This window comes from Sus scrofa, chromosome 17 (genome assembly GCF_000003025.6).
Source record: "Sus scrofa isolate TJ Tabasco breed Duroc chromosome 17, Sscrofa11.1, whole genome shotgun sequence".
NCBI classification, from domain to species: Eukaryota; Metazoa; Chordata; class Mammalia; order Artiodactyla; family Suidae; genus Sus; species Sus scrofa.
Window position 1 is genome coordinate 9,273,426 of NC_010459.5, and position 144,179 is coordinate 9,417,604.

The 144,179-nt window shown below is 43.2% G+C and overlaps 1 protein-coding gene across 7 annotated transcripts; it reads left to right on the forward strand.

Moving 5' to 3' along the window:
* On the forward strand, nucleotides 3,614–70,980 carry IDO2 (indoleamine 2,3-dioxygenase 2). Of its 7 annotated transcripts, XM_021077736.1 has the most exons (12): nucleotides 3,614–3,858; nucleotides 22,156–22,251; nucleotides 28,871–29,432; nucleotides 29,661–29,772; nucleotides 29,905–30,024; nucleotides 34,124–34,242; nucleotides 36,065–36,079; nucleotides 38,883–38,982; nucleotides 42,623–42,740; nucleotides 61,597–61,648; nucleotides 66,183–66,331; nucleotides 69,334–70,980. In XM_021077736.1, the coding sequence occupies exons 3-12, from the start codon at nucleotides 29,392–29,394 to the stop codon at nucleotides 69,687–69,689; spliced, it is 1,182 nt and encodes a 393-aa protein (XP_020933395.1). In that variant the 5' UTR covers nucleotides 3,614–3,858; nucleotides 22,156–22,251; nucleotides 28,871–29,391; the 3' UTR covers nucleotides 69,690–70,980. The 7 variants fall into 7 exon arrangements, with proteins under 7 accessions (XP_020933395.1, XP_020933398.1, XP_020933400.1 ...); XM_021077741.1 differs by lacking the exon at nucleotides 29,661–29,772 and having other exon boundaries at nucleotides 3,619–3,858; XM_021077740.1 differs by lacking the exons at nucleotides 28,871–29,432; nucleotides 29,661–29,772 and adding an exon at nucleotides 17,939–18,115 and having other exon boundaries at nucleotides 3,792–3,858.

Consider the following 144,179-nt stretch of genomic DNA (forward strand, 5'->3'; position numbering starts at 1 on the left):
GCAGCAGCTCCGATCTGACCCCAAGCCTAGAGCTTTAGGGCTGCACCACTTTTTCAGTGCGGCCCTAAAAAGAATAAACAAAAAAACAAAACCCCAAAAAAAACCCACTGTGGTTATAACCAAGAAACAGTTATAATAATGCTGCAAATATCTATACATTTAGGTCTGAAAGTGGAAAAGGAGTCTGTGACTGACATAGAAAAAGAAAAGATATAGTCAGAATTATAGGAAAGGAAACCAGAAAAAAAATATATTAAAAATGTATTTCCAGGAGTTCCTACTATGGCACAGTGGGTTGATAATCTGACTGCAGTGGCTCAGGCTGCTGTGGAGGCAAGGTTTTGATCCCAGCCTGGTGCAGTGGGTTAAAGGATTCGGTGTTGCCACAGCTGCAGCGTAGGTCAAAGCTGCAGCTCAGATTCAAGCCCTGGCCTGGGAACTTCCATATGCCTCAGGTGGAGCCATTTAAAAAAGAAAAAGAATTTCCTGAATGAGGGGAAAGGAATATGAGAAAAATAGCATTTACCGTTACTTATTTGATAAGTGCTTTAGTGAAGGTTTCTCATTTATTCACTGGGATACACATTACTGTTTTCTGCAGAAGGGGAAATAACAGAGGTTTGGAATTTCAAGCCACTTGTTAAAAAAAAAAGAAAGAAAGGAGCTTGGGCTTATCAGACGCAACTTAGAATAGATTTACAAGGAGATCCTGCTGAGTAGCATTGAGAACTATGTCTAGATACTCATATTGCAACAGAACAAAGCCTGGGGGAAAAATGTATACATGTAAGGATAACTTGAACCCCTTGCTGTACAGTGGGAAAAAAAATAAATTATAATGAAAAATTTAAAAAAAAAAAAATAAAACATACACACACACACACACACACAAAAGAAAGAAGGAAGGAAGGAAAGAAAAAAACATAGCCGGTGTTCTCTTGTGGTGCAGTGGGTTAAGGATCCGGTGTTGTCACTGCAGCAACTTGGGTCCCTGCTGTGGCTCGGGCTCAGTCCCTGACCTGGGAACCTCCATATGCTGTGGGCACTGCCAAAAAAAACTCACAAAAGCCTACAGCTAAGAGAAGATAGAGCAGAAACTCATTCTTGGGGAGGCCTGCAGGAGTGGGCTGAGTGGAAAAGTTGTGGGCTGAGAGGAAGCAAGTTCAAATTCTAATCCAATTCTGATGTGAACTCCAAAGACATTTGCTAACTCATCTCACTCCTGTAACTCTCAGGGTTTTGCATGTGTTTACGAGAGTATTGAACTAGATCATTTATTCTATAACATTGTTTTCAGTTCTGCTATTTCTGCCTCCATGCTTTTATAATAGCACAGTAAATTCTTGAGAGGATGCAGAGGGAATGGATGAAACAATTACATGACCAGTGTAAAGAAAGATAACTGTGCCTTCTTTTCATCTGAGATTGAAGTAAAGAACAAGTAGGTGATTAACCACATGAAGTTGGGCAAACTGCATTTAATAATAATAATAAAAAAAAAAAGAGGCATAAGATACTGATCTTTGAGACTGGTTGGGTGTGGGCTGAGAAGCAGTGAATAACTGAGGATGGCTCTTAGGGTTTAATGAACCACAAATCAATTAGAGTACCTTTGAGATGCCATCTTCCAAGTAGAACCTTTGGTCGTGGTTGTGGAAACTGTTACATGAATTATCAGAACACTTCTGCTCCTAGCTTTTATACTTATCTCAGAGAAAGGAAGGGAGAAGAAGACATGGGTAGACAAATTAGCTTCCAAATAAACTTGTTTACAACCTTAAGACCTAAGCTCAGGGTCCAAGTGGACAAAATGCAGAGTCTTCAGAATTGTCACAGTGCATATCTATGGTCTGGAACTTATCAATGGGCTCCATATTGAAGTGAATTCAAACCATGATGGCATCTTTGACAGACAGCCTGGCAGCCTAAACTGGTGAATAGGGGAATGGCTTGGAAATCAAGATACCACAACTGTAGTACTCACTCAGCCAGTAATTAGTGGAGCTCCAGTCCATGGAGTTATTCACATGGGTGTGCCTCAGTTTACTGATCTGTAAAATGGATCTGGTAGAATCTGGTTCATATATAAAATCTCCCATCTTAGGGCTCCGTTCTCAAAGATGTTTAATGAAAGTACAGGGTTAGGTGTTCCCATTGTGACTCAATGGGTTAAGGACCCAATGTTGTCTCTTTGAGGATGTGGGTTCAGTCCCTAGCCTCACTAAGTGGGTTAAGAATCTAGCATTGCCACAAGCTGTGGCATAGGTTGCAAAGGAGACTCAGATCCTTTGTTGCTGTGGCTGTGGCTGTGGAGTAGGCCGGCAGCTGAAGCTCCGATTGGACCCCTAGCTTGGGAACTTCCATATGCTGCAGGTGCAGCCATAAAAAGAAAAAAAAAAATGTGCAGGATTAAATCAAATATTCTGTTGGCTTTTCTTAAGTTGGTTATTACCTGTTACCTCATTTGTTAAACTTAACAGAATTATATATCCTCCTTTAACTGTCATTGAAGCTTTCAAAAATAAGTAATGGTATTACTTAAGGTAAAATCAAAATAATCCTAATCTTAGAATATGCTGTACAAAACACCTCTGAGGTTCTGATATGTATTTAGGGTCTCCCCAGTCCGCTCATGTCCAATCACTGAAATATTTGTCTAAATGTAACTAACTTTCAGTTTTAATAGTTTACCCCTTTGACACAAAGATCCAGCTGTCAAAGTTCATTATGGACTAAGTTCCTGTCAGGGGACTGGGATCATCTGCCACCAAAAACCCTGTTCATTTCCCCTTTCCCAAGGGAGAACAGATACATCTTTGGTTTTAAAATCAACCTGCTTTATTTGTATTATATTGGAGTATAGTTGACTTACAGTGGTGTATTAGTTTCAGGTGTACAGCAAAGTGGATTCATCTATACATACATATATATGCATGCTTTTTTAGATTCTGTTCACATCTGGGTTATGACAGAGTACTGAGCAGAGTTCCCTGTGCTGTATAGCAGGTCCTTGTGGGTTATCTCCTTTATATACAGTAATGTGTATAGATTAATCCTAGACTCCTAATTTACTCCGCCATCCTATGTTTCAGTTTTGGTAACCATAAGTTTCTTTTTCAAGTCTGTGAGTCTGTCTCTGCTTTTTAAATAAGAAGTGCCCATTTGCATCTTTTTTTTTTTTTTTTTAAAGGGCCACACCATAGTATATAGAAGTTCCTGGGCCAGGGGTCCAATAAGAGCTGCGTTTGCAGGACTACACCACAGCAACACTGGATCCGAGCCTCATCTGCAACCTACACCATTGCTTGGAGCAATGCCGGATCCTCAACCCACTGATCGAGGCCAGGGACAGAACCGAATTCTCATGGAGATTATGTCGGGTTCTTAACCCACTGAGCCACAGCGAGAACACCTGTATCTTTTCTTTAAAGAATCAATCTTTTTGTATTCCCATGTATGAAAAGAAAAAGGGGATTTTTTCTTTTTCTTTTTCTTTTTCTTTTTTTTTTTTTTTTTTTTTGACTTGAGGTAGTTGTCTGCCTGTTTGTTTTAACCAGCAGTCCTTGCTTACTCAGCTTTGTGTCGTGAGAAAGTCCAGGACAGTGTGGAATTTAACCTCAGACCAAGGTTCTCCCCTGTTCCCTAGAAAACTGCGAGGAAAAGGTACCATTTGAAAACTCCTTTAACCTGGCCTTTTGATACATTTGGAGCAGTTGTCTCCTTAGCAGCAGCCCCGGTGTGGATACTTCAGACAAAATTATGGAGCCACAGAGTCAGAATTTGAAGACAACACCTCCATTGACTTTAGAAAGATTTCACATTTCTGAAGAGTATGGCTTTCTTCTTCCAAATCCTCTGGTAAGAATAGAGGCTTGGAGCACGTTTCTTAAGATGCTGATTTGTGTGTTAATTTGTTTAGTGGGTGTGGTCATTAAAAAGGTGTAATATATGGAGCTCCCTGATGGCTCAGTGGGTTAAGGATCTGGCCTTGTCACTGTAGCAGCTCAGGTTGTTGCTGTATTGTGAGTTCGATTCCTAGCCGAGGAATTTCCACATGCTGTGGGTGCAGCACACACAAAAAAATACCATAGAAAGAAAGAAAGAAAACAAAGAAAAAGAGAGAGAGGTAATTTAAATACCAAGTCATTCATGTGGGACAGATAATACAAATAAGGCAAAGTGTGATTGCCTACAGAAGTGGCAGCAACAACAGCAGAGGAGAGTTTGTTTTAATGTCAGGTGACTTTTTGCTTTTTGTTTCTGTTTTTTGTCTTTTTAGGGCCTTAAAGCATATGGAGGTTCCAGGCAAGGGGTTGATTTGGAGCTGTGGCAGGCCTACACCACAGCCACAGCAACTCAGGATCCAAGATGCGTCTGCAACCTACACCACAGCTCATGGCAACGCCAGATCTTTAATCCCCTGAGTGAGGCCAGGGATCGAACCGGTGTCCTCATGGATGCTAGTCAGATTCATTTCCACTGAGCCATAATGGGAACTCCTAATGACAGGTTTTTAACAATTTTTTAAATTTATTTAATTTTTTTGGCTACCCCCACGGCATGCCAAATTTCCCAGGCCAAGAATCAAACCCAAGCCCCAGCAGTGACGGCATTCTTAACTGCTAGGCCACCAGGGAAATCCTATGTCATTTTCTTTTTTTTAACACATAAAACTGTATTTAATTCATCTTGTATTGTTGAACATTTAGGTTACTTTCATGATTTTTTCATAGCATGATGAGTACCTTTTGCATAATTAAAGATAATTCTGTAAAATTATTTAATTGCCAGTTTCTTCAAGGTACATGTTTAGGTTCCATTTTTTAAAATAGTTTTCTTAAGAGTTTTTTTTTTTTTTTTGAGGGGAGTATTTTTTAAATTTAATTTTATTGGAGTATAGTTGACTTATAATGTTGAATTAATTTTGGGTTCACAACAAAGTGTATCGTCATACATATAAATACATCCATTCTTTTTTCCCATATAGGTTATGACAAACTATTGAGTAGATTTCCCTGTGCTATACAGTGGGTTCTCATTAATCATCTACTTTATACAGTAGTGTGTATGTGTAATTCCTACCCTCCCAATTCTTTCTCTCTGCCCCCAATGTTTTGGCCTATGGTAACTGTAAGATTGGAAATCTGTAAGCTTGTTTCTGTTTTTTTTTTTTTAGTTAAGTTATTTTGTATCATTTTTATTAGATTCCACATGTAAGTGATAGTCTATGATATTTGTCTTTTGCTGTCTGACTTACTTCACTTAATGTGACAATCTCTAGGTCCATCCATGCTGTTGCAAGTGGCATTATCTCATTCCTTTTGTGGCTGAGTGATATCCCATGATATGCGCCACAGCTTCTTTATCCATTCCTCTGCTGATGAGTATTTAAATTGTGTCCATTTCTTGGCTATTGTATAGTGTGCTGCAGTGAACATAGGGGTGCAAGTATCTTTTCAAATTAGAGCCTTCTCTGGATCAATGCCCAGGAGTGGGATTGCTAGATGGCGTGGTAATTCTATTTTTTCTTGAATGGATTGTCATTCAGTCTATTAAACTTTTGAGCAAATGTTACCCAAAAAAAGGAGAGAGAGAATTTAGATAAAGATCAATTATATGAGCAAATCAGTGTACCTTTACTTCCGAGTGTTAATAGAGGAATACAGACAAAGGTCAGATCTATTCGCTGATCCCAGAAGTCCTCTGTAGGGCTCTTTTTCCTGAGACAAGTCATAGACCTGCAGGTAACCTGAGCATGACAAGTAATAACTTTGGGAGTTCTCATTGTGGCTCAGCAGTAATGCACCCAACTGGTATCCATGAAAATGTGGGTTCAATCCCCAGCCTTGCTCACTGGGTTCAGGATCTGATCCAGCACTGCCATAAGCTGTGGTACTAGGCCGGCTGCTACAATTTGACCCCTACCCTTGGAAATTCTGGATGCCGCAGGTGCAGCCCTAAAATAGACAAAACAAAACAACAACAACAACAAAAAACCCTAAAACAAAAACAAACAAAAAACTCTATCTTGGAGTTCCCATCGTGGCTGAGTGGTTAACGAATCTGACTAGGAACCATGAGGTTGCGGGTTCAATCCCTGGCCTTGCTCAGTGGGTTAAGGGTCCGGTGTTGCCTGAGCTGTGGTGTAGGTCGCAGACGCGGCTCAGATCCTGAGTTGCTGTGGCTCTGGGGTAGGCTGGTGGCTACAGCTCCCATTAGACCCCTAGCCCAGGAACCTCCATATGCCGAGGGAGCGGCCCTCGAAAAGGCAAAAACGAAACAAAACAAAACAACACAAGACAAAACTATATCTTCTAGAAGAATTAGCAATTTTAAAAAATCCTTTAAAAATAAATAAAAGTAATGACTTTGGGGTGTTATGCAGAGGAGTGCTGTAGCCCAGGATTCTGTCCTGTGTTCCCTAATACGGCTACTAGGGTGACTAAGAATGGCCTTTAGTCATTAGAGACCAAAGGAGTTTCAAGATGCAGGATTTTCCATGCGAAACCAGGAAAGTCAGAATTACTGAGTCACCCTCTCTTGCATTTACTACCCTCTTGTGACTAGAATGAATCACAAGCATTACCTGCCTGACTTTCAGTTTTCACGTATGTCTGATGGAGATCCAGTCCCATCCCCACTGGATTGCTAAGGAGCACAAGAATACTTCATAAATCTGCTGTAAGGATAGAAGCCAAGTTCGCCCTACCCTCAGTCTAGAGCTTAAATCAGAATTCCATCCTGTGGGTATAAGTTGATTCAGGGGCACTCTCATCATCTCTAGTTCACAAGATAGGATCAGTAGGCCAATATCTCTTATTGGGATTCAATATACACACTGAGCTGAGAAAAATAATATGGAAAGTATGTAAATGTGGGATTGGGCCCTGATTAGGGCACTTTCTTCTTTGCTGACTCTTTTCTTATAAAGAAGAAACTCAGATGGAAAGCAGTAACAGCATCAAGTGCTTGTGAATTTCTGGACTTTCTGGACTTTCTGAGACAGCACATGCTTGCCTCTGTCCTGTAGTTTGTTTGATGGATTCCCCTTGGAAGAAATTTCCATTCCAGAGCTCATGTAAAAATTTCCTGGCCATGGAGTTCCCGTCATGGCGCAGTGGTTAACGAATCCGACTAGGAACCACGAGGTTGCGGGTTTGATCCCTGATCTTGCTTAGTGGTTTGAGAATCCGGCATTGCCGTGAACTGTGGTGTGGGTTGCAGACGCGGCTCAGATCCCATGTTGCCGTGGCTCTGGTGTAGGCCAATGGCTACAGCTCCGATTCAACCCCTAGCCTGGGAACCTCCATATGCCACGGGAGCAGCTCAAGAAAAGGCAACAAAACAAAACAAAAAAATTCCTGGCCAGCTGGGTCTACCCTCCCAGTCCTGTGTTAGAGTTCCAAAGATTGCAATTCTTTGTTTCAGTTTTAGTTTTCTCTCACTCATGTGAGTAGTTTAAACATCTCCCTTTCTGGGAAGAGAGTGTACACCAGAATTTTCCTCAGGTTGCTCAGCTGATCAGGAACCATCTGCCACCCATCATTAGGCTGTTGCAGTGTTGAAACTGGTCCCCAGTTGAGAAATATCAGCCAGTGACTTTGCCAAGCACAAGAGTAGGCTTTGTTTGCCTTTAGGGAAGTGATGGGGTGGCTCTTCCTTCATGTCAATGAAAGTTGCTCTCTCAGGAAGCTTAGTTGCTTACCATAAGTACTTTTTTCAAAGTCTCTCTAAAGAAAACACAGTCAAGCTCATGAATAAGCAAATATTCTGGCTTTAGGGAAAAGGGCTGACTTGGTTTCTAACATACTACCTCACTGTTTATGTAAACTCTCAAACATTTCCAGAGTCTAATGCTTCAGTGAGGAATATATATTCCTCTCAAACCCATATCCAAAGCCAAGACTGTGTGTGTGTGTGTGTGTGTGTGTGTGTGTGTGTGTGTGTTTGGGTTGGTGGATAGGGAGTCATTTTTCTTTAGACATAAAGGTTATGATGAAATTATCCTGGCAGGAAAGGAAGGGCTGAGATAAACTACAGCAGGTTAGATTGGAACTCAAAGCTAGGCTCAGAAATTTGAATTCCACATACCTGATAAATGCATAATTCACTGGCCTGTGAATATAATCTCCTGCAGAATGTTAAGTGCAGGGCAGGTTACAGCAATGGTTCCTGGACTGCACACCAAAATTAGTTGGGGAGCTTAAAAAAACTTATGGATGTCAGAATCCCATCCAGGAGTTAATTCAGAATCTCTAGTTTGATGACTTTGGTACTTGAAAACCCCAGAGTATATAAGGGACCGTGAAGGTCCACATGAGAGACAAGGGGCTGCACTTAGGAAGCTCTTTGTGGACATAAAGATGTCCTAACCACGAGAACCAGCAAGAAGAGCTTGGAAGTGGTTTAAATACAAAAACAAAGGAAAAGGGGAATTTGAAATGTGCCATGGAGCAGAAAAAAAGAAAACATGCCAAGAGTCGGAGTTCCCACTGAGGCACAGTGCGTTAAGGATCCAGCATTGACACAGCTGTGGCATTTGTCACAGCTGCAGCATTTGTAGAAGCTACAGCTCAGCTTCAACCCCTGGCTGGGGAGCGTCCATATGCCACATGTGCAGCAAAAAAAAAAAAAAAAAAAAAAAAAACTGGAGTTCCCTTCGTGGTGCAGTACTTAACAAATCCAACTAGGAACCGTGGGATTGCGGGTTTGATCCCTGCCCTTGCTCAGTGGGTTGGGGATCTGGCATGGCCGTGAGCTGTGGTGTGGGTCGCAGACGCGGCTCAGATCCCGCGTTGCTATGGCTCTGACGTAGGCTGGCGGCTACAGCTCCGATTAAACCCCTAGCCTGGGAACCTCCATGTGCCGTGGGCAGTGGCCCTAGAAAAGGCAAAAAGACAAAAACAACAACAACAACAACAAAACAAAAAAAAAATGCAAATAGTCGTGAGGACTTTGGAAAATTAATTCCGTATGATGATCAAGCAACTATTTAGAAAAAAGAAATATGTCTTTTCTCCTGGACACATTCAAAGCATTTGAGAGAAGCAGTGGATTCCAGCTATTAAGAAGGAAGCGTGGAAAAAGAATTAACTCAGGACACTATAGTTTTCCAACAGAAAGTGGCAGTAGGAAGAACTTAGATTGTTTCCTGAGAAAATATTGTCATCTCTGACACTGTTTGGGGTATTTTGAGGCAATGACAGTAATTTAGTAGAGAGGGACCCAAAGAGATCAGATGTTAGAATACTTGGGGTAGACTGATAAAGAGCTCTTTTGGGGGGGTGGGAGAGGCTTGGATGGGATGGATTTCTGTGCCAAGATTAAGGAAGGTGAGGAGAGCGCCTGGGGAAATGAGTGGGCAGGGACAATGAGGTGAAAGCAGAGCCAGCCAGGACAGTCCTCTAGAAACTAGAATTCTAAACAATTATGCCACTTAGCATTTTCTTCCTTAGGATATCTAAGCTGTAGAAAAATGTAAGACAATGTGGAGTGGGGGAGAGGGGGGGAAAGAACTGAGCTGGCAGATCCCAGAAAGGGTGAGAAAATTGTGCCCTGGGCAACAAAAACAAAAATACAGCTGCTCTTTTCAGTCAAAACGAGGCTGAGGGAGTGGGTTAATTTCCTAGGGCTGTTGGACCAAATTACCACTATCTTGGTAATCTTAAAAAAAAAAAAAAAAAAAAAAAAGGGAAATGTATTCTCTCAGAGTTCTGAAGGTCAAAAGTCTGAAACCAGGGTGTCAGAAGGACCATTCCTCCTCCGAAAGCTTTAAGGGAGAATCCTTCCTTGTCTCTTCCATCTTATTTTATTTTTTTATTTTTATTCTTTGGCTGCGAGGCATAGGGAATTTCCTGGGCCAGGGATGGAGCCTGAGCCACAGCAGTAATCCCCGCTGCTGCAGTGACAATGCAAGGTCCTTAGCCCGACGCCCCACAAGGGAGCTCCCCCTTCCATCTTCTTGTAGATCCAGAGGTAGAGGGAGGGAGACCCTGGGGCAAGAGAAACTGAAGCCTTGTCTTGTCCTGAGATGCCCAAAGAGGACCCTGCAGAAGGATAAGAGGCCCTGAAACATGAAGATGCAAAACACAAAACCATCAAAGAGACAGGAGGATTCAGTTAAATATTGACTGTTTTTGTCAACATTGTGTCAATTCGTGTTCACCAGTGTGACCTCCGTGTTCAGAGGAAAATTCACTGGCTCTATTGTAGATGTGTAGCTTTAAGATCAGAGCAAGGCTAGAATATGAGAAAACACCATATGGGCAAAGAGGAGACAGCTAAGGTAGCCCCTGTGAGCTCAAGGTCCTGAAACCATGCATAAGTCCCTGAATCCTTGTGTTTTTGGCATAAAAGTCTTTTCCCTTAGCCTCCCAGGCCTTCCCTCAGTCTCAAAAGGCTGACTCCAGAGTTAATGATTAGGAAATATGGTTACAGCTAAAAATTAGTTAAAACAGTTTCCATGATGTTATGCCCAGCCTTAGCCTACTCACTTATTACTAATGATTACTTTCTAGTTGGAGTAAGATTGTGTGCCTAGTGTTTTATTTTGCTTTGAAACACTCCCAAACACCCCCTTCCTCTTGTGAGCAACCTTTACTGCAGAGACAAGGTCAAGGGTGATAACCCTAAAGACCACCACCAACAGTCACCGAACCACCTGACTCCAGCCTTGATGACTTTGAAATGATCTCTGCAAGGAGAAGAATGCAGGCGCCCTAATCTGTATCAACAGCCTTGTTTTTTTCCAGCTAAACCTATAAACCCCTTGCAATCTCCTCTCAAGGAAGGACACAGCTTGGAGGCATTAGCCTGCTGTGGCCTCCTTTGCCTGGCAGAACAATAAAGCTATTCTTTAGGCCTCACCCCAAACTCTAAGAGACTTAATTAGTGCAGTGTACAGAGGCCAGTTTTCAGCTACAGTCCAGCCTTGTTTTACAAACATGACCAGGGTCACAGAGGAAAGCAGTCTTCTCTCCTGCATAAATTCAAAAGGATCAGCTAGAATCATGTTTCTGAAACTGTGGCCTGTGGAATAGGAAGCGGGAAAAGGAGCAGATGTAATCCTGAAAATGCCTAAATCCTAAGATTTTTTTTTGTTTTACTTTTCTTCCTCCTTGGCAAATTTTCTTTTCTTTTCATCTTTTTCAAAGGAATTATAGTCAAGTTACAATAGATTTTTGATTTTGTGTTTTACGGAGCGGAAGAAATGAAAAACAAAAAAAAAAAAAAAAAAAAATTCAGTTCTGATTACAATTATAGATAAAATAAGAATGATCAGAAACATTTTTAGCTACAGAGATAATTGCCATTAGGAAGTTATTTCCAAACCATAAGATTTTGGTTTCTTTCTTCTTTTTTTCTAGCTGAGGTTCTTTGGATCCTTGGAAAATTATTCTCTGGCACTCACGAAAACTATTCCTTTATAGCAATTCTATACATTTTTCTCATTGAGAAACAGTATATCGTTAATATGACAAATTCTGGTTAATGGCAAAGATGACATTGTAATATTCATGCTGATGCAAAGTCCAGCTAAATCTCTCCCAGTTTTAAAACTAAGTCATATTTGATCTCTTTTAACCTACTTTCCTTTCGTGGATATGCTATGGGGATCAAAGTAAGAAATCAATAAAGATTAGACCTTACTACCATGTCAAAGATTCTGACACTCTCTGGTTTGAGTCTAGACCTAAATTATGTCAGGCCCAGCTCTGGGGCTTATTGACAATAGGATAAGTTGTGACTATACAGCCTAGATTTTCTAAATTGTGACCAGTTTCCAATGGAACATGTTATTGCATTTTGTACCATAATTAAGTCAATATTTATCAAACTGTACATCTTAATTTGATTTTAAAACATGATTATTGTAAGTATCTCCCAACTACTTTCAATCACACTTATGACCCCACTATTGATAAAAAAAAATTTTTTTAATTATAATCTCAGGTTATTATTTACCATAAATTGGCTGTCCTCTGCCTAAAATCTTACCTCACCATTCTTTTTACTGATTATTTAAGATTTATCTTTAGCAATGAGGAGACTACTAATTTATGGTGGCTCATCATTAGTCACAGTATTTTTACAAAAAAAGTTATAAAGGTGGTGATTTTCTTACTAAATAAATTCATATCAAATACCTGAATGTATGGGAAAAATTTTTAAAGTAGGACACTGATTATTCAAAGTTCCACCACAAAATCAAAACATTTTTGGTATCTGGGGGTGATTAATCTAAGGAGGTATATGTTTGGGTGTGTGTGTGTGTGTGTGTGTGTGTGTGTAAAATTGCAAAATGGTAATTCTGTTGCATATCCAAACCTGCATTGTGCATTTTAAAATCAATGCTATAAAAGAAACCTTTTCCTGAAATTTATCCACCTTGATAGTATAATTTTAATGGTTTCATTAAATCCATTTGCATGATAAAACATCACAATTTACATGGTATTGTACATTCTGGTTAATTTCAATTTTTCCTCTCTTTATGAATAAAACTGATATATAAAACTATTGGGTTGGAGTTCCTGCTGTGGCTCAGTGGTAATGAACCGGACTAGTAGCCATAAGGATGTGGGTTCGATCCCTGGCCTCACTTAGTGGGTTGAGGATCAGGCGTTTCTGCAAGCTGTGGTATGGGTTGCAGATGTGGCTTAGATTGCTGTGGCTGTGGTGTAGGCAGGCAGCTGCAGCTCTGATTTGACCCCTATCCTGGGAACTTCCGTATGCCACATCTGGCCCAAAAAAGTAACAAACAAACAAACAAAACAGCTGTGTCTGTTCCACCCTTGATGTTTCCAATCAAACCAAATCATTTGCACAAAAATTTCATATCTTGTTCCTAAAAATAACTTTGAATCACGAGCTGATTTGAGGGTGATTGGTTAGAACGTTCCTCATCCCTCCTTCTAACCTCCAGCCCTCTGCTCTATCTTTCTTGTGCCAAATGAATGCCCCTCCTTAGACTATTTGCTCAATTTTTCTTTTTTTTTTTACTAAGATCTTATTTATTGCTTCACTTTAGTGTACATTTTTTTCACTACTTGGTATATTTAAGGGCATTTAGGTAGATGCCTAGGATGCAGAAGCAAATGGGAAGGTGAACGTGAACTGTATACCCCCGGACTAAACAAAACTTTGATAAAGTATTGAGGCAGAATATTAACTCAGGTAGTCAGTGTAGGAGCATGGGCTTGGATGCATTCTTTGACATGGCCATTGATTAACATCCGTGGCTTAAGGGCTCCAGGAAGTAACATCCCCACAAGCCTTGTTTACTATAGGGAGTGTACCTACGCCCAGAGGAACCTTAATCCCTAATCCCCTGTGACTCAGTCTACAGGAAGAGAAGGGCAAAGAAACCATGAGACTTACAGGACATTTCCACTCCTAAGACCCAATTGGACAAGGACTGATATAGGTAACTGTTCAAGGCCAACGGGAGAAAACCACATCTTTCTGGACCCCAAGTTGGTAACCCCCATCTTTAAGGGATAAAAACCCCTATGAGACAATAGTGAGAGGGGCTCTTTCCCCCCCCCCAGCTGTCCTGAGAGCTGTTTGCTTTCCTGTAATAAAGACTTTGCTTACTTGCCGCCTGGGTGTTCTCAGAGCTCATTCTTCAGCTGCATGAATAAGAACCCAGATTCCAGTAATATTTTTCCAGCATCAGTATGAAACCGGAGCAAAAGATATGGGACCCCCTAGGTGGATGAATTCACTTGCTGCCAATGAAAAGTTTTTAATATCTGGCCAGTATTTGTGATAGGAATACTTGCGTTCCCTTTATGGGTGGAGAGACAGGGGCCAGAGCTATCCAAAGCTATCAAGTGTTAGTCCCAAATCTAGTTATCCATCCCTCAGGAAAAAGCAGAAAGAAAAAAAAAAAGAGAAGAGAGAAAGAGAAAGTAAAGAAAACTTGATCTTTGTCAAGTTCCGTCTTAGAAGGCATTTTAGCAACCATTTGTTATTTGTCTCTCCAGACCTTTTCTATACTTTTACTGTTTTTTTTTTCTTCAATTTTATATACAGTAATATCTTTCCAGTGTCAAAATATACTCATAGTGGAGCTCTCTGGTGGCACAGTGGGTTAAGGATCCAGTGTGGTTACTACAGAGGTTCAGGTCGATGCTGTGGTTGGTGCTGGACCTCAAGAACTTCCACATGCTGCCAGTGTAGCCAAAAAAACCCGTATATCCGTGTGTGTATACACACACACACACACACATATATATATACACACACACTCATACTAATGCCCAAAATTAATTGGTCTTTGGATATACTATAGAATTCAATTTGACAATATTTTATTTAAGAATTACCTTTGTGAAAAAATAAATAAATCACAGGAGTTCCCATCGTGGTGCAGAGGAAACGAATCCGACTAGGAACCATGAGGTTGAGGGTTTGATCCCTGGCCTCGCTCAGTGGGTCAAGGATTTGGCGTGGCCATGAGCTGTGATATTACCTTTGTGTATTCATACATAACAGTAGTGTTACTATTTCAAGGGTTAGTCCTAGAGGTTCAGTTATCTTCAAATAATGTAGTTGATGCTTTTTCATGTTTGTCTAGGCTCTGGAACAGATAGCATATCATGATTCCTAAGACTGGAATTTTTAATTTTAGTTTAATTTTAATTTTAGGCTGCAGTTTTAAATATTTTTTTCATTCCTCTATGCCCATTGGTCCATTTAGATGTCATGTTTTTAGACTTTTTTTTTTTTTTTTTTGCCTTTCAGAGCCACATCCGCAGCATATGGATGTTCCCAGCCTTGAATCAGAGCTGCCGCTGCCAGCCACAGCCACAGCAACACGGGATCTGAGCCGAGTCCTTGACCCACACCACAGCTTGTGGCAACTCTTTAACCCACTGAGAGGGGCCAGGGATCAAACCTGCATCCTCGTGAATACCAGTCAGGTTCTTAACCCACTGAGTCACAAGAGGAATTCCCATAGACAAAAAAAAAAAAAAAAAAAATTGATCTTTTACAATTTTCCCAATGGGGTTTCGATTCAGATTTTTGAAGTATCAGCAACATTTACTTATAGCATTCTTTCATTCAGAATTGCATTTTCCTTGGGAGTTCTCTGGGGGTCTAGGGGTTAGAATTCAGTGCTTTCACCACCACGGCAGCCTGAATTCAACACCTGGTCTGGGAACTGAGATCCCACATCAAGCTGCTGCATGCCACCCCCACCCCCAAATAAAAAAGAATTGCATTTTTCTTATTTCCTGTGATAATATATAACACTGTACATGTAGGCATCATTATTTCGTCCTTGCTCACATTATACTAGGCCTTGTATTAGCTGCACAATTTGCATTTGGGCCTCACAGTGATTTTGACTATTCTCAGATAATTCATGTGCTAATGAAACCAGCCCTGTCTCTCCTCGCTGCCCTCTTCCTCTTTTCCACTCTAGTCCAATTGGCCAACATTTCCCAACCCCTACTATTGCCTCCGAACCATTTTGATTTCGATATCCCCTCTTCCTCAACTATAAAACACTCTCTGCATGGTAGCCACAGTGATCCTTTAAAAAGAAAATCAGAGAGTTTCCGTTGTGGCTCCATGGGTTAGGAACCCAACTGGAATCCCTGGCTTCGATCAGTGGGTTAAGGATCTGGCTTTGCCTTGAGCTGAGGTGTAGGTTGCAGATGTGGCTCGGATCTGGCATTGCTGTGGCTGTGGCATAAGCCTGCAGCGGCAGCTCCAATTTGCCACCTAGCCTGGGAACGTCCATACGCTGGGAACAGGGGTGTGGCCCTAAAAAGACAAAAAAAGGAAGAAAGAAAGGAAGGAAAGAAAAGAAAAGAAAGAAAGGAAGAAAGAAAATCAAATCATGTCACTCCAGTCTTTAAAATTCTTCATTGCTCTGTAGAACAAAATCAAATGGTTTGGTGTAAGCTGCAAGGCCCCTCATGCTGCTTACCTGTCTCTTCAAAGGCATCTAATATCTCTTTCTCCTCTTTACTTTACAGCAACGTCACACCAGCCTTTGTCCACTGAAACTTAGCTATTTCACTTAAAACCATCTGCTTCAAATCCTCATCTGTCCAATATTTACATTCTGATGTTTATGATCCTGCTATTGTCACTCAGCTTTCCTTTGTTGGCATTGGCCTGGTTTAATTTCACTTAAACTTTGATGTTTTAACCTTTCTGGCCTACTTTCTTAATCAGTACCTTTAGTGTTAACACGACTTGTTGCGATAAGAGGCCTCCTTTCAAAAAAGTCTATTCTGGGAGTTCCCATCGTGGCGCAATGGAAATGAATCCAATTAGGAACCATCAGGTTTCGGGTTCAATCCCTGGCTTTGCTTAGTGGGTTAAGGATCCAGTGTTGCCGTGATCTGTGGTGTAGGTCGCAGACGCAGGGCTCTGGCATAGGCTGGCAGCTGTAGCTCTGATTAGATCCCTAGCCTGGGAACCTCCATATGCTGTGGGTGCAGCCCTAAAAAGACAAAAGACAAAAAAAAAAAAAAAAAAAAGTCTATTCTTTTTAGATTATAAATGTGTTGAGAAAAATTATCTAAAATAGAGCCAAAGGAGGGCCGAGTGTTCATGCAAGACCATTTGGAGCCCTAACAGTGTCACTTTAGGATTAGTTAATTATCCAAGGGATGGCTTGTTTGACATACTACTTACTATTGATTAGAGACCAGTCTCTGAAGTTACAGATTAACTTGCAGATTTTTGTATAAAGACTGGCAAATGATTTCTGTTGAGTAGGAAATATCACCCTAACGCTTATGATTGTGCCACCATATAGGATATTAACCAATTCCTCTGCCTTTAACTTAACAATTTGATTTTAACATTTTCCAAAACTCTGTAAACATTCAGTTTATCAAGTGCTTTTTTTTTTTTTTTTTTTTTTTTTTGGCTTTTTAGGGCCACACCCACAGCATATGGAAGTTCCCAAGCTAGGGGTCAAATAGGAAGGAGCTGCCGATGCCAGCCTACACCACAGCCACAGAAAACGCTGTATTTAAGCTGCACCTGACATAGCACACGGCAATGCCAGATCCTTAACCCTCTGAGCAAGGCCAGGGATGGAACCCGCATCCTTAGGGATACTAGTCGGGTTCCTGACCCACTGAGCCACAACAGGAACTCCCTCCTGCTTGCTCTTTTGAACCAGCTTTCTCATCCTGCTGAGTTCCTCATTCATAAACGAAATATGTTTTGGGAGTTTCCTCATGATTCAGCATGTTAAAGATTCGTCATTGTCACTGCTTTGGCTAGGGTTATCCCTGGACCAGGAATTTCTGCCTGCTGTGGGTACAGCCAAAATAAAGATTTTTTTTTTTTTTTTCAAAATAAAGAATATTTTGGACACACAGTATGAGTCATTGTTTTAACTTTTTTGCAAATTATACTTTGACACATGTAAAAGTCCAGAAAAAAAAAAGATATCATAAAATAGGAAACTGGCTTTTATCAAGAAAAGAAGGCCAGAAATTTTATTATTCCTGTCCACCCCACATCTGGATCTTCAGGTCATTGGAATGAGGGGAAGAAAAACATGTTAAGTTTCTCTTGAGTTCTTGGCCCCTTGTGCCATCTCTCCATCTTCCTGGCCTTCTATCCCCGATGTATTTATTCGAAGGAGGTGTTGGAAAGGACACCAGACTTTGAGTCAGAAGTTAGACCTAGTCACCAACCAGATGTGTAACCTCGGGGAAGTTATATAACTCCTCCGGCCCAGAATTTCCTCTTTTGAATTGGAACTAATGAGATAATATGTGCTAACTCACAACACAGATGGAGATAGATTAAAGATGTGGGCATCAACAGTTAGGCTACAAATACTCTAAAAAAATTGATACTGGGACAAGAAGAACTTTCTAAGCATCATTAGAACCAAGTGGCATAGGAGTTCCCATGTGCACAGCAGTTTAAGGATCTGGCATTGTCACTGCAGGAGTTCGGGTCGCTGCTGGGTGCATGTTCCATCTCTGGCCTGGGAACTTCCATATGCCATATGTTCCAAAAAACAAACAAACAAGAAGGAGGAGGATAAAAAATGGAGAGGAAGGGAAAGAAGCCTCTAGGCACCCATGGAGAAAGGAAAAGAAATGCGCCTGGATTGAGGTAAAAGGTAATGTTTAAAGATTTCCATGCAAGCGAGGAAGCAAAAATCCAGGATGCTTTCATTTAATTCTCAGGATATAATCCCCTCTTTAGATATCTAAGAAGGAAAGACAGAGGTGATGATTTATTATAACTTTTCTTAAAATCCACCTTAAAAGGAACTTCTAAGTACCATGACGCTGTTTCTGTGATTTTCTTTTATAAACATCGTGTTCCCTTGTCTCTGCAGCTGCATTCAATTTTGTTCACAAAACATAGGCATCATATAGATGCGATGAAAAACAAGTCACCATTTCAGTCAGTTCACCATAAATCTCTCTGCCGTTATTATTTTTTATTGAAGTATAGTTGATTTACAATATTGTAAGTTCTGCCCTACAGCAAAGTGATTCAGTTATGCAGACTTATATACATTCTTTTTAAATATTCTTTTCCATTATAGTTATCTCAGGATATTGAATATGGTTCCCTGTGCTATACAGTAGGACCTTATTTTTTATCCATCCTATATGTAATAGTTTGCATCTGCTGATCCCAAACTCCCAATCCTTTCCTCCCCCAGACCCTTCCTCCTTGGCAACCACAAGTCTGTTCTCTACGTCTGTTCATAGATAGGTTCCTTTACATTTTATTTTATTTTATTTTATTTTATTTTATTTTATTTTATTTTATTTTATTTTACTTTATTTTATTTTGCTTTATTTTATTTTATTTTGCTTTTTGGAGCTGAACCTGTGGCAAATGGAGGTTCCCAGGCTAGGGGTTAAATCAGAGCTACAGCCGCCTGCCTAGGCCACAATCACAGCAAGACAGGATCCGAGCCACATCTGCGACCTACACCATAGCTCATGGCATAGCCAGATCCTTAACCCACTGAGCGAGGCCAGGGATTGATCCCACAACCTCACATTTCCTAGTTGGATTCCCTTCTGCAGCGCCATGACAGGAACTCCCATTTACTTTTTAGATTCCACATGTAAGTGATATCACATGGTATTTGTCTTTCTCTTCCTGACTCACTTCACTTAGCATGATAATTTCAAGGTTGGTCCGCACTGCTACAACCAGATCTTTTAACCCACTCCACCAGGCTTGGGATGGAACTTGCACCTCTGCAGCAGTGACCTGAGTCACTGCAGACAGATCTTTTTTTTTTTTTTTTTTCTGCTTTTTAGGGCCACCTGTGGCATATGGAGGTTCCCAGGCCAGGGGTTGAATCAGAACTACAGCGCCGGCCTACATCACAGTCACAGCAACACAGGAGCCGAGCTGCATCTGTGACCTACACCACAGCCCACCGCAATGCCATATGCCAGATCCTTAACCCACTGAGCAAGGCCAGGGATGGAACATGCATCCTAATGGATGCTGGTCAGATTCGTTAACCACTAAGCCATGACGGGAACTCCCTGCAGTCAGATTCTTAACTGACTGTGCCACAGTGGGGATTCCCTTGGTAAAATCTGAACCCTGCTTCCATGACCCTGACCTAAATGTCTATGCCCTATATATAGGGAAAAAAAAAAAAGAAAAAAAAAAAAATATATATATCCTAATGAACTTTTTAGGTTAGGCTTTTTTCCCCCCAAAAAGAGAAAGAAGATCTTACTTAATGATGCATTTAGCTTTCTGATAAGTTCCCACCTCTGGAATCCGCCATGGTGTGACTTTCACACATTGATTCTCTTGACTCCCTGAGCTTCTGCACGTGTGTTTTCCATCTGAACGGCTGCATTCAGTTTCCTCGCCTGCCCAGTAAGTGTTCCCCCACATGCTGATCGAAGCCCGCTTCTCCTTTTACTTTGCAGCTTCTCCCAAATGACCCTGTATACTCTTGTGGTTTTAAGCACAAGTGGAATTTGCACTACTGCTATGCCTCCCGACTATATCTTTCTAATATGACTTCTCCTTGAAATTCTAGCTGTATAGTCAATGGCCCAGGCTCTCTTGACATGCCATAGATATTTTAGGTTGGAGCTATCTAAACATAAATTTAGGAGTTCCCATTGTAGCTCTGTGGTAATGAACCTGACTCGTATCCATGAGGAGGCGGGTTTGATCCCTGACCCCGATCAGTGGATCTGGCACTGCTGTGAGCTGTGGTGTAGGTTGCAGATGAGGCTCGGATCTGGCATTGCTGTGGCTGTGGTGTAGGCTGGCAGCTGCAGCTCCAATTTGACCCTTAGCCTAGGAACCTCCATGTGCTGCGGGTGCGGCTGTAAAAAGCAATAAATAAATAAATACATAAATATGAACATAAGTTCACTCTCATTATGTCCTTTCTGTCTTAACTTCCACCGGGATTTCTGTTTCATTATGCATTCTCACCAATTCTTTCAATCAGTCACCTAATTCAAACACATGTACGTCATCCTCACTTCCTCTCCTTCTAAACCCAGAGACCCGCATTCAGTGGCGCAGATGGGACTCTGTCAAAGGGGGCCCAGCCTCTGGAGTTAGACCTGGAGTTGGGCTGTTTTTTCTGTAAAGGGTCAAATAGTGAATACTTAAAACTTTGCGGACCAGAAGGCTTCCATTGCAACGACTCAACTTTGCCACTGTAATGCAAGGGCACTACATGCAAACAAAAGAGCTTGGCTGTGTCCTAATAAATGTGGGTTTACAACCACGGATGTAGTTTGCTGCAGTGTGCCATTTCTTGGGATCGAGAGTCAGGGTTGCTGAAATCCAGTGTATGCTATTCTTGGGGAAACCATGGGCCTGGTGTGGGCAAGGAAATGGTGCTACTGGAGTAGGAATCTTCTTGCTTCTTTTAGCTCCACTCCTATGGCTAAATTTAATTATTTCAATTTTATTTTCCAATTTTTTTGACGCGTCCTGGGCCAGGAATCGAACGCGAGCCACAGTTGTGACCTGAGCCACAGCAGTGAACAACAGCAGATCCTTAACCCGCTGCTCCACCAAGGAAATCCTCTGACTATTTTTGAGAACATACCTTCTCCTTTCCAAATTCACTGTCATTGCCTGAGTTTATTTTTTTCACAATATTTCAAAGGCTTCCTAATCTGACTTTATGTCTTAAATCTTGTAAGCAAGATTAGCTGCCTAAAATTCAGATGGAACCATGTCACCAATATACATAAAAATAAAATTCTTACGTGTGTATTTTATCAAAAGAATCCATAAGCAATTTTTTTTGTCTTATTTTCAGGGCTGTACTTGCATCATACGGAGGTTCCCAGGCTAGGGGTCGAATTGGAGCTCTGGCCTCTGGCCTATGCCACAGCCACAGCAATGCTGGATCCTTAAACCACTAGGCAAGGTCAGAGATTGAACCTGTGTCCTCGTGGATGCTAGTCAGATTCGTTTCCACTGAAGGAAGATGGGAACTCCCATAAGCAATTATTATGTATTCTAGGAAAAAAAGTTCGATCTGATTTTCCAGTGAAATCTTCCATCATTCTTTCTCTTGAGCTTTATTTTCTAGTAATACTGTGTCACTTGTAATCCCCAGAAGCAGAGTTATCTCTATTTATCCATTATCTAGTCTGTTTCACTACCTTCCCATCTTCAAATTTCCAACCAGAAAAGTCCCTTTCAGACCCTAATACTGGCCCCAATGTGGTATTTCTAGAGTAGTTCCCTTTAATTCTGTTGAACAGCTGGCAGGTTTGACTGCTTCCTCCTCTGCTCATTCTTGAGCTTACACACATCAGCAATTGAACATATTACACGGTTTTGGGTATATCTGAGTACATTTTTTGGGGGGCCATGCCCACAGCATGTGGACATACCAGCCATAGACCTGTTGCCATAGCAGTGACCCAAATTTCTTCATTGACCATGCTAGATCCTTAACCTGCTGCTCTACCAGGGAACTCTCCAAGGGCATTTTATTTATCCCTTGCTGGACCAGATGCTCCTTAAGCACAGGGATTTTGGGGTTTTGGTCACCTGTGCTTCTGCAGTGTGTCCAGAGGGTCCAGCGTAGAACGAGTTCTCATAACGCGTTGACCTGAATGCTGCTTGAAGACCGAAATCTGAAAGCAGTTAAATACTGAGACATGTTGTATTCCTTTGATGCAGAAAGAACTCCCCGATCATTACAGGCCCTGGATGGAAATTGCCAGCAAACTCCCTCACTTGATTGACACTCACCAGCTTCGAGCTCAAGTGAACAAGGTAACACTTTCTGTCTTCTCTTTAACCCCATCTCGCAACCCTCTTTTCATCATCACACCACTTTCCTTTCACAACACAGAAGTCGGTCCACAGCCTGGGCACTGATGTTAAGTTTATCACCCCAAACTATCTTACTGTTTGTAATAAGCAGAATCGTATGTTCTTGGTAATGACAAATACTTACAATTTCCAGAGACTGCCCAGAGCAATCCCTGGAACACAGGGAGCCCTAAACAAGTATGCATTTAGAAAAGGAACACAGTCTGGCTGGGAATTGTCAACAACTGATGGATAAGATCTGATAAGATCAAGCTGGGGAAGAAGAGCGGGGACTTCTCAGCGTCCTCAGGCCAAGTCATGTGGTGGGGACTCTCTGCCCTCTGATTAAGGTGACATTGATTTGCCATCAGTGTCTCGTGAAAGAGTGGAACCAAGAAGCATTCTGAGTTATAAAGTCAGATTGGTAGGTTCTTTGGAAATAATGGATAAGTCTATAAACCACAAATGGGGAAAGTTGAGCAACGTCACTGTATATAAGGAATGCTGACATTTCTTGGTCCTGGGACTCCACGGGAATAATAAGAAGGTGTAACAGGAGTTCCCATTGTGGCACAGCAGAAACGAGGCTGACTAATATCCATGAGACTTCAGGTTCGATTCGTAGCCTTGCTCAGCACATTAAGGATCCGGCATTGCCATGAGCTGTGGTGTAGGTCACAGATGTGGCTCAGATCTGGCTTTGCTGTGGTTGTAGTGTAGGCCGGCAGCTACAGCTCCGATTCGACCCCTAGTCTGGGAACCTCCATATGTCTCGGGTGTGGCCCTAAAAAGAAAGAAAAAGAAAAAAGAAAAGAAAAGGTGTAACAGGAAGAATATGGATTTTGATTGGATTGTGATGATCATTGTACAACTACAAATGTAATAAAGACATTGAGTAATTAAAACAAAAAGAATATGGATTTTGACTCAGGAAGACCGAGTCAGACCCTTGGTTTTGTCCCTTAGCAGCGATAAACCTTGAGCAAGTTACTTAACATTTTATTTATTCTGCTTCCATATTTATAAAATGTGAGACATTCTGGCCCCTAAAATTGTGAAAGCTACATGGCTTTTGAAATACCCTTTCATATTTCCTCCCCGCAATAGCATTCCTTATATATGTATATTTCCCTCTGGTCTCTTCATTACTCTCACCCATCTGGAGTGCCATGTGATTTTAGAGATATAAGAGGTTTTCCACCCTCCACGATGCTCCTTCCTTTCATATCTATAATTATAAATTCATTTAAACATATTTGGTGTGGCTTGGTGGTAACGAACCTGACTACTATCTCTGAAGATGTGGGTTGGATCCCTGGCCCTGCTCAGTAGGTTAAGGATCTCAAGGTGCCATGAGCTATGGTATAGGTTGCAGATACAGCTCAGATCCCACGTTGCTGTGGCTGTGGCACAGGCCAGCTGTTGTGGTTCCAATTGGACCCCTAGCCTGGGAACTTCCATATGCCACATATGCAGCCCTAAAAGGCCAAAAAAAAAACCCCCCAAAAACACCTAAGTGGGGAATTCCTTTGTGGTAAAGTGGATTAAATATCTTGTGTCGTCACTGTGGCAGCTTGGGTCACTGCTGTGTCATGGGTTCCATCCCTGGCCTGGGAAATTCCACAAGTCACAGGCAAGGCAAAAACAAAACAAAAACACAACAAACAAACAGCCTAGTGAATGTCTGCTAAGTGCAGGCACAAGATTTAAAACTCTGGAAGAGATTCAAGACTTTAGTGTCTTTAGTGTCTATGCAGATGGTAAACTAAACCTAAGAATTTATTTTTATGCTGCAAAAAGTCTCATTAACAGGATTCAAGACATCCCAAAAGAAAATATCTGAGAGTGAGGGAAAAACAAGTGGCCAGTGATGAAATAAAAACATTAAGGATTTTTATACCGTATTAAGAAAATTTTATCAGATCCAGAAATAAAGTCTACAGTACTAATGCCAAGCATCCAACCAAAGGAGAAATAAGACCCCTGGGAGTTCCCTAGTGGTGCAGCAGGTTAAGGATTCTGCATTGTCACTGCAGCTGCTGTGGCTGGAGTTCGATCCCTGGCCCAGGAAATTCCTCATGACTTGAGTGTGGCCAAAAAAGTAAAAGAAGCTCCCCGCCCCCGTACCCCCAGAAGCTCCTTCCCTCTCCCATCTGAGAGGAACAGGGTGTGGAAACAAGGGAGAGTTTGTAGTAAGCAGATTCAAGTTCAATTTGTGAACCAGACAGTCCTCTGTACCAGGCTTTCCCCTGGCTTCATGGGATAAAAGCTCTGTAGGTGAAGGGTGTATTGTATTGATGCTTCTCCTCTGGTCAGTGTCAGCAAGAAAAGGCCAGGTGTGTCCAGCTAACCTCTGGCTGCTGTAAACATGGGCATGGGGGAAACAGCCCAGCACAGCAATGGAATTAACCCCCTGCCACTGCCACTGGGTTAAGGAGTGTCTCTCCAGATATCAGGTCTACTTGGAAGCCTGAAGGTGACCTTATTCGGAAATAGATACTCGAGGTACCTAAAGTGATATTGCATTCCAGTGCACTCTCAGTGCAGTAAGACTGGTGTGCTTAGTGCAAGAAGGAAATTCAGACTTGGAGACACAGATGCACGGGTGAGAACATCAGGTGAATACAGAGGCTGAGATTGAACGGATGCATCTATAAGCCCTTAAATGTTCCCAAGAGTTGCTGGCAATCACCAGAGACCAGGAGAAAAACATAGACCAGATTCCCCCTTAGAGTCGCCAGAAGGAACAAACCTCATAGATACCTTAATGCCAGACTTCCAGCCTCCAGAACTGTGAGTGCATCTGAAACCAGGCTCTGTACACCAGCTCCACTTAAGTCTCGGAGGCAGGATCTTAGGTGAAGCAGAAAGAACAGCTTTATTGCTTTGCCAGGCAAAGGAGACCACAGCAGGCTAACGCCTCCAAGCTGTGTCCTCCTTGAGAGGAGATTGCAAGGGGTTTATAGGTTTAGCTGGAAAAAACAGGGCTGTTGATGAGGATTAGGGCGCCGGCATTCTTCTCCTTGCAGAGATCATTTCAAAGTCATCAAGGCTGGAGTCAGGTGGTTCGGTGACTGTTGTTGGTGGTCTTTGGGGTTATCACCTTGACCTTGTCTCTGCAGTGAAGGTTGCTCACAAGAGGAAGGGGGTGTTTGGGAGTGTTTCAAAGCAAAAGAAAACACTAGGCACACAATCTTACTCTGACTAGAAAGGAATCACTAGTTAAAGGATAGCAATGAAGCAAGGAAGAATTCATTTGTGAAAAGCCCATTAGTGTAAATTCACGGGCCCAGGCAGGACATAACATCATGGAGACTGCGTTAACTAGTTTTTAGCTGTAACAATAGTCCCTAATCATTAACTCTGGAATCAGCCTTTTGAGACGAAGGGGTGGCCTGGGAGGCTAAAGGAAAAGCCATCTACTTCAAAACATAAAGATGTGGGGGCTTGTACAAGATTTCAAGAGAAGATATTTCTGTTGTGTTCCTTGGTTGAGGCAGCCTTAGGAAACTAACACAACACTCATGGCCAGCCTCTAATCTTCAAATTCCTCATCGACAACTAACTCGGAAACAAACAAAAAAAAAATACCTTTTAGACTTCACTGCTATAGACTGAGACAGAAAACCATCATGAGAAGCAAATATTATGGCTTCCCACCACACATGGAGCTTCAGACTAAGACATGCATCCTTCTGAGTCCTTCACTTGGCACAAACAACATAATCAGTGAATTCACACTTCTTTTTTTTTCTTTTTTTTTTGTCTTTTCAGGGCCACACCCACGGCATATGGAGGTTCCCAGGCTAGGGATCCAACTGGAGCTATAGCTGCTGGCCTACACCACAGCCACAGCAACAGCAGATCAGAGCTGAGTCTGTGAACTACACCACGGCTCATGGCAATGCTGGATCCTTAACCCACTGAGTGAGGCCAGGGATCAAACCCGCAACCTCATGGTTCCTAGTCGGATTTGTTTCCACTGCGCCATGATGGGAACTCCTATTTTTTATGTTATTTTTTTTTTCCTTTTACTGCCACACCCATAGCATGTGGAAGCTCCCAGGCTAGGGGTGCAATGCGAGCCGTAGCTGAGGCCTATGCCACAGCCACAGCAACCTGGGATCCTAGCCACTTATGGCAACGACAGATCCTTAACCCACTGAGCAGGGCCATGGATCGAACCTGAATCCTCAAGGATTCTATGTCAGGTTCTTAACCCACTGAGCCATGAGGGGAACTCCTGAATTTACACTTTTCATCTTACAGTACTCCCAGGCCAACCACCATGTTCTTAGAAAGCCTCAGTGTATTTCCCTATATCTTGGTAAAAAATGTGTTTGTCGACTTACACTCCCCTGTCTTAGAGGAAGAGAAAGATTCCCCCTTCTCCACCCCCTGGGTCAAAGCTCGACAGGCAACTGATTTACTCACAGGAAGCTACCCAAGAGAGAGAACTCAGAAATATTCTAGAAACATGAGGAGGAAAATTATGTTTGTTACTAAACCTGACAACTCTAACCTCTCTTCCTGAGATGAATGGATAACCCCAAGTTACTAAACAGTAGGAAGAGAAGAAGTGCGTCAAAAAGGAGGAGTTGGAGTTCCAGTTGTGTCTCAGTGGGTTACGAACGGGACTACTATCCATGAGGTTGCAGGTTCGATCCCTGACCTCGCTCAGTGAGGTTAAGGATATGGCACTGCGGTGAGCTGTGGTGTAGGTCGAAGATGTGGCTCGGATCCTGAGTTGCTGTGGCTGTGGCTGTGGCGTAGGCTAGCAGCTGCAGTTCTGATTTGACTCCTAGTCTGGGAACTTCCATATACCATGGGTACAGCCATAAAAAGACAAAAAAAAAAAAAGAGGAGGGAGTTTCAGGACTTGAGGCTTCCAGTAAAAACCTGAAGATAAACAACCAGTGCTTTAAAAAATCTGATTAAAGGTTTCCAGTTTATTTACCTCCTAAAAATAAGTTGCTGTGTAAAAGGAACTTTGGGGAAGCAAAGAAATAAACAAATAAAAAAACTCAATATAAGCCCAAATAAATAAGGGAAAACCTGATTCCAGAAAAATAGTTTGCTTCAGTTAAGCAAATGCTGCCTAAATATGGGTGGGTTTTTTGTTCTGTTGTAATTTGATTTTCATTTGGTTTTGTTTTGTTTTTGGCCTTGCCTGTGGCATGTGGCCGAGCCCCTGCAGTGACAATACTGGATCCTTAACCCACGAGAACTCCTAAACCAGGGTTTTTGAGACCAATTGTGAAAATCTTACTCCATGTGCTCAGTATTCTCAACTCAGCCTCCTTCATATTTATACAAAGAGACGTTGTAACCAATATTCAGAGAATCGGGAAATATGCCAGCCAGCTCTTGCTAGGCACAAAAGAAAACTGTTTTGTGTTTTGATGCAATGAAGCTAAACTACTCTTGCTTTTGCAAAAGCCTTTGCTTTCCACCTTACAGGGAAAAACAATTATGTAATTAAGTTGATAACCTGAAACTGACAAAAGTATTTAAAGTTCTTATCTCACTCTTTTCCTAATCATGACATTCTTTTTTTTTTTTTTTTGGTAGAAAAAAATCCCATTACAAAGGTCTCTGTTTTAATCAATTAAAACATTATTTGTATGTTTGCCTGGGGAGAGTCTATAGGTTCTGAAATACACAGGAAGTTTCCAAAAAACAAAACAGAACCTCTAGCCAAGAGAAACCTTCTCAGTCAGGACACCTTATTCTCTCACTTTGAGACTGCCACACTGTAAGAAGTCAATAGCCACTCCTGGCTACCAAGCACCTGAAATGTGGCCATGAAAAATTGACATGTAAGATATTCACTGAAGTTTGAAGACTCACTATAAAAAGAGAGTGTAAACTATCTTAATATGTTTTTTTTCAAAGTCTTTTTTGCTTTGTTTGTTGTTTTTGGTCTTTTTAGGGCCACATCCACAGCCTATGGAGGTTCCCAGGCTAGGGGTGGAAATGGAGCTACAGCTGTGGGCCACAGCCACAATCACAGCAATGAGGGATCCGAGCTGCCTCTGCAACCTACACCACAGCTCACAGAGGCTCTGGATCCTCAACCCACTGAGCAAGGTCAGGGATTGAACCTGCATCTTCATGGATGCTAGTCAGATTCCTTTCTGCTAAGCCACTCTTGGAACTCCCTATCTATCTTGATATTTTTAATACTTATTATATGTTGATAATATTTTGCCTATATTATCCTAGATCAAATGTTATTAAAACTAAGTCTATCTGTTTCTTGGGGTTTTTGTTGTTTTTTCTACTCAAAATCTGGCTGACAGAAAATGTAAAATTACACACATGGCTCTCATTTATACTGGGCAGGGTTGCCTTCAGAGAGCAGGGCTGCAGTCTGCAGAACTGAAGTAACCCCCTGGCTCAGTCCCTCTTGGCTCTGTGACCCTATGTAAAGATCTTTTTCAGACTCTCAGTTTTGGCCTGTGGGTTTGGGGGAAGACAGATTACCGCCCTGCGTTGGAAACTTTTAGCGTTATGCCGCGCACGCGCGCACACACACACACACACCCCTTTCTAGATTCTATCCCGAGTCCATTTTTAGGGCCAAAGTCTGGCAAAGTGCGGACAGACACGGAGATGCTGCCCCCTAGAGGACAGCGGAGGAAGGAGTCCATCGCGAAGGCTGAGGCTCCAGCTGGGCCGGTCCCAGCCCATCCTTCATCTAGGAGCTTAAAGAGACAACCCGCGACGTCCACCGCTGCCCCTTCTGGCGCTTCGGACCCGGGACAGCGTCACCTGGGAAGATCCACATCAGACTGTGTCTAGCGCTGGGGAAGGGATTGGGGATGGAGGAAACTCTAGGAGGATGTGCAAGGAAGCTGGAGCTCAGAGGCTGTTGATGGCAACCAAGACTCGCCAGGCTCACTCCAGCAAAACTGAGAAACAGTCATTTTTGCTTGGGTAGCGCTGTGGGTAGTAACTCACTTGCGTACAAGGTTTTGCCTTCAATAACATCACCTTTAAACCTCCCGAAGAGTCATCTTGAACAAGGAGGAAGCAGGCGTGGAGAGGTGAAAAGACTCAGCCAAGGTCACGGGAAGTGTTTGGACTGGACGTGCTTGGATGGGACTGAACCCACCCCACCCTCACTCCAGCTCAGCTAGGTATCGGATCACATTCCTAACTCCACTGGGTCTGTTTACCTATGAAGAAAACAAAGAGAGTAATCCCCACAGCTACAGGGCTATTATTCGGGGTAAATGGACCAGTTAGCCGAGGTGCTTTCCTAAGGCAGGATTGTAAAGATTGCCCTGGGAGACGGCCCTTCAGTAAATGATAGCAATCTTGGGACTTAGTTATTCTACAACGCTCTAACTAAGCTGTCATTTCAGTGATGGTGACCAGAGTCCAGCAAAATCAGGGGGACAATTTGGGGCACTTCGTGAGCAAAATCATCTGAAATGCCTTCTACACGGCAGCATCTTAAGATCAGAGGAGGAATGGGTGTGTGCAGAGACTCAGGCCCTTCAAAGAAACATAGCCCATCTTTTACACCCAAAGATCCCTTCAAGCCACAGCAGCCCTATGTCCATCCCACTCCTGCAGCTGGTAATATCTGGCAATTCTCTTGAACAGATGCCCCTCTTGAACTGCCAGTTCCTCACGGGTTACAAGGAGCAGCACCTGGCCCACCTGATCCTGAGCTTTATCACCATGGGGTATGTCTGGCAGGAAGGAGAGACGCAGCCCAAAGAGGTAGGGGCAGAGGGACGCCTGTTTTGTCATCCAGCAGGTCTGCGGCACCCGGGGTGTGCTTGCTCTACTATTTTCCCTGAAAATGGGTCCCTTCTGGGTTTCCTCCCTCCTGGGGGATATGAATTGAAGGAAGGGCAAAGGGTTCATTGACATGAAAGATGTTTCTACCTTCTGGCCAAGGGTTACTTTTCTTTAGAACCTGTAGCCCTTTCATCAAGTTTTGGATCTTTTTTTTTTTTTTTCAATTTTTATTTGGTACCCACTCTCCTCCAAGAATTTTGAAGTCTCCAATTTGAAGGCAAGTCCTGAGATGTCATAAAAAATAGAACAGCTTCCTTTTAACAGCGTTTTGTGCTCTTCTACACATCTATAATCACAGTCAGTGTTCACCGTCCCGGAAGGTAAGTATGGCCAAGCTCTGCCCATTTTGCAGACACCGGGGGGTGGGGTGGGGGTAACAGAAGTTAAATTGCTCGCCCAAGGTCAGATAGCAAGTTTGTGGAAATTTCAAGGCCACAACGCAGATCTGCTGCTATCACGTCAGAGGCGCACGTTGCATGTTATAACACCAGTCTTATTTTTGTTTTTCATGTTGTTTACTATCTACCAGTATGGGTCTGTCTCTTAATAATTCATGTAAATCCCTTTTGAATCTTTGCATAACATTTACAGTTTTGCTCTGAACCTTGGGACATGAGATCTTTGAGTTCCAGTAACTGCATGGACCCCTGGGTGTCCTCACAACAGCCAGGAGGCCCTGGCAACTTCTTGATGTTCTTTCTCTCCAGACCCTCACAAGTCTTTTTTTTTTAATTTTAATTTTTAAAATTATTTAATTTTTAATTTTTTAATTTAATTTTAATTTTTAAATTTAATTTAATTTACAATAAATTGTAACACTTATTTACAATATTGTGTTAGTTTCAGGTGTACTGCAAAGCGAATCAGTTAAATTTCTTTTCAGATTCTTTTCCTGTATAGGTTATTACAGAATATTGAGTAGAATTTCCCCATGCTATACAGTGGGACCTTGTTACTTACCTATTTTGTATATAGCAGTGTGTATATGCTAGTCCCAAACTCTTAATTTATCCCTTCCCCCAGTGTTTTCCTCTTTGGTAATCACAAGTCTGGTTTTAAAACCTGTGAGTCTGGGGAGTTCCCATCGTGGCACAGTGGAAACTAATCTGACTGGGAGCCATGAAGTTGCGGGTTCGATCCCTGGCCTTGCTCAGTGGATTAAGAATCTGGTGTGGCTGTGAGCTCTGGTGTAGGTCGCAGATGTGGCTTTGATCTGGTGTTGCTGTGGCTGTGATGTAGGCTCTGATTAGCTCTGATTAGACCCCTAGCCTGAGGACCTCCATGTGCCGTGGGTGCAGCCCTAAAAAAAAAAAAAAAAAAAAAAAAAAAAAAAAAAAAAAAACCTGTGATTCTGTCTTGTAAATAAGTTCATTTGTGTCATTTTTTATTATATTATATTCCACATATTAGTCATCCCATATGATATTTATCTTTGTCTGACTGACTTCACTTAGTGCAATCATCTCAAGGTCCATCCATGTTGCTGCAAATGGCTCTTTGCCATGGAGTCCACTGCCTCCTGAGCCTGGAGCTGCCTGTTCCCCCTGCCATGCCCGGGGTTCCCCCTACATCCCCTGCTGCCCCTTTTCAGACTTTTCAAATATCAGGATGTCTAACTATAAAAAAAAAATCATGTGTTGGAGTTCCCTTGTAGCACAGTAAGTTAAGGACCCAGTGTTGTCACTGCTGTGGTGCAGGTTTGATCCCTGGCCCAGGAATTTCTGCACGCCGTGGACTTGCCCACTCCCCCCTCCAAAAAAAAGAAAAAAAGAATCATGTGTTTTGTCATGGTCTGTGCACATGGGGAGAAGAGTCTCAGGACTCCTTTCAGGGTGAAAAGAAAGAAGAGTTTATTGAGCATGGTGAGATGGAAAGAAAGTAGAGTTCATTGATTGAGGCGAGAGAGGCTGCAAGTGCAGCAGGATGGCTTCCTGTTGACCAGGGAGAGCCGACCCTGGCCGTGTGGTCATGTCTGCTTTCATAGCCCAGGGAGAAGGAGGCCTTACGATACACCTGCTGACCTGCTGATTGGTTGGGGGAAAGTAATCTTAGGATACTTTTGCTGGTTGGTTGGGGGCATATAAGGCCCCCATAGGGGTGGGGTGCGGAGTGGGCCATATACCTTTCCTAGTAGGGCAGGAAGGAGCAGGGCAGGTTGTTCAAGGTGGGGGAGGGGGCATTAAGATGAGACAGGTGGGATGATAAGGGTCTGGTCGTTCTTGTCTTGGCCAGAGGCTTCGAGCTGTCTCTCCTTGAAGGGGCCTTGAAGCCCACCATGCCCACCATGCCCACCGGTCTGTTTTGGAAAGTTGAGATCCAGGCATGCGGTAGAACAACCCAGTGAGTGTCCCTCCCCTTCTGCTCTCAGAATCGTAATCCTCAGTCAGAGGTAGGGGTAGGGCAGGCGACAGGGGAGGAAGCCTCCAGATGGGCCTGCATCCTTCCAGGCCACCAGGGTATCCCCCCTGCTCTCCCGCCCCCCTCCTTGGGGCAGCCCTTACTTTCTGGGTACCTCCTCCTCTATCGTTCCCACTAAGCAAACCCCTCACTTCTGCACTGCTCTCCTACCCTCTTCCTCCCAAGGATTGGCTTTAAGTTTGAATTTGAAAACTCTTTAGGGCTCTTTATTGTTTTCTAAGAAACTGTTTTGTCCCAAACTTAAGGGAAAACAGAGGCAGGAGCTAGACTTCTTTGAGTAGATATTTCTACCTTGACGGGGAAGGAAAAGGGAAGTGGGAGGTAGGAAGCATAAGGATGATCCTGGATCTAGATGAATTTAGCCTTGTATGTGGTTTAAGCCCCCCATCCCCGCTCCCATGGATCTGAGTAGTTTTTTCCTGGATTTGTAAGCAGGTAGGGCTCTGAGTTTTCTTCAGATAACTTAGGGGTTGAGAGGAAACTGATTTGAGATGATTTATTTGAAGTTGTTATTGGATTTGAATTAGTGTCCTATTCTTCCCATTCCTCTCCCTGATTTGCATGCGTGCGTGTGCACGTGCACACACACACACACACACACACACACACACTCCTAAAAATATGACTACACACACAAACACAAATATATATAGATATCTGTATCTATCTATCTATCTGGATGTGGTGTGTGTGTGTGTGTGGTGTGTGTGTATAGAAAGATTTTTCTCCCACTACTCGTTACCTCAGCCCCAATTTATGCTTAAATATTTTGTAATGTCCATTTTTGCACAGTTTTCAGAGATTTTTTGTATTCCATCTCTGTGTGTGTGGGTTCCAATTTCATAATTTTTTTTTTTTTTTGTCTTTTTAGGGCCACACCCAAGGCATGTGGAAGTTCCCAGGCTAGGGGTCAGATTGGAGCTGGAGCTGCCGGCCTATGCCAGAGACACAGCAACTCAGGATCTGAGCCTCGTCTGCAGCCTACACCACAGCTCACAGCAACACCAGATCCTTAACCCACTGAGCAAGGGCAGGGATCGAACCTGCATCCTCATGGATACTAGTCAGATTCACTTCCTCTGAGCCATGACAGGAACTCCCAATTTTGTAATTTTCTCTCTCTCTCTCTTTTTTTTTTTTTTTTTTGTCTTTTTGCTATTTCTTTGGGCTGCTCCCGCAGTATATGGAGTTTCCCAGGCTAGGGGTCTCATCGGAGCTGTAGCCACTGGCCTACGCCAGAGCCACAGCAACGCAGGATCCGAGCCGCGTCTGCAACCTACACCACAGCTCACGGCAACGCCGGATCATTAACCCACTGAGCAAGGGCAGGGACCGAACCCGCAACCTCATGGTTCCTAGTTGGATTCGTTAACCACTGCGCCACGACGGGAACTCCTGTAATTTTCTCCTATACTTCAAACCATCCTCATGAACAACATCCCCAGGTTGTTAACAGAATGAACATGAGAACAAGGTGTGTGTGTACATGAATCACTCACATAATTTCATAATTTCATTTCTTTACCAAAGACAGCCATGATTAAGTTCTCTGATGCATTCTTTCTAGAATATACTAACTGTCTGGATTTACATCTGAAAGGTTCTGCCAAGAAACCTTGCCCTTCCCTTTGTGGAGGTTTCCAGGAACTTGGGGCTCCCCCCTATCCTGGTTCATGCAGACTTGGTGCTGGCCAACTGGGCTGCAAGGAATCCGGAAAAGTAAGTCAGGGAGAGGGAGCTTGGGGTTTGATCAGATTAACACCGAGTAAGGGAGAGTCTTGAGACTTTTAACCTTATAAGAAAAGCCCAGGGCTTTTCAGCTATTTTGTGGTTAGAGATATTCATATTTATTACCTGATTCACAGTTCCAAAGAAGGGGTGAACTTGAACACAAGTTCAATAAATCACAGTTGTTGTGGTCTGTGCACGGGTTGAAAAAAGAATTTCCAGACTCGCAGTGGGGTGAAAAGAAAGATAAATTTATTGAGATAAGAGTGGGGTGACTTCCTGATTAGGGTAAGCAGACCCTGAGCTCAATGTCCTTTTTGTTTTTATAGCCCAGGCACAGAAGAAAGAGGGGAGGTCTTAGGATACACTTGCTGGTCAGGGGTGGGAGTATAACGCCCCTAGAGGGGTGAGGTGAGGAGTGGGTCACATACTTTTCCTAGTAGGGTCAGGAAGGAGCAAGCCAGGTTGATTACGAAGGGCTCAAGAACTCTGTTACAATTGCGGTGGGACAGAAGGGGCCATGGTAAGGGTTTGTTTGTTTGTTTGTTTGTTTGTTTATCCCAGCCAGCAGCTCTTTGAATTTATCTCTTGGGAGAGGCCTTGGAGTCCCACAACAGTCTTTAGGACTTTGAACACACCCTGAATCCATTGGAGCATAAAAGGAGTATGATAACATGTCAGGGTGGCCACAGGCTAAATGTTCTAGGGCTGATGGATAAGTTGAGCTCTAGCTCACTCTTTGTCATGGAGGAAAACATTTCCCTTCATATTGAGGTTCCTTGGCTGGTCTAATAATTAAATAGACATAAGACAGCTTAGCAGGAGAAAAACAGATGTCATTCTATCCAAAAACATATGGTTCACTCGTATGTATAAATGAATGGGGGTTATGCTTTCAAGTGCCTAATTCCCACTTTAAAACTTCATGCTGGGAGTTCCTGTCAGGGTGCATTGGAAACAAATCTGACTAGGAACCATGAGGTTGTGGGTTCGATCCCTGGCCTCACTCAGTGGGTTAAGGATCGGGCGTTGCTGTAGCTGTGGTGTAGGCTGGCATCTGTAGCTCTAATTTGACCCCTAGCCTGGGAACCTCCATATGCCTCAGGTGCGGCCCTAAAAAGACAAAAGACAAAAAAAAAAAAAAAAAAAAAAAAAAAAAAAAAAAACTTCATGCTGGGAATTCCCCTTGTGGCTCAGTGGGTTAAGAACCTGACTGGTATCCATGAGGATTCAGGTTTGACCCCTGGCCTTGACCCAAAAAAAAAAAAAAAAAAAAAAAAAGGAAGCAATACATTTGTGGAGAATAGACAAGACAAAGGGGTTTGGGCTTGGGGTGGCTAATTTGTAAAGAAGTAACAAGATTTGCTTATACACACTTCTCAGCCCTGAATTCCTCCCTCTGGTGGAAAGGCTGTCTCTCTATCTCCTGATACTGGAAGAGTGCTTTCCTGTGGGAGACTTATTTCCCACCTTCAGGGTCACAGGGGAGGTCAGAGCCTCCCTCTTGCTCCTGCTGTTTCTCAACTACCTTTGATTCAAAATGATCAATAAGCTAAAATGGCACATTTGGGGTGACCTTATTCAGCTCCCCTCAGGTCCGTAGCTAGCCGCAACCTGCAACATTGAAACTGTGCATTAGTGTGTGTGTGTGTGTGTGTGTGTGTATGTTTGTGTGTCTTTGTGTCTGCATGTGCATTTACAAAGAGCTGTGCATGCCTGGGTGCATGTGACCCCAGAAGGCATGTTAGGTTTGCACACTGATTGGCTCTTTTCTTTTCTTTTTTTCTTTCATCGATAACTGAAACTGGACTAGACCCCTGGAAATAAGGTAAGTTCTCAGAAATCCTTCACTCACTTTAGGATCCAGGCCAGCTATCAAAGCTTACAGTAAAACAAAAAAGAAGGCATACAAAGCCATATGTGTAGTATATAAACCCTAAAAAAAAAAAAGCATGAAAACAAGACTATAAGCAAATGTGCTCCAAATTGACAGCCCCAAAGTTAACAGTAGTTGATTCTGCTGTGTAGAGATTAAGGCATTAATTGTCTTTCTTTTTTTTTTTTTTTTTTTCTTTTTTTTGGCTGCACTGGCGGCATCTGGAAGTCCCCAGGCTAGGAGTGGGATCAGAGCTGTAGCTGCTGGCCTAGGTCATGGCCACAGCAACACTGGATCTGAGCTGCATCTGTGAACTGTGTTGCAGCTTGCAGCAATGCTGGATCCTTAATCCATTAGCAAGGCGAAGGATTGAACCTCCATCATCACAGAGATAGCATTGGGTCCTTAACCCACTGAGCCACAATAGGAACTCCAAGGTGTTAATTTTCCTAATAAAACAAGTAAAATGAAATGCAAGAACAGAAAACAAACAACAACAAAAACTGAAATTTACCAGTTCTCATTCTCTGTGATTCTTTGAGGTCTAATGACCTGAAAACAATCTCTAGTCTCACCATTAACTTCTATGAAAGGCCAAATTGCAAGGCAGTAGTTGCTACAACTACAGAAGAATTCTTCTGCAATATTATAGAGACTGGGCCTGGTAGAGCAAGGCTGGTCCAGACATTCTTAGGCTCTTCTTTCCCCACAGAGCAAAATTACCCTCTAAGCTGACATTTCCTTTCTCATCACCAAACCTTAGCTCAATAAAGGGGCTCAGAAAGAGCTATAACTTGGGGGATGGAAGGACAAGGGGTAAAGACCCCATTTCCCTCGCTAGTGCGATGCTGCTGGAACAATGGACACCTTGACTTTGTTTTCTTTTCTTTCTTTCTTTTTTTTTTTTTTCATTTCTTCGTGTACTTAAAATGTTAGAGGCTGAAGGGATTTATGAAATTTTTTTTATGTTTTGTAGACTAGATCCACATCTGGGATGAATCCATAATAGGAGTTCCCACTGTGGTGCCGTGGGATAAGAATCTGACTGTAGCAGCTCAGGTTACTTCAGAGGCCCGGGTTCAATTCCCTGCCCATGCCTTGGGTTAAAAGTGATCTGGCATGGCCAGAGCTGTGGCATAGGGGACATCTGTGGCTCAGATTTGATCTCTAGCCAGGAACTTACATATACTGTGGATGCAGCCATTAAAAAAAAAAAAAAATCCCTCTACAGTGGTCTTCAGCTTTCATTGTCATAATACAGCATTTGAAAGAAAAAAAAAATCACTGATTGGAAAGAACACTTGAACTCATGGGTTAAGAACCCAGCTAATATCCATGAGGATGTGGGTTCGATCCCTGGCCTTGCTCAGTGGGTTAAGGATCCAGCATTGCCATGAGCTCCAGTGTAAGTTGCAGATGCTGCTCAGATCTGGCATTGCTGTGGTTGTGGTGTAAGCCAGCAGCTGCAGCTCCTATTCAACCCCTAGCCCGGGAACTTCCATATGCAGCAGGTAAGCACTGCCCCCCTACCATCAGAAAAAGCACTTGCCTGAGTTATGAAACTGTTCTTGTCTAGGTCCTGCGACTAAGCAGCTGGATGAGCTTGAGGAGACTATTTTGCTTCTTTGGGCCATAGTTTTATGTCTGTGAAAAAGGAGCCTGGGATTAGCATTAGACACTATGCTCCTGACACACGGATGGCGTGATGGGCCCTAGATGAGTCAAGTGAATAATCAACCTGAGCTGTCCACTTGGGCTTCAGGGCTCCCATGATGGGGATGGCCTGGGGCCACCAGGGTCATGCCAGACTTTGAGGGTCCTCAGTGTTGGGGTCTCTGCACACAGGTGGAAAAAGAATTTTCCAGATTCAAAGCAAGGTGTAGAAAAGACAAGTTTATTGAGATAAGAGACTGTTAACACAGCACACCGACTTCCTGATAATCAGGGAGAGCCAGCCCTCCGCACATGGTTGTGTCTGTTTTTATAGCCCAGAGAGAGAGGAGTGCAAGAAGACGGCTTGCCATCCACCTGTGGACCTGCGGATTAGCTAGGGAAGGATGAGGTCTTCTGATACACTTGCTGGCAATGTAGGGCATATATTGCCCCTATAGGAGTGGGGTTAGGAGTCGGGTAAGGAGTGGGCCACATACCTTTCCTAGTAGGGGGCAGGAAGGAATAGGCCAAGTTGCTGGGGTGGGGAGGGCCTTAGGAACATTGTAACAACCATAGTGAGATGGATAGGATGAAAAGGGTCTGGTAATTTTTTTTTTTTTTTTGGTCTATTTAGGATCTCACCCTTGGCATATGGAGATGTCCAGGCTTGGGATCAAATCGGAGGTGCAGCCGCTGGCCTACACCACAGCCACAGCAACACCAGATCTGAGCTGCATCTGTGACCTACATCACACCTCACGGAAATGCCTTATCCTTAACCCACTGAGCAAGGCCAGGGATTGAACTTACACCCTCATGGATACTAGTCAGATTCATTTCCACTGAACCACCAAGAACGCCAAGGGTCTGATAATTCCTATCTTAGCCGGGGCTTGACGTCCCACACTCCAGTTGGGTGAACCTGGGCAGGAGCAGATCTATCTCCTTCCTTCCCCAAGGATGCTGAAAGGATGCTCAGATGTCAGCCTTCAGCCGCCCTGTAGAGAGAACTTTGTCCACTGTTTCAACCTTGTACTTGATTTGTCAAGACCACTGCTGGATTCCATGTACTCACTGTGTTCAAATCTCTCTCCCTTCCAAGGAACCTGGACCCCATTGTCTCCTTTCCTGGGGGAGAAAGCATCCGTGGTTTTATACTGGTGACTGTTTTGGTGGAGAAAGCAGCGGTACCCGGGATTAAGGTACCTTCTCATGCACGACACTTTTTTTTTTTTTTTTCCTCTAAATGAGAAATCAGTCTGGATTTCTCTTTCCCTGTGGTGAATTAGTCAACAGAGACAAGCATAGGCTTTGGCTTATTTGGTTACTTGAGCAAAGTGATCTCAGTTCTAGCCATCAGAGAGGTCTTCCTTTGCTCAACAGCTGGGAAATGTGGACTCCATCGGGTGCCCATGTCGCCGAAATCTCAGCTGCTTCTGTTCACTGATGTCAAGTAGAAAAGCACAGACAGAGTTGGAGGAGCTACAGAAAAAGCAGCTTTAATTGCTAGGCGAAGAGGGGAACATAGCAGGCTAGCGCATCAAGGACAGTGCCCGCCTTGGAGGGGGTAGTGAGAAGTCTCACAGTGTTTGAGGAGCAGGGCGTGATCAGCTCATGGACACTTTCCTGATTGGTTGTTGGTGAGGTCATCGTGTCAGTGTCATCAACCTTCTGGTTCCAACTGATCTGGGGTCCATGTGCTTGTGGGCAGCACACAGTTGGCTTCTTCCACACAGAGGGGGCTTCAGCACCTGCAAAACAGCTCCAAGGACATGGCTCAGAATATTATCTATAGTCTTTGAAGAATAGAAGGCCCTTGATTTTGTTGAATGGCTGAATTATTATTATTGTTTTTTTCCTTTTTTTTTTTTTTTTTTTTTTTTTTTTTGTCTTCTTAGGGCTGCACCTGCAACATATAGAAGTTTCCAGGTTAGGGATCAATCAGAGGTGTAGCTTCTGGCTTATGCCACAGCCACAGCAACGTGGGATCCGAGCCCAAATCCGTGATCTACATGAGAGCTCACAGCCAAGCCAGATCCTTAACCCACTGAGTGCGGCCAGGGATCAAACCCACCTTCTTGGGGATACTAGTTGGGTTCGTTACCACCGAGCCACAGTGGGAACTCCCTTTTCTCTGTGTTTCCTCACTTCTCTGATTCAGTTGCTTCTTTGGCCAAAGGTTTTCTATAGATAAAAAGGCAGGTGGGGGTCCACTCTGGGAAGGCCTCCCAAGGTCCTGCTTGGCTATACCTGTTTAACAAAGAGCAGTGTCCTAGGCAATGTGCTGCCTGGGGGAAGAAGAGAGACGTTGTTCCAGCCTCCACAGAGGCTCACCAGCCAGGGGAGGAAGAGGGATTGATGTCTAGGGTGACAAGAAAAAAGGGCAGTGTTTCCTGAAAAGACCTCTGAAAACCTAATCTAGTTTTGAAGCATCAGGCAGAGGTTTCTAAGGGATATGGCAACTCATAAAGTTAAAACCTGAGAAATGTAGAGGGAGAGAGAGCTAGGGAGAGAGAAACAGACAGACATAGACATAAAGAGAGAGAGAGACAGAGACACAGAAAAGAAACAGAGTGACAGACAAAGACAGAGAGAGAGACAGAGGTACAGAAAAAGAGAGAAACAGAGAGAAAAGAAAGACAGACAGAAACAGAGAGGGAGACACAGAGACAGACAAAGAGAGAAAGAAAGAGAGAGAGAGAGATTAAGAGAAAAACAGAGAGAAAGAGACAGAAAGAGAGAGGGAGTGGAGGGCTTGTTTCTGGCAGAGGGAATCGCCATGCAAAGACTCTGGGGAACAATGAACCTTCTGGAGTTCCTGTCATGGCTCAGTGGTTAACGAACCTGACTAGCATCCTTGAGATTGCAGGTTTGATCCCTGGCCTTGCTCAGTGGGTTAAGGACCCTGCATTGCCATGAGCTGTGGTGTAGGTTGCAGACGCAGCTCAGATCCCGCGTTGCTGTGGCTCTGGTGTAGGCCGGCAGCTACAGCTCCGATTCGACCCCTAGCCTGGGAACCTCCATAGGCCTCGGGTGCTGCGCTAAAAAGCAAAAAACAAACAAACAAATAAAAACAAACAATGAAACTTCTTTGAGATTATCTGGCCCTGGGGGCTTATAAACTTGAATTCTTTCAGGGGCCAGGCAGGTACTAGAAAGGTCACATATAAAACAAACAACGACAACAAGAAAAAAACTGTCATGCTGCAGTGATCAGCTAGAGGATTCATGCCTTGCCTAAAGATACTGGAGTTAGAATTCTTCCTGCAAGGTGACCAGAGATTGTCCCTTTAGGAAGCAGTCACAGTAAATCTGGGCTCGTGGCACTCCCAGGGGAACCCTGCCAGGGGGTCCAGCAGGCAGAGGGCTGCCCTTCCTAGACGTCCCCCACTGGGATGCTCACCCTGTAGCCAAAACTAGTTCTTTTCACTAGTGCTGAAAAGAAACACTGAGGTGGTATTTTGGAGGAAGGAGAAAAAAATTGCTTTCTTGCTTTGCCAGGCAAAGAAATCCACAGCAAAATAATGCCCTAAAGAATGCGCTTTCTCTGGGGAGAGATTAGGAAGTGCTTTTCTTGCCAAAATCCAGCGTCTGTCTGCCAGTGCTGAATTGAAACACAGAGACAGGGTTGTGGGTAGAGAGAAAAAGATAGCTTTTATTGCTTTGCCAGGCAAAGGGGACCACAGCAGGTAATGACTTAAAGACTGTGCCCCCTTTGGAAGGGCTTAGGAGGTGGTTTTATACTTTGGGGAGTGGAATAAGGATCAGAGCTGTAGATAAGGATCAGAATAGAGGCAAGGCTTGCCCTGTTTCTCAAAGCTGGTGTTTAGTGGCACTAGAACAGGTTCTGGTGGTCTCCTTCATCCCAGAATGAAGAGCCTTCATCAAGTAGTTCTTCCCTTTGCTAGGGGTTTAGTTCTGCAGAAAGGCTCAAAGATATCGTTATGCGTATTCCTTGAGGAGGAACCAGGACCCTGCCCCAAGGCTGCACTCTTGTCTCTAGACTGCTCCTGCCTGGTCTCTGCATCCCCTCTCTTGCCTGATGAGCAACTGCCCTTTGGAACTCAGGGAAGGTCCTGGAGGCTGAGGCTTCTTCCCTAAAAACAAGAAATGGAGGATATAGAAAGGCTTGTGTGCCCAGGAGCCCCACTGGGCACTAGCTCGGTTATAGTTTTATAGTTTGGGAGTGAAAAGTAGGGCCACAGAAAAGGATGGGTATAGAGAGGCAAGCTTTCATTCTTCTTTAGAGTTTTTTTTTTTTTTTTTGTTTTTTTTTTTTGTCTTTTTGCCTTTTCTGGGGCTGCTCCCACGGCATATGGAGGTTCCCAGGCTAGGGGTCTAATGGGATCTGAGCCGCGTCTGCGACCTACACCACAGCTCACGGCAATGCCAGATCCTTAACCCACTGAGCAAGGCCAGGGATTGAACCCACAACCTCATGGTTCCTAGTCGGATTCCTTAACCACTGAGCCACGACGGGAACTCCTAGAGTTGGTGTTTAGTGGCCCCAGCATTGGTTCTGGTGGTCCTCCCCTCAAAGATATAGTTAAGCACATTCCTTGAAGAGGACCAGGACCCTGCCCCAAGGCTGCACCATTGTCTCTAGACTGTTCCTCCCTGGTCTCTGCATCCCCTCCCTTCCCCGGTTTGCAACTGTCTGAACCTCCCTTTGGAACTCTGGGAAGGTCATGGAAGCAGAAGCTTATTCGATAAAAACCAGAAATGGGCGGACACAGAAAGGCTTGTGTGCCCAGGAGCCTCGCAGGTTGTGCTCAGCATCACTCCTCCTCTGTAGACCCGAAGTGACACTAATGAATTGAGTGGCAAAAATCTCATCCCCAGGCCCTTGTTCAGGCAGTGAATGCCCTCTTGAAGCCCAGCCCGGACTGCCTGCTCCAAGCCCTGCAGCGACTGACACTCTCCATCCAGGATATCACCAGAGCCTTGGGACAAATGCACGGTAGGCGTTCCTCCTGAAGGCTGAGGGTGATGCTTGGGAAGCAAAGGGCTGGAGGTTGGGCAACATCCATCAGGTGGCGCTGCTGTGTCAGCTTTTTTCCTAGGTAACTGGTGTTCACACTCTTGGAAAATATGTCAGTGTGGAGGAATATTCTTGTGCTTTTGTCCTTCTTTTCTTTTCTTCTTCTTTTTTTTTTTTTTTTTTTGCCTTTTCTAGGGCCGCTTCCACGGCGTATGGAGGTTCCCAGGCTAGGGGTCGAATCGGAGCTGTAGCCGCCGGCCTACACCAGAGCCACAGCAATGAGGGATCTGAGCCACGTCTGCCACCTACACCGCAGCTCATGGCAACGCCGGATCCTTAACCCACTGAGCAAGGCCAGGGATCAAACCTGCAACCTCATGGTCTCTAGTAAGATTCGTTAACCACTGAGCCACAACGGGAATGCCTGTCCTTTATATTTTCTTATGATGAGGATGAGGGCAGTTTCCTCTTTTCATAGTCTGAAGTTTCTTTGCAGGTTGAGATCTTGCCAGAAGCTTTCAAGAAGGGGATGCGGCCACGCAGAACTGTTTGTACCTGCTTCTTCCAGCAATGATGTTGGCCCCAAGAGATGTGTGACCTGAGCTTCCCCAGTTCTCCTTTACTGTGGCCAGTGCAGGAATGAGTTTATCACAGGCATGGCCAGTTAAGGGGCCCACCCTTTTTTGCAGCTGGTTACATATTATTCTGATGAGTGCATTTCTCTCCAGTGCCTGGGCAGCTTTTTAACTTCCTCTATCAGGAGCATTAAAAATAAGTAAGAGGGAAAAGGGTGTGTGATCTGTTTACCAGAGAGAAACAGCTGAGAAGCAATTTCCCTAATTCTTACTTCAGTGGCAAACAAAAGGGATTCTGAAAAAAGAGAGCGTTTATAAGAAATGGGGCAGAGGGAGGGAGCCGGAGACTGGGTGGTGTCGAGTTTAATGACCTTTTATTAAATAAAAGAGTAGATGTAGAGAATTACCATGGTGGCTCAGCTGGTTAAGGACCCGACATTGTCTCTGTGAGGATGCCGATTCGATCCCTAGCCTTGTTCAGTGGATTAAGGATCCAGCATTGCCTCGAACTGCAGCGTAGTTCACAGATGCAGCTCAGATCCAATGTTGCCGTGGCTGTGGGGTTGGCCTGCAGCTCTGATTCAAACCCTGGTCTGGGACCTTCCATATGCCACAGGCACAGCCATAAAAACTTTTAAAAATTAAAACAAAAGAGTGGATATACTCGTCATTGTGGACTCTATACTAGTGGAAATCTATGCCAAGTCACAAAGTTAGGCATTACTTCCATTCAGCTTCCCTGTTGTACATTGTAGTGTTTTTCTGGTTTTGTTTTGTTTGCTTTTTAGGGCTGCATCTGAAGCATATGGAAGTTCCCAGGCTAGGGGTTAAATCAGAGCTGCAGCCTCTGGCCTACACCGCAGCCACAGCAACTCGGGATCTGAGCCGAGTCTGAGATCTACAGTGCAGCTCACAGCAACGCTGGATTCCTGACTCGCTGAGTGAGGCCAGGGATCAAACCCGCGTCCTCATGGATACTAGTTGGGTTCTTAATCCACTGAGTCACAATGGGAACTCCAGCCTCTGTACCTTTGAGACTCCCATAGCCCCATTTCCCAGAATTTGAATGGTAAAGCCCTCCGGATCACAGCAGTCAGCACTCCTGCCGAACAAGCTCTGCCAACTTCGGAGATGGATTTTAATTTTGCAGAGATGCCCTGGGTTTATTAGTCAGGATGTCAAGACCACTAGAGGGACATTGAAGGGTCTCCAGATGGCATGGAGGAGCAGAAGTTAGTCCTTCAGAAAGTCAGGTGGGGCCTCTGCTCTGTCACAAGGTGGGCGGCAGTAAGGTGGCACCTGCCTGGCTGTCACAAGCTTTCCTTTCCTAGTACTCATTTTCAAAGTCACTTCTTCAGCAGGGCCAACCCTGCAGCTTTCTTGATCATCCTCTGCAGGTCTGATGGCCTGGGGGGTGAGGTCCCTTGTTTCCCCCAAAGGCATGTTTTCCCACACAGGAGTGATTTATTTCAAAGGTTTCACTGCTGGCCAGTAGGTGAAATCGATGAAGGTATCAGATCACATTTTTCAAATGCATCTTCCATCCTTCCATGACAAGGTGACCTGGAAACCCCTCTCAGCAGAGGGTGGGGTCTATGTCCTTGTTTGTGACGGGGGTGGGCTTGCGACATGCCTGTGACCAGTAGAACTCAGCAGAAGTGACACTGCATGACTTCCCAGACAAGGCTAGAGAAAGTGACCCAGTTGCCACCTTGTACACTGAGTCACTGGGAACAAAACGTACCGTGGCTTTGAATAAGGATGTCAAGCCACCTGGAGGGGCTGGGTGTAGGTGTCCCACCTGGTACCTGGCATGGGGGTGCATAAGCCCTCAGGTGCGTCTAAGTTCCCATCTTCAAGGCTTCCTCCATCTTCATTCATCCCATCTGAGGACCCGGTCACTGTGTGGCAGAGACCAGCCGCCTCCACTGGGTCTTGTCCTCATGTGCAGCCTGCAGAGACCATGCTTGAAATGCAATGGCTGTTCTATGCACCGAGTTTGAACTAGTTGGTTATGCTGCCATGGTAACCAGAGGAAAATGCAGTTCTAAAAATGCTCACGAGTCACAGAAACCGCAAGGTGTAAGAGATCATACAATGTTTTAGTTAATGCCTGTGATATATGGTTCTTGACTTTTCTGCATAATACGCAGAGCTCAGCAGCACGGCTTTCCTCCCCCAACTGGAGCTGACCCCAAAATGCCTTCTTTCTGAGCCCGACTTTATCACGGATTGGGTGCTTTCCTCCCTTCCTCCATGAGCACCTCTCAGAATTTTCAAACTCACGTCTGAAGACATGCCCAAGGCAGAGGAGGAGGTCTCCTTTATTGCTGGGCTGCATTTTGGGTATCTGAAGACCACCAGGCTCTGACCGTTGTCGCTAGGCTGCTCTCCAGCCCACACAGGATCTCTGCTTCAAAGCTTTCCCCAATTCTCACCACTGACTGGAAGACAAAATCAGACCGTTCCATTTCCATAGCCTGACTCCCCACAAGGCAGGGGTCCTTCACCACCTCACACGTGTGGACACACCTCGACACGCACTGCTTGCCAAGTCTCCACCTTGCACACCTGCAGGACCCGAGTCTAGCTCCCTGCTCTGGTGGTTTGCAGAGAACTCAACCACATCCCAGCTTTGGGCTCCTTTGGAAGGCTAAAATATGTTCTGACTTTCAAACATCCAGATTATGTCTGGATTTAAGCAAATCTTTTGGAGCCCTTATCAATAAGCTCTTGTTCTCTAAGGGTGAATTTTCATAGAAAAGCTCAGGGATTATTTTCTCTCCCCAAACCCATGGACATTGTTGCCTTGTCTTTTCTTCTGAACAAAGACAGTTTCCAGCTTCTGCTTGACCTGTTCGTAGCTGTAAGAATGTCTCTTTTATGAGTGATGAGGAGTCAAAAAATGTTTCCTCCAGAGTTCCCGCTGTGGCGCAGCAGGATTGGCAGCATCTCTGTAGTGCTGGAGCTGTAAGTTCAACCCCTGAGCCCAGCACAGTGGGTTAAAGGATCTGGCACTGCCACAGCTATGGCTTTGGTCTCAACTGCAGCTTGGATTTGATCCCTGGCTGGGAACTCCACATGCGGGCGGGCAGCCAAAGAGAAAAGTTTCCTTCTAACAATTTGCTATGTGTTCAAATTAGATTTTTTTAGTCAGTGAATTGGTATAGTGTGAATTCTTCAGCCATCCCCTTCTGATTAGTTCACCTGATTTTGCCTAAGACATTTTCCTTCCTAATGTGTGAACTTGTTTTGTCTCAAACCAATTGCAAAAGAATTAACACTGGAATCCGTCTCTTCAAATGCCAGTTTGATAAGATGACCAAATTCACATTTCTAAAGTTGTTTTCGTTCAGGGCCTAGTTACACACAGTAATTCTGAATATACCCAAGTCATCTGAGGCACCATCTCTTACCTTAAATCCAATTTCATCCTGGCAGTGCGTGCAGTCTGGAAGCACACACACATACACATATATAGATACACAGGGTTATTAAAGTGCTTTAGGCATCTTCACAGAAGACTTCGCCTTAGGGCTGTAAGGAGGAATAGACATTGCACATCATACCTCAAAGATATCTAAAAATCCCCTTGTGGCTCAGTGGGTTAAGAACCTGACATAGTATCTGCAAGGATGCAGGTTCGATCCCTGGCCTCGCTCAGTGGGTTGGGGATCTGGTATCACCACAAGCTGTGGTGTAGGTTGCGGATGCATCTTGGATCCAGTGTTGCCGTGGCTGTGGTGTAGGCTGTAGCTGCAGCTCTGATTGGACCCCTAGCCTGGGAACTTCCAAGTGTGAGTGTGACCATTAAAAAAAAAAAAAAAAGAAAGAAAATCTAGAATCTACAATGATTATTGTTGTTTTATATGGTTAAAGTTCACACAGATTTGCTTGTATATTTATAAATTTCTTTGCTCTTCTATCCTTTGAATCACATTTTTTTTAGGTAAGAAAAATATTATTTGTTTAGATAAGAGAAATTGTAACACATTTCAGATCAGATTTTAAAGAAGGGATAAATCATACAAACATGACAAAATCTGGAAAAACAACTTAATATTGTTCCTAACTACATAACCTCTATTATAGCATCTGTACATTTGAAGCCCTATTTCTCCTCTTCTACTCACAAGTTTTCAGTGCCAGCTTTCAAGACGTATTTGCTTATTTATTTTTTTATCGAAATCTAGTAGATTTACAATGTGCTAATTTCTGCTGTACTGCAAAGTGATTCAGTTATGCATATATACATTCTTTTTTTCATATTCTTTCCCATTATGGTTTAATCTTAGGATATTGAATATCTCTGTGCTATAGACTAGGACTTTTGTTGTTTATCCATTCTATGGGTAATAGTTTGCATCTGCTAACCTCCAACTCCCCAGTCCATCCCTTCCCCACCCCTGTAAACATTTTGGATTTTTTTGCCTGTAGAATTTCCTCTCATGAATCTGTTGCTGATAAATGCTCTCATCTAAAAAATTACCTTCTTTTTATATTTATTTATTTTTAATTTAATTTTAAAGTTGTATTTATTAATGTTAATATGTACTATATATTATATTTTTGTGAGTAACTATATTCTTAGATGTTGAACAGATCACTGCAGTAGTTTCTGGTTCCCATCATCCCTAAATGAGAAGGTACCTGTCAGTCTGTCCTTTTTTCCCTTGTCTACTTTTTTCTCTCTTCCATGTTGTTGACCTTATTATGCTTGGACTTCGCTATGCTTCTTTAACTGCTATGACTCATCTGTTTGGAAAGTCCTCAGCCATGAAATACTGACAAATTGCCTATGTTTCACACCCTTCATCTCTCCTCCTGGAACTTTTTTTTTTTTTTTTTTTTAATGACTGACCTGCAGCACATGGAAGTTCCCAGGCTAGGGATCAAACCCATGCCTCTGCAGTGAACAGAGACGCTGCTGTCAGATTCAGATTCATCACTCATTGCACCACAGCAGGAACTCCTCCCTCTGGAGCTTTAACTGTGGATGTTAAACCTTTCTTCCTAGCTTTCCATCTCCCTCAAATCTTTGATTTTCCATCTGTTTATTTCTGGGGTCTCCATTCCAGATGAATTCTTCTGGCCTAAGTAAATCCTTCACTCTTCAGCTGCTTCTAATCTGCTGCTAAGCACACTCAATAGATGATTTCATTTTTCATTTCCAAAAGCTATATTTTATTATTTTCAAATCTGTTAGTTTACTTTTTGTAATTTTCTGTTCCCTGTAGATATTTTCAAGCTCGCTTAAACATGGTAAGTGTGGTTGTTTTATAATCTGTAGGTGGTAAAGGTGGTAATTCTAATATTTAAAACTTGTTTCTGTTTCTTTCTTAGTTTTTTTTCTTTCTTTCTTCCTTTTTTTGGTTCTCACAGTGGTTGTCATTTTTTTGTATGCTTGATTTTTTTTTTTAACCTGGTACTGTTCATTGTCCTTGAAGTGTCACTTGGAGGCAGGCTTTTGGGACTAGAATAGAGAAGTATTTGCATTTGGTTCTTCCTTGTTCTTAGCAACACTGAAATTCTGAACCATCTTACATCAAGTTGAGTGAACGAGGGTCCATGTAGCAATCTTGTGTTAAAAATGTGCCAGAAAAAAATGGCCACAACTTTTCAAGGACAGCTTTTTAAAAAATCTTCTTTCGCTCAGTGCCAAGGTAATCTTAATTCATGGCAAGCAGGTGGAGACAGTGCTCTGAGTCACCCCGAAGTTGAGGGCGTAGGTGTTTGGGACTCCAAGGTCAGTGTGAGGAGGGTATCCGTTAAAAGACCAGGGCCCCCATCACTCAGAGACACCATTAGACCAGAGCCCGGGTGAACCTGGATTGGCAAAGTGTCTTTACCAGTCTTATTCTCTGCCTCCCTGGATGCCTGCTTTTTCTTATAAGGCTTTTGCTTGGTGGGTCTTTGCTATCTTTTCAGCTCTTTGATTGCCTTTAGAATGTTTTCATATTTATCCAGCTTTTTTGGTTTGTTTTTAGTAGAAGGATAGGTCCAGGTAACATAGCACTACATAACCACAAATGGGAACCTCTTTCTGGAGTACCGTTTGCATCTCTTCTTTTCCGATCCCACCATCACTTACTCTTCACATGGCCATCATCATCTGCTGCCTGGACTCCTGCAGTAGCCTTCTAATTGTCTCTCATCTGCCCTTTACCTAGTCTAATCCACTCTCTGCACAGAAGCCTGAATCGACTTTTGGATGTGCAAATTGGGTTGCATCACTTTTCCTCTTAAAACTCTTTGGTTTCCATCCTGGCAAATTCCAGTATGGCCACTGAACCCTTGATAAAACTAAAATATTGTATTGATATTAATTTTTTCCATGTTTTACCTTTGGATATATGACAACTAGAAAATGTAAATCTACATGTGTCCATCTCATTATATTTCAGTGCAACAGCACTAGTTTACCCATTACTCTAAGGGTAAGACAAAAATCCTTAACCCCATTATGCAGGATCCAGCATGATCTGACTGCAGTCTCTTTTCATTTTAATTTACTTCACATCATATTTCCCTTCACTCGTTCTTTCCATCACTAGCTTTTAAAGTTCCTGGGAAGACCCATTTCCACTTTAAGGCTTGTGTTTTCACTGTTTCTTCTGCTTCATTCTTCCCAACTCCTCCTCTGCCTAGTTAACTCCTTTTTATACCTAGATTGAAGCTCTGGTCTCATCCAGGCTCTGATGGCTGTTTAAACCCTATCAGCAGTGCTTCCAATCCCAGGAATAGGGGACAGGAGGGAACAGTGGCAGTAGCAGAAGAAATAAACAAAAGACCTCAAGAAGAAGGACTGAGGGTGAGCAGAGCTTAGGTGTGATCTGAGGTGTCAAGGATGTACTGGATTTCAAAGCTGATTAAAAAAATCATGATGCCATATCCAACCACTTGTGATAGACCACAAATAAGATAATATGGGGAAAAGAAAGCATATATATGTATAACTGGGTCACTTTGCTGTCTATCAGAAATTGACAGAACATTGTAAATCAACTATACTTTATTAAAAAAGAAAAGAAAAAAGGGAAAGGAAACGAAGCAAAATAGACTCGCAGACATGGGGAAGAAACGTGTGGTTGCCAAGAGGGAGAGGGGGGAGTGGCATGGACTGGGAGTCAGGGGTTAGTAGATGCAAACTATTCCATTTAGAATGGATAAGCAATGAGGTCCTGCTGTACAGCACAGGGAATTCTACCCAATCTCTTGGGATAGAACATGATGGAGGATAGTATGAGAAAAAGGATATATATACGTATGACTGGGTCAAATTTGCTGTACAACAGAAATTGACAGAACATTATAAATCATGTATACTTTAGCAGAAAATTCATGGTGCCTCTTGCAAAAATTTGTTATTTAGAAGATTGAATCGAATTCTGATTGGTTGGTAGATTGATTTTCAAAGGAAATAGGGAATTCGAGGGAAGGAAGCAATACTTGCTTTGAGACAAGTCATATTTAAAGTGATAGTGAGACACCCAGTGGAAATAGGTGGCTTTAAAAGTGGAAATTACACAAAAAAAGATACAGTCTGGTGGTCATGGTCAATGGATACATAGTTCGATTATGCACCCACTGTGCTTTTTTGGGGGATCGGTACTAGCACAGTGCTGAATTACTTCCCTGAACAGAACCATATTGAATGCTAACGCTAATAATGTAATGTGAAATTGCTGCAGTAATTCTGGGTCTGTAGTGTTCATACTGACCCAAAGCCAGGATATGCTGAGTTTTGCTTCGTTTAAAGACCATTTCTCCATATAAAACCTAAATCCCCTACCCCTGAAAAGTTTTCAAAAAGCAAGTTTCCTAAGGGAAACAAAGATAATCCTTATGACAAAATTTGCATGAAGCGCATGTATCCTAATCAAAAGCAGACATTGTGTTTTTCTTGAGATTCACTTAGATTTAACAGCAAAAGAGACCTAACTATCCTATGTTTGGCTGAACAACATCAACAGAAACTTTTGGAAGCTGTCTAGCTGGGCAGTAAAGACACCTGGGCTTGGGCATCAGGATGGATGTTGCAGTCGTGGTACCCTTTTCCCATCCCTCTAGAAGACACGTGGAAGGGAAGGGGGGAGGCTGATCTCAGGTGTGTTCTTGGATCTTCTGTGTTGCCTGTAGGATAATGTCTCTGGCTTTCAAGGATTGCCTTCTTAGCCAAAGCGTACACAAAGCAGATCCAGAAGCAAGTGCACTTTTGTGGCTCTCAACCCTCCCCACCCCATCTTAATAGATGTCCTCTACCCGCTATTCTCTGAACAGGGGTTCAGAGTCAGCTGCCCCAATACATTCCCTACTAGTGTGGTTGAAAGTTCTCCCAGAGAGTTCAGCTTGGGGAATGGAAAAGAGTAGGATGCAAAACCAGAAGATGGGATTCCAGCTCAGACTCTCTTAATACCACTCTGGATCCTAGATTCTTTTTTAATTCAAAAAAAAAAATTTTTTTTTGGTCTTTTTGTCTTTTTAGGGATGCACCTGTGGCATATGGAGGTTCCCAGGCTAAGGGTCCAGTCGGAGCTGTAGCTGCCACCCTATACCACAGCAACGTCAGATCCGAGCTGTGTGACCTATACCACAACTCAGGGCAACGCCGGATCCTTAACCCACTGAGCAAGGCCAGGAATCGAACCTGCGTCCTCATGGATGCTAGTCAGATTCATTTCCACTGAGCCATAATGGGAGCTCCCATAGCATCTTTTTTTAAATGAACTATCTCTTGTACCTACCATACAGAATATTGACTATATAGAAAAATTGTAAAATAAACTCCCTCATACCCTCCAACTTAAGAAATACTAAGCACAAACTCAGAAAACTTTTGTGTGAAACTTTCCAATTTCGTTATCTAAACATGTCTCCTGGTTACCATCATCCTGATTATGACAGTAATCATTTACTTTGACTTCTGAATAATTTCACTATTTAAGAACTATTTCTGGAGTTCCCTGGTGGCCCAGCAGTTAAAGATCTGGCATTGTCACTGCCATGGCTCAGGTTTGATTGCTGGCCTGGGAACTTCTGCAGGCCATGGGCGTGGTCAAAAATAAAAAAGACCTAATTGAAAAAAAAGAATTATTCTAAACTGCATATTTATCTCTATTTTTGAACTTTATGTACAAAGAATTAAAATGTATATATTTTTTCCTGTAACTTGCTTATTTCACTAAGGGTTATCAACATTAGTCTTATAGAGGTAGGACAGTTTCACTGCCATATAGCATCTTTTTGTATAAAAATAATATTATTCTCTTTATTTCTTTTTTTGATTTGCTTGGTTTGGTTTGGATTTGCTATGATAATCAATAGTGGTACAAATGGTCATGCACAGGGCACGTGGTATGTTCTTGGGAATATCTGTGAATCTTCACTTTTACTAACTAGCACCAACTTGTTCAACAAGCGACTTATTAGTTTGAAATCTCAGTCATGCACATTTAATATAGTTAGCTTTATTCATTCGAAACTGTGCCACAACAGTGACCCAAGCCATGGCAGTGGCAAGGCTAGATTTTTCATCAGCTGAGCCACTAGGGAACTCCTCTTTGTTTTTAATATTTTTTTTTCTTTTTAGGGCTACACCTGCAGCATACGGAAGTTCCTGGACTAGGGATCAAATCAGAGGAGCCGAAGCTGCCAACTTATGCTATAGCCATGGCAATGCCAGATCTTTAAGACGCATCTATGACCTACACTGCAGCTGGAGGCAATACTTCATATCCTTCACCCACTGAGTGAGGCCAGGGATTGACTTGAATCCTCAAGGAGACAATGTTGGGTTCTTCACCTGCTCAGCCACGATGGGAACTCCTGTTTTTTGTTTTGTTTTGTTTGTCTTTTTAGGGCCGCACCTGCATCATATGGAGGTTCCCAGGCTAGGGGTGAATCTGAGCTACAGCTGCCAGCTTACACCACAGCCATAGCAACGCCACATCCAAGCCACGTCTGCGACCTACACCACAGCTCACAGCAATGCCGATCCTTAACCACTGAGCAAAGCCAGGGATCAACCTACGTCCTCATGGATACTTAGATTTTTTTCCACTGAGCCACAACGGGAACTCCTGTTTTTGATTTTTGACGCCTGTCTTGGAGAATACCTCCCTTTGGTTGAATATGTTTGGGGAGCTATGAGATTCATGAACTTGGACATCCAAGGCTCTTCCAGTTTTGAAAAATTCTCAGCCATCGTTACTTAAAGTAAGCTTTCTGCTCTTTTGCCCTCTCCCCTCAGCTAGGACTGCAATAACTGTTACGTCGTTTCTCCTAATGGAATCCCAGAGTCATGTAAGCTTTCTTTACCCTTTTGCATTGTTTTCATTGTTCCCTTCTAATTAAATAAATAAGTTCCAATCTTCTACCTCAGGGATTCTTTCTTTTTCTTTAGATATCTTTAAAAAAAGAAAAATGTTTGGCCCTACCAGCGGCAGGTGGAAGATTCTGGACCAGGAATCGAACCCAAATCACAATTGTAACTGCACCACAGCTGCAGCAATGCCAGATCCTTAACCCACTGCACCCCAGGGAGACTTCCTGCAGATTTTTTTCTTCTGCTTGATTCACTTTGTGGGTTTTTGGGTTTTTTTGTTGTTGTTTTTTTCTCTTTTTATTCATTGTATTCTACAGCTCCAGCCTTTCTGTTTGATTTTTTAAAATAATTTCCAACTTTAAACTTCCATTTAAGTTTTCTGTTAAACTTCTCCTTTTGTTCATGTGTGGCTTACTGATTTCATTGAATGGGATCTTTGTGTGTTGTAGTTCACTGAGCTGTCTTAAAACAGATATTTTGAATTCTTTGTTGGGCAAATCCCAGATCCGCATTTCTTCAGGGTCAGTTAGTGGAAAATTATTTTGTTCCTTTGATGGTAGCAAGTTTACTGGATTTTTTCTTGTTTGTTTCTTGAAGTCTTGTGTTAAATGACTTTACCTTGGAAGAAGCTCCACCTCCTCCAGTCTTTACGGACCACTTTCAGGAGAGAAACACCTTCCCTCAGCCCTGTTAGGGCTTCTGAGGCTTTTTCAGACCTTCTGCGGATGCGCCTGCTCCACTCTTCTTGCCCCCTCTTGTGGCAGAACTCCTAATCCCAACCGTGCAGGCCTTTTGATCCTGCAAAGCCAGGCTTTGCTTTTTGGGGTGGGGAGGGGAAGGAGGCAGTGCTGAAAGCTCAGGTTTGTTTGCTTTCTCTCAGCCCCACAGAGTCCTGCTGCCTGTGCTGGGCAAAGGTGCACTCTTGTCACCCTATGGGGTGTGTGGGTGAGGCACTCTGAGCAGTAGGGGTCTGGGTTAGCTGGGGGGAATCCACAGGCGAGGTATCCCCAGAGGCTCAGGGGTGGGATTTTTGGGGGCTTGGGGTTTTTTGCTTTTTTTTTTTTTCCTTTTTTGGCCACCCCAAGACATATGGATTTCCTGAGCCAGGGATCAGATCCCAGATTCAGTTGAGACTTAAGACACAGCTGCTACAATGCCAGATCCTTGACCCACTGCAGCGGGCCAGGGATCGAACCTGTGTCCCAGCGCTCCCAAGCCTATCCCATTGGGCCACAGCAAGAACTTCAGGGGCAGTTTTCTTGATGGAGTCTGTGAACACTTTAATGTCTCTGTCCCTTTAATGCCTTCCAACAGCCCCATCTGACACCCTCCTGGCCACCCCCCACCCCTCGTGCAAGGAGCACAAGCCAGTATCTGGGATGGGATGAGAAAGAAGTGGGTCTCTTTGGCTGCATTTCATGCAGTTGGGGAAGCCAGGCACTCACGAGCTCTCACTTTCCCTTGTGGGAAAAATCACAGGCTGAAGAGGTCTGTCTTGATGCTGAACTGTGCTGCGCTGGGCAAGGGGCACTGTGGGTAAAGTGAAATCTGTCTTAGATGCATCCAATCTTAGATTTTTTTTTTTCCCTCTTTAGGGCCATACCTTGGGCATATGGAAGTTCCCAGGCCAGGAGTTGAATTGAAGCTGCAGCTGAGGCCTATGCCATAGCCACAGCAACACTGTAACAGAGCCACACATCTGTGACCTATGCCGCCGCTCACGGCAATGCTGGATCCTTTACACACTGAGCAAAGCCAGGGATCGAATCTGTAGCCTCATGGATACTAATCAGATTCTTAATCTGCTGAGGCACAACAGAAACTCCTAATAAGGAATTTTTGTTGTTGTTGTTCCAGTGGTGTGCTGGAACTTCTCCACTCGACTCTTGGACTTCTACAAAGGCTTCTTATCCACGAGTGATGGTCTGAAGTAACGTCTGGGAGTTCCCGTCGTGGCGCAGTGGTTAACGAATCCGACTAGGAACCATGAGGTTGTGGGTTCGGTCCTTGCCCTGCTCAGTGGGTTAATGATCCGGCGTTGCCGTGAGCTGTGGTGTAGGTTACAGATGCGGCTTGGATCCCGCATTGCTGTGGCTCTGGCGTAGGCCAGTGGCTACAGCTCCGACTGGACCCCTAGCCTGGGAACACCATATGCCATGGGGAGCGGCCCAAGAAATGGCAAAAAGATCAAAAAAAAAAAAAAGAAAAAGAAAACTCTTATTCTGCCATAATGAATATGTTACTCTTGCATTTCTGATCCCTCATGCGTTAACGCTCTTCTGTGAGTGTGTGTGTCTGTGTGTGTGTGCTCCTATGTGCTCACCACTCACACCCCTGTTTTGTGAAATGCGTGGCTTTCCTTATTTTTGCAAATGTCTTTTATCTTTTAGTTTTAATGTTATTTTTTAGGACATTCGGGAGGGTGATTTTTTGTGTTATGCATTGCAAATGTTGTGGTTTGTCTTATTTCTGCCTTTTGAAAGCAGAAGTTCTTAATTTAAATATAGTCAAAAGCATGTATCATTTCTTTTGTAAAAGTCCATGTTTCAGAAGTCTTGCTTATTATTTCATGATCACAGGTCATAAATCGGTTTTTCTATATTTTCCTCAGAAATTGTTGTTTGCCTTTCACATTTCTGCCCTTATTACACATAAATTATTATCTATACATAGTGTGACACAGGAAATAAATTCAACTTCCTGTCCACGAATAATCACTAATCTACAATATTAGCCCAGTCTTACATCAGATTTTCTTTCTTTCACTTCCTTCCTTACTTCCTCTCTCTTTCATTCTTTCTTTTTTTCTCTCTCTCTTCTTTCTTTCTTTCTTTCTTTCTTTCTTTCTTTCTTTCTTTCTCTTTTTCTTTCTTTCCTTCTTTCTTCCTTCCTTTCTTCCTTTCTTCCTTTCCTTTGTAGGGTGGCACCAGAGGCATAAGGAAGTTCCCAGGCTAGGAATGGAATTGGAGCTGCATCCGCAGGCCTACACCACAGCCACAGCAATGCTGGATGCCCAACCCACTGAGCAAGGCCAGGGATCGAACCCGCATCCTCATGGATACTAGTCAGATTCATTTCTGCTGCACCACCAAGGGAACTCCCAGATTTTCTTAAATGACTGAATCTGTTTCCAGGCTTCCTATTCAGTTTCATTCTCTGTTTGTCTTGCCCTGCAAAAATACCATCTGTCTTTTCTTAAATTTTTTTTATTGGAGTAGAGTTGGATATACAATGTTGTATTACAATGTTGTATTAGTTTCAGGTGTACAGTAAAGTGGATCAATTACACATATACACGTAGCCATTCTTTTTTCCCATACAGGTTATGACACACCATTGAGTACTGTGCTGTGCAGTAGGTCCTGGTTAGGTATCTATTTTACATAGAGTAATGTGTATGCATTTATCCCATCCTCCCCATTTATGCCTTCCCCCAAGGCTTCCCCATAACCATATGTTTGATTTTGAAATCTGTGAGTGTTTTTCTGTTTTATAAATAAGATCTTTTGTATCACAATGCCATCTGTCTTCCGAGAATTGCAGCTTCGTAAGAGTTCTCCTTTTCCAGTAGAGAAACTCCCCTCATCCTCACCGTCCTCGTCTTCTCCAGGGACACCTGTTCTATCTTTGACTCTGCCTTTCATCTAAACTTAGAATTAGCTTGGCAAGTTCCAATAAACATATCTGTGAGGGATTTTGCTCAAATTCCATGCAGGTTGTGTATTAATTTGGAGATAAGTTACATGATTTTGATATTATAACTGATCCGTCTTACCATCAAGGCAGGTGGAGAGATGGAGACTAACATAAACACATTAACATGTTCCCCTAAGTTGTGTCTTTTTTTTTTTTTTTTTTAATTTTGGCCATACCTGCAGCAAATGGAACTTCCTGAACCAGGGTTGAAACTGAGCTGCAGCTGCAACCTACACCACAGCTGCAGCAACACTGAATCCTTAACCCACTTCACCAAGCATGACCCTTAAGTCATGTCTTTGTATGCTTCTTTTGTCACATGGCCTGAAATTTATCTAGTTAGAAAACTCTTCTTTCCACACAGTTCTTCTCTTAGGTTTTTTTTTTTTTTTTCTTTTGGTCTTTTGTCTTTTTAGGGCCACACCCATGGCACATGGAAGTTCCCAGGCTCGGGGTGAATCAGAGCTACAGCTGCCCACCTACACCACAGCCATGGCAATGCCAGATCCTTAACCCACTGAGCAAGGCCAGGGATCAAACCCGCATCCTCATGGATCCTAGTTGGGTTTGTTAACCACTGAGCCACAACAGGAACTTCCATCTTCTCTTAGATATTGACATTGAGTTTTCTTGTCCATGAGCAAGGAAAGGACACACTTTTCTTAAATTTCTTTCAAGGTAAGAGATTTCGATATTTTCTGCTTTATTCATGGTTACGGCATATTTTTGTTTCTAGTGACTACGTATCTTTTGACTTAAGTACTTCCTGTTTGTTCCTGGTTTGTAGAATGAAATTGATTTTTAATATTAACCTTGAATCTAGCACTTTGATAAACACTCATTAATTGTTATGATTTTATTTTACTTTACTTCATTTGTCTTTTTAGAGCCACACCTGAGGCATATGAAAGTTCCCAGGCTAGGGGTTGAATCGGAGCTACAGCTGCAGGCCTACGCCACAGCCATAGCAATGTGGGATCTGAGCCACTTCTGCGACCTACACCACAGCTCATGGCAACACCGGATCCTTAACCCACTGAGCAAGGCCTGGGATCGAACCCGCGTCCTCATGGATGCGAGTCAGATTCGTTTTGGCTGAGCCACAGTGGGAACTCCAACACTCATTAATTGTAATAATCACGTGCAAATTATCAGGGTTTTCTGTGTAGAAATTATATTATTTGAGAATATTTTATTTCCATTTATGATACTTTTGGCTTTTATTTCTTTTAATTTGTTTTCTTATTCTTCAGGCAAAGATGCCTAACGCTGCGTTAAATGGAAGTTCTGATACTTGGTTTTGTCCCACATTTTATTTTATTTTTATTTTTTGCTTTTTAGGGCAGCCCCTGTGGCATATGGAGGTTCCCAGGCTAGGGGTCAATTAGGAGCTATAGCTGCCAGCTGCCAGCCCATGCCACAGCCACAGCAGCACGGGATCTAAGCATACACCACACAGCTCACGGCAATGCCAGATCCTTAACCCACTCAGCAAGGCCAGGGATCGAACCCACATCCTCATGGACACTAGTTGGGCTCATTACTGCTGAGCCACCACAGGAACTTCCCTGTCCCATATTTTAAAAGATTTGTTTTTAACATTTCAATATTAAGTATAATATGTACTATAGGCTTTCTCTGGTTTCCTTTTATCAGTTTAAGGATGTTCCCTCCTGTTTCTAATTAGCTAAACTTTTTGCTTATTTTAATCATAAATGGGTTATTTATATCTATTGAAAAACTTCTACATCAGCATAATCTCACATCTAGTGAAATGATCATTTGACTTTTCCTCCTTAAATATGATAAGTTGGGTAAAACATTAAATTAGTGCCAGTCATTTCTCTTCAGTAAAAACTTGTACTTAGCATTTTTGTGGGATAGAGCACAGACTGGGAAAGACTCAGAAATAGGGCCCAGAGAAAAAGTCCAGCACATGGGACATTGTCACAGATGAGCAGAGAGAATGTGACAGCACTCGGGAGCCCTGGGGAGCCCTGAGGCTGAAGGAAGACGTGAGTTACCTGAGCCCACCGGGCCTCAGAGAAAACAGAGAAGGGGGCCAAGACAGGTGTGATGGAGGAAAAGGTGAACTGATACTATGGAGATGTCATTATTTGGGTTTCATTAAAAAAGATGTTTGTGGAGTTCCCTAATGGCTCAGTGGGTTAAGGACCTGGTGTTTGACTGAACTAATTTTTTTTTTTTTTTTTTTGGTCTTTCTGCCTTTTCTAGGGCCGCTCCTGTGGCGTATGGAGGGTCCCAGGCTAGGGGTCTAATCAGAGCTGTAGCCACCGGCTTATGCCAGAGCCACAGCAACATAGGATCTGAGCTGTGTCTGCGGCCTACACCACACCTCATGGCAATGCCGGATCCTTAACCCACTAAGCAAGGCCAGGGATCGAACCCGCAACCTCATGGTTCCTAGTTGGATTCATTAACCACTCAGCCACAATGGGAACTCCTGACTGAACTAATTCCTATTTGTTACTGATTTACAAAGTGAAATTGAGATTTAATACTAACCTTGAACCTTGAATCTAGCACTCTTATTAATTCTGATGCTCACCTGCAGATTATCTGGAGTGTCTATGTAAAAATTACACTATTTGAGAATAATTTTTGCTTTTTTCCATTTATGGTACTTATGATTTTTTTTTTCCTAACAGAGTGTTGAATGGAAAGGCTGATACTTGGTTTTGTCCCATCTTTTAAAAGACAACATCTAGGGGAGTTCCCATTGTGGCTCAGTGGAAGTGCATCTGACTAGCATCCATGAGGATGCAGATTTGATCCCTGGCCTCGCTCAGTGGGTTAAGGATCCAGCATTGCCACGAGCCGAGGCTCGGATCTGGCGTGGCTGTGGCTCTGGCATAGGCCAGCAGCTACAGGTCCCTAGCCTGGGAACCTGCATATGCTGCGGGTTCAGCCCTAAAAGGAAAAAAAAAAAGAAACAAAGAAACAAAGGGAGGAGTTCCCGTCGTGGCGCAGTGGTTAACGAATCCGACTAGGAACCATGAGGTTGCGGGTTCGGTCCCTGCTCTTGCTCAGTGGGTTAACGATTCGGCGTTGCCGTGAGCTGGGGTATAGGTTGCAGACGCGGCTCGGATCTCGCGTTGCTGTGGCTCTGGCGTAGGCCGGTGGCTACAGCTCCGATTCAACCCCTAGCCTGGGAACCTCCATATGCCACGGGAGCGGCCCAAGAAATAGCAAAAAGACAAAAAAAAAAAAAAAAAAAAAAAACAAAGAAACAAAGGGACAGATATCTGGATGAGATAAATATTCCAGGTATTCCAGGTTACAGAGGGGTCCCATGGCATGAAGAATAGAGAACAGCTTTCAAAAAGTGATGAAAAGAAACTCATTACAAATGTGAGGACATGTGCCTTTATATACAAGTTCATAAACGAGTGGAATCAATTATCCCCACACATTGAGTCAGATTCAAAACTAGCTGCAGAGCCTAAGGAATGCACCTCAGGGGTTCCAGTTGTGGCTCAGTGGTAAGGAACCCAACTAGTATCCATGAGTGTGTGGTTTCAATCCGTGGCCTCGCTCAATGGGTTAAAGATCCAGCGTTGCTAGGAGCTGTGGCATAGGTTGCAGCTGAGGCTGGATCTGGCATTGCTAGGGCTGTGGCTGTGATGAAGGCGGGCAGCTGCAGCTCTGATTCGACCCCTCACTTGGGAACTTTCATATGCTAAAGGAGTGGCCCTAAAAAGAAAAAAAAAAAAAAATGCAGCATGGCGAGTATGTATCTGACCAGGTGTGGGAGGACCTGAGCAGGACGCACTCCCTCTGTCCCTTGCTGACTCTGCAGGCCTTCAAGTGAGCACCCCTGGGCCCGGTTTTCCGCTCTTTTTAAAGCCTTGACAGAGTAGCTTCCTTCTCTCGCTTCTCTCCTTCCCACTTCCCCCATCCTCGCAAATATCATGTCTGTTTAAAATATTAGTATCTTCAAGATAGCCTTGACCTCTCTTTTTCTTGTTATGAAGGACAGAAGGGGGAAGCGCCACAAATAGAAAAGGGCAGCATTTGGAACAGTTTAATGCTTTTGAAAGCGCCCGCGAGGGGGGCTCCGGTCGCAACATTGCTCCCCCGCCCGCAGCTGTGTTCCTCTGTTTCTGTGCAGATCAGATAGCGGAGGCGGCAGGGTGGGGGCGGGCGGCAGAGCCCCTGCATATGGAAACAATTGCTTTCTGTGCCTGTAGTCAAATTTACAATGTGATTGTTCCTCCAGATTATGTCGATCCAGACATATTTTATGCAGTCATCCGCATCTTCCTTTCTGGGTAAGTAGAGTTCAACTCCCTTCCTGCATGAGGCATCTGCAACATTCCCCCAATTTAGGAAGGGAGAAACAGACGGAAACTTTCTAGAGGAAGAGACACTCCGAGTCACCCTGGCTAGCAAGGTAGCGAGGATGCACTCTTGGAGAAAAGAAGTGGGGTACCACCTGCAGGACAAGAGACACTGGAGGGTGACTATTTCAGTTGAGAGTAATCCGAGTTTCTGTTGAGGCTCAGCGGATTGAGAACCGACTAGTAACCTTGAGGATGCGGGTTTGATCTCTGGCCTAGCTCAGTGAGTTAGGGATCCGGTGTTTCTGCAAGCCGAGGCATAAGTTGCGGGGTTGGCTCAGATCCTTTGTTGCTGGGCTGTGGTGTAGGCCGGCAGCTGCAGCTCCGATTCCACCTCAAGCCTGGGAATTTCCATATGCCCTGGGTGCAGCCCTAGAAAGGAAAAAAAAAAAAAGTTTAGAGTACTTGTCCTTTGGCCACACTTTGGAGTCATTTGTATTCACCTTAGAAAACCACCTGGATGTCAAAGGGAAAAAAATCCAGTGTGTCCCCCCACTGGATAAATGGAAAGCTCTATCATTTATGCCCTTTTTCCTTCTTCTTATCAAGGCAGATGAAGGCTTCGGCGGCAGTTTAAAAGCTTCCTTCTAACAGTTGTGGAACAGCTGTCCCAAGACATGTTGCATGTTCCTTCTTTGGTCACATGGCCTGCAATTTCTCCAGAGAGAGAATGCTACTCTTAGAGACATTTTTTTAATCTTAATGCATTGGTCATAACTTGACATGTTTTAAGGAGCTTGCTTTCCTACTCACATTAACTGAAATTAAGGTTTTTTTGCTTTCATGTTTGCTTTAATAGTAAAAAGTGAAAGGTGGAGGTAGTGGATGGAAGAGGTGAGGCTTCCTCTTCTCATGCGTTTGCTAGAAATATGCTGCTAAGAAAGGCTAAAAATAACCTTGCTTACAGAGAGTTAAAAGGAAAATAATTCTTTTCTTCACAAAGAGCAGTTTGGGCCTGAGAATGCAAGGGAGCAATCCTTGAGCTATTCAGAAAAATCTAATTTTCCTTCCTCAGATTAATCTCATCAGAGGTGGAAAATTTGGGCTTTGAAAGTAGATGACTTTTTTATTTATTTTTAACGTTCATACTTGTGTTTTCTCTTTTTATAAGCTGGCCAGGTCTTGTCAAGAAATACACTTGGGTTTACTTATTCTAGGTATATAATACCTAATTATAGCATGCTGCTTTTTTCATTCATTCATTCATCAAATATTTAGCAAGTTAGACCATGATGAAAAACAAAATGATAAAAACAATGTATATGTATGTATATATATATATATATAATAGGTGTGTGTGTATATACATACATATATGACTGGATAACTTTGCCGAGAAATTGACACAACATTGTAAATCAACTATACTTTAATGCCAGGCAGAGTGCTAGGTGCTGGGAATGCAGCAGTAAAACAAAACAGCAACTGCATTCCTGTGGGGCCAACATTTTAATCATGGGAGAGAGATGATGAATAAATAAGTATAACAAAGGCAAGCATCACCCTGCATGCTCGATAATTGATGGGGGAAATTTAAGGTAGGACGTAGAGCATTACGGAGCTTTAGGGGTGGGTGCTGAAGTTTTTTATTTATTTATGGTGATCTATGAATGCTGCATTTCTAAGAGATGTTGAAGCAGACACTTTTTTTTTTTTTTTTTTGGTCTTTTTAGGGCTACCCTTATGGCATATGGAAGTTCCCACGCTAGGGGTCAGATGGGAGTTACGGCTGCAGCCACAGCCACAGCAATGCCAGATCCTTAACCCACTGAGCGAGGCCAGGGATCCAACCCACATCCTCATGGTTACTAGTCAGGTTCATTACTGCCGAGTCACAATGGAAACTCCCTGAAGCAGATGTTTGAAGGCATTGAGGAGTACGCCCCCCAGATCCCTGTTCTACCCAAAAGGCACAAAGATCACAATGACCTTGAGGTGGGAGCGGTTGGAGGAAGGGCTTCACTGGGCCCAGCAGTGTTAGCATGGAGTAAATATGGAGGAATGAGAAAGGCAGGCGATGGGGAACCAGATCCCCTAGGGACTCGCTGGCTTCTTTTCTGAGTGTAATGAACAGCGTGGGCAAACTTGGAGAAGAAGAATGACATGAGCTGCCTTAAGTTTCACATCATCACTCTAGCTTCTCAGTGGGAAAGACAGTGGATGGAGGAAAGCCCTTGGGAAGCTGTGGGTACCGCAGCTGGTGGGCTAAGGTGCAAGCCGTAGAGGCATTGAGAAAGGGTCGGTCCTGGATGTGGACTGGAGGTAAGGTTGACAGGATGTGCCCTTGCATTGATCTGCCCTTGGATTGCATGTAGAATGGAAGAGAAAGAGGTGCATCAAATAGGACTCTAGGGTTGGTGGCCAGACCCACTGAAAGGATGGAGCTGCCATCTTCTCTTCTCTGATGATGGAGACAAGGGGAGGACCCGAGGAAGGGAGGATGGAGAGGTCAGTTAGGGACATGTTCACCCCTGTGGAGATACCCAGTAGGCAGTTAAACATATGTGTCTAGAATATAAGGGACAGGTCCTGGTCTTAGGGGAGGGTGTCCATAGTCACACTACAATGGTTTAATTGGCTCCTAACTCTAGCCTCTAGGAGGCTAAGGAGATGCTTGGGAAGTGAGAGGGTATGAAGCCTAAGGACTGAACTCTGAGCGGGCCCAGCACTTTGAAGTGGTCCCGAGGGAAGGACATGGAGAAGGAAGCAAAAATGCCTGTGTGAAACCATCAGCAGGATTACAGAGAAAAATCGGAACCAACCAGCACGGCCATTGTGTTGGGTTCACTTACCACACAGTGGGTGATGTGTGTGTTTCCCTTCTCTCTGGCAGAACAACTGTTAGAATGACAGGAGGAAGCAGAGAAAACCACAAGAGCCTGTTATTTAAACCATTAACAAGGAGAGAGAAAGATTCTGTTCTTCATCAAAGTAGAAATCCACACGCAGATGTCTTGGAAGTGAAACTAGGAAATTAAAATTTGGGTTTCAAAGTTTGGTTCCCTCGCACCCTAACAATACGGCCCTGGAACTTAATGCCTTGAAATGGGTTTTAAAAAAATGACTGCCTTGGAGCTCCCATTGTGGCTCAGCAGAAACAAACCTGACTAGCATCCATGAGGACGCAGGTTCAATCCCTGGCCCCACTCAGTGGGTTAAGGATCTGGTGTTGCTGGGAGCTGTGGTGTTGGTCAGAGACATGGCTGGGATCCCATGTTGCTGTGGCTGTGGCTGTGGCGATTCAATCCCTAGCCTGGGGACTTCCATATGCCATGGGTGTTGCCCTAAAAAGCAAAAATAAAAAAAGCCTGCCTTGATCTGCTCCAGAATGGACAGAGGAAAAATGGATGTGAATGTGAGGTGGAAACTAAAGCATTGTGAGTGCAGATGTGATGTGTCTGTGATGCTGCTGTTTCTGTCTCATTAGGGAGTCACATTCCATGATTGTTCAAGGCCCTGTAAAAAGTCAGACTGCTGAATGGGTAAAATAATTGGTGATAGAAAGAGGGGGGCTTAAAGTTCCTGCTGTGGCACAATGCAATTGGCGGTATCTCTGGAGTGCAGGTTTGACCTCCCGCTCAGCACAGTGAGTTAAGGATCCAGTATTGCAGCAACTGTGACATAGGTCACAACTGAAGCTAAGATCTGATCTCTGGCCCAGGAACTGCCATATGCCAGGGGGCAGCCAAAAAAGAAAAAAAAAGAAAGAGGGGGATCAGAGACAGAAAGATGAAAAATGGAAGCAGGGTCTCAGAAGAGGAAAGACGATTGGAGAGAGAAAGGGGAAAAGAAATGCATGTAATCTGAGCCTCAATTCCAGTCTTTTCTTCTGCCCTTGACGTAGCTTCTGGTGACCTGCATGCTTGTGTTGCATTTCTTTGTGGCCACCCTTATAATCAATACTTGCCATCAACAGAGGGTTTGATAAAGGCACTCCCATGATGAAGTCACATAGTATTTAGAACTGATAGTTTAATGTGAAAACGTTATAGCTGTAATTGTTTTAAGAAAAGACAAAGGGGTTTGTATGTGTGTGCGCATGTGCATGTATTTTTAAAACTCTACCCATGGAGTTATAGGTGTCAGGTCATCAAGGTTGAGATTGGCAGAGGGGGTGAAGATTGTTCCAGAACCCCTAAATGAATTGTTCCTGTTGATCAGCACTGATTGCACCTACATAACTGAATTTTTCCCATAAATAAGTCATAGGACACATGCCAAAAGATTCCTCTCTAAATACCCTTTGCTTCTCTGGAACAATTCTTTAAATGAGGAAAGAGAAGGGCCGGCCTGACGTTCGGGTCCAGATGATGCTCAAGTTTATATCGTGCAAAGACATCCAGTCTCTTGCCCTGAAATTGCCATTGGACTCGTGTTTGGTTTCTTGCTCCATCTGTTTCCCTATCAGAAAATACACCCAATGCCTAGCACCCACTTCTGCTTTCTGACTTGCACTGTTGCCTAGGTGGAAGGATAACCCAGCAATGCCTGCTGGGTTGGTGTATGAGGGCGTTTCTGAAGAGCCTCTGGGATATTCTGGTGGCAGCGCTGCTCAGAGCACCGTGCTCCATGCCTTTGATGAATTCTTAGGGATTCGTCATAGCAAGGAGAGTGGTAAGTCACACATTTTTCTTTTTCTTTTCCTTTACCTGGAGAAAGAACCAAGGTGTTTTTACCGATGAATAAATCCAAATGTAAATTAAAATGTCAGAGATGGTCATTCTAAAGGAAGTCAGACAGGGAAAGACAAATACCGTATGATATCATGTATACATGGACTCTAAGAAATGATATGAATGAACTTATTTATGAAACAGAAGCAGACTCACAGACATAGAAAACAAACTTATGGTTACCAAGGGGAAACGTGGGGGAGAGGGATAAATTAGGAGTTTGGGATTAACAGATACATACCACTATGTATAAAATAGACAACAAACAAGGACCTACCGTATAACACAGGGAGCTCTGCTCAATATTCTGTAATAACCTATATGGGGAAAGCATCTGAAAAAGAATGGATATATGTCTATGTATGACTGATTCACTTTGCTATACACCTGACACACAGCACTGTAAAGCAACTCATTCCAATACATACATGCATACATAAAATGTCAGGAAAATATTCTCTAGATCAACCAGGAGATTGTACCTGCCATATGTTTGGTGTCAAACCACTTAGTATCAGAGCTGTTGGATTTTATTTCCCAATCTTAAAACGTTGCTACAATATCTGGCTCTTCCCTGTGACTTTGTTTGGATCCTTAGGTAGTAGCTTCCTTTCTCCAAAGTGGGGAAAATATCTGGAGATCAAAGCCTGTGACACTATGTCACCAAGTCTGGATATAGCTAGCATGGTGTCAACTCCTTCACTGCAACCCTGTCCTTATAAAAATGGTGCAGCCTTGAGCTATGTCTAGTATTTAGACCAGAAGAGGGGCCTGCCATTTATAGCCTTGACATGGCTCATGTCCTTACCTGTTAGCATCAAGCCAAGTGTCCAACTGCTGCCAAAGGGCACTTCCTAGAACAGAGCTTTCAAGTTGGATTTGGTGGCGGAGGGGGGGAGATGAGAATTTGGTGTCAGAGGTTCCAGTCTCATCCACAAGAGTCCATTCTCTAAAACTATGATTGTGTTTCATGGACTTTTGGTGATGTTCATAGTTGGCTTACTTACATCCTATTAATCCCATGATGGCTTTATAAATGATCTCTCTTCTATCTGTATTTCCCACAAGTATCTATTGATTCAATTTTCTGACTTCATTGGAGCTCCCATTGTAGTTCAGTGGGTTAAGAACCAGACTAGTATCCATGAAGATGAGGGTTTGGTCCCTGGCCTCGCTCAGTGAGTTAAGGATCCAGCATTGCTGCAAGCTGTGGTGTTGCTGTGGCTGTGTGTAGGCCATAGATGTGTCTTAAATCGGTGTTGCTGTGACTATGGCATAGGCCATAGCTGCAGCTCTGATTCGACCCTTAGCCTGGGAACTTCCATAATGCCACAGGTGCCATATGGCAAAAAAAAAAAGATAAAAAATTGAAAAAAAGGAGGCTATTCCTGAAACAGTTGCTCATTCTTTGTCTTCTTGCCCTTAGAAACTCTCTGACTTTCCTCTTTCTTAGCACTCCCTCCAAAACCAAACACTCAGAAACAAAATTCAGCAGAGTATTTAGCATATCAGTTTAAGGGTCCATGTCTCATGTATGTGGGGTGTCATTATGACTAGCAAGATATCCTGTCGTTGTGACTAGCAAGATATGCTGTCTGCATTTGATAGATGGTAAATATTTATACATTGGCTAGTAAATCTGGTTCCACCTTAGTTATCTGAGATAGGTGTGGCTCTTTAACCTTCATCATATCCAGTCAACCATCAGGAATGTGCATTAGAGTGTCTGATGTCTACAAGCCAAAGAGCCAGCAAAGTGGATTAGATCCTCAGGAAGAGGGGTTAGGACAACAGCAGCAGCTAGTGCTGCATGTGTGACCTGGAGATGGGCACTTGCCATCTGCCTCTCTTCGGATTAAATCAGGAGCCCTGCAGCTATTGACCATTAACAACCCCCAGAAGGAGCTCAGGGTGGGGATCAGGAGGGAGGTGCTCTGTGCTCTGGGAAAAGTGGCAGAACACGTCTTCCAGTTAGATACTTGCAGGACAAAATTTTAGGAGCCCAATTCTTGCCACTCATATCTAGAAAAGCACTAAAATCCTTCATGGTGATGCTTTCTCCTTGCGACTAGCAGTGACCTTCACGAGGCTAGGGGTGACCTTCTATAAACATGTGCTTGGGGAGTTCCCATGGTGGCACAGTGGTTAAGGAATCCTACTGGGAACCATGAGGTCACGGGTTCGATCCCTGGCCTTGCTGGTGGGTTAACGATCCGGCGTTGCCACGAGCTGTGCTGTAGGTCGCAGACATGGCTTGGATCCTGTGTTGCTGTGGCTCTAGTGTCGGCCAGTGGCTACAGCTCCGATTCGACCCCTGGCCTGGGAATCTCCATATGCCAGGAGCAGCCCTAGAAATGGCAAAAAAGACAAAAACAAAAATAAAAATAAAAAACATGTGCTTGGTTGCGTGGACCTCCCCCTTCATCAAAATCACACATATACTGACCTTCCCCCCTGTATCTCTGGTGCAATTTCTCAGAGCTAGCTGAAATGCTGCCTCCTGGGCTCTAGTCCTCAGTTTGCCTCCAATAAAACTTAACACTCAATTTTTTTCTTTCATTTTTTTTTTTTCAAAAGGCTGTACCCTTGGCATGTGGAAGTTCCCAGGCTAGGGGTCGAATCAGAGCTATACCGGCTTACGCGACAGCCACAGCAATGCCAGCTCCTAGCCACTTCTGCTACCTACACCACAGCTCATGGCTGTGCCGGATCCTTTAACCCACTGATCAAGACCAGGGCTTAAACCCACATCCTCATGGACACTAGTCGGGTTCGTTGCCACTGAGCCACGAACGATGAGAGCTCCCAACTCTCAACTTTTAAGTTGTGCTTATTTATTTATTTATTTATTTTGAAATTGACATATGGATGTCTGGCAAAGCACATGGGCTCTCCCCTTGCTCCACGTGGAGCTATGACATTGTCCTGCATTGTTTCTTTCAGCGGATTTTCTGCACAGGATGAGGGATTACATGCCTCCCTCCCACAAGGCCTTCATAGAGGAAATCCACTTGGCTCCTTCCCTGAGGGACCACGTCCTGTCCTCTGGAGATGGCCAGCTTCTGACAGCCTATAACCAGTGTGTGGAGGCCCTGGCAGCCCTGCGCAGCTATCACATCACCATGGTGACTAAGTACCTCATCACGGCTGCATCCAGAGCAAAGGGCAGGAGGACCAGCCATCTCCCAGGGCCGCCCCGGTCCTTAGAAGAGAGGGGCACTGGCGGTACGGCAGTTCTGAGATTCCTGAAGAGTGTTAGAGACAGAACCTTAGAGGCAACCCTCCAACAAAGCAGCTAAGAGGAGTTTCCATTGTGGCTCATCACGTTAAGGACCTGACGTTGTCTCTATGCGAGTGTGAGTTCAATCCCTGGCCTCGCTCAGTGGGTTAGAGATCTGGGGTTGCCACAAGCTGTGGTGTAGGTCACAGATGTGGCTTGGATCTAGTGTTGCTGTGGCTGTGGCATCGAAGGGCAGTGAGCTCCAATTTGACCCCTAGCCTGGGAATTTCCATATGCTGCAGGTGCAGCCTAAAAAAGACAAAAAAAGAAAAAGTTCTAAGAGCCTCTCTCCCATCCAGCAAGGCAAATGCAGTCTCTCCTTGCCCTCTTCTCTGCGGACGGCAGGCCCAGGGTTCTGTCTGGAATCATCTGGAAGGGACCTCAGCCCTGTTGCTGTTCTTGCTACATGGAGCACCACCTTCTCCTCTGTTGGGAGCTCTTCGTCCTCATGGAGAAGAATGTCAAGGCCAGAATCTTGTTTTCCCTACCTGAGCCCTGGGTAATAGCCAACAGCTTTGAATATGCTTATTCAGAACCCCACAGAAGAGTGTGTGTACCCCATTCTGTGTGTAAAGCAATTGAAAACCAAGTTCAATTCACAGATCAAATAAATCACTTGTGGATGGATCGCTTGGTTGGTGTCTCAAAAAAAAAGTAAAAATTCCTGTGTTCAGGAGTTCCCATGGTGGCTCAGTGAGTTACGAACATGACATGGCATCCTTGAGGATGTGGGTTTGATCCCTGCCTCGTCCAGTGGGTTAACGATCTGGTGTTACCACAACTTCAGGATAGGTACAAATACAGCTCGGATCTGGTGTTGCTGTGGCTGTGGTGTAGGCCTCAGCTGAAGCTCTGATTTGACCCCTAGCTTGGGAACTTCCAGGTGAGGCCCTAAAAAAAAAAAGAAAAAATTCTTTCATTCATTCATTCACTTATTATGTTCCTACTGAGCACTGGCTTAGGGGTTACAGCAGGGATCTTTGTGGCCCCAGTCCAGCCGTCTTCTCCCTGCACATGCAGAACTTGGGGTCAGACAGTGACAAACTCTCCAGGGGAGATGTAAGCTGACAGTAAGTCTCTGGAATCACCAGTCTGGAAACGAGTAGTTAATGACATGGGAACGGATGTGGCTTGTCACGTGGTTCTGAAATGTGTACAGTCTATTTTGGTTTCCTTCTTTATTTTTAGAAGAAGGATGATTCTTTCTCCTTAGGCTGAAAGTCTGCATTTTGTAAAAATGAATGGATTGACCCTTTGGAAGCCAATGGGTGAAATGGGAATAAACAGGAAATTTAGGTTTTGCGTGCAAAGGAATGTAGCTTTTCATGGACTGAATTCCTATCTCAAGGTCTTACTCCCTCTCAGAGTAGAAAAGTAGAAGATGTTAATCTTTGGATGAACTCCATTAATTTAGGGCCCCCCCCCCTTTGCTCGTACACACACACACACACACACACACACACACCACACCTAGGATGGGTCTAAATTCCATAGGGTTGATCTATGTCATGGCATCAGGGAGAAACCTGCTCGTTGGGCGAGTTAGCCTCTGCTAAGCCCTCCCCATGTGGGTACTGGTCTAATGGAGCCTGCAGAGTGTGTCATCTGAGAGGCAGGAAAGATGCTCAGGGTCTATCCTTCCAGCTGGCGAAGTGCTGACTCCTTCCCACAGTCCCTGGGACTGTTGACTGACTACCAGAACAGCTCAGAGCATGTGCCCAACATCACAGCCACCGCCTCCACTCCCCAGGGCCAGAGGGAGCAGAGGTGGGGATTTTCGACACTCTTCAATGTTCAGGACCCTTGGTAAGACGTCATGAACCAGTATATTTCTGGGGCACCAAAAGGGGTCCTATGTCCCACATCCTCCAAAGACTTGGTCTCGTAAAACATGGGGAGGGAGCATGACAGGGCATCTGATCTGCATGACCAAAAAACCCTGGGTCTGACAGGTGTCCTCTCTGCCTATTGGTTGAGTCAGAGTCTCAGCTCAGAAGTCTGAGGCTGTCGCAACTCAAAAAGCCTTTTCTGTTCACACTCTGTTCTTAGCTTATGTTTGAACAATCTATTGTGAAACTCAAAAAATGGGCATGGATGTATTTATTTCTCTTTGATTTGCTTTCCTAACCGCTCCACCTTGATATCAACAAACCCAGCCTGTCTTAACTGCCCAGGCTGGGTGTACACCGCGGTCCAAGGAAGTGGATCAAGGGGTCTGGATGGTAGGAACACTACAGCTGGTGGTTCAGAACAAACCCCTCTCGGGGTCATTCCTGGGCAAAAAGGATGTGACCTTTAACATAAGTCTGAATTCTGGCATCTCCATTTTTTAAAATTACTATTTTTTAATTGAAGTGGAGCTGATTTGCATCTGGTGTTAGTTTCAGGTATATGGCAAGGTGATTCTGTTATACATACATAAATGTCTATGTCTATATTCATACATTTTTTGGAGTTCTCACTATGGCTCAGTGGGTTAAGGATCCAGCACTGTCTCTGTGCCAGCGTGGGTTTGAGCCCTGGCCCAGGAACTTCCACATGCTGTGGATGCGGCCATGAAAAAAAAAAAATCTGTATTCATCCCACTTTTTAACAATGTGGATTTGACCAATTTCAGAATACCTCTGATCCTCAGCTGCTTATTTCCCATAAAATCAAAATGTACAGGTGGTCTCAGATGAACATAAGGTGAAATTTATTTGATTGTGAGATGGGGCTCAGAGCATCGTGGAGACACCAGTTCAAGAGAGAACATTTTATTCCTCCAGCTTCTTGACTCACAGAGTTTGCATAGCAATACAATGACCATTTATCATTTGGGGATCCTAGAAAGTGATGAAAGCAGGGGCTTTAAAAAGATGAAAAAGGAGTTGTTTTGTAGCTCAGCAGATTAAGAACCCGACTAGTATCCATGAGGATGCGGGTTCGATCCCTGGCCTTGCTCAGAGGGTTAAGGATCCAACATGGCTGCAAGCTGTGCTAGGTAGCAGGCATGGCTCAGATCCCGAGTTGCTGTGGCTGTGGTATAAACCAGCAGCTGCAGCTCTGATTCAACCCCTAGCCTGGGAATTTCCATATGCCACAGGTGCAGCCCTAAAAAGAAAAAAAAAAAAGAAAAAGAAAAAAGGAGACAAAACCTGGGTTTGTATTTCAGCTTTGTCACGTTGCATGGTATATTCTTTAATCTTTCAGAGCCGTGGTTCTCTCACTTGTAAAGGAAGGCCATTTGTAATCACTGAGGGGGACTAAAACAGAGACTAAGTAACTAAATGGTGGTTATTACACTTTTAATCTCATGGATGTGGCCTTGAACTAGAGACAACAGGGTCCAGGGCTTCCTAAGGACCAGAAGGGAAGGTGGACTTGGCTGTCTCTGTCCCTCCACTTGGTAAAGCAAACAGGAAAGGTGACTGCAAAACAAGCCAGCAAAGTGAGACAGAACCCAGAAATATTCTTCTTCTTTTTTTTTTTTTTTCTGTCTTTTTGCCATTTCTTGGGCTGCTCCCTCGGCATATGGAGGTTCCCAGGCTAGGGGTCTAATCGGAGCTGTAGCCACCAGCCTATACCAGAGTCACAGCAACGCAGGATCTGAGCAGCGTCTGTGACCTACGCCACAGCTCACGGCAACGCCGGATCCTTAACCCACTGAGCAAGGGCAGGGATTGAACCTGCAACCTCATGGTTCTTAGTCGGATTCGTTAATCACTGACCCACGATGGGAACTCCGGACATATTATTCTTGAAATAATTTGAGGCCAAGTGGGAAGTAAGGATAAGGGCCTTTGAGGGAGAACTTGGGAAAAGCTGCCGGTTCAATCTAGGCTCTGAATCCAGGTCTGTATCAAATGGGGCCCCGAGTGACAAGATTAACAGGGAATCGTCTTTCTTGGTCTATTTCCAACAGCTCGCGAACACACACAGAGACCTCAGGGCCTGCCTCTGAGCAGGTTTTCAATCACTGTTGAATAAGTAGAAACCCAATTAGAGGAAAGGGGGCTGGAAGGGAAGTGAACCAGGTGTTGTCTTTTCAAAGCTTTCAGAGTGGTTGGCTTGTTTGTCTGTTGTCATTACACCAGGAGGAAATACAGGCAAACAAAAGAGTTCCTTTGCCAATGAAGCAACTTCTCACTCACGAGCCAATTTGCTTTATTGGGCCAGGGAGTTCCCTTTTCAGCTTTCTGGTAGAGTGGTGAAAGTAAAGCTTCCAGGACAAAAGAGAAGACGTTTTTCTCAACATTTCTAGGGATAAAGGGTAGCCACGTCATTGCAGAATAAGTGACTCTCTAATGGTAGAAATCATTTCATGACAGTGATGGTGTGAAGATGCTACTGCAAACTGGTAGACTTAGAAACTCTCTCTCTACCTATACCAACATCTATAGCTATCCCAAGCTGAAGACTCAGGGAAGAGCCCATGCTGTGGTTCAAGTCTGAACATCAGCCACTGGAAATTTCTTCTTCCCCAAGGGAGGATCACCCTTTTTGTTCTAGCCGTGCCTTCAACTGATTGGACGAGACCCACCCACCTTACAGAGGGCCAGCTGCTTGACTCAAAGTCCACAGAATTGCATGTGAATTTTACCCCAAACACCCTCTCAGGAGCATCCTGAATAGCGTTTGACCAAATACCCAGACATCATGGCCCAACAAAGGTGACATATAAATTTAGCCATCACAAGCTTCCTCGAGAAGAAACTGATTTAGGATAAGTTATGGGGTCTGACACACTCGCCCCACACTCTGTATTAGAAGAGGAATCTTCCTTTGTCATGATGGAGAGGAGGTAAAAAAAAGGTACAGAGTAGAGCTCTCCTCTAAGATGTGCCAGGAAGGGCAGCAGCGGGGGATTGGCTAGAAGCCACTAGGGAGAAGCAGGGAGCTGAATGATCCAACGGAACGGACCATCATCTCTCTCTCACTTTTCGGCTGCCCAGTGGCATATGGAGTCCCCAGGCCTGAGATCAGATCTGGGCTGCAGTTTCAACCTAAGCAGCAGCCGCGGCAATACCAGGTCCTTAAACCACTATGCCGAGCCAGGGATAGAAACTCCCTCCCAGTGCTCCCTCTCTCTCTCTTTAAAATAATTTTTAGATCTTTTTTTTTTTTTTGGGGCCATGGCAGGCAGATGTGAGATCTCAGTTCCCAAAGCAGGGATTGAATCAGTCTGCAGCAGTGAAAGCACTGAATCCTAACCCCTAGACACCAGGGAAATCCCTCTCTTTCTTCATAACAGTAAAATCCCACTGTTTTGAAGTGGAGAATCCAGGGTAAACCTTCACCTGAGAAGAAGGAATAAGACCTGAAAGTCCTAAGCCTTGTACATGAGACTGACCTTCCTCTTGGTCACCCCCCGATCACTGCTGGTGACACCCTTGTGTGTCTGATTCTTCCCCTCCTGTGCTCTGGTCCAGAGAGGATCAGTTGAGTCATTTTTTTATGAGACTTGAGTAAAGAACTCAGACTTTCAGACTACAGAAAGTTTTAGATCCCAGAAGAAAAGTTGGTTATTCTTTTTCTGTGCCATGACAATTTTGTTTTTAATTTGGAAAAATGAGTCTCTTTATTTAGAAAGGGCCTCGGGGGCAGAAGATAGTAACCACTGTCCTCTTCAAAATGATGCATTTATTGAGGACAAGCCTTAATTTCGTCTTCTTCAGAAGAAAGAGTGGCTGCCATGCCTACAAGATGGAAAAACTTCAAGACGCAGGGGTGACTTTTCTTTTTCTTTCTTTCTGTCTGTCTGACTTTCTTTTTAGGGCTACACCGGTGGCATATGGAAATTCCCAGGCAGGGATTGAATCGGAGTTGCAGCTGGCGGCCTACACCACAGCCACAGCTACATGGGATATGAGCCAAGTCTGCGACCTACACCACAGTTCATGGCAACCCTGGATCCTTAACCCACTGAGCGAGGCTAGGGATCAAACCCACACTGTCGTGCATACTAGTCGGGTTCCTAATCCACTGAGCCACAACAGGGACTCAAGATGAGTTTTAAAGAAAACAAACAAAAAGCACAAAGGAAATACTATCTAGATGGTATGGCTAACAAGTCATGTTCTCTCTGTGGACTCAGAAGCCTCAAACCACCCCAATCCTGGGCTGTGCACAGCTGGAGGTAGTCCCTCAACCCCTGATGCTAAGATCTTTCAACTTATAGGAAGTCAAGCAAGACAGAGATGCTCATAGATTGAGTTGGATTGCTATTAGTCTGTAATTCACTTTCTACTGTTTCCAAACCAGGGTTAAAATCCAAATAAAACTGGAGTTCCCCGGTGGCTCAGTGGGTTAAGGATCTAGCGTTGTCAATGCTGTGGCGCAGGTTCAATCCCTGACGCTGGGAAATTCCGCATACCATGGGTGCAGAGCCAAAAATAAACAAAAAAACAACTAAAACTAAACCATGAAAACAAAGAAATGCTTAACACCTGTGACATCCTATCCAATTTAAGATCTGGGGTATAAAGCCATCTGTACTTCCAAGCCAAAGATTCCTTCCACAACAATGAGTATCACCCACCAAATTGTGTGTTTCATTTCCTTGTGTGCAGATGTCCTATTTGCTTTGCTAATGGGAGAAATGTTTTTCTCTTTCCTTGTTCCCTTAACAGTAAACTTAATAAAGAAGTCGGATAGCCTTGATTTCTGAAATGCAATTGCTAGGTAATTTTTGCAGTTTAGCATCTGCTTCCCAGTAACATTGCAAAAACAAAAACAAAACGAGTTCTTGAATGTAAGCATCATAAAAGCAAATGATCTTTTTTTTTTTTGCAAAGTCATTTCCTTTGTAAACTCACAATGCTATTGGCCCACATGGTTCTGTGGTTATATAGATTCCAAACCAAACTCCATTGGGTGTTTTCCTTTAATTATCCATCAACAGGTGTTCTTCCTTCCTAAAGGTATCAGTCGGAGGTTGGACCTGCTGTCTATTTGGGAGCCATTGTCAACAGAACCTAGGACCTCCTTCTGGCCCTTCATAATCACCTCCCTCCTCACAAGGGAAGGACCAGCAGGGCTTGCCTTCAAGACAACCAACCTTTAATTTTAATTTAATTTAATGTCTTGCTTTTGGTGGCTGCACCTGTGGCATAGGGAGGTTCCCAGGCTAGGGGTCAAAGCAGAGCTGCAGTTTCAGCCTACACCACAGTCACAGCAATGCAGGGCCCATTGTCACATCTGCAGCCTACACCACAGCTCCCAGCAAAGCCAGATCCTTAGCCTGCTGAGTGAGGCCAGGGATTGAACCTGAGTCCTCATGGATACCAGTTGGGTTCATTACCTCTGAGCCGCAATAGCAACGCCCAGAACCAACCTGAGACACATGCTGACTGAATAACAATAATGATAAAACTGATAATAAAAAATCATTATCCACAAAAGTGTTGTTAATTTATCACTAAAATATGAAAAATAAGCATTTACTTGGAATTACATTTGGCATTACCTATTCTTCTGTTACATACGTGTTATTTGTTTAAATAAAACAATTGGGTAATTAACAGGAAGCGTAGTAGTGGCTAATAGTAGGACTAATTAAACCAAAAATATGTAATTGTTCTCACTTTAAAAAAATATTATTGGGCTATAGCTGACTTAGAATGTTGTGTTAGTTTCAGGTGTACAGTGAAGTGAATCAGTCATAAATAACATTTTTCCATTCATTTTTTTCCCATATAGTTTATAAGAATCTATCAGGTAGATTTCCTGAGCACAAGAAGATTTAAAGAACAAAGAGGGAGTTCTTCCTGTGGTGTAGCAGAAATGAATCCGACTACTATGCATGAGGATGCGGGTTTGATCCCTGGCCTCGCTCAATGGGTTAAAAGATCTGGCATTGCCGTGGGCTGCGGTGTAGGTCACAGACGTGCCTCGAATCCTGACTTGCAGTTGTAGCTGTGGTGTAGGCCGACAGCAGCAGCTCCAGTTCGATCCCTAGCCTGGGAACTTCCATATGCGGCAAGTGCAGCCCGAAAAAGAAAAAAGAAAAAAAGAAAAATGAACCATACAATAACTGGAATGTTCACACTTCCCTTAGCTAAACAACTTTTCAAGAGAATTCAGGAGTTCCCGTCGTGGCGCAGTGGTTTGCGAATCCCACTAGGAACCATGAGGTTGAGGTTTGATCCCTGCCCTTGCTCAGTGGGTGAAGGATCTGGCGTTGCCGTGAACTGTGGTGTGGGTTTCAGACATGGCTCAGATCCCACGTTGCTGTGGCTCTGGCGTAGGCCGGTGGCTACAGCTCTGATTCGACCCTTAGCCTGGGAACCTCCATATGCCATGGGAGCAGCCCAAGAAATGGCAAAAAGAACAACAACAAAAAAAGAATTCAGTAAACACCACACAAGTCACAATGTGAAACATCCAATACAAAGAAAGTGCCAAGGTCAATCCACAGGCAATGTCAGACATTGTTAACGCTTAGGATTTCAAGGCACATCCCTCGGAGTGTACAACACGGGGGATCCATTACTGGGAAGCACAAACACCAGTTGCCAGCATCAGTGCCTGATTCCAGGAGAGAGAATCAACATCATGTCCACTGGACCCCCAAATAGTGTTACTTTCAGCCCCTGTTGGGGGGCCTGTGGTGTGGATTTTTCACTTCTCCCTTAGTCTTTTGAGGCCAGATTGAAAAGTGAGGCTTTTCACATCCTGATGAAGCGTCTCCTAGGACATGGAATGTCAGTGCTAAAAGTGGACAGATGGAAGCACCTCTTTGGTCACACTAACACACTGCCTCCACAGCTGCCCTTTTCTTCTCTGTTTCTTTTTGTGTGTATCTGTGTGATTTTTAGGGCCATACCCAAGGTATATGGAAATTCCCAAGCTAGGGGTCGAATCAGAGCTACAGCTACTGGTCTACACCACAGCCACAGCAACGTCAGATCCAAGCCGCGTCTGCCACCTCAACCACAGATCACGCAACACCTGACCCTTAACTCACTGAGTGAGGCCAGGGATTGAGCTTATATCTCATGGATCCTACTCAGGTTCGTTAACCACTGAACCACAAAGGGAATTTCCTCTTTTTTCTTTTATTTTTCCCTTTCTTTTTTGGCTGTGCTCACAGTGTGTAGAAGTTCCTGGCCCAGCAATGGAAGCTCGCCACAGCTGCAGCCTGAGCCAAAGCTCTGACAACACCAAATCTGTAACCTACTGAGCCACCAAACCCCCTCCCCTTTTTTTAACCACCGTTTTCTAGATCATGGCTCTGGTACTTGGAACCCAGAATCCTTGCACAAATGGTCCTAGCCTACTTCTGGGACCTGCACAGTCCTCTCTCCTGGGTTTGCTTCTGCTGGAGTCAGTGCTGTTCAGCCCCTGGACCCACCAGTGAGTGTCTGGGGACAGAGGGGCTCTTTGCACAGACGGGATGGGGCTTAGCCAGGAGGCTGGGGCATCCCAGGCATGAGAGTCAGTCTGGAGGTGTGCTGAAGGGCAGGGCTGAGTGGAGTGAGTTAAACCTGAGGCCCACAGTCTCCAAATCGGCATGTTTCTGAGGGAATCCGAAGGTGTCTGCGAATTTACGAAGATGGGCTTCCAGGTCACTAGGGAATGATGCAACATTTTTTATTTAATGATTCATCATCTGAATTTATTAATTTTAAATACGTGTAGGAATTGTATGTGGATGTTCATTTACCCCCAAAGGCTCTGGCAAATGTCAGGAGTGGCGGTTGCCTTGTTTCAGCCGCGGGCTTGCAAAGTTTAAACCTTGCCTGCAAGTCTGCACTTTCACCACCAGAGGGCAATAGCGACCTGCAAGACAGCACCAGCTCCAGGGAGGGTGTGGTTGCCCAACTAGGTCACAAGCCAGAGGTTTTTCCTATTTTTTAAGAATTTTCTCTTTCTTCACCGAAGGACTAGGAGGCATTTTGAGAGGTTTTCACTCAGGTCCCTGTCTCCAGACAGAACCACAGTAATCAATCCAGATAGGTCTGTCTCCGTCTAAAAGCCAATCGTTATTTGATTTATGTTTATGTTTTAATAGGGATATTCTATTGTATTCCTCTTTTGAGAGTTTTCTGTTTTGAAAAGAAAAACACCATTTTTTTGTTTTTAAGTTGGAGAGGAATTCTTCCTCTGACCTCAGTGACTAGCTAGCAAATTGTGGAAAGATTAGGAACAGAACTGAGGATTGAAAAGAAAAGTCACATAACTGCCAAATAACTTGCCTTGGGCTAAGAAAGAGATTAGTTGAGGACTTGCCTGCAGAAAAAAAACCAATACCATCACCAATTCAGTATTTCTCTTCTCACTGACCTCTCTGCCTACTCCCCATCCGTTGCACCCTGACCCCTGTGTGACTTGTGTGGAATTCCTGCCCCTATCCAAGCTCAGTGATGCTGTCTGCCCCTGCAAATGCATGGGCCAGGAGCTCTCATCGTGTCTCAGCGGATCAAGAACCCAAGTAGGATTCATGAGGATGTGGATTCGATCCCTGGCCTTGCTCAGCGGGTTAGGATCTGGCATAGCAGTGAGCTGTGCTGTAGGTTACAGAGGCAGCTCAGATCTGGTGTTACTGTGGCTGTGGTGTAGGCTGGCAGCTACAGCTCAGATTAGACCCCCTAGCCTGGGAACTCCATATGATGCAGGTGCGGCCCAAAAAAGCAAAAAAAAAAAAAAAAAAAAAAAAAAAATTAAGTAAATAAAATTAAAATATAAAAAAATAAATTATAACATGGAGTTCGCTTTTTGGCCCAGCAGAAATGAATCTGACTAGTATCCATAAGGATACAGGTTTGATCCCTGGCCTTGCTTAGTGGGTTAAGGATCCAGCAGTGCTGTGAGCTGTAGTGTAGGTTGCAGATGCAGCTCAGATCCTGTGTGGCTGCAGCTGTAATGTTGGCCAGCAGCTGCAACTCCAGTTCCACCCCTAACCTGGGAACTTCCATATTCTGTGGGTGTAGCTATAAAAAGAAAAAAAATAGACTGGTCCACTTAAACACCTCCTATCAAGACAATCATTGAAGTTATCTTCCAACTCCTCCAACTCTGGAGGGGAACGTTCAAGGGGATGGAGGCAGAGGTTCTGGATGGAACAGGCAACGTGACATCTAACTTAACTGATCTACTTATTGTCACCAAGTCCAACCTTCTCCTAAAATACGAAACTGGCATTAAAAAAAAAAAAAAAAGCTGGAAGAGTCCTTATTTATCATCTTCCCTTATCCATTAATTTCTAATCAGAAATTAAAGCAGAGAATTCAAGATTCTTTTTTGTTTGTTTTTGGGGGGTTTTGTTGTTGCTGCTATTGTTTTCTGACTGCCGCAGAATATGGAGTTCCTGGGCCAGGGATCAGATCCGATTGATGCAACATGAATCCTTAACCCACCGTGCCAAGCCGAGAATCGAACCCATGTCCCAGCACTCTGAAGACACCGCTGATCCCATTGTGCCACAGTGGGGACTCCAGAATTCAAGATTCCGATGTGAAACTAGGAAAAAATCTAGTCTCTCTGAAAATGCTCCATAGCCACAGAGTGAACAATTTGGGTACCAGAGATCTCAATACAGAGTACGAAGCCCACAGAAATCCACTCCTAACATCCTTCCTTTCCAGGTCACTTCCCTGTGTGCAAATTCCAGCTCCACCACTCAATGTACTTGTGACATCTTTGTGAGTCAAATTCAGGGTGATCTCAATACTTATAGCGTATGACGACTATATGTGTGAATATATACGTAAAACATTTAGATCAGTGTCTACCTAAATCCAACCCTAGGGAACTACCTGCTGCACTCGTTGCTGTTAGTAATTTCCAGGGAGGGTTAGACCCCACTGTGGAACGGTGTGGAAGGAAACTTGCTTTCTTAACTTGCTGGACTCATGGAAGCATTCTCATTTCTGTTCTCTCGGGCTTCACCTGGAATGGAATTTATGCTCTGAGAAGCCCAGAGGAAGGCCTTGGGGAAAACTGAGAAATGCCCGTGGTATTGCAGTCTCATCATTTTAGAGGAATATTTTCCTGACACTGTTTGATTACCATCTTGTTCGCTATAAAAGACCTTCTCCGATCCCACTCCTAGCTTCGAAATGATATAAAATGTCTAGTTTTCAAATAGAACGAAAATCGTGTCAGTGTTGTGAGACCTTACGACGCTCTCTGAGGGAAGTGGGGATACAAGAGATTATGAAAAAAATTAGAACTGGTATTTAGTAGAGCTAAAGGCTCATAGCATGTTGGAAAGGGGGAGCAGTGGGTTGATTTTCTGGGAGATGGGATGAAATATCCTACTGCTTGACGGGACTGGCTAAGCTGTGATGTAGGGAAAGTCTGGGATTTCCCTTGTGGCACAGTGGGTTTAAGGAGCCAACATTGTCACTGCAGCAGCTTGTGTTGCTGCTGTGACACAGGTTCGATCCTTGGCTGGGGAACTTCCACATGCCAAAGGTGCAGCCAAAAAATATAATAATAGAGTAGGGAAAGTTTAGCTTTCGCCTGTCTAATCTGTTGACTAGACTATCTTGATAATATCCTTTCTATTGGGACAGTGTTGTATTTTATATAATTGCCCAACTCCCAAGGATAGATGTTTGTTTCTCTCTCATATTTTGAAAAATCCAGGAATGGAATGGTGATTCCATTTAGTCATTAATGACTCCGATTGCTTTCTCTCTCTGATTTGACATCTCAGGAAGTTTCTTCTACCTCAGGGCTTAAAATGGCTGCTGGAGCTCCAGCCTTTATATCTGTCTTCCAGGTCATGGGAAGCAAAAGAGAAATATAGAAAATTTCCTTTTTTTTTTTTATAAAGAGGACTTCTTGGAATTTCTTTTACTTTCTATTGATTACATCTTAATTTCATAGCCTTCCTAGCTACAGTGGAGGCAGAATAGTCATACGCCTAGAAAAAAAAAAGAGTTCTGTTAAAAAAGCAAGAAAGGTATGGATGCAGGTTGAAGCTGGTGACATATTACATTTCCTCCATGCCCTTCATGTTTCTCAAAACTTTTCCTCAGAAAGGAATCCAAACTCACTCCATTGTAGAGGGTGAAAGTAGTAAGCTCCCTAAGGAATTTGAAGTATAATACGATGAAAGCCTGGAGTAGAGTGACCGACCATTACTAGTCCAATGTCAAGGGAAGGAGAGGTGACATCAGGGAGCAGAGGAGGTGTTTGAGAGGAGCAAGGTGTGAAATCACAGACATCGAAAACCTCACCTCAAGCCACTCAGCCTGCACCCAGTGACCCTGATAAGGAAAAAGTCTGGCCTGGCTATAGCTGCTCCGGGACGGGTGGGCAATTCCACCTGTTCTCACAGTCAGGAGCACATTCTTCTAAGGGGTTGCCTTCCCCTTAAGTTTTCTGCTCTCTCTCTCTCTCTCTTTCTCTCTCTCTCTCTCGCTTCAGCCTTCCATCAGGATTGTCTGGAATTTGCTAAGAACAGGGGTTGCTGTGAGCACTCCCAGCTCTTCTGCCCTGTAGGTTGGGGCTTCATCCGGAATGTGTGCTTTTGCAGCGAGTTCCCAGGCGGTGGCATTCTAAGCTAAAGGTAGAGACCCACTGGTAGGAGGTGTTTTCCTTTTTCCTTCTTAGCAAAGGCTTCAGGCGCCTCTAACTTCACCTTGCATTTAGTGAAAGAGAGTTTTGCTTTCTGAAGAGGAAAATGTAACGTCTTTATAATCATCTGAAAATGAGGCAGAAAATGCCCAAGGCTGTTGTGAGGGCTTGCCTGCCCATCCCTCTCCAAAAACTTGCCTAAAAGTGCTTGCCTTTGTTATAAAGGGAAATATTTCTTTTTGATCATTCTCTTGCCCTGTTCAGTTTCAGCAGAAATAGAACACAAAGTCGAGTTTCGGGGAAAAAAGAAAAAAGCAAGACTATTGTTAAAGGAAGGACACAGTAAAAAAAAAAAAAAAAAAAAAAAGAAAATCGAAGACAGCTTGGGCCAAAAGACACAGGAAAAGAGACGGATGATTTTCTCAAAATGGCAAAATTCCAGATCAACTGCTGATTAACCATGATACCAGTGCTGGGACTTGCAACTGATTTGGTGTGTTTCTTAAGTGATGCTAAAATTTGTAGATTAAAATATTCCTTCCAAATTTAGTGAGAAAACGCAGCACTGGAAAAATGTCTCATGCGAATCAGGATTCTTCAGCAAATAAAACTAAACTGCGTGGCGGGGACTTACTCTATGAGCTTCATTCTTGGCCCGTTCTATGCTATTTCACTCACCGTTTTAAGCGTAGCTAAGAGCTATCCCAGGGTTCAGATTTTCAGTTTCTTGACTTAAGTACTGAGGAGGAGTCCAGGTTGGCCTAGCACATCTGCTTTCTGTTTCTTCCTGAGAGAGAAGACATCTTACTCCACGTACGCACTCCCCAGGGGCAACTGTTAAGTGCAGCGACAGCCCAGTGTGAACACAGGGAAACTCAGACCTCCTGTTTCCAGCGACCTTCTGTGTCGCTGTCTGAATGTGGCATCTGTATGTCAATATCATAAATGGCCTCCTCTCACACACTTCTTTTCTGACAAAACGCTGCTTTTTTTTTTTTTTTGTCTGCAGTGTCCCTCTCCCATCTGTTTCCTTTTATGCCACCCCTCAAGCATTCCAGTGCTCTGATGCCCAAGTTCTCATTCCCCTCATGCCTGCCTCTAGCTAACCTATAAGAGGAACGGTCCCTCTGATGAGTACTTTAGGATCAAGGTGACAGTGACTTTTTTCCACGTCCCATATGGGGCCAGTTCCAATTCTCCTGCCCACAGATGTGGGCAGGCGACATGTTCACTTTTGAACAGAGTCCTTGTTACCCAGACGACGGGGCGAGGCGGTGACACACACTCCAGTCAAGTCCCCTTTTGAAAAAGGTGGATATCTGGGTGCAGAGAGACATTGCTGAGAAAGTCAGTCTGAGGTCAACCGTGGAAAGAGACAGTCTGAGCACAAAACCAACAAAAAATAGGGAAGGGAATCAAGAATCAAGAAGGAGAGGGACAGGACAGAGGGAGGAGGAGAGAAAGAGCGTGCTGAGAAAACACTTTGCAAGCCACCATAACTGAAGCCAGCTCTGCCCTTGGACTTTCCAGTTACCTATGCCAATAAATTAAATTAAAAAAAAAAAAAAGCACCTGAATACAATGAACCACTGTCTAAAACTATTCGTCCTTCCTATGTACCCATCCTGGAATCTGTACCTGGCTTCCTTCTTTAGCTCTGCTAGAAGTGACCTCAGTGCTCCCAGCAGAATTTCACACCCATAGACTCTCAGAGGGAGAAGGTTTTAGATCCTTCTCTGGCGGGTTAAGCAAGTTTCTATTGCTGACCCTGCCCTGGCTCTGCTTTTACTTCATAAGTAAGGTTTAGAGTCTCACCTGCCCCCGATCTTCCAGAGACCCCAGCCCATTCAAGCCCACCACCATCGATCCTCATTCTGACTCATCCAGTTCCTGGTTTTCTTTGCGTTTCTCACCTGTCCTGAAAGCGCACAGATGCTCTACCTGTGGGCACAACTGAGACTGATGTCTGCTCAGAGTATCAGGTCGCCCTGGAAAAGAATACCCTAATTGAAGGCAAAGGTCCCCCTAGTACTTCAGTGGTCTGTGTGCCTTCTGAAACCCAAGATGGGATTCAACTAAAGGGCGTACGGAGAAGATTTCCAGCAGTGGGACAGGTCAGCTGGACTGGAAGCTTCCCCATCCGCCTTCAGGCAAAGCCACGCTCCTATGCTGGCCGTTTCCTGCTCTGCCCATGTCCCCTTCTAAGGAAATCTGCTTCACTGACAGCCCGGCTCCCTGCTGGGCTGTGTTTTGTCCTGTGTTGCATCACCCTCTTGGGATCTAGAGTCAGGCAGGTGTCAGTAGAAAAGACAGCAAGAAACACCTACGTTAAAAAAAAAAAAAAAAAAAAAAAGCAAGAGAGAGAGAGAGATTGAGATTTAATCTGTTATCCAAAACCTCCCAACAAACACAAGCCCAGGGTCAGATGGTTCACAGGTGACTTCTACCACACATTTTTTTAAAAATGTATTGGAGTAGGGTTGACTTGTAATGTTGGATTAGTTTGTACTCTTATTGTGGTCCTCCATAGAGCAAAATATTTTAATTTTGGTGACGTTCAATTTATTGACTTTTTTCTTTTATAGACCACATTTTGCGTATAAGACTTCTATATAAAGCCCTAGATCAGAGAGATTTTTCTCTTACCATTGTTTCAAAAAGATTTGTATTTCTAAGGCGTTCCTGCTGTGGTGCAGGGGCTTGGGTTTCTGCAGAGGCACAGGTTCGATCCCCGGCCTGGCAAACTTCCATATGCCTCCGGTGTGGGAATTAAAAAAAAAATATATATGTATTTCTGCATTTTGCATTTAAAGTTGTGATCCATTTTGAGCTAATTTTTGTTTGAGGTGTGAAGTTTAGGTCAAAGTTCTTCTTTTCTTTCTCCATCTCTCTTTTTCTTTCTCCTGTGGATATCTAATTATTCCAGCATCATTTATGAAAAGGACTACTCCTCCTTCATGGAACTACCTTTTTTTTTTCCCCAGGACTGCATCTGTGGCATATGGAGGTTCCCAGGCTAGGGGTCAAATAGGAGCTGCACCTGCCAGTCTACGCCAGAGCCACAGCAACGTGGAATCCGAGCTTCATCTGCGACTGACACCACAGCTCCCAGCAATACCAGATCCTTAACCCACTGAGTGAGGCCAAGGATCAAACCCGCATCCTTATGGATACTAGTTGGGTTCTTCACCTGCTGACCACCACGGGAACTCCCACTTTTATACTTTTATAAAAGATGAGTTGGCTCTACTGATATAGGGTCACTCCCGGGTTCTCAGTTATTTTCCACAGATCTATGTGCCCAGCCCTCCACAGTCTTGCTCGCTGTAGCTCTATAATATACAACTCTGGAAAGGGGGAGAGTTCGTACTTCTTTCAACCTTATGGGATGCAGTACAGGGTTGTCAGGGCACTGATATGGCTTCAAGGTCAAACAGTTGGTTTAGGTCATGGCTCAATCACCTGGTGGCTAGTTGTCTATGGCAAGTCACGTGAATTTTCTCATCTGTCTAAAGGGGCTATAATACCTAATTTATTAGGCACACAGCCTAATGAGCCCAAATGAGACAACGTACATAATACATTTTAGCACAGAATTTAATGACTGCTGTTATTATTCCAAGTCCCACCTTTTTTTAAAATGATGGTCCTAATTTTAGCCTTGTGTAAAGTATTTCTGCATGCATACCAGCAAAGTAATTAAGAACAAAGGATTTTGAATCAAACAGACTTCTACTTAGACAACTGTATAATGCTGGTAAAATTACTTACCTCTATAAATTTCCATTTCCTCATACGTAAACTGAAAATAATAATAAATGCTTCCTTGCTGTACAGTGGGAAAATAAAAGCAAAAAATAATAATAATAATAAATGCTTCCAAGGCTTAATTCAGGGGAAAAAATTATGTATGTAAAACATTTACTACATAACACATAGTAAATGCTCACTATTGTTATTATCATTACATTCTTATTACAGAAGATATGCTGACTCAAGCTATAATGTTTACATAACTTTCTGGAAGCATTCAATGCTATATGATAGAAGAAAAATTTATTTCAATTCCACGATGTTATTATTATTATTTTACTTTACAGATGCATCTGTGGCATGTGGAAGTTCCTGGACTAGGGATCGAATTGTAGCTGGAACTGCAGCCTCAGCTGCAGCCTATGCCATGGCCACTGCAATACTGGATCTGACCTGCACCACAGCTTGTGGCAACGCTGGATCCTTCACTCACTGAGCAAGGCCAGGGATCAAACCCCCATCTCACAGAGACTACGTTGGGTCCTTAATCCACTAAACCACAATGGGAATTCATATATTATTATTAAGCAAAAACAAAACAAAACAAAACAAAAAACAAAAAACGATGAAGCTGTATTTGCTATAGCACTCTGAAACAGCTTCATATGGATAAAGATAAGAATGAATGATTGTACCTATTACTCTGTTAAAGCTTTGTAAAATATGCCCAGAGTGTAGTACACATAAGATAGCTGGTACTTCCCCAGGAGGACTAATTGCCTGCACAGAAGGCCACAGACAAACTCTTATTCAATTAGGAAATCTGTCTGGAACCTAATTATAGCACCGATCTTCCTCCACTATCTAATTCTTCCTAGGTGCCTCAAAAGATTAATATAAAGCAGGATATGGGAAAATGCCAACACAGAAAGCCCAACTAAAGGGATATTTACCAATCTCCGGAGTGCAAGCTATCACAAAAATCACTTCTATAAGACTTTTGATCACTCTGTGGGTAGGATGTGAAATCCACCAACAGTGAGGTGGGGGGCCTATGCACAACTGCCAGAGTGATTTATTCTTTTCTATTTTTTGTCTTTTTAGGGTTGTCCCGTGGCATATGGAAGTTTCCAGGCTAGGAGTCGAATCAGAGCTGTAGCTGCTCGCCTATACCACAGCCACAGCAACGCCAGATCCGAGAACTACAAGGCACTCATGGCAGCACTGGATCCTTAACCCACTGAGCGAGGCCAGGGATCAAATCAGCATCCTCATGGATACTCTGTAGAGTTCTTTACCTGCTGAGTCACGACGGGAACGCCGATTTATTCTTTTTTAGGCATTATTATTAATCCATTCATTCTCATTTATTAACCCCCACTCTGCACAACGCTAATTATTCAGGAATATTCATAGTGTCAGCTTCAGTCCTTGCGGCTGAAAGAATTAGGCAGATATTCATTCCTCCGGTCCTGGCTTAATCCAAAGACTCCACACATATTTGATGAGCATGAGCTATGTGCCAGACACTCTCCTTAGAAAAGGAAGATGACAAATCATAATACTTAAGTTCCTCAGGAGCCCAAAGTCTGGACACATGTAATCCACTGCCTCTGAAACACTCTTGCTTCTTTTGCACCGTGATTTCCCCCTGCCAAGGTGGAGCGTGTGGTGGAGCGGTGTTTGGGGAGTTGGGGGTGAAGAAAAGAGAAAGTTGGTGCCTAGCAGAACCAAGCAGATGGCCACCCTTCTCCCCAGGGAGAGGTGACAGGAAGATGCAAGTCAGCACACCTTTTATGGCGGGGTGCAGTGGGGGGGAAGGGGGTAGCACCGACGTGTATCCACAAAATTGACCTTTGGGATTAAAAGATGTGCCCTTGAACAAACAAATATTTCAGCCACTCTGGGAAAACTGGTTTCAGAAACCCGTCATGCAAGAGTTGAGCCAGGGCCTTTGGCAGGTGGCCTTTGCATTTTGCCATGTGGGTATGTTTTCTGCCCTGCACCCTCCACCCGTGTTCATGGATTGGCCATGACTCCATGCCTCATTCTGCAAGTGAATGCCCTCCTGTGCTGCCAGCTCTGTCTGCTTCAGCTCATGCACTGTAGCTTGTCATGCTGGGTGGCCATGCCTGTCCTTCCCCCGGAGACCCAAGCCAGTCATTCCAACCAGTTCTGAGAAATACAGGACAGAAGGCCCTGGCAGCAGGGTCGGAAATGGCTTGCCCTGGGCCTGTTACCAGCCTGCCACAGGTCAGTGCCCCAAGGGGCCTGTGCGGCTAAAGGAACGAGTACATTGGGAAGAGCAGTGATCCCCAACCTTGCCTTGATAGATAGGTGGACCCTGCTTGGGTGACATCTCAGAGAGGGAAGAGGCCCCCAGTGTCATCTGGTGAGGAGGCAGGTAGAGAAAAGGATGGGAGAGCATTTATTTATTTATTTATTTATTTATTTATTTATTTATTTATTTATTTTTTGTTGCTTTTTAGGGCCACAGTCCGGGTCAATCGGAGCTGTAGGTGCCGGCCTATACCACAGACACAGCCACGTCAGATCCAAGCCACATCTGTGACCTACACAACTCACGGCAATGCTGGATCCTTAACCCACTGAGAGAGACCAAGGATCCAACCTGTGTCCTCGTGGATGCTAGTCAGATTCATTTCCTCTGAGCCACAATAGAAACTCCAAGGGAGAGCATCCTTTAAGGACAGATAGAAAGAGAGGAAAGCAGAGGAAAGAGAGGAAGCCATGCTCTTTTTTCATCCTTCCTACTCGTTACAAATTTATCAATAGGTTGGCTTGGTTTTCTCCAAAAGACAAAGACTTGGGTGCCAGTAATTTCTTTGTGAAGTCATCTCAAGAAGCCCAAAGGAGAGCATGATGACAGTGGTTCTAGGAAGGAGGGGTGATTTTCGTGGGGCTAAGCTCTGCAGGCAGCTGGGGCTCCACCCTGATGGAAACCCTGTAAGAACTACCAAGAAGGAGGCCCCCCTCAGAACAGAGCCACCAGGGAGCGTGGTGGCAGCATGACTCACCCAGCAGCTCCCACCCCCATTAATCAGGGATGGCTCCCAAGGTCACGAGAGCCCCCTGGCCTATGTCCGAATTGCCCTGGCAGGCAGAGAGCGAGCAGAGAGGGAAAACCCTCAGGCCAAAGGGAAGAGACATGTGAGTAAATGAGGTGGGAATTCTCTACCTTCTGGAAGCTGTCTACCCTCATCCCAGGTGAGCTCAGAGGTGGAGCATGGCGATGGGGGAGGGGGCCCTCCAGTAGACACACACACGACGTCTGCATCTGGAAACAGATGAGCAGAGGAGGAACCTCCTTTATGTGAAAGAGGAAGCCAAGACCAAAGGGGTTGTGATAAACAGAGGTCACTCTGCCACTTTCTTTCTCTGTGGCTCTACATGGTTGCCGTAATTGTTTTCTTTATTATTATTTTTTTTTTTTCTTTTTTGGCTGTTCTTGGGCCAAGGATCAGATCCGACCTGCAGTTGCAACTTAAGCCGCAGCTACAGCAATGCCAGATCCTTAACCTCCTGTGCTGGGCCGAGGATCAGACCTGTGTCCCAGTGCTCCAAGACACCCCCCGATCCCTTTGCGCCACAGCAGGATCTCACCTTAATTGTTTTAGAGCTCAATTTCCAGATATGAGAGATGAATGCTGTAAGATCTGTGCAATCTTGCTGGCAGAAGTTTTAAGAACAAAGTGAGAAAGTACTTGTGTGGATATTTGCATAAAACTAAACAGTCTCATACACTGAATTTATTTACTCAACCCATGTGATTGAAAGGCCTGCCTACTCCACCTCAGGACCTATATACTAAGCCCTAAAGATAGGACAGTAAGTAAAACCACTGAAGTCCTTGTCTTCATGGAGCTTGTAGTTGACTGGGGGATTTAGACCCAAAAAAAGGGGAGTAAGTTTAATGACTCATAGTAGGTTCTATGATGGTTCTAGGTGTAAGGTACTATAGGAATGCAAATAGGAGCATGTTTTTCAGGCTCGAGAGGGCTCCAGCAAGCTTCCTGGAGGACCTGACTCTAGGTTGAATCCTGAAGGATGATAAAAACCTAGTTAATGAAGTCCCCGTTTTGGCTCAGTAGGTTCAGAATCTGACTAGTATCCATGAGGATACAGGTTGGATCCCTGGCCTTGCTCAGTGGGTTAAGGATCCAGCATTGCCTCAAAACTGTGGCATAGGTTGCAGATGCGGCTTGGATCTGGTGTTGCTGTGGCTGTGGTGTAGTCTGGCAGATGCAGCTCCTATTTAACCCCTAGCCTGGGAACTTCCATATGCCACAGGTATGGCCTGGAAAAGAGGGGAAAAAAATTAGTTAGAACCTACTATGACTAAGGATTGAACACAGTCCAGTAGGGCCAGAACTTAGGGAGTGAGAGCAGAGGAAAATGTAGGGATGGGCCGGACTTCGAGGTGCCCAGGGTTCAGCTCACAAAAGACCTTGCAGTTGTATTGGGGGATGTGACCTTATCTGGAGGGCCACAGGGACTCAAGGACATTCTTTAGACAGAGGAGAGAGATGATCAGGTCTGTACTATAGAAAGATCACCCTGGCTGCCACACAAGCAAAGGGTGACCTTGAATTTGACTGTACTGGTCCTATGGCTTTGCGCCAAGGCTGTCACTTGAACCAGAGAAGCACAGACTACAACCACCTCCTGCAAAGTGTCTCTTCCGACTTTGTGCTTCCTTCCCCCACAGCTCCTACAGACCCCTCACTGACCAAGATTTTTGCCTTTGCTGCATGATCTCGATTTTGTAAAGTGTGGTAAAGCACATCAAATTGACCATCCTCATCATTTTTTAAATTGAAATATAGCCGATTCACAATGTGTTAGTTTCAGGTATACAGCACAGTGATTCCTATACATGTATCCATTCTTTTTCAGATTTGTTTCCATTATTAAAGATATTGACTATAGTTCCCTGTGCGATACAGGAGGTCTTTGTTGTTTATTTTATTTACATATAGTTGTTTGTATCTGCTAATCCCAAACTCCTAATCTATCCATACCCTTTCCCCTTTGGTAACCATAAGTTGGTTTGTACATCTGTGAGCCAGTTTCTGTTTTGTAAATAAGCCCATTTACATCATTTTTAAAGATTCTACAGATTGGTGATTTCATACGATATTTGTCTTTCTCTGTTGGAATTACTTCACTCAGTATGATGATCTCTGGGTCCAACCATGTTGCTGCAAATGGCATGATTTCAGTCTTTTTTATGGCTGAGTAATCCATCTCAACCATCCAGCCACAGATCCCTTTTCATTTCGCAAAACTGAAATTCTAGCCATTAAACAATAACACCCCGTCTCCCCTCTCCCTTGGCAACCACCACCCTGCTTTCTGTCTCCATAACTTTACTCTGAGTACCTCATATAAACGAAGTCATACAATGTTTGTTCTTTAGTGACTGGCTTATCGCACTGAGGATAACATCAAGGTTGGCACATGTGGCAGCATGTGTCAAACTTTCCTTCCTTTCCAAGGCTGAGTAAGATCGCATTGAACCCCTAGACCACTAATTGCTTACTCATTCATCCATCCGTGGACACCTGGGTTGCCCTCACCTCTTGGCTGCTGAGAATCGTGCCGCCATGGGCATGAGTGTGCCTATGTGAAATGGGTGTTCAAATTCTTGCTTTCAATTCTTCAGCTTCTATCTCTTGCCCTATGTCATTGTGGACCAGTTTCTCATACATACCTCGTTTCTTCCTTATTAGGTAATATGGAGAATCCTGAAGTAGATAGAGTTCTCTTCCTGTGGGAGGTGGTTATTCATCAAAACCCCTGTCAATACCATTCCCAGCAGGCAGTGGAGAATAATGGAGAGTGTAGACTCACCACTAAACCGAGGTCCAATTCTAATACTTCCACTTATTAGCTGTGTGAAATTAAGCAAGCCATCTTCCTCTTCCAGGCTCAGTTTACCCTTCTTAAAATCAGGAGGATATGCCAGAAAAAGCATTCACTGAAAAAGATCCATGCACCTGTAAGTTCATTGCAGCACTGGTCACACTAGCCAAGACATGGAAACAATCTAAATGTCCATAGACAGATGAATGGATTAAGAAGATGTGTACATATGCACAATGGAACGCTACTCAGCCATACAAAAGAACAAAATAATGCCTTTTGCAGCAACATGGATGCAACTAGAGATTCTCATACCAAGTGAAGTAAGTCAGAAAGACAGGTACCATATGATAGCACTTATATGTGGAATCTAAAATATGGCACAAATGAACTTATTCACAAAACAGAAACACACTCATTGACATAGAGAACAGATTTGTGGTTGCCAATGGGGGAGAGAGGGGGGTGGATGGGGAGTTGAGGTTAGTAGATGCAAACTATTATATTTAGAATGGATAAGCAATGAGGTCCTGCTATATATGTACAACTGGGTCACTTCTCTATACAGCAGAAATTGACAGTACACTCTAAATCAACTATAATAAAAATTAAAAAAAATAAAATCAGGAGGATATAACTTATCTTGCAGGTAAGTATACATAATACGCATTATGTAATATGTTATATAACCAAGTAGTTTAGGAACTCAGCACATAACAAGTGATATTAAATGTGGTGATTATTGGAGTTCCCTGGTGGCTCAGTAGGTTAAGAATCTGGGGTTGTTACTTTTGTGGCTCAGGTCGCTGCTCTGGTGTGTGTTCAACCCCTGGTCCAGGAGCTTCTGTACCCTGTGAGCACGGCCAAAAAAAATTCGTGATTATTAATTTTGCAGGTGCATTCTGAGGTATTTTTTTAATTTCCAAGTGTGCGGGTCAGCAAGGGAACAGCATCCTGACTCCTGTGCCAGCCTGACCTGAAGCAGAGAAGATACTATTGAGGCGGGGGTCTCCACTCACCCTACCACAGGCACCCCCTGGATCTGGGTGATTCAGGATCCACAGGGCATCTTTTCGCACAGGCTCCCAAAGTCAACTCACTAGCTTTGGACACTATCTGGGATAGAGAGAAAGAGACAGGAAAGGTAAAACCCACCAACAGACCAGCAAAGTGGGAGGTGGCGGGGGTGGGGGAGCATTTTGTCAGCCAAGATACATTTCCCACCCCCTTAGCCCATGGGACTGTTTTCTAACTCTCCCCACAAGCTCAATCTTATATTCCAATCAAAACTTTCTCTTGCAGTCATCTCGTTGCAGGATGACTCAAGTCTTTCACAGACTGAGGCACAGCACAAACACTAGCATTAACTATAGGACTTGGACGCCAGAATATAAAATATATGATTTTAATTGTGAGCGAGTCCTGCAAAGCTGACACTGTTATGGTTTAAAAATACTTCCAGGCTCCAAAATACATATTATTTTAATTTCTGTCAATGTTTGATGAAACCAGAAACCACTGTTAGCCAAAAATTGTGGATGATGCATCTTTTTTTCTCTTCTTGTACAGCTGCACCTGCAGCATATGGAGGTTCCCAGGCTAGGAGCCGAATGGGAACTGCAGCTGCCGGCCTACACCACAGCCACAGCAACACGGGATCTGAGCTGCTGACGTATGATGCAGCTTGTGGCAACTCTGGATCCTTAATCCACTGAGTGAGGCCAGGGATCGAACCCACATCCTCATAGATACTATGGCAGGGTCTTCATCCGCTGAGCCCATTGGGAACTCCTGAACTTTCTCATAAGGGTATCAGATCTTAGTCTCTAAGGTAAGAGGCAAGTCACAGGGAGCATTGTACCCACTCGTGGGAAATAACTTCACAGGACATCTGGCTGCTTTGTCACTCCAATGTCAACAGGCAAAAAAAGGCATCAAAACCCCCAACTCCAGAAGTCAGTCTAGCAGGAACCGCAACACGTCGTTAGAGAGTGTTTAGTCCCAAGCACAGTTTCTTTAAAGTTTCTGGAGCCAACAGTCTCCAAAACAAACACCAATGCTTTCTCTCTATGAGGCCATTGTCTGAGGGCACTTCCTTTTAGAAAGTGCTAATTAGCAGGTGACTCAGCCTGGTGACTCCCCTGGAGGGCCAACTGGCTAGGACTTTGTATTCCCAGGCATCAGGAGAGGCAACCAGAAAAGGAAAATGACCACCAGGCAGCTTTCTCAAGAGTCTCAAAACAGGCAAATGCCGTTCCCTCAAGATTTCCCCTTGGAGGGAGTTCCCGTCGTGGCGCAGCGGAAGTGAATCTGACTAATGTCCATGAGGATGTGGGTTGGATCCGTGGCCTTGATCAGTGGGTTAAGGATCAGGCATTGCCGTGAGCTGTGGTGCAGGTTGCAGACGTGGCCCGGATCCCGAATTGCCCTGGCCGTGGTGTGGGCTGGCAGCTACAGCTCCAATTCGACCCCTAGCCTGGGAACTTCCAGATGCTGTGGGCACACCCCTAAAAAAAAAAAAAGATTTCTCTTTGCAGCGCAGAAGGGGAGTGTGTGGCTTCAGGGGGTAGCCTGTGCTGAGAGGCAGGGGGCGTCTACACTGAGAAAGGGCAGAGTGAGGAAGAATAAAGAGAGGTGAGATTTAGAAATAACCCACCGCTCCCACAATGCAGCACGAGGCTTGTCTTAGCAACGTATTAGATGGCTTAGGATCCTCCTTATGTTTTAGCCTTTTTAAAGTGCTTGGGGTGTGTGTGCACCATGTGAATGTGTGGGCAACGGGGCCAGAACCTGGAAATAGAATCCTGGACAATATGTTAAAGTCAAGAGTTATGTTCTTTTTTTTGAGCGAAGCCAGGGATCAAACCCACATCCTCATGGTCAGGCATATGACCCGCTGAGCCACAACAGAAGCTCCCTTACTTCTGAATTTTAATGTTAGGTCCTTTTCGTCTTGCTGCGTTATGTCCTGTTTGGCTTGCATGTTGGAGTGCATCCGTGTGCTCTTCCACTGATGCCTATTTTGAATCTACTTGCTGCTCTGACCACCCTGACCCCTTTGCAGTGGCAACTGCAACTGTGAAGGCTGTGATATTTACAAAATATATTTATTAGAACAGACCAATCATCCCAAAATACCCAATTACTTCCATTTTCCTCAATTCTATACCGCCCTGTCTTGTCACGTCTAATCTCTAGTACATTTTCTTCCTTCCTTCGTGAATACGCGAGATCTCTACAAAGCATTATCCTCATACCCCTTTTCTGTTTTGAAATTGTGCGCACTCCTCGTTTCTGTCTCTGTCTTTTTCTCTCAGCGCTAGCAGACTTCTGCTCCCTCACTTTCTCCATTTCTCTTTGCCAACCCCTCTGCTTAACAGTGATGTCCAAAACGAAAATTTAGAGTTGAATCAGATATATTACTGATTTCCAAGAACTTGCAGTCTACTGAGAGATGTGTGACAAATAGCCATAATATATTATATCCTATAAGGGAATTGGGGACAAAATTTATGGATAACTTTGCCTCGAGGGGCCAGGGAAGGCAGCACAGTGGGAGGAGTTAACACTCGAGCGTCACAAGGCAGTTCCTACTGTTCCTAGACCTGGAGTCAGGTTAGGGTCTCCTCAACCTCTCATATCTATTCGCTGTGTGAAACTAGGTAAGCCTATTCTTTTTTTTTTAGGGCCATACCCATGACCTGTGGCATATGGAGCTCCCAGGCAGGCTAGGGGTGGAATCAGAGCTGAGGGTGCCAACCTACAGCACAGCCACAGCAGCTCAGGATCCGAGCCACTACTGCCACCAACACCACAGCTCACGGCAATGCCAGATCTCTAACCCACTGAGTAAGGCCAGGGATTGAACCCACGTCCTCATGGATCCTAGTCAGATTCATTACTGCTGAGCCATGATGGGAACTCCCTAGGTGAGCTTGTTCTTTATCTTGAAGCTTCTGTTTTCTCACTGACCAACTCTCCTACTGATACTTGTCTTGGAAGGTTGAGGAAATTAAATAATAGGATCCATAGAAGGTATGGTACATTGCCTGGCACACAGCAGACACATAATAAATAACAGTAGTCAGCTGATGTTATGATTTGTGCTATCAAAGGCACATGCAGGTGGATGGATAGGTCTTTGCTAACGGAATAGTCTGCCCAGGGACACTGTTCATGCACACTGACATGTTGAAGAAAAAGCAGTAAGCTAAGCGATGCAATAAATTCAGTGCTTGGCCAAGAATGAGTTAAAATTTCACTGAAAAACATAAGTAGACCCAGATGAAGCCTCCTTTAACCCTCTAAGCAGTTGAAGTGGATTCTGTTTTTTGTTGTTGTTATTGTTTATTTTATTTTTATTTTACATTATTTTATTTCTTTTCATTTTTATTTTATGGCTGCCCTCACAGCATATGGAAGTTCCTGGACCAGGGATTGACTCTCAGCTGCAGCTGTGACCTTTGCCACAGCTGCAGCCACACAGGACCCTTTTAGCCACTGTGCTAGGACGAAGATTGAACCCGCCCCTTCACAGCCACCTGAGCCACGGAAGCCGGGTTCTTAACCCAATGCCCCATGGCGGAACTTCAAAGTTGATTCTATTAAAATGTATTTGAGGCGTTCCCGTCGTGGTGCAGTGGAAAAGAATCCGACTAGGAACCATGAGGTTGCAGGTTCGATCCCTAGCCTCACTCAGCAGGTTAAGAATCCGGCGTTGCTGTGGCTGTGGCGCAGGTTGGCAGCTACAGCTCGGATTAGACCTCTAGCCTGGGAACCTCCATGTGCTGTGGGTGTGGCCCTAAAAAGACAAAAAGACAAAAAAACAAAAATGTGTTTGAGAAGGAAGTTACCATAATTGGCTTTACATTCAGAGGGTTGTGAGAGGTGGATTTCGGGTTAAAGATTAGCAGTTAGGAAAGTCCAATTAGCAAGCGATGGACACAGTCTAAGCAAGAGACAACGAGTTTCCAAATTAAGCCACTGGAGGTGGAGAAGATTTGAAGTTAGGTAGATGAGGGATATTTAATCGATGGAATCAACAGCCTTCGAAAAAACTAAATGTGTATGTGTGTGGAAAATGAAGTATTACTATATGTCTTTTACTTGGCTATCAAAAAAAAAAAAAAAAGCTATATATACATACCCCCAAATGCTATGTCTTTAGCCCAAACCTGTTACCTAGATTTCATTCAATTATCCCTTCCATTTATTTATTTAAATTTTCCATTTAATCATTTATTGGCATGCCTGGCAGAGAAATGGAAAGATCAACAAGCCTTGCTCACTCCTGTCTCCCAGAAGTTTTTGCTGATAATGAGAAAAGAGAGAATATCCACTTTTCTTTGTTCTAATTTTTAACCACCAAGAAGCATTATTAAGTCAGAAAAAGTCCAAGAAGTTAACCCTTGTTATTTTGAGACTTAGTATTTTGCTTTCCCCTCTTCCCAGCCCCGTGGGTTATAGGAAGTCCCCATCACACATGACCTGAGGACTCAATGAGTTGTTTTTGGATGACCGTGAAAATTTCACCAAGCAGCTTGGGCTAAATCCTGTATCGCCAGTTCCCTCCGCAGACAAACCTCTCACAGAAGTAGTTCTTCTAACCCACTCCGACACATGGCTCTGATCTTCCCTTACAAAAAAGTAACTATATCGGTAATATTTAACTGCATTTTATTTGAAAGATATGGAATTCCCGTCATGGCTCAGCGGTAACAAACCCAACTAGTATCCATAGGATGCAAGTTCGATCCCTGGCCTTTCTCAGTGGGCTAAGGATCTAACATTGCCATGAGCTGTGGTGTAGGTCACAGATACAGCTTGGATCAGTGTTGCTGTGACTGTGGTGTAGGCCAGCAGCTGCAGCTCTGATTCAACCCCTAGCCTGGGAACTTCCATAAGTCATGGTGTGGCCCTAAAAAGACAAAAAAAAAAAAAAAAAAAAAAAAAAAAGAAAGAAAAGTTATCATCACTGAACTAGGCAGCATAGGCTAGGATATACTGCATTAATAAAAAAAAAAATTGAAATCTCAGTGGCTTCCTGCAGTAAGGTTTAATACTTCTTCCTATAGGCCAAGAGCCATTTTGGTTTTTTTTTTTTTTTTTTTTTTTTTTTTTTGGCCACACATGCAGCATATGGAGATTCCAGGGCCAGGGATTGAATCCAAGCTGCAGCTGCAACCTATGCCATAGCTGTGGCAATTCTGGATCCTTAACCCACAGTGCCACAGTGGGAACTCTGGGCCATCCTGTGTTTTACTGCACCCCATTCATCGCTCCAGGATACTGGCTGTTGGCACCCAGGCAGTGCCTGGGTAGAGAGCTGTATTTAGTGATCAACACAACCACCCTAAAGGTTTACTCGTGGAGGGACATGGACTCCAGCTTTATATCCCATAGGTCAGCACCGGGCACGGGGTCACCTTTAACTACAAGAGTGGGAACAATGTATCAAATTCATTCCTACTATATGCCTGGAAGGAGGAGGAGGAATTGATTATTTCTGAGCAGCCTGCGGGACAAATAGCAGTCGTCTCTTCTGATCACCAAACGTTCTGTCCCTTGCCTTTCCCCACGCCACTACCCACATCCCTTCCAATCAGGAAACAAGTTGAAGGCCCGACCTGGCATGGAGCGCAAGGTCCAGCATCTCGGGATGATGCTGTGGCATCACCTCTTCACCAGGGAGACTGTGCAGTTGTCTCCACCTCTGGTCCAAATCTGGGACCTCTTGGTGCTGAGACTTGGGAGTCGGAAAGCAAACCTCACGGACCCCTCCCACCACAAGGAGGCGAAAAGCAAAGCTGTTAAGCCCTGCTTTTCCGAGAGAAGAAGAATGGGAGACACACAGTTGGCAGAGGTTTGCAGCAATTCCTAAATCCCACGCCTGGGGCGGGGTGGGGGGTGTATTTAGAGGCCCCCATCTCCTCAGGAGGGAGTGTGGAATGTCTGGAATGTTCCCTGATGCCATCCTCCAGCAGTTCCCAGGAGTCCTTTGGGCTCCCTTCTCCTTTCTTCTCTGCGGTCCTCTGAACGCTCTCTCTTCCTTATCCTCCCAGACTGATGATGAAAAGGGCAATCAGAAACACCACCCTCCTTAGGGACGAAAAGGCTTTTCTTAGTTCCTCTTCTTCCCCGGAAACAGCTGGGAGGGTCAAGGGTCAACTGACGACTCAAAGAGACAGTTCCTTTACCCAAGCCGATGAGTCTTTTGAAAGGAAAATTCAAGGGGAAAAAAAACAAATCATCTTGTTAACTGAGTCTGTAACTTTCAGAATCTTTGGTGCAAAAACTCCATTCAATACGTTGCCTCTGGTTTCATCTAAGCCTGTTGCCACGTGATTGCTATCAGTAGATAAGATATTAATAAAAAATAGGCAATGTTTTATCCCATGAACAAAACTCATGATGCTTTTATATATATGTTAAATATCATAGTCTTGGAGCTCCCGTCGTGGCTCAGCAGTTGGCAAACCTGACTAGCATCCGTGAGGAGGCGGGTTCGATCCCTGCCTTGCTCAGTGGGTTAAGGATCTGGTGTTGCCATGAGCTGTGGTGTAGGTCACAGACACGGCTCGGATCCCGAGTTGCTGTGGCTGTGGCATAGGATGGCGGCTACAGTTCCAATTGGACCCCTAGCCTGGGAACCTCCATATGACGTGGGTATGGCCCTAAAAGACAAAAAGACAAAAAATAAATAAATAAATAAAAATATCGTATTCTTTTAAAATTTACTTCTATCGAAGTACAGTTGATTTTCAGTGTTGCATTAATTTCTGCCGCCAGCAGAGTGATTTGGTAATATACATACATATATCCATCCCCATACAGGTTATCCGAGTCCACTGAGTAGATTTCCCTGGGCTATACAGCAGGTCTCTGTTGATCATCCATTCCATATACAAAAGTGTGCATTTACCAGTCCCAAACTCCCAGTCAATCCTCCCCATCCACCCTTCTGCTTTGGTAACCCTAAATTTGTTTGGAAGTCTGTGAGTCAGTTTCTGTTTTGCAAATAAGTTTATTTGTATCTTTTTTTTTTTTTTTTTGCTTGCTAGCTTTTTGTTTTGTTTTGCTTTGCTTTGCTTTTTTAGGACCACTCCCACAGCATATGGAATTTCCCAGGCTAAGGCCTGAATCAGAGCTGCACCTGCTGGCCTCACCACAGCCACAGCAATGCCAGATTCGAGCCACATCTGCAACCTACACCATAGCTCATGGCAACACCAGATCCTTAACCCACTGAACAAGGCCAGGGATAGAACTCATGTCCTCGTGAATACTAGTCAGGTTCGTCACTACTGAGCCACAGTGGGAACTCTTCATTTGTATTGTTTTTTTAAATACCACATATAAGTGATATTATATGATATTCATCTTAAATATCATATTCGTATATATCTCCCTGAATGAATATTATATTCAGACTATCTTCTTTCTCAAATATTTATCTAAATTGCTATTTATATATCTGTTTTATCTTATTTACTCTGCCTTTGATTTCAAATTATATATCTGATTTCATTTATTATCACTTTCCTTCTTCAAAAGGTATACTTGGATTGGTTTTAAATATATATTACCTGACATTGTCGTTTCACCAATAACCCCTGATGAAACTTATCTGGTCCTTCCACAAACACCCCCCACCACCAATAAGCAGTGACAGTAGCTGAAAATATGTGTCAAGACGACTTCTTTTCCATGACACAGATTTATCATTGATTCCTTGAAAGAAGTGTCATTTCTTTTTTTTATTTCTTCTTTTATTTTATGGCCACACCTGTGGTGTATGGAAGTTCCCAGGCCAGAGATTGAATCTGAGCTGTAGCTGAGGCAAACGCCAGATCCTTTAGTCCATTGCACCAGGCTGGGGATCGAGCCCGCATCTCTGCAGTGACCTGAGCCACTGCAGTCTAATTCTTAACCCACTGTGCCATGGTGGGAACTTCAGAAGTGGCATTTCTAAGTGATCTTGGGAAGACAGATCATCTGAAAAAATGGGAGCAAAAGAAATTTCTTCATCCCTTAGAAATACAGCATCACTAATAATTTGGAATATCACTATAATATCATTTTAATATTATAATAAATATAATTTATCAAATTTCCCATCTTGAAATTCCTAAAATGTTTTTCTTTCTTTTTCTTTTTTTTTTTTTTCTTTTTTTGGCTTTTGTCTTTTTAGGGCCGAACCTGCAGCATATGGATGTTCCCAGGCTAGTGGTCAAATCGGAGCTGTAGTTGCTGCCTTACACCACAGCCACAGCAACTTGGGATCCCTTGAGCTTCATCTGCAACCTACACCATAGCTCACAGCAATGCCAGATCCTTAACCCGCTGAGCAAGGCCAGGGATCAAACCTGTGTCCTCATGGATAATCATCGGGTTGTTAACTACTGAGTCACAATGGGAACTCCCAGATGTTGTTTCTGATGGTAGCTGTCTCTGTTCTAGGCTTTGGGAATAGATTTGTGAGAACAAAACCTCCCTGTCTTTATCATGGAGCTGATGTTCTGAGGGGAGAAGCCAGCCAGTCGACAACTAGATAAGGAACTTCTATCACTCGGAAGTGTTTATTGTTTGTGGTCATTGTCATTTTTTAAGAAAAGTGTTATGGATTCCAAAACAGTTCCTGGAAACTGGTAGTGGTGGAGACGAACCTTATGTTGGCTTCAGAAATACAAGCAAGCCTGTCAAACTGATCGAGTAGAACTGAGGTGTGTTGGTGGCAGCTCAGCTTCTTACCCTCATCGCTCATTTCTTCTTGAGGGCAGATCTTTAGTAAGCGGCAAAGGTCAGATTTCAAATACTCTAAAGTCTTATCTTTTTTTCCACAGCAATAGCCACAATTCTTTTCTAAACATCCTTTGAGCTATTTCTTGGCTTTCTCAGTTCCATCTCTTTTTTTCATTCTTCCTTCCTTCCTTTCTCCCTTTCTTCCTTCTCTGTCTCTGTCTCTATCTATCTATCCATCCACCCATCTATCCATCCATTCACTTATCTCTGCTTTCTCTCTGTGTGCCTGTCTCTCTATATCTATCACCTATCTATCGATCTGTTACCATCCATCATCTCTCTCTTTCTCTCTCTCTTTGTCCCTATGTATCTCTCTCCTTATCTCTCTGTTTCTCTCTGTGTGTGCCTGTTTCTTCCTGCCTGTCTGTCTATCTATCATCTATCTATCCCTCTCTCGCTCTATCTCATTGCAGCTACATTGATATTTGATGAGAGAGCCACATGGCTTAATCTCCTTTTTACCTGCGTCTTTTCTGTCCATCAAAAGGATTTTGCTAGTTGCCACACCCATAAGTGAACCTTCACTCTGGCACGACTTAATCCATTCACAAGTTTTACAACTATGTGGGTGTATTTTAAATATTTTTCTGTATATTCACATACATATGTTTGTACCATAGAATTTATCTGTATTTTTTACATAAAGACTAGTATATATTTTACTCTGAAATTTTGTCACTAAGATTATGTGTCCACTTTAAGAAGGACAACCATGCCCTATATTGATAAATACATTGTCTCATATTCTTGTATGTGTATACTTTTTTTACATGTAGGTCTATAATTCCTATAAAATTTATTTCTGCAAATGTCAAAAACTATGACTTTAATATTTTATCAAATATGTAGCTAGTTTTTCCACTATCATTTAATGTGTTAGACTTTCTCTTTACTTTCTTTGTCCTGTAAGAAATTCTCCTGTAAACATAATTTCTGCTTTTGAACTCTCTGATCTATTCAATCGGCCTGTCTGTGTTTATTTGTTTTATTAGAACACTGCTTTGATATTTAAAAGTTTATAAGTCTTGGTATTTGTAGGACAAGAATTCCCTCTTTTTTTCCAAAGCTGTCTTGGTTATTTTTACACATTTCTCTTTCACTTGAATTTTAGAAATAGCTTACCAAGGTCCATGAAAATTCCCCCTTTATTCATGATTTTGGGTTCTCTCTATTTAATGCAATAGCCAAAGATTTGCTCATATTATTAACCTTAAAAGTATGCATTTTTGGAATATATTTTTATACCAAAAATGTAAAGTAGTTCTCAAAGAATAATGGGTTGCATCAGAAGAATGGGGGGCCAGCTTGAATGGGCTCCCTCTGATCAAAATTGAGGTAAGTCGGGCATCAAAAGAAAAAATACTTGTGTTTTGACACATAAAATGTAAATTTGTAATTCCATACTGAATGTGAATATGCATATTCATAATAAACACATAAACAAACAAGGAGGAAATTTCTTTTTGACAGTAGAAAGGCAAATAACAAAACAGATGGCCTGATATGTTCAAAAAACCACCAATTGACAACCACCACAGTAATAGTTGTTTTAGTCAAGAATCATCAATAGATACTAGAATCAGTGGGTGAAATTTGATGAGAAAGTTTGACCAAGTGAACAAAGTTATCATCAACATCAGTGAGACAAACAGATACCAGGTACCTCCTAATGGGTGTTCTGTCAATCTAACCATAAAGGGGCTTCAGAAAATTCCCCACTGAGGGTTGTCCTACAAAATAAACGGCCTCTACTCTTCAAAAATGTTAGAGTCATGAAAGACAAAAGAAGTGGAAGAACTATTTTGAATTAATGGAGAATAAAGACACAAGTAAACCAAATGCTATATATATATATAGTCTTTTTGCCATTTCTTGAGCCACTCCAGCTGCATATGGAGGTTCCCAGGCCAGGGATCAAACCCCCAACCTCATGGTTCCTAGTCGGATTCGTTAACCTCTGAGCCACAAAGGGAACTCCACCAAACACAATATTAACCCTGGTTTGGATCCTGGACCAGAGAAAAGAATATCCTGCTATAAAGTATTTAAGAGGATAAATGACAAAAGTTGAATAAGGCCTGTAGATTACGTAACAGAGCTGTATGTATGCAAATGTCCTGATTTGGAAAATGTACACCCTCTGGATTTGTAAGAGAATGCCCTTGTTTTTAGGAAACACACACTGAGGGGACAGGGAAGTTGTCTTTGAAACTGTCAAATGCTTGAGCAAAAAATTTACATACTTGGAGTTTCCGTCGTGTCTCAGAGGGTTAAGAACCTGACTAGTATCCATGAGGATACAGGTTCAATCTCTGGCCTCATGCAGTGGGTTAGGGATCTGGCATTGCTGCAAGCTGCAGCATAGGTCGCAGATGTGGCTTGGATCTGGTGTGGCTGTGGCAGTGGTGTAGGCCGGCAGCCGCAGCTCTGATTCGAACCCCTAGCCTGGGAACTTCCATATGCTGCAGGTGCATCCCTTAAAAAAAAAAAATTATATAAGCACATTCAGAGAGAGAGGAAGAGAGAAAAAAGATGATACAGCATAGAGTAAGTATGAAATTATTTCAAAACAAACAGATGAGACAATTTTTTCAAATATGCGTGATCCGTAAAGTATCGTGTAACATCTGGACCGAGCAAGCAAAAGAGGCAGGCTTTAAAGTTCTGTCACAGGCAAATGACCAGAATGGCATGCTGTCCCTGTGCTCTGAATGATGGAGTTAGCAGAAACAACAACCAGCCTGAGATGATGCTATTTGTATAGTGCGTTGGCAAGAACAAGAATACAGTTCCAACAAATGCAAGGTTTGATATTTGCCAGCAGAAAGCCAACAAATGCTGTGGAAATAGCTCTTAATCTGGGTTCATTTTGCAGCAAAGGAGATCTCTCAAAGGACACCTACACAGGCAGGCTTACTTTAGAAAACCAAACCAGGAGTTCCCACTGTGGTGCAGTGAATCAGTGGTGTCTTGGGAGTGCTGGGATGCAGGTTCAATGCCTAGCCTGGTACAGTGGATTGGGGATCCGGTGTTGCTGCAGATGTGGCTTAGGTCGTGACTATGGCTCGGATTTGATCTCTGGCCCAAAAAAGAAAAAATAATAATTTTTAAAAATGAACCAGTCCAAACCCAGGGATCATTCACACAGACCCCATGGACTTGATAGTTGGCTTTCCCAAACCTCTCGCCAGGGAACAAGAAGAATTATCAGGCAAGTACAACCTCTTCCCCCAGGAAACTGTAGGACACTCAGAAAGCATGAGGTTCACCTCAACATGGCCTTTGGGTTCTGGGTGGTGACATTCATAATTGTCCTCTGAAAGAATAGGGCACTGATGCGTGGGTGATACCTTTATGAAGAGGCCAGCATGAGGGAGATTTTTCCCTGCCTGCAGTGACCAAAAGTTTTGCATAAACAGGAAATGGAAGAGTTGTTTGAGTTGCCTCATTACGGGAAACGTAGACTTTAATTGAAGAAAGATGTTCAAAGGTTATTTTTCCCTTGGGCTCTGGGAACGGAAACGTATTTTAGGTTCGCCTCATATGACTTTTTAATTGTCCGTAAAGAGCTGTCAGTGTGGGGTTCTGTGTTTATGAAATCGTGCGTTTTTCTTTTGAAGTCCTCTCACTTTCTTTGCCACGACTATTTCAAAACGACTAGTCTCCATCTGCTAAGAAAAACAAGGGCTCTGTGGGAAAGGACTTGCTGAGCCAATGAAATTGTGCCGATCTGGTTCTTTATTCCTTCTGCTGCTTCTATTTGTCTGCAGCTAATTCTCAGCTCAGGGCATTCATTCACTTCTTCATTATTCATTAATCCATATGTTCACCAAGCCCACGCTTAGAGAGCGCACCTGCAATGGGTCCAGCAATGCTGTCAACATGGGAAGGAAAAAGACTCTTGCAAGACCTTCTTTTTTTTGTCTTTTTTTTTTTTTTTTTTTTTTTTGCCATTTCTTGGGCCACTCCTGCGGCATATGGAGGTTCCCAGGCTAGGGGTCTAATCGGAGCTGTAGCCACTGGCCTACGCCAGAGCCACAGCAACCCAGGATCCGAGCCGCGTCTGCAACCTACACCACAGCTCACGGCAACGCCGGATCCTTAACCCACTGAGCAAGGACAGGGACCGAACCCGCAACCTCATGGTTCCGGTCGGATTCGTCAACCACTGCGCCACAACGGGAACTCCAAGACCTTCTACTTTAATGAACTCTTATTATATAATACACAGAGGAAATCATCATGTCCTTTTCCTTTGCTGCTCATTAATATCTAAGTCAGTCATGCAAATTCAAAAGGGGTCAAAATTCAGATGAGTGTCTTTCCTAAACCGGGCTGGAAATTTAGAGAGGCATAGAAAAAAAGACATCAGGCTGGTGGGGAAAGGCATGAAAAAGGGACCATGCGGGACCCTGAAAATAGGGGAGATTCAGAAGGTCAAAATGAAAAGGTAATTGTGGCAAAGAGGTCAGATTAAGTACAGTGTATTTAGGGGACATTGAAGAGGTTCTTCTTGGGAGAGAGTTGTGTGAAAAGGTAGGGAAAAGTTGATGGCTTCGTGGCGGTCACATCAAAAGAGATCAACACAACCTCCTTCCATCTCTTCTTCTTTTTCTCTTTCCCTCCTTCCTTCCAGTCTCTTCCTTCTAATAGTTTGCTGGGTAGAATAAGGCAAGAGTATGCAGGACTTTATATATCATTATACTAAGGATGTGGGAATTTAGCCTAAAAATTTTAGGGGTGGTGCTGCCCTAAATTCCTTGCATACCCTCTGCTCTCTTTATCACTTTCTGGATGATTTTATAACTGAAGAATCCCGTAATTCTTTTAAAGAGGTTTCTGAGGTCAGAGGGGGTTCATTTCAAGCAAAATTAAATAAATTCTTTAAAAATTTTTGAAAAAAATTTAAAAAGCAAGCATTAGTTATACTTCAGGTGATTTTATTCAGAACTTAGGAAAATGCGAAAAATTCCTTTCTGCAGACAGCCCTGGGATCTTACTCAGGAAGACAATAAACTGGGAAGGAAAATCAGAGATAGGATTATGTGTGTGGCTAACTGAACATTTATTTATTTCTCAACTCATTTCTTCTGTCTTCCTGGTAAAGCCCAGAAGAGTCCAATCTGGTTTCATGATGAGACCCTATGGTATTGTCAAAAGAGGACTCAGTCGGAGTTCCTGTCGTGGCTCAGCGGTAACCATACATCTGGTAGATATTTTGTCCCATTCTGTAGGTTGCTGTTTCACATTGAACCGACTAGGATCCATGAGGATGTGGGTTCGATCCCTGACCTCTCTCAGTGGGTCGGCGATCCGGCATTGCCATGAGCTGTGCTGTAGGTCGCAGACTCAGCTCAGATCTGGCGTTGCTGTGGCTGTGGTGTAGGTCTGCAGCTGCAGCTCCGATTAGACCCCTAGCCTGGGAACCTCCATAAGCTGTGGGTACAGCCCTAAAAAGCAAAAAAGAAAAAGAAAAAGAGAGAACTCGGTCATTTTGCCAGAAGCCATGTTGCCAGTAGATCAATTAAAAAAAAAAAAAATCCTGCTGGCCAAATTCTTGAGGAGGGTTCAAAGTTTTGATATTGTTCCAGCCCTTATCCAGCACTTGCTTCATCTTTTCTCATTCCTGTTCTTGCTATTTTATACGTAGATAGGTAGCGTTTTAGTCTCTTTACTTCTTGGGTTTGAGTCCTGCCACTGTCTTTCTTTCTGTACCCACATTAGCTCCCACTGTGTCAGCAATTAAAGGAAAGCCCTGCTACCTGCATTGAAATTAACAGGCTGGGGAGTTCCCACTATGGCTCGGCAGGTTAAGAACCTGACATAGTCTCCATGAGGATGCAGGCTCCATCCCTGGCCTCCCTCGGGATCTGGCGTTGCCATGAGCTTCCATCCCTGGCCTCCCTCAGGATCTGGTGTTGCCATGAGCTCTGGTGTAGGTTGCAGATGCAGCTCAAATCCGGCATTGCTCTGGCTGTGGCGGAGGCTGGCAGCTGCAGCTCTGATTCAACCACTAAGGTTTTAAGGTGTGGCCTTAAGAAAAAGAAAAGAAATTAACACGCTGGAGTAGAAGCACATGCAGAGACAGAGTTGCTCGAAACAGTAAAGGGGTAAGGGCAAGAGTTCAAACTGAAAGGAAGACTTTGAAAAATACTCCAACAATTAAATAATTTATTACATTTTGTAAATTTGATGGTTGAATACACTGGTCATTCAGTTGGATTTGTTTTTAGGACCCGGCTTTTAAAGCAAATTGACTTGGAGCTAGTAGTGGAAAGCTGTAAATCTCCACCACGAAAATCTCTTCACTCTCATTGATGGCTTTTATCGCTCCTCTGTCATGTATTAGGTCTTGTTTATTTTTCCTGTCCTCTAATATAGACGTGAGGCCCAAGGTGACAGAGAGATTGTCTTCAAGGTCACTTCTAGAAGACTTGAAAAGACTTTTCCTGTCAATATCACATTTTTTAAGAGTTTGTTATAAATATTACAATTAAAAAATGATTTAAGGAGTCCCCTATGGCGCAGTGGGTTAAGATGTGACATTGTCTCTGCGGTGGTGAGGGTTTGATCCTCAGCCTGGCGGGTGGTTTAAGGATCCAGTGTTGCCACGGCCATAGCATAGGTTGCAACTACAGCTCAGATTTGATCCCCGGCCCAGGAACTTCCATTTGTCATGGGTATGGCTGAAGGAAAAACAAGAAAAATGATCTAAATTTTTGCAAATACATGAATGCAATTCAGATATGTTTCTGCTTTAATTTTTTTTAAATTGCTTTTTTTTTGGGGGGGGGCATGCCCATGGCATTTGGAAGTTCCCAGGCCAGAGTTCAAACCTAAACCACAGCTGTTAACTAGAGCCACAGCAGTGACAAGCTGGATTCTTAACCCACTGAGCCATGAGGGAACTCCTAAACTTGATTTTTTAATGGTTTCACAAAATTTGAGGCAACGGTGAAAATCAGTACCCATGGAATTCTTGGAGGTGACTCTGAACCTGGGCTAAGTGGGAAAGGATGAGGTCAAAGTGAGGTGTAGTTATTCTGCTCTGGGACCATCTCAACGACGAGATGACATCATCCTCTTTCCGTAATTATATCTCCTCTTTGTTTCTGAGAACCCTGGGCCTCAGCTCCCAGGAAATCCCTTTTCTGCGGAACAAGACACTGTTGTTTTCAAGATTCCACTACAGTGAAACCCACAGTCCATAAATTAAACTTAATGAAGGAGAGAGTAGGCAGATGACTAAGCTGCTTTTTCTAAACACTTGAAACAGCCTTACTCTGGCAGCATCCAGACCATTAATCACCGAACTCGCCGGGATCTCAATGTTGCCCTTTATGAGTAGACACATGCATAGGTTTTTAATGTGTAAACCTAGTCATTGAGACGGTCAAAGGGATAGATGTGCCAAGGGTGAAGCTACTTGTTGAGTTTTATCAATGGTATCTCACTGATGATAAAACTCAGCCTCTCCACCCCCTTTTTTTTGCTTTTTAGGGCCATACCCATGGCATATGGAAGTTCCCAGCTAGGAGGTGAATTGGAGCTGCAGCTGCAGGCCTACTCCACTGCCACAGAAATGTGGTATCCAAGCCGCATCTACAAGCTACACCACAACTCACAGCAACCCCATATCCTTAACCCACTGAACGAGGTCAAGGATGGAACCCGTGTCCTCATGGATACTAGTCGGACTCATTTCCACGGAGCCATAATGGGAACATCCAATGGGAACTTTTTTTAAAGAAACTTTTTCTTTTAGAACAGTTTTAGAATTACAAAATTATTGTGAAGACAGTAAGACAGATCTCATACACGCCAACCCAGCTCCCATTAAAATTATGATATTTCTTTATTAGTACTATGCATTTGTCACAATTCTTGAACCAATATTATTACATTATTATTAATTAACTATTATTAATTATTACTAAAATAATAATAATGCTTGATTCAGATGTTCTCAGCTTTTCCCTAATGTTCTTCTACTGTTCTAGGATCCCATCCAAGATATTCATTATATTGAATAGTCACATCTCCAGCAGGCTGGGACAAAGTATTTTTGGAAGAAAGGTCATTGAGATAAGTGCCCTTCCCATCACATCATATTGAGGGTACACCCTATCACAAGACTATTGATGTTAAATTAAACTTGGTCAATTGGTATGATCAACTGGTTTGTCAGTTTCTTCAGTGTCAAGTTACACATTTTCAGATTTCCTTGGGGGCACAATGGGTTAAGGGTCCAGTGTTGTCATCACAGTGGCTCAGGTCACTGCTGTGGTGTGGGTTTGAACTCGGACCCAGGAATTTCTGAATGCCATGAGAGTGGCCAAAAAATTACACTTTTTCTCCTCTCATTTTATTGAGAAATGATTGACATACATCACCACACACAGTTTCAATGTATAGCGTGACGGTTTGATTTCCATTTACCGTGAACTGATTACCTCCTTAGGTTTCATTAATATCCAATGTCTCATATAAACACAAGAAAAATGTAAGAGGGGTAAAAACTTTTTCTCTGTGTAATGAGAACTTTCAGGGTCTATTCTCTTAACAACTTTCTACAGATCATACATCACAATACATCGTGTCGTGTTAACTATGGTTATCAGGTGGTATAGTATATTCCTGATGCTTATTTTATAACGCAAAATGTGTATCTTTTGACCATCTTCTCCTCTTCCCCTCCCTTTACCACCACTCTCACCTCTGGTAACCACAAATCTGACCTCTTTTTCTATGAGTTTGATGTGTGTGTGTGTTTTAAGATTCACATATATGCAACTAGAGATTCTCATACTAAGCGAAGTCAGAGAGAGAAAGACAAATACCATATGATATCACTTATATGTGGAATCTAAAACAATGATACACATGAATTTATTTGCAAAGCAGAAATAGACTCACAAACATAGAGCACAGACTTGTTGTTGCCAAGTGGGAGGGGTTTGGAGGAGGAATGAACTGGGAGTTTAGGGTTAGCAGATATAAGCTATCACATATAGAATGGATAAACAACAAGGTCCTATAGTACAGCACAGCACAGGGAGCTATATTCAATATCCTATGATAAACCACAATGGAAAATAATATTTTAAAAAGAATATAGATAGGTAGATAAACAGATAAATAGATAGATAAATAGGTAACTGAATCACTTGGCTGTACAGCAAAAATTAACACAATATTGTAAATATATACTTCAATTAATAAATACAAACAATAATTTTTAAAAATTAAAAAAGAAAAAAGATTCACACATGTGTGATCATACAGTATTTGTTTTTCTCTGTTTGCCTTATTTCACTTGGTATAACGCCCGCAAGGTCCATCCATGTTGCCACAAATGGTAGATTTTCTCCTATTTTTTATGGCTCACTAGCATTACATCGAATATTCTTTATTCAGTCATCCATGGGTGGGCCCTTAGGTTATTTCATGTCCTGGCTATTGTGAATTACGCTGCTGTGAACATGGGGATGAAGACATCTTTTTGAGAGTGTTTTTCTTTCCTTTAGTTATCTATCCCCTGAAGTGGATAGTGGCATTGCTGGATCGTATGGGTAGTTCTATTTTTAATTTTTTGAGAACCATCCATGCTATTCTATGTAGTGACTGCAGCAATTTATAATTCCACCAGCAGTGCACCAAGATTCCCTTTTCTCCGCATCCATGTCAGGGTTTGTTTTCTGTTGTCTTCTTGATGATGGCTGTTCTAACAGCCATTTCTCCACTAACTAGTGAGGTTGAACATCCTTCCATGTCGTTTGTATATCTTCTTTGGGAAAATGTCTCTTCAGGTCCTTCCCTCATTTTTTAATTAGACTCTTCATTTTATTTATTTTATTTTATTTTTTGCTATTGACTTAAATGAGGTCTTTACATATTTTGGATATTAATCCCCTATCAGATATATGGGTTGCAGATTTTTTTTTCCCACTTTGTAGGTTGTCTTTTCACATTGTTAATGGTTTCTTTTGCTCTGTAGATGCTCTTTTCATTTGGTACCGTACCACTGGCTTCTTTTTTCTTTTGTTGCTTGTGCTTTAGGGTTAATTTCCAAAGAAAATCATTACTAAGACCCATGTCAAAGAGGTTTTTCTACTTAGAAAAAAAGTTAGACTCTAACTTTGAGGACAACTGCTTCTCTGGTATTTGGTCCTCTTATGACTTTTGATGGGTAGTTGTGACTGAAGAGCCACAGTGAAATTTTGATCTTCGTACTTAGTTTCCAGGCATCTCCAAGGAGCAACTGATTTTGGACATGATATGAGAACACAGTTGTGCAAACATATCTTGGAGCGCAGATCTCAATGCCTGAGGTTTATAGATTGTACATTCCACAGCCCAATGATTGTTTTGTCTTTCTTGGTCTCTAGGGCCTCAGAGTGACTTAAAAACATGTTTATTTATAACTTGTGGCTCCCCAAGAAGCTCAGAATGTGAAGCTCAACATGTAACTAATACATTTTTTATCAAAGAAATTGTCTCAACTTAGCAGAGGCTATTCAAACACAAAGAAAATCGCTTCTCTTTGATGAATGAGGGTTTGATTTTTGCTGGATCGTTATCAGTTCTATCTTTATCCTCCCATCCAGGGATGCTAGTCTACTTCAGCTTGTTTCAGAAAGTTTGGGATCCCTTCCATAATACGTAAATATGTCTGAATGCCATTTCTCATTCTAACAGCTGAACCTCCATTTGGAACTCTTATTAGAATACATGCATCCTTTCCTATGGATTTTAGCACCCTAAAAGTTGTCTAACTAGCTGATTGAAGAGTACTGTATTTAAACTTAGAAGGTCCTCTGGATGGATGAGAAGGGTCTATGATCTCTGACATAATTCAGGGAAATATTAGCTGTTTCTTTTTGTTAAGAGATGATAAATGCAGCTGTATATTTGATAGCACACACACACAGGAATTATCCTTATTAAAAAGCAAGTGAACCTGAAACGATACGGTGAAAAATTCATTTTTCCAATTGGGAATAAAGTATAAGTCATTCACTAAAATACACCTTAAACATCAAAGCCTACAGAATTACAGGTGATGGGCAAACATCACTCCAGTGAGGTTCTTATTGCATTTTCATGAAGGCATCAATGAGGCACCTGAAAATTCAGATTGGAGCTATTAAAACTGAAAGACAAAATGAATGCTCTGGATACGGGGTGTCCAATGCAAAGAGGATGCTGGATGGAACTCTGGGGACAAAGGAAAGAAAACTGAGGAAGTGTTCAGAGATTCAGGAGAACATATAAGACAGTGATGTCACAAATCTAAGGACACATTTTAAAGTAACAGCGAATGTTCCTAGGAATGCCGTTTGCAGCGACATGGATGCAGCTAGAGATTTTCACACTAAGTGAGGTAAGTCAGAAAGAGAAAGACAAATACCACATAATATGGCTTATATATAGGATCTAAAATATGGCACTGCTGTGGTGCAGGTTCAATCCCTGGCTTAGGCACTTCCGCATGTGGGGCACTGCCAAAAAGTATACATATATCCTGTGATGAACCATAATGGAAAAGAATATGAAAGTGAATATTTATATATGTATAACTTTCTGTACAGCAGAAATTAACATTGTAAATCAACTAGACTTCAATAAAATTGACTTTTTTAAAAGATGACTCCCTCAGAGCCCCGCCCCCATACATTTTTCTCACAATTCCCTACACCCCACACCACTTCACGCCTGTCACTGATACTTCCATTATCTCAACTCCCTGGATGCAAACCCTAGGTCATTTTCCATTTCTCCTATTTTTTTCTAACTTCATTTCTGGCCAGTGGTAGATTTCCGAGGACTAGTCATAGATTTCTGTAGATTTCATGGCAATGCTTTTTTTTCCCCCGTTTACTCTGAGTGTCAAGTCACCCCTGGATTACCAGCATAGACTTCTAGTGGGTTTCTCCTCTTCCACTTCTTGGGCCTCTCTCACCTCCTAGTCATCTCTGAAGATATAACTCTCATCAAGTTATCCCTAGCTCCTTGCTGGAGAACTCTTCTCACAGGAAAGGTGGAAACAAATGGGTGTCAGTTGGGTCACTTGAGGCACAGATTTTATTTGCATGTTTCAGTACAGATGGGACTTCACCATAAATAATCATCTGAGGCCTCTCTCATTGATGACTATTACCTCTGTTCACAGAGTCTTCTTTCCTTCCTTCCTTCCCTCCTTCCTTCCCTCCTTCCCTCCATCCCTCCTTTCTTTCTTTCTCTTTCTTTCTTTCTTTCTTCTTTCTTCTTTCTTTCTTTCTTTCTTTCTTTCTTTCTTTCTTTCTTCCTTTCTTCCTTTCTTCCTTTCTTCCTTTCTTCCTTTCTTCTTTCTTCTTTCTTTCTTTCTTTCTTTCTTTCTTCTTTCTTCTTTCTTTCTTCCTTTCTTTCTTTCTTTCTTTCTTCCTTTCTTTCTTTCTTCCTTCCTTTCTTTCTTTCTTCCTTTCTTCCTTTCTTTCTTTCTCTTTTTAGGGCTGTATCCAATGCCTAAAAACAAGTTCCCAGGCTAGGGGTCAAATTGGAGCTGACGCTGCTGGCCTACACCACAGCCACAGCAATGCAGGATCTGAGCCGCATCTGCGATCTACACCACAGCTCATGGCAATGCCAGATCCTTAACCCACTGAGTGAGGCCAAGGATCAAACCCTAGTCCTCAGGGATACTAATTGGGTTTGTTACTGCTGGGCCATATTGGGGACGTCCATGTCCACAGAGTTCTTATATTCTCCACTGAGGTGAGCAGGGAAGATTCAAATTTGAATTCAAGTAAATATTTCAACTGTGAATTATTTTGACAACTGAACTCCTTCTCCACAATTTCTATAAAGCTGCATATATATGCATGGCCAATGCAGATGACAGAAATAATTTAAATCAGTAACAGGGGTGTGAATTTACCACTTTAGGCTCCACTGGCTAGAACTTAAACTTAAACTTACCTCTAAATTGTCTTAATTTATTTTTTATTGAATTGCAGTTGATTTACAATGTTTCAGGTGTACAGTACATTTATTCGGGTATATATATATATGTATATGTATATTTATATGCATTCTTTTTTTGATCCTTTTCCATTATAGATTATTACAAGACTTTGAATATGGTTCCCTATGCTATACAGTAGGTCCCTGTTGTTTATCTGTTTATATATAGAATTGTGCATCTGTTAATTTATCCCTCCCCATTCCTTTCCCCTTTGGTACCAGTAAGTTTGTGTTCTATGTCTGTGAGTCTGTTTTTGTTTTGTAAATAACTTCATTTGTACCTCTGTTTTATCCACATATACATGATGTAATATCATATTTGTCTTTCCCTGTCTGATTTGCTTCGCTTAATATGATTATCTTTAGGTCCATCCATGTTGCTGCAAATGACATTCTTTCATTCTTTTTTATGGCTGAGTAATATTCCCCTGTGTGTGTATGTTTGTGTGTGTGTGTGTGTGTGTGTGTGTGTGTGTGTGTGTGTGTCTGTGTGTACATAAATCTTATCTCTTTTGAGAAGCACTAAGGTATCACAGATGGAGGCATAGCTCTGGACCTGGACTTCCTGGGCTCAAATGCTGGTACTAACACCTCGTCAGCTGGCGTACTAAAGTGAGTGCTAAGATTTCTGGGTCCCCGTTCCTGACTATCATGATCCTGTCTCATAGGACTATTATGAGACTTCGATGAACTAATAAATACTGGTGCATACACCCATGCCGTGATTCTTCTAAAGAGAACGAGGAATGAATTCTTCCCTCTTTCCCCACCTGCCCTCCCTCTCAAGTTGTGCACTAGTAGCCACAGGTCTTGTTTCCAATCTCCCTTTTTTCAACATGCATCCTCCATCAACCCCTCAAATGACCTCATGCTAAGAAGGAGGCTTGGCCCACCTGAACACACACATTTAGAGGTGACTTAAGAACCTTGGAAAAGATGGTAGAGAAATTTTCAGGGGATTGGTAGGAGATGCGTAGTTTTGCATGCGAATGAGTAAAACCCCAAACATAAAACCATGCAAAGAACCAGGACCAAACTCTTGCTTGGGATAGATGAGCACAAGTACAAGAATGCAGTCCTCCTCCTTTCAGGAAATGCCAGGCCTCCTTCGGATCGATAGGAAAGATCCCCAGAGGCCAGAATGAAACAAATGAAACAGTCTAAAACAGTCTTCTGATTCAACAAAATTCCACATTTCTGACCTCACCTATGGGGCCACAGGCTATAGCGACAGCTTCTCTCTTTCTCTCTCTCACTCTCTATTTCCCTCTCTCTCCCTCTCCTCCTCCCTTTCTCTCTTTCTCTCTCTCTTCCAATTCCTACAGGGCTTTATGAAAAACTAATCTCTACCAGAAGTAAAAAAAGATTCAGTGAAAATCACCCTTCTGTCTTTTTTTTTTTTTTTTTTTTTTTGTCTTTTTGTCTTTTTGCCTTTTCTGGGGCCGCTTTCCACGGCATATGGAGGTTCCCAGGCTAGGGGTCTAATCAGAGCTGTAGCCACCGGCCTACACCAGAGCCACAGCAACACGGGATCCAAGCCGGGTCTGCAACCTATACCACAGCTCACGGCAACGCCGGATCCTTAACCCACTAAGCAAGGCCAGGGATCGAACCCGCAACCTCGTGGTTCCTAGTCGGATTCGTTAACCATTGAGCCATGACGGGAACTCCTCACTCTTCTGTCTTACATTCCAGGAATTCTCATTTTTTCAGAGCTTTGGTCTCTATTTTCTCATCTATAAAATGAGAAGCTTGGATTCAGGATGATTTCTAAAATATCATCCATGTCTTGTAATAGATGTTACAAAGCACTTGACACTGTCAGGAATTAGAAGACAATTAAGTCTTCCCTGGAATTCCTGCTGTGGCTCAGCAGGTTAAGGACCTGATGTAGTCTCCATGACGATGCGGGTTTGAGCCCTGGCCTCCCTCAGTGGGTTAATGATCCGACATTGGCACAAGTTCTGGCATAGGTTGCAGATGCGGCTTGGATGCGGCATTGCTGTGGCTGTCCTGGAGGCCGGCAGCTTCAGCTCAGTTAGACTCCTAGACTGGGAACTTCCCTGTGGAACAGGTGTAGCTGAGAAAAGAGAAAAAGCGAAAAGAAAGAGAGAGAGAGAAAAAAAGAAACCTGGACCTCTCAAGTTAATGGATTTAGTGCTTTTTCTGTGGATAGGAAGATGCAAGGGTCTGGGCTCATTGAAATCATTCCTTTGATGTGCACCTCAGCTACCTGGGGACTGTGCTGTTCTTGCCCATCCTGAGTCCCTCCAGGATGCGCCACTGGTGGAGGCTGCAGTGGCTGAGGGCTTGGCACCAGGCAGCTTGGTTTGTACCCATCCTGAGTTCCCTCAGGCTCACTCTTGGGGGCAGCAGTAGCTGCTGATGGCTCGATGGCCACAGCATCCTTTGCCAACGTGGCCAGCAACATTTTTCACTCACCCTTCCATTCTCCTTTGACTGTAAAGGGAAATGTTTTGAAGTTTTATTTTACTTATTTATTTATTTATTTGTCTTGTTAGGGCCGCACCCGCTGCATGTGGAGGTTCCCAAGCTAGGGGTTGAATGGGAGCTGTCGCCGGGGGCTCTACACCACAGCCACAGCAACTCGGGTCCGAGCTATGTCTGCAACCTACACCACAGCTCACGGGAACGCCAGCTCCTTAACCCACTGAGCAAGGCCAGGGACTGAACCCGCAACCTCATCGTTCCTAATTGGATTCGTTTCCACTGTGCCATGATGGGAACTCCATTTTGAAGTTTTATGTTAACAATTTCTATGGATAATTTTCAAAATAAAATAATGGCTAACTCCATAATATCTATTTTCCTTTTTCTGATAATGATGACATTCTTTCACCAGCCCTTCCAGGAAAATCCAACCCATAGGCAATGTTTTATCTTAGAGTGTTAAATATTCATGTATGTATAGTGGAATAACCCTTAAGGTGAGACTCCTGCAACTAAAAAGCCTAAGCCTTATGCTATGGAAAACCATTGCAAATATTTTGAAGGGACTCACATGCTATTTCAGAGTGTGGCATAATTTTAAAGAAACAAGAGCTGCAGGAGTTCCCGTTGTGGCACAGTGGTTAACGAATCTGACTAGGAACCATGAGGTCGTGGGTTCGGTCCCTGCCCTTGCTCAGTGGGTTAAGGATCCGGCATTGCCGTGAGCTGTGGTGTAGGTTGCAGATGCAGCTTGGATCTGACATTGCTGTGGCTCTGGCGTAGGCCGGCGTAGACAGCTCTGATTAGACCCCTAGCCTGGGAACCTCCACATACTGCGGGAGTGGCCCCAGAAAAGAAAGAAAGAAAAAAGAAACAAGAGCTGCAGGCAAATGCATACTCCTTCTTTTCTCAAAGGCCTTTCCTTTCTCTGAACTCTCCCTCACACCCTGAGGACTTTGCAAGACAGAGAAGATGAAGGCTATCACTGTCAGTGCCAAAAATCAGATAGTCTTTACCTCTTCAAAGCATTGGCTCATACATTATTTCATCTTTATTTCAGCATCTTTTTCCAAGATTGGCTCTGAGACCAATAACACCTACAAAGAGTTAACCATTGGGAAAATATATGTATTTTGCCCCTTATTTGAGGACACTATTTCTTTTATTGAAAAGTCAAAACGTCCCTACTGGCTCAGCAGGTTGTGAATCCAGCATTGTTAATTGCAGCAGTTTGGGTGGCTGCTGTGGTGTGAGTTCGATTCCTGACCTGGGTATTTCCTTATGCCATTTGGGCACCCCCCCCCAAAAAAAAATGTCATAACTTTATTTGACGAAGTTCTTACTTTGGGAAAAATTGAATCCCCAAGTACAAATCACACTGCCATAATGAGGCCTTTCCTGCTTGGCTGCTTGGTGGGGTAATGCTAGTTTCCATTAACTTATTTGTATGAATAAGGCTAAGAACATTGTCATTGAGATTCTATGCCTGCTGCTCCTGGAGATGCTTTCTTGGAATGGGAGCTGTTTTTTGAAACTCTTATGAGGACTTCACTCTCAAAACAGGGCGCCTCCCCCACCATTGTTCTTTTTTTTTTTTTTTTTTTGCCTTTTAGGGCCCCATCTGTGGCATATGGAGGTTCCCAGGCTAGGGGGTCTAATCGGAGCTACAGCTGCTGGCCTACACCACAGTCACAGCAATGCAGGATCTTAGCCACATCTGCGACCTACACCACAGCTCATGGCAACACCAGATCCCTGACTCACTGATCCAGGTCAGAGATTGAACCCACAGCCTCATGGTTACTAGTCGGATTTGTTTCTGCTGCACCACATTAGGAACTCCCACCTCCATCGTTCTTTTTTTTTTTTTTTTTTTTTTTTTTTTTGTCTTTTGTCTTTTGTTGTTGTTGTTGCTATTTCTTGGGCTGCTCCCGCGGCATATGGAGGTTCCCAGACTAGGGGTTGAATCGGAGCTGTAGCCACCGGCCTACACCAGAGTCACAGCAACGCAGGATCCGAGCCGCGTCTGCAACCTACACCACAGCTCACGGCAACGCTGGATCCTTAACCCACTGAGCAAGGGCAGGGACCGAACCCGCAACCTCATGGTTCCTAGTCGGATTCGTTAACCACTGAGCCACGACGGGAACTCCCCTCCATCGTTCTTATTGACAACCTTCATTTACATGTGTCTGGATGTCTGGCATAGCCTATCTTCATGATTTATGACTGGGTCTATAATGGAATATTGGCATGTGCTAATTTTTCCTATTGCTCTTTCTTCTTTATCCATCCAAGGACCTCCACACCACACCATTTTATAAACTGAAACTGGGTGTGTGTGTGTGTGTGTGTGTGTGTGTGTGTGTGTGTGAGGGTGGGGGAGTTAATCTTATCTGAGACTCAGGAAATCTGAGCTGAAAACTTATAAGAGATAGTAGAAAATTTATGATTTAACTAGGTACTCTGAAATGCTTCCCTAACTCCAAATATCTCCCTCTGCCTATCTGCCAAGATTCTGCCAATATCAATGTGTGCAACAGTTCCTTATGAAAGCATAAAAACCTTTTGGGCAGGAAGGATTGAAGGAGATGGCGATAAGGCTAAAGCCCAATTCAATATTAGTTCCACTTTGGAATCATAGAACCTTCTAGGAGGCTGATCTATAAAAGGTCAGCCTGCTCATACATTCACAAAGAACAATGTGTCTCGTAATTGCGGAAATTTACTCATCCAACTTTAATGAAAACAGATCAGAGGCCTATTTGTATTAAAGCACCTAAAGAGGCAATTCCTTCCATAATTACATCACAATGATGATATTTGTTTTAACAAGTGTTGGGTTATACAACTTTCAGCACACTTTTATGTCTATATGATCTCATTTATTTAATGCAGTTTTGTTTTGTTTTTTGTTTTAGGGTCACACCTGCAGCATATGGCTGGGATCCACTGCTGCTGTGGCTGTGGTATAGGCCTCAGCTGCAGCTCTGATTTGACTCCTAGCCCGGGAACTTTTGTATGCCACAGGTGCAGCCCTAAAAAGCTAAATAAATAGAAAAAAAAAATGAGGAGTTCTTGTTGTGGCTCAGTGGAAACGAATCTGACTAGTATCCATGAGGACACAGGTTCGATCCCTGGCCTCGTTCAGTGGGTTAAGGATCTGGCATTGCTGTGAGCTCTAGTGTAGGTCACAGAGGTGGCTTGGATCCCAAGTGTTTGTGCTTGTGGTATAGGCCAGCGGCTACAGCTCCGATTCGACCCCTAGCCTGGGAACCTCCATATGCCCTGGATGCAGCCCTAAAAAGACGAAAAAAAAAAAAAGTCTTTTAAAATGAGAGAGAGAAAGACTTGTGCATGTGTGTGCGTGCGAGAGGGAAAACAGAAAAATGAAAGACAAATATTTTCTGGGTGGTCTAAAAGAAGAAATGGAAACAAATTAGGAAAACAATGTCAAAGCCAAATTAAAAAAAAAAAAATAGAATTCCCAATGAGAGATGCACTGACTGGTGAACCAGAACCGCAAGGAAGCAGCAGGCCTATAACTTGAGTCATGTTGAAAAAAATAACATTAACAAAAACCACTCTTTTGTTTGTCTTTTCCAGTTTCTGAAAGTTGACCTTTCAGGGACCCAGCTCCACTTCTTCTTTTCATTATGAGAACATCGGACAGGGTCACAATTGCATGTCAAGTGTCTCCTTAGTGGCTGAAGCTTTAGGGTGAAACATCTCAGAATTGAAGAGGAACCACTCGTGACGCATCTGTTCACATGCAGGGGGAGCTTGTTCTTTGTAAGATCCTAGCCTGGAGCCTCTGCAGCTGGCATCACACTTACCCCCTCCACGGCCCCGTGCCCATACATCCTGGAAAAGGAGGCCCTGCATCAGGGACACGTGGGCTGTATTTAAACAGCATATTATGGCCTCCTGCCTGAGTGTAGGTTTTGAGAAGGTCACAACACATCTGGTTTTAGTCTGTCCTCACAGTTTGAGCAGGAAGTTAGTAGGCTCTGAAGATGCTGGCTTCCTACCAGTTTGAAGGGCGTCGCGAGGCTGACTTTTACAGTGAAATCCAGTACAAAGGGTATTTTGCATCTCCTCTTTCTCCCGCTTATTCATGTGAGCTGATCCTTGAAACTCTTCCATTCAAGCCATAAACTTAAAACAACAGTCAGGTTATACAGCATTGGACCCATTGCCGGGTTCATCATGGTACTTTAGGATATGCGCCCTCACAACATGCACCCTCTCAAACTATTATATATGGGAACAGACGAACAACAAGGTCCTACTGTGTAGCACGGGGAACTGTATTGAGGATCCTGTGACAAACCATAATGGAAAAGAATATGAAAAAAGAATACATGTATGCATATCCAAGTCACTTTGCTGGACAGCAGAAATATCAATCGACTAGACTTCAGTAAAACTCTTAAAAAACATGTAGCCTCTCAACTCCAGGTCCAAAAGCTGTCCCCAGCCCCAAGAGTCCCAAGCCCTAAAATAAACCCTTCCAGCTGCCCCTGGTCTTTCCACAGCTGCCATCTTCTTTACACCTTCTAGTTTCTTTGTTTCTTAATCTACATCCTCCCTCTCCACCTGCAGTGACTGTATTTTGACTTTCACTCTAACCATTCCATTGACAGCTCCGTCAAGGTGGCCAGTTCACAAATTTCATGTCCTTGACATCAACCAGAGGTTTGACTTTGGTATCCATCTCTTTTAATCCTCTTTTATCTCTCTTTCCACAGATTTGAACCATTCTGTTTCCCCTACCTCTCTTCCTTTTCCTTCACTCTGCTTTTTCGGCACTTTTTTTTTCTTGCTTTCTTTCTTTTCTGTTTTCCTTTTTTGACTGCCCACTGCATATGGAGTTCCTGGGATGGACCACAGTTGGGATAACACCAGATTCTTAACGCTCTGTATTAGGCTGCGGATGGAGTCTGCATCCCAGGGTGCTGCAGAGATGACACCAGTTCCCTTGTGCCACAGTGGGAACTCCAGGTTTTTTTTCTTTCATTGAAGGTCTTTCTTAGCCCCTATGACTTTCTCATTCTAATTCCCTTGGAGAAGTAGCCATGACTGATATTTTTACAGAGCTGATGACCGTACCATTCACACATCCTACTAAATACATCTGGTTGGATGTCCTATGGTCACCGCAAACCCCACATGCCCAAATCAAGTGGGTCTTCTTCGCCTAAATCCAAATGCAAATCACAAACATGTCCAAAGGTCTCACTCTGTCCACCATCTCAATTATGAAGGTTGAAAGCTTTGCAATCATACTTTATTCTTCCACCTCCTAACATGTTCCTACTTCCACGCAAAGGAAGAGAAAGAGGAAAGTCTTCTTCCTTCTTTGAAATTTTGTTTCTTTTTTTTTTAAAGGTTCTTAAAATTATAGTTGATTTACAATGTTCTGTCAATTTCCGCTCTATAGCAAAGTGATATAAATATACTCTTTTTCTCACATTATCCTCCATCATGTTCCATCATAAGTGACTAGATACACCCCTGTGCTATACAGCAAGATCTCATTGCCTTTCCACTCCAAATTGAAATTTTAAATTACTCTTCAAAGTTATCTCCCTATCCATCCTGCTTCCTAATTACACAGGCCTCTATCATTGTAGTTCTGGTTAATCCAAAATGTGTACTCTTTGCATCCAAGTCAACTGGCCTACAGCTACCAGGCTAAGTCTCTTGAAATACTGCAGCAGCTGGAGTCTTTCATTTCTCAAGAGCATGTCATGATTTACTATTGATCAGTGAAAAGCAATACCTTTTCAGTCTAGTTTTCAAAGCTCTCCCAAATTCACTCTGTTCAATTGTTCCCACCTTTGAACCCACTTCTCCCTCACAGAAATCCAATGAGACTATCTACTTGGTCTTTTGTTCTGGTCATCTTAGCAAATTTCTTACACCATCTTTGACCTTCGAGATGCCAAATCTTCTATCTAAGCAACCTCTGTAGTTGGCTAGGACTTCGTCCAAGTAGAGGGCGCCTCTTGCATGAGTTTTTCAGGGTTTTAAGTGACTTTAAACTCAATAACCCCAGCGAGGAGGAATTTTACTTATGAGCTGCGGAAAAGAATTCTAAATGGGGAATAAAGTACTTTCATCTTGCTTTTTGCCTCAAGCAACCGGGTATAAATCACTGCTGAAATTTCATATGAATAAAGCATTTCCTTCCTCACATCTGAATTCACATTGGCTTTAAAATGGAACTAACAGTAGTAAATGTGAGTTGCTGGAGAAAAGAATCCAATTCAAAGGGGTTTCATAATAAGGTCTCTACTCATTTATATTCTCAGTAGGAAATGGGTATAATAAACACACTTCAGTTTTTATCCTTGAAACTGTTCTCCATGTAGGTCAATCTCAAGAGGTTTTGATACACATATGTTTGGGGGGGAGGTGCTTTCTGTTTAGAAATCACATACAATGCCAAACTTCTTTCAGCTTGAGTTTTTAATAAGCACTCTACATTGTGTTGATAACCAAGAAGAATTCAAAATACTCTTAGCTTTTGAAAGCCAGAGTACTAAAAACGCAGTAAATATTCTAAAGCTAGATATTTTCTTTTACAAGTTGGCAATCGTTTTGAATGTGCATTCATTGAACTATAAAATTTCCTGTTAGTGATTAAAGACTCTTTTAGAAGATAATAATTATGGATGAAAAACCCTCCTGGCTCACAAATTGATTTGAGATGGCAAATAAGGATGTTTTGCCAAGTGAGGAACCACAGTCAGTGATCTTTCTCAATTCTTTTTTCCTGATTAAATTGTTGAATATTGCCCGCTAACATACATCACTTTTCCACCCTCCTGAGCATATCTGAAATAAAGGGTGAGTCTTTCCACCTCACAATCCTAGTCTGAAGATCATATAACAGAAAATAGTATGTGAAAGAAATAGAAGAGTATATTGCCAGAAATCCACGGTGATATTGTCTTCCATACTCTTCTTCACTCTTCTTCCCCCATTTATTTAATTACAAAATACATCCACCTACTGGTGAGTGTATATAATATACATGTACATTCTCTGAATAAACCATACAATGAACATTGGTGAATGGGCCGCCCCATCAGGACATTGACCATCGTCCTCTGTGTCCTTGCTCTTTTCCTGGGCTGGGATGGGATACATTACAGTGAGTGTCCTTGCTTCCCTTCTCAGAGGAACGCTTTGGGAAATGGCCTGACAACCCTGTTACTTGAATCCCCAACTAGCCTTCCTTCTCTCCTCCTATGCCAGGCCAGCCTTCCAGGCTCAGACCAGAGCTGTTCCACATTCTGCCTTCCAAAAATCCCAACCCTACCTGTTTCGTACCTCCATCTACCAGGCAAGCAACAGCACACTCTAACTGCCAAGTTTGAGGGCAATGTAAAAAAGAGGAAATGCTTTTTCTTAATTAAATTAAATTGTATTAATTAATAAAATGTTTTATTAATTAAATTTTTATTAACTTTAATTAATTAAAGTCGATTTACACTGTTGAGTCAATTTCTGCTGTATGGCATAGTGACCCAGTCATATATCTATATATGTTTATATATATATATATATAAAACAAAAAATAGTATGTAAAACAAATAGAAGAATATATTGACAGAAATATACATATTTTATATATATATATAAACACACACACATTCTTTTTCTCATATTATCTTCCATTATGGTCTATCCCAAGAGACTGGATACAGTTCAAGTTCCAAGCACAATTTATTTAGAGAAACCAACACAGCATAACGTACTGTCTCTGGGCAGGCAACAGAGGCAAATACTGACCCACTCTCCAAGTCTGAAGTGTCTGGAGAAAGGAATAGCTGCGGAGCCCACATCTAAAGAGTGTGATGCAGCCTGCAGTGACTCGTTGCATTTTGCAAGGACACAGCCAGCAAAGATGTCTGGCAGGGAGATACTCACCGGAATACAGCTTCCAAACTTATCCTTCCCGACCCTGATCTTCCGTTTTTTTTTTTTTTTAAGTTTTAAACCTTTTATTTTTTTAGGTTTTATTGAAGTAGAGTTGATTTACAAGGTTGTGATAATTTCTGCTGTGTAACAAAGTGATTTATTCATAGATGTACACACATCCATTCTCTCTCAGATCCTTTTCCCACATAGAATATCACAGAATAGTGGGCAGAGTTCTCTGTACTATGATATTTTGAGCTCCCTTTGCTACTGAATCCAACTAGCCTGATGTGCAAAAAAAGGCCAATCTACTAACACTGGCTTGTGGTGAAGGAAAGTACTGTGCTTATTTCAAGACCAGGAAAGGAGAACAGGCAGCTCATGTTCAAAAGATTCACACTTCCATGGAGTTCCCGTCGTGGCACAGTGGTTAACGAATCCGACTGGGAACCATGAGGTTGCGGGTTCGATCCCTGGCCTTACTCAGTGGGTTAAGGATCCGGCGTTGCCGTGAGCTGTGGTGTAGGTTGCAGACGCGGCTTGGATCCTGCATTGCTGTAGCTGTGGCGTAGCCCCTCAGCTACAGCTCCAATTCGACCCCTAGCCTGGGAACCTCCATATGCCACAGGAGCGGCCCAAGAAATGGCAAAAAGACCAAAAAAAACGATTCACACTTCCAGATGGCTTTCAGGAAAGGGTTTTGAAGTATTAGGGGTGAGGGTTGCACCATGTTGATTAGCTCATGAACGTCCTTCTGATTCGCTGGTGGCGAGGAAACAAGATGGTCTTTCACAACCTTCAGATCCAACGTTCTGGGGTCTGTGTGCTAGTCGTCAGCACACAGTTAACTGCTCCGACCTGGCAGGGGGTTTCAGTATCTGCAAAATGATTCGAGGATATGGCCCGGAATATTACCTATAGCCACTGAGGAGAAACGGAAGGTCCTTGACTTTGTTTGAAGGCTCAACCATTACTATTTTGTCTTGTTTGACTGTTTGGCTCTATTTCTCCATTTTCTCACTTCTCTGATTAAATTGCTCTTTGGAACTCAGGGGAAAGCCTACCCAGGAGGCTGAAGATTTTCTACAACCAAGAAGCAGGGAACACAGGGGTTCTGGTCCCACAGGGTTCTGCTGTTTCACCCTCACAATGCAAAGATCTATGGCTGCTATGATCAGCTTTTTTTTTTTTTCCTTAAATAAAAGGAAGACTTTAATGCTTCCTAAAATTTTTGGACTCCATTTTCTCCCAGATCAAAATGTCTATTTCCTCACTTCTATTTTGTTTAAAGGCATACCATTCTGGAATAGCTAATAAGCCAAACAAATCCCCATCAACAGATTAGTGAGTCACAAATATGTTAACATGTCTTTTCATTTCAAAAAAAGAAGTGTGAAGATCTGATGATGGGAAGTTCTTGGAATTCGTTATATTCCATTCCAATTTCTTTCTGGAAAATAACATTCACTGTCATCTCTGACTCAAAGTAATTCATGGTTCACATGAAATTTTAAAAAGTAGATTAAAGAATAGAGACAAATATAAAAGTAAAACATTTTATACCTGGAGACATCTAAATTTTTTTTTTTCTTTTTATGGCTGCACGTGTGGCATAGGGAAGTACCTAGGCTAGGGGTTGAATAGGAGCTGCAGCTGTGGCCTATGCCTCAGCTAGTGGCAACATAGGATCCTTAACCCACTGACTGAGGCCAGGGATCAAACCTGCATCCTCATGGCTACTAGCCTGGTTCTTAACCCACTAAGATACAATGGGAATTCCTGGAGTTAAAATTTTAGCTTATGATTTCAGTAATTTGTCTATGAATATCATCTTCTGCAACAAAATAAGAATTATACTTCTTTTTTGAAGTCTGCCTTTTGCACATAGTATTTTATGAACATATTCCCATATGCCAATTATACTTTGAGAATATGATGTTGATTACTGTACAATAAATGCTTCATCATATGATGTCTTCTAAGAAGTTTCCCATAGTCAGAAAGCTACATTTTTCCCAAATTCTCACTACAGGGAACACTCATTTCCAAAAGTATCTTTGCACTTCACACATAAATTCTGAAAAGTAAAAGTCAAAAAGAAAAGACTTTTAAAGATGATTCATATTTATTGTCATATTGCTCTACAATTATGACAGTAAGGTAAGAAGGATCTGCACCTTCATTAAATGCAGATTATATTATTTTTACACCCTTGCTAATTTGGTAAATACAGATTGCTACCTATTTTAACAACCATGTCTGCTTACTAGTGAGGTTGAACACTTTTCCAAAATGTCTAATGCCTATTGGCATTTTTTCTTTGTAAACTGCCTATTACCTACCATTTACCTTTTTTTTCTCCTGTTACTTACGCACCTTTTAGGTAAGTTGTTCATAGATGAAAAACAGAATTCATTTGTCTATTTTATATGTTCTAATAGAAAGTCCTGGGCTGGGCAGACAAAGCTTCGAGTCATAGACATTAAATAAACTAACTAGCTAGTATTAAGATAACTAGTTCGTGTTAGTGAAAAAAATAACTAGTTGGTGTTAGTGAAAAACTCATGGTAAAATAACTAGCGAAAAATTCTGCAGAAACCACATCTTACCAAAAAGGGGGCTTTTGAGGACCCCGTATTTATACCACCGGGACAGCCAATTACATTGCTCCTCCCAGAACTTCACCTTATCTTTCTCTTTACCCAGAAGTGGAAACCCGCTGGTGCTTTTGTCCTCTTTGCTGTGGTCTCCATCCTTAGATCCAAGCTCTCCACAGTCTTTTCTTCAAAACAACAGAAGAGGAGTTCCCGTCGTGGCTCAGTGGTTAATGAATCCGACTAGGAACCATGAGGTTGCAGGTTCGATCCCTGGCCTTACGCAGTAGGTTAAGGATCTGGCGTTGCTGTGAGCTGTGGTGTAGGTCGCAGATGCAGCTTGGATCTAGCGTTGCTGTGGCTCTGGCGCAGGCCGGTGGCTACAGCTCTGATTCTCGACCCCAGCCTCCATATGTCACGGGAGCGGCCCAAGAAATGGCAAAAAGACAAAAAAAACACAAAAACAGAAGGAAATAATTTCTTCTGGAGTGCATCGAAACCAAACAGCCCTCTCTGATGGTTTATGATTCTGACACATTACATTAACAAAGAGTTTCCAACACCACAGAGGACCCGTTTCTCTGAAAACGTCAAGATAATCGTCTAAATAAATCATGCTCATCTGACACAAGCCAGCTGACAAGCAAAATGTCTACTTAAATGTGATGCCAAAAAGGAAACCCGAAATGTCTAAAACCACGATTTCCTTTTGGAGAAATCAGGGTTTCCTAATAAATAGTCTCTTAATAGTTCCCACCATTTATACTTTCTCGTAAAGCGGATGGATTGCTGAGAAGTGTATTAAACTCATGGAATTTGGGGCTTACATTGGTTTTTGTGGCATTCTTATTTAAACAAGATCTACCATAAAGTTTTGATCAAATTACCTACTTTTGGGTCTCGATTGGCTTGAACGTAAAATGCCCTTGAATTGTCTACCTGTCTGTAGGAAGGAGGTCAGAAGAAATAGTCTCTTCAGATCTCTCCTCAAAACCTATTAGGAGTTTCCTGGTGGCTCAGTGGGTTAAGGATCTGGCATTGTCACTGCAGTGGCTTTGGTCGCTACTCTGGTGCGGGTTCAAACCCTGACCCAGGAACTTCTGCATGCCGTGGGCACCACCAAAAAAAAGTGTCTTAAAATCCTTTGCACCCATCTATGGTGAAGCAAGTATCGTTTCTAGAATGGCTTTAACGGCTCATTTGCTGAGTCAGGATCCAGCTGGTGTAAGGAAGTGAACCATGAGGCTCCTTTCATCTTATAATTGTAGCAGAACACTTTTAAAACTACCTTTATTTTTGTTTAATAGGATGCAAAGCCGTGATGTAGCTCACTGGTACAGAGGTATAAAAATGCTAATGTAATCTTTTTAAGTCTGTTATTGCTTCTCTGGGAGTCATATGGGGTAAATCAAACCTATAGCGAAACAGCAAAATCCAAGGTATTTGGGCAGGAGCACATTTTCGATGGCTGCCACCAACGATAATGGTTGTAAACAGCATATGGCAAACATCTGTATCTTGTATTAGGAGGGTCTGGCATTCCTACCCTCTCTCTGTTTTCTTCCATACGTGAGTTAATCAGTTTTCCCACAGAAGTTACTTTTTAGTAGTTCTTATACATAATTATCGCAGAATTCTAATACACATTTTTATCGGGCTTAATGTGTTGAACGATGATACACTTTTGCTTACAGACCTGAAAAATGAAAATGTGTGAAGTGCCTAGCATTCTTCTTTACCTTCTGGAAGTGTTTGGTTTCCCAAAGGGTCTTGGAAATTTTATCTTGAACTGAACACACCCTTGCATCTGCATTCTTTTTTTATCTTTAAAAATCATAGTGTGGGAGTTCCCATTGTGGCTCAGAGGGTTAAGAACCCGACGTTATCTCTGTGAGGATGCAAATTCGATCCCTGGCCTCAGTGGGTTAAGTATCCGACATTGCAGGGAGATGTGGTGTACGTCTCAGATGCGGCTCAGATCCAGTGTTGCTGTGGCTGTGGCCTAGACCAGGAGCTGCTCTGATTTGACCCCTACCCTGGGAACGTCTATATGCTGAGGGTGTGGCTGTAAAAAGAAAAAAAAAAAAAATCATAGTGTGAAGATTTATATGAAAAACTCTCGCTATCTCACAAAGTTATCAAGATACTCAGTGGTGTAATAACATTAATAAGAGGAGCTAAATTTATGGAAACTTTGTCATATAATAAGGAATTTGAAAAAAAAAAAAAAATAAAGAATTTGACGTATCTTTGTCTTTGGCTCCTGGGAGGGAAACTCTAAATCTGTGGAATTTTTCAAGTGATAAGAGTCTGTTTGTTATTCCTGGTAGAATAACAAGGGCTTATGGTAGAATGACAAGGGCTTATGTTAATGAAATGACTCATGGGGAACCCCTAGTTAGTTTCACAGTCTATCTGGTGTAGGGGCTGGCCAGGATGGAAAGATCAACCATGAGCTAGATGAGGTCAGCCCGACTTCCCAACCTCCAATTGAGGGAAATTGAGAGGCAATTGATTTTTTTTTTCTTTCATTTTTTAAAGTTTTATTGAAGTAGAGTTGATTTACAAGGTTGTGCTAATTTCTGCTATACAACAAACTGATTCAGTCATATGTGTACACACATCCGTTTCTTTTTCAGATTCTTTCCCTCATAGATGATCACAGAATATTGGGTAGAGTTCTCTGTGCTCTACAGCAGGTCCCCATTGGCCAATCATTCCATGTACCATGGTGCACATACGCCAATCTCAAACCCCCAGTCCACCTCCCCCCCACCCAAACAGTCCCCTTTGGTAACCATAAGTTTATTTTCAAAGTCTGTGAATCTGTTTCTGTTCTGCAAATCAGTTCGTTTATATCCTTTTTTTTGAACCATGGGGCCAGGATTCAATCAATTGTGTCCATGTAATTGTTCCTGAGCAGGGGCTCTTGTGCCTGCAGTGTAGAAAGCAGAATTCTAACAGCAGGTGTTTGCAGCAAAGTAAGGCTTATTTGCAGTGCACCAAACAAGGGAAAAGGATCAGCTCTAACTCAGAGGACCTGATCTCCTCAATGGCTTTCAGGCAGGGCTTTTAAAGGTGGTGTTGGGGAGAGGGATGTAGGACATGTCATCAGCTTGTGGACCTTCTTTGGTTGGTTGGTGGAGAAGTAATAGGGTGATGTTTGGAGAATCTCAGTCTTCTGGTTCCAACCAGTCTGGGGTCTATATGGTTGTGGGCAGCATGTAGTCACCATATTCCATGTGGGTTTCTACAGAACAACTCAGAAATATGCATCATATTGTTATCTCTACCTGGATCTCCCATTGTGGCTCAGAGGGTTAAGGATCAGATATAGTTTCTGTGAGGATGTGGGTTCAAGCCCTGGCCTCGCTCAGTGGGTTAAGGACCCAGAGTTGCCCCAAGCTACAGCAGAGGTCACAGGGGAGGCTCAGATCTGGTGTTGCTGTGGCTGTGGCGTAGTTGCAGCTGCAGTTCTGACTCAACCCCTGGCCCGGGAACTTCCATATGTTGCAGGTGCAGTCGTAAAAAGAAAAAAGAAAATTGTCATCCATATTCCTTTAGGAGGAGCCAGGCATCCTGCGACTCTATTGTCTTGATCATTGACTGCTTAAGTCTGCTCTTGGGACTCAGGGAAGGCCTAAGAGACTAAAGCCTTTTTTTTTTTTTTCCCTATAAACAAGAAACGGGGGACACAGAGGGCCTTTTGTACCAAGGAAGGCCCCACAGGGTCCTGCTTGGTTTCCAAGTGAAACCCAATAAAACTCTGGACGCTGAAACTTCCTGGAGCCTCCTGTCGGGTGAACAAATCAGAACACATGGTGAACTGCATACAACACAGAGTTGCTCCATTAATTCAAGGGGATGAAAAAGCATATTGAAAAGTTTGAAGGAAACTTTTTTTTAGCAATGAAGAGGTCATTCTTGTTTATTTTTCCCCATCCTTTTTCCTGAGCCGAGACCCGCTCTGTCTTAGCCTTGGCAATTCAAACCGTGTCGGTGAGAGAGATTCAATGACTACAAAACCTTTTCATCTTAAAATTGACGTTTATGTGAGGACAAGACTCGACAGTATGTAAATGATATGGCCACGATGAATAGAACATGCAAATTGAAAAATTTCAAAACTAAATGTTCGCATATAGCTAAAATAGTCTCTAAATCAGGAGTGAAATCACTCATTGTTTTTTCCAGGGTGGGAGAAGTTATATCCAAAGATTTGACCAGGTTATTACTCAGATGACTCTGTTTTACAATTAAAGTCCTTGAGTAAAGGTATTTTATATGGTCATAAAGAAAATAATTTAAAAGTATTGTACGTGAACCTACCAGCCATTGCTTTGCATGTCAGGAATTCTGACAGCCCTGAGTGGTAGCCACAAGACTCGACAGATAGATATCGGAAGATTTTCTAATATTAAATTGTTCTCAAAATGACAGTCAGATTTCACTTGGGAGCAGCACCATGGAATATAATCAGGATGCCAAGTAAGAGAGATTAAATCCATCAGATTTTACAGAACTTAAAGAATAGCTCTCTGAACCTGAAGACATAAGCAATATTATACTAAACAAAAATAAACTGGGTAGAGGGAGAGAAAAAACAACTTAAATAAAAAGAATTCAAAGTTATCAAATAACTGGATTTGGGACAAAAAGCACTGCCAAATGGGAATTGGTTTTTTGGAGCAGCTGAATTGGAAAACATATTATGAAATGGACATAAGACCAGTGTATGGCATGCCCCCTCCTTTTCCTTATTTTTGTTTTTATTTTTTGGCCACACATGTGGCATGTAGAAGTTTCCAGGCCAAGGATCAATCCCAAGCAGCAGCAGCAACCTACACCACAGCTGGGGCACCACCAGGTTCTTAACCCAAGGTGCCACAGTGGGAACTCCTTTACATGGCCCCTTTAATGATATCTCTCTATGAACAATTGCGTCAACTAGCTACAACCTAGAGCGTAAAATCAGCGTTTGCTTATTATGGCTCACTAACTCAGAACAACTATAGGAAAGTGCCTCATTTAAATTTAAATTACAGAACGTGTAAAAAAATAAATAAATTGTGCTACCTACAGAAGGCTGTCTTTGCCCATGTGCATTTTTTCTAAGATAATAGGGAATATGAATAACCAAGAGTAAATTCTGCATCAGAAATATTAGAGGATTAAATTGAGATTTATTTATTTATTTTTTGTCCTACCAGTTTCATCATTCCATAAGGTGGACATAGCATCTTCTCTAAAACTAGATTCTTATTGGAAGTAAACAGCTTATCCTTTTAAGTAATCTTAAATACCCCTACTTTAAATTTTAATTTGATTGTTCATTTGCTTTGTAAGCATTCTATTAATAATAAATGAAAACTTGCTAAATTTTCTCCTTAAACACAGTTTCATCTTGTTCCCAAGCATCTCGAAAAGTTTCTGTTTCCTCATGGATCCAGATCAACCCTTTCCATAATGTAGCCTCACCAAAAGGATTTAGAATGCTACTCGTTCTCTTGGCAAATCTTTCTACCAGGTTTTTTAAAAAAAGTTTTGCTCGAACTATAGTTGATGTACAATGTTGTGATAATGTCTCCTGTACAACAAAGTGATTCAGTTATACATATGCACACAGAGAAAGATAAACATCTTACGATACCACTTACATGTGGTATCTGAAAAAAGGGATACATACAGATGAACTTCCTTGCAGAACAGAAATTGACTCAGAGACTTTGAACACTTATGGTTACCAAGGGAGACGGGTGATGGCTGGGAGAGATGGCCTGGAGGTTGGGGACTGGCATATGCACACTGTGGTATATGGAATGGTTGGCCATCGGGGACCCGCTGTAGAGCACAGGGAACTCTACCTAATATTCAGTGATGACCTATATGGAAAAACATTCCAGGTTTTTTCGTCCTTTATTTTAGTTGCACCCATAGCATGGGCAGAAGTTCCTGGGCCAGGGATCGAACCCTGGCCAGAGTAGTACTCAGATCCACAAGCGTAACAATGCCAGATCCTTAACCTGCTGAACCATCAGGGAACTCCTTTCTAGGGTTTTTATGTACTCTTTTCTGCCCACATGTATTTAGTTTTGATTCTATGCTTTGGCATTCCCTGTTCCTTGTTGGGATAGTCTTTTCCCTGCCCCTCCTAATTTAGAACCTACGTAAACTTTAACCCCTCATATCACTCATTGCCTTCATGGTGAGTTCCTCCCTCACTATAGTCCGTGCAGCCCCACCCTGAGTCCCTCATGGTTTTCAGTTGCCGTTGTATGACTTGGGAAATTATGTAAGCTCCGGGCCGAATTAGTCTCAAGTTGGTCGTTTACATGTTTCATTCATTTAAACAAGGAACCGTGTCTTAAACCTTTTTTTGTGTCTTTTCTGAAAATTAATGAGAACAGCACTGGGTGCATGATTTCGTAAAAGGCTGAGAGTTTACATAGTACTTCCTTCATAGGATGAAATCAGTAATTGACCATTGATGTAGCGTTTTCCTAATATGATGAAAAGATGGAGCCCAAGTCTTCTGGAGGATGACAGGTGAACTTGGGGGAGGTTTCCATGGAGACCTATCTGAATTGTCTCAGGTGAGTGTAAGATGTATTCATGCAGAAAAACTCAATGCTACCCCGGGTCACCAAACAACAGAATAAAAAGGGATGCTCTCAGTTTCCAGTGACATGATTTACAGAGGGCACCTGAAACTTGGCACGAGCTTGTCTGGAAGGGTAACGCCAAGGCTCCAGCAGAACAATAAAGCGTCTGCTTCTCCTAAACAAGATTAAACCAAAAGCCTCAGAGAGGGAAATACAGGATTTCCCCTGGCTGTCAGAACAATGAGTCAGCGTCGTCTGCCCTAAACAATGGATGGAGACACAGCCACTTAGAGACCTTTCATCCCTATCCTTTTTTAGCAAAGCATGTGCCCTATTTTCATAGGTAGGCTGACTGACGCCTCACCCACCGCCCCTCTTCACCGTCATTTGTTAAACAGGAAACTGGCAACATTCTTTGCAGGAATGGGGAGAGGTCTGCTTGTCAATCAAAATGAAGGCAAAGGGGCAAGAATCTGAAATCTCTTTCAGTCATAACCCTGGGTCCACTTACATTTCTGTTTAAAAAAAACCGTAGGAGACAAGATTACCCAGAATCCAATGTAGGACCCTAAAACCTAGAAGCCCACCTTCTGAAAAGAAACTGCGTGTCACAGTTTTCAGCAATGATTGTTCTATTTTAAACCCAGGCTGTGAAAAAAATAATAAAATTGTTGCCTAAAGGCATGCTTTTATTGACTCAGTGCCATTATCCATTAGGACCCAACTGGGATTGAGTAAACCAACATATCAGCGCGGTGTGAAGTCCTACATTCTATGCTGTAACCGGTCCCTTTCATATTTTAGGAAAGGTCCAAAGTCTTGAGTGTATTCTACATTAAGAACTCCCCGCTCCCAGACACTCCTGAACTGAGCTGGAAGTACCATCGTTGAGTCTGTTGTTGGAAATTGCACTTGGCAGCTAGTAACAGAAAGCCCCTACTCACTGGCTTAACCAATTTAGGAGTGATTTGCTCCTCCCGCTGGAAACAGACCGTCCAGAGCAAGCAAGCATGGTGCCTTCTCTGTGCCAGCAGGAAGTCAGTCTCCTCTTACCTTAATGCTCTTGATTCTTGGGGTGTAACCCCTGTCCTTGGTACTCAAAATGTTCTCAAGAGCCATGGTGGAGGGGAAGGGGGAAGGAAGACGCATGTGCCTTATGCTAGTTCCCTTTAAAGAACTTGCTGGCGAGTCTCGCTCAGACCAGAAAGTAGTCACATGGCTACATTTTACTGCAGGCAAAGCTAGAGGGTGCTTGTCAGCCAGGCTCTGCTAGAAAGGAAAACAGAGCAAACAGATTGTGCAGGTGGCGTTCTCAGGTGGCTCAGCAGGTTAAGGATCTGGTGGTGTCACTGCTGTGGCTCTGGTTACTACTGTAGCGCGGACTGGATTGCTGGCTCGGGAACGTCTGCCTGCTGCAGATCAAATAAATAAGCAAATAAATAAAAAGATATCAGAGTTCCTGGGGTGGTGCAGCAGAAATGAATTCGACTAGGAACCATGAGGATGCAGGTTCGATCCCTGGCCTCGATCAGTGGGTTAAGGATCCAGCATTGCTGTGAGCTGTGGTGTAGGTCACAGACACAGTTCAGATCCCGCATTGCTGTGGCTCTGGAGTAGGCCGGCAGCTAGAGCTCTGATTAGACCCCTAGCCTGGGAACCTCCATATGCCGTGGATGCGTCCCTAAAAAAGACAAAAAAAGACAAAAAAATTTGAAAAAGGCGTGGTGCAGTTAAGAGGCTCCACTACAGTGGAGATGACCCCTTGTAATAGCTGTTCCCGGTCAGAAGCCTGCCAAGCAAAATAATCTCAAGAGGCCTTCTGTTTCCCCATGAATAAATGCTTAGCTCACAGTTAGGGTGAAAATATCAGTAACTGCCATAGTTTAAATACCATGTACTACTCCGTGCTGCCCATTTTTTTTTTTTTTTTTTTTTGGTGTGTATGTGTGTCTTTTTGCCTTTTCTAGGGCCGCTCCCTCAGCATATGGAGGTTGCCAGGCTAGGGGTCGAATCGGAGACATAGCCACCAGCCTACTCCAGAGCACAGCAACTCGGGATCAGAGCCGCGTCTGCAACCTACACCACAGCTCATGGCAATGCCGGATCCTTAACCCACTGAGCGAGGCCAGGGACTGAACGAACTCACAACCTCGTGGTTCCTAGTCAGATTCATTAAACACTGCGCCATGACAGGAACTCCCTGCCCATTCTTAATGTTTGTAATACCGTTTCATTTATACAACACCTTTAACAGTTCTTAAAACAACAAAATCCCTTTATTTTTATTTCAAAAATTTTTATTTTTTTGCTTTTTTAGGGCCACACCAACAGCACATACAGAAGTTCCCAGGCTAGGGGTCAAATCAGAGCTACAGCTGCAGGCCTACACCACAGCCACAGCCACAGCCGGGCCTGCAACCTACACCACGGCTCATGGCAATGCCGGATCCTTAACCCACTAAACAAGGCCAGGGATCGAACCTGAATCCTCATGGATACTAGTCAGATTTGTTTCTGCTGCGACATAATGGGAAATCCCAACAAAATCCTTTTAGTGTCAAAAGGATCTAAAGACAGCTGCATCACAGGACGATTCTAGGATGTCTTTTGTTCATTGTTTTCTGCTGCCTGGTTTAGGGTTTTAGCCACGTTGCTTCTAAACTTCTTGGCCTCATTCTGAGCTCTTTCAAATAAAGTTCTACCCTGAGACTTACTAGGATTCTTTAAGAGGTTATCTAGGGACAGTTATATTTCTTCGGATTTTTTTTTCCAGGGCAGGGGAGGGCAGGCTTATCCAAAAGCAAGACCCAGAGTTGCTGCAGTTTTGCCCAATGAGATGCGGGTTACCTCTCCTTCAGAACTGGTTGGTGGGCTAATGCTTTACACCAGCCCACTCCAAATATCACTGAATAAGCTGTGGGCACACCTTTTCGCAAGCTTCATTGATGTTTTCACTTGTCAAGTCACCATTTTATAGTCTCCATTTATGACTGAGTCTAGGCTCTTTTTTCAGCATTCTAGCTATGTCATTTTTTTTTTTTTTTGTCTTTTTGCTATTTCTTTGGGCCGCTCCCGCGGCATATGGAGGTTCCCAGGCTAGGGGTCGAATCGGACCGCAGCCACTGGCCTACGCCAGAGCCACAGCAACGCAGGATCTGAGCCGCGTCTGCAACCTACACCACAGCTCACGGCAACGCCGGATCGTTAACCCACTGAGCAAGGGCAGGGACTGAACCCGCAACCTCATGGTTCCTAGTCGGATTCGTTAACCACTGCGCCACGACGGGAACTCCCCTAGCTATGTCATTTTAAGTCATACTAAGCCTCTCACCCATCATACACTGAAGGGAAAAACACGTTTCCTAAAAGACATGTTCTAGGGATGATTTGTTGCTGCTTCCTCCTGAACCCAGGTTGATATACCTAATAGCCATGATTATAAATGTGGAGCCTTCAACTGGAATGCATTTCTGGCATCTCCATTTGCCTGCTAACGTATATGGACTTAATCCTCTTTTATGGCCTTTTTTTTTTTTTTTTTTTTTGTCTTTTAAGGCCGCACCTGAAGCATATGGAGTTTCCAAGGCTAGGGGTCGAATTGGAGCTGTAGCCACCGGCCTACACCACAGCCACAGCAATGCAGGATCTGAGCCAAGTATGCGACTTACGCCACAGCTCACAGCAATGCCGGATCCTTCATCCACTGAGCGAGGCCACGGCTCGAACCCGTGTCCTCACAGATGCTAGTCAGAATCGTTTCCGCTGAGCCACAATGGGAACTCCGACTTAATTCTCTTTCTACGTGAATCCTCTTTATTCGTGGATTCTGTTTTATAAGTTGACACACTCACTAAAATTTATCTGTAACCTCCAAAATCAACAGCACTTTCACGGTCATTTGCAGATGTGCAAGTGGCAAAAAATGTGTGTAGCCTGACACTCCTGTCCGCACTTGAGGTCAAACAAGGAGACACTCTGCCTTTTTGCTGCAACACTCAGATTGTAAACAGATGTCTTTTTTGGGGGGGTCTCTTTAGTGCCACATGTTTGTGTTTTTTATTTGTGATTTTGCTGTTTTAAAATAGTCCCCAGATGAAGTGCTACGTGTTAAAGGTGAAGTCTCCCTTGGGGAGAAAACAGATGTTAGGGGACCTTTGTTCGGACATGAGTTCCGGTGTTGCTGGCTGTGGGTTCAGCGTTAACCGATCAACAGTGCTTGTTAAAGGCCATTAACAGTAATGCACATAAAAGCAGGTTTATGTTGGATGACTGATGACAGTGTGACCAGAAGCTCTCAGAAACCTAACAATATTTCTGCTAGAAGCAACGGTTCCGTATTCACTCATTCAGTATTCACGAGGACTTTATGGAACATGACTTCCATGAATAATGAGAATCAATTACATCTTCGTTCCAATCGGCCCTTAGAGTGGGTCTTTGCATAGTCGAACCAGAGTATTTAGGCCTTTAATACTCTTGATGTGCTGCCTCCAACGTCTAACTACTTATGTTATTTTGAGCCTTAAGAATCATTACTCTCTGCTATAGAGAGAGAGGAGAAGGGGGGAAAAAACACAGGAAGAGATTTTCTAATCTCTTTCATGAATAAGAAGACAAAAAATTGGAAGTATGTAATTGTGTGCTGGACAATTGAGTCTTGGAGTCTGTATTTAATCACTTGGGATTTCCAGCCATTATCTACCTGGGGCTGATTTTCAGAGGAAAACCAACTCACTTTCTAAAAGCCTGCATAGATTTTCTAAAAGCAAATTCTGTGGCCATGGACGCCCAGTGGTTCTAGCAGGTGGTTATCACTTAAAGAAGACAGATACTGAATTTTCTCTTTGATCTCCTCTCTGTCTCTCTCTCTCTCTCTCTCACACACACACACACACACACACACACACGTGTCCCACACCACTCACAGAAACACATGCAAAATTCTGCAAGCTTAAGATCATTTCTATTCACCATCATTAATTCATTTAATGAGCATGTGTCTGGCATCTAATGTGAATGGTGTAAATCATTGTGGGAGGTGAATGGATGATAGATTCAGATGAGGCCCCCGGGGAACTTAGGATCCAGTGGAGCAGTAACCAAGAGAGACTGGAAAATATTTAATTAAAAAAAAAAGGCAGGGGTATCTGCTTATTGCTGACCCCCCTGTACAATTTCGTCTTAGCTACATAAAGCTAGATGCCTGTAAGCACAAATGTGTGCAAAAGGATAAAAGAGAGGGGATGTGTGTTTGCATAATGTGTCTGTGTGAGCCTGTGTCCTCAGCCTCCTGTTTCTGTGCCTTGTACAATAATCTTCTAGGCAAGGAGATTTTTTTTTTTCCTTTTTTGGCCACGTCCTAGCATATAGAATTCTCTGGCCAGGGATCTGATCTGAGCTGCAGTTGCGACTTAACCCACTGCGATGGGGCAGGGGATAGAACTTTCGTCCTGGTGTTTCAGAGACACCACAGATCCCATTGCTGCACCACAGCAGGAACTCCAAGTTAATCTTTTAAAAGGAATATGATGAACTGGGTGTCTGGGGTTAATAGATGCAAACTGCTGTATTCAGAGTGCATAAGCAAAGAGATCCTGCTGTATAGCACAGGGAACTATACCTAATCACTTATGATGGAATATGATGGAGGATAATGTGAGAAAAAGAATGCATAAATATGTGTGACTGGGTCACTTTGCTGTACAGGAGAAATTGACAGAACATTGTAAACCAACTATAATGGAAAAAAAAAACAACAAAAACAGAAAGATACATGCAAAAAATAAAAATAAAAGGAATATGAGAGATCCCATTGTGGCTCAGTGGATACGAATCTGACTGGCATCCATGAGGACGCAGATAAGATTTCTGGCCTCTGTCAGTGGGTTAAGGATCTGGCGTTGCTGTGAGCTGTGGTGTAGGTCGCAGACACGGCTTGGATCTTGCATTGCTTTGGGTTGTAGTGTAGGCCAGCAGCTGTAGCTCCGATTCAAGCCCTAGCCTGGGAACCTCTGTATGCCATAGGTGCGGGCCTAAAAAAACAAAAGACAAGGAAATTAAAATAAAAATAAAAGGAATACGAAGCCAAATCTGTGGGTAGGTTCACAGCTGCCCTTTTCTTCAGTTTTAATTGGGAGTTCTTTTATGTGGCCTTGTGAACACTGAAAATGTCATGCATTTCAGCTTTGTTTCTGAGATTTGTAAAAGTCTGTAATTTACTTAAAGTCACTGGCAATTTATCTTGTCATGGCCTGCGCTATCAGGAACTCAAGAGATGACACCAAATTTATGCGAAGTTATCAGACTCTTAATTCTCAATGAGAATCTAACATTTATCATATTCTTTTCTTTCCTGGCTTTGCATAGTGTGATTAATTTATGCTTGCATGAGGCCACAACCAAAGCTTCTGGCTTCTGGTGTCCCTGGAAGAGCCACACTTCTTCCGAGGTTTTCTACTATTTTCCTCGTTTTATGTCAAACTATATTGAATGAAAATGAGCTCTTAAAACTTGTTCCCTTGACAAATCATATAACAGCATCTGGATTTAACCCAAAATCTTCTTCTCAATTCTAAGAACAGAAATGTGCATACAAGACAGAGAGACCTAAATGGAGATAGATTGAAAAAAAAAAAAAAAAAAAAGCTTTGCAGCAGCTATACAACTGCCACAAGAGCACATTGTATTTACACTCAAACCATCTTTCAGAAGTTACTTGAGAGGACTACAAAATTAAACATTAAAGAATTAAAATAGGATCAAAAAATTTTTTAAAAAAGCCATAATGGAGAAGCAGTTATTAAGCCAGAAAACCCTGAGCAAAGATAATTACAAAAACTGAACATGACAATTTAACTCCGCGCTTCCTGCCACTAAAGCAAAAGTTGGAAATCCATAAAAACAAATCCTTCATTAGCCTTTTAATGGAGAGAAAAACCACTGCATTAGGAGAGCCCGCTTCCTCAGTTCTGAGTGCTAACAAAAAGTGCTTTGTGTGGCCCAGGAGTGCAGGAATCAGATTGAAATCCCCGTGTGTCCTCCGACTGCCTTCAGCTACATGGCCAGGGCACGGTCACCTTCCCTCCAAGTGTTTCTTACTGGGCAGTGAAAGTGACAGAGTGGCCTTTATGCTGGAAAGGTGTAGGGGGCTGGGCGTCATAGCGTCTCACCCTCCCTCCTCTGTCTGCTGATTTAGCTTGTATGCTGGGGCAGCCCCTGGGTCTGCAGCTCTTCCAGCTCCTCAAGCTTCCATTGGATCTTGTTTTTCAGCTTCGACCCCTAAATCGTGTGTGTGTGTGTGTGTGTGTGTGTGTGTGTGTGTGTGTGTGTGTGTAAAAGAATGCTAGTTTCAATTGCAGGTCACTGGTGTCATCAAAAAGTCAGAAGTGGTGAGAGATGTGGGTTGGGATTTATTGTTTCGGATCCCAAGCTGTCCCCACAGGTTTTAGGTTGTCCTTACCCTTCCCCGGTTTGCTTCTGCTTTTATTTCCTGGCTGTTGCTCTTCCTGACCCCTCGAGTCAGAGAAAAGTCTTCCAGAGACTTCTTCATGTGCTTCCAAAAATAAATAAGGCTTAATTCCCATAATAAATACCTTAGTCCATATCATTCTTAGTTCTGTTTTGTCTGATCAGACTCTACCTGATGCCTATTTGGTGATTGAAATTGGAGTACTGTCAAAATGGAAGCCTAAAACGTGGCATTCTCTTCCAGGCTATTGGGGGGGGGGCAAAATCTAGAATGTTCCTGATGGCTATAAGCCTTAAAGACAGTGAGAAAATTGTTATTTCATGTTAAAAGAAAAAGAAAAGAAATTCATGTTATGTAATGGCACAAATTTTGACAGCACTGTGGCCTATCATGGAAAATAGAACATATACCTAATGAAGTAGTATGTTTGGCTAAAGAGATTTCTAGGCAGAACTTTATAAATGCCAATTAATTTCTCTAGTCACATACAACAAAGTATCAATAGAGAGCAATAAACTAAAATAAAGTAGTATGTCTGTGTGTCAGTAGAATTTTGAAGAAATGTAAAGGAGTCAAGCCTTGATGGATTTGAAAATAGAACTATTTCTTATTTCCAGCTTATTTAGTTGGCAAAAGATTCTCAAAGTAAGAAAGAGCCTCAGCATAAAGAGCAAGTCCAGGGAGTTCCCACTGTGGCTGAGCAGTAATGAACCTGATTAGTATCCATGAGGATGTAGGTTCAATCCCTGGCCCCACTCGCTGGCTTAAGGATGTGGCATTGCTGTGAGCTGTGGTGTAAGTCTCAGATATGGCTCAGATCCCGTGTTGCCGTGGCTGTGGTGTAGGCTGGCAGCTGTATCTCTGATTCGATCCCTAGCCTTGGAACCCCCGTATGCTGCAGAGTGGCCCTAAACAAACAAACAAACAAACAAACAAACAAAAAAGAACAAATCTAGGAGTGTGGCTGTAAGACCTTTTGTTAGAATGTCAAAATGATTTAAGAATGTACCTCATAAACTCTCTCAACTAGACCAAAAGGGTCCCAACAAAGGGTCTGTTACCTCCTAGAATCCAGACTCTTAGCCCAAAGCTGGAAAATTGTGGGCATTGAATTTTTATCTAATGGAATAAACCCTAATAAGACTTACAGAAAACCTATACAAAGTTTTAATATAGTTACACTAGCTGAAGCTTTGTACACTTGAATTAAAATGATAGAGACAGGTTTTCAGGAAGCAGGAGGAGAAAAGTTATTAAACTAGAAAAAAATGAGTCATGTCTTACAATAAAGGAAAGATGTTCCAGAGTGAAGAGCTTATAGTTTTGAGGACAGAGTTTAGAGAGACCAAACAAAAAACAAACAAACAAATCATACCCAAGAAGGATCTTTTTTTGCTTTTTGGTTTTTTTTCGGGGTGCATATGGGGCATATGAAAGTTCCCAGGCTAGGGGCTGAATCAGATGTCGGCCTACACCACAGCCACAGCAACTCGGGATCCAAGCCACATACG

Excerpts from the sequence above, each read along its gene's own strand:
- IDO2 (XM_021077735.1), top strand. The coding sequence starts at position 3,760 with ATGGAGCCACAGAGTCAGAATTTGAAGACAACACCTCCATTGACTTTA. Across the intron at positions 22,252-29,904 it reads TTCGAGCTCAAGTGAACAAG|ATGCCCCTCTTGAACTGCCA; the intron begins GTAACACTTTCT and ends TCTCTTGAACAG. Across the intron at positions 38,983-42,622 it reads CAGCGGTACCCGGGATTAAG|GCCCTTGTTCAGGCAGTGAA; the intron begins GTACCTTCTCAT and ends TCTCATCCCCAG.